The sequence below is a fragment of the Panthera onca genome, chromosome C1, assembly GCF_046562875.1.
Source record: "Panthera onca isolate mPanOnc1 chromosome C1, mPanOnc1 haplotype 2, whole genome shotgun sequence".
Lineage (NCBI taxonomy): Eukaryota > Metazoa > Chordata > Mammalia > Carnivora > Felidae > Panthera > Panthera onca.
In genome coordinates this window covers 123,325,562-123,452,549 of record NC_138346.1, presented here as the reverse complement: position 1 = coordinate 123,452,549, position 126,988 = coordinate 123,325,562, and the positions used below count along the sequence as shown (strand labels likewise).

Sequence of the window (126,988 nt, the reverse complement as noted above, 5' to 3'; positions counted from 1 at the left end):
CCTTAGTATCATATTAATGTCTTTAGGATCTGTAGTGGGGGCTATTTTTTAATCCCTGATTTTGGTGATTTGTGTCTTTTTCTCTTGACCAGTCTACTTAAATGTTTATTGATTTTATTGATCTTTTCCACAAAAAAAATGGTTTTAGTGGTTTTCCTGTTGATTTTTTGTCTGTTTCCTATTTCTTTGATTGTATTCTCATTTTAATTTTTTCCTTTATTTTGCGTACTTTGGATTTACTTTTCTTCCAAATAGAAGCTTAAAAACTTGATTTTAGACCTTTCTTATTTTAATATGTACACTTAAGGCTATACATTTTTCTCTATACATTAGTTACATCTCGCAAATTTTGACACATTTTTATTTCTATTCAGTTTTAAATATTTTCTAATTTACTTTTTAACTTTTTGCTTTTTTGCTTTGCACCATTGAATGTTGAAATTGTGTTAATTTCCAACTATTTGGGAATTTTCCAAATATCCTCTGTTGATATTTAATTTCACTTTGGTCAGAATCTATACTCAGTATCATTATGATCTTTTAAAATTTTTTGACACTTGTATTATGGCCCAGAATATAGTCTTATCTTGGTGAATATCCCATATGTATTCATGTGCACAAAGAATGTGTGTTCTGCTCTTGGTGGATGGAATATTCTACATATATCAATTAGGAAAAGTTGTTTATAGGGTTCAAATTTTCTATATTTTTTCTTATATTTTGTGTATTTATTTCAATTACTGAGAAAAACGTGTTGAAAATTTCAACTATAATAGATTATTTCTCGTTTTAAATTCTATCAATTTTTATTTCATATATTTTGGAGTTTGTTTTTAGGCGCATACACATTTAGGATTGCTTTTCTGGTCTTGACTAATTTGACCCTTTATCATTGTAGAATATCCCTCTTTATTCATAGTATATTCCTTGCTCTGAGGTTTACTTTGACTTGCATATAGCCACTGCAGCTTTCTTTTAATTAATGTTTGCATAATGTGTCTTTTTCAGTCCTTTTATTGTCACCCCATGTGTGTCCCTATATGTAAAGTGCATTACTTGGAGATGGAATATATCAGTCTTGATTTTTTCATGCAGTCTTATCATCTTTGCTTTATAATTTTGAATGTTTAAACCCTTTACACTTAATGTAATTGTCAATGTGGTTAGGTTTAAGTTTATCATATTGCCATTTGTTTTCTATTCTTTATATTTTCCCTCTATTCTTTTTTTTATTTAAATTTTTAAATATTTATTTATTTTTGAGAGAGAGAAAGAGAGAGCATGCGTGGGGGAGGGGCAGAGAGAGAGAGGGAGGCACAGAAACTGAAGCAGGCTCCAGGCTCTGAGCTGTCAGCACAGAGCCTGATGGGGTTGAACCTACAAGCAGTGAGATCATGACCTGAGCCGAAGTCAGACACTCAACCGACTAAGCCACCCAGGTGCCCCAATTTTCCCTCTGTTCTTATTTTTTCTGCCTGCTCTGTTTTATTATGGTATTGTCATGATTTCATTTTATCTTCATCATTGACTTTTTAAAAATTAATAGACTTTATTTTTTTTAATTTTTTTTAACGTTTATTTATTTTTGAGACAGAGAGAGACAGAACATGAACGGGGGAGGGTCAGAGAGAGGGAGACACAGAATCTGAAACAGGCTCCAGGCTCTGAGCTGTCAGCACAGAGCCCGACATGGGGCTCTAACTCACGGACCGTTAGATCATGACCTGAGCCGAAGTCGGCCGCTTAACCGACTGAGCCACCCAGGAGCCCCTAGACTTTATTTTTTAGAGTAATTTTAAGTGCACAGCAAAACTGAGTGGAAAGTATGGAGATTTCCTATATACACATTCCTCCACACATGCATACTCTTTCTATAAATATCCAATACCAGAGTAGTACATTTGTTACAACTGATGACTCTTTATCAATACATCATTATTACCTGAAGTCCATAGTTTACATTAAGGTTAATTCTTGATGTACATTTTCTGGGTTTTCACAAATGTATAATGACAGATAGCCACCATTATAGTATCATACAAAATATTTTCACTGTCCTAAAAATTCTCTGTTCTCTGCCCATTCATCACTTCCTTCCCTCAATCCCTGATAACCACTGATATATATTTTTAAATTAAAGTGTAGTTGACATACAATATAATATTAGTTTGAGGTGTACAAAATGGAGATTTGATATTTATATACATTATGAAGTGATTACTATGATAAATCTAGCAACCATCTGTCACCACACAAAGTTGTTACATATTATTAACTATATTCTGTATGCTCTATATCTTATCCCCATGTCTTATGTATTTTATAACTGGAAGTTTGTACCTTTTAATCCCCTATTCTATTTCACCCATTTTCCATACCTCTCACCCTTCTGGCAACCACTAGATTTGTCTCCGTATCTATGAATCTATTTCTGTTTTTTTCTGTTTGTTTTTCTTTTTAGATTTAAGTGAAATCATGATATTTGTCCCTCTCTCTTTGGCTTATTTCACTTAGCATAATATCCTCTAGGTTCATCCATGTTGTCACAAATGGCAAGATCTCATTCTTTTTTAGTTGAGTAATACTTCATTGTGTGTATGTATGTGTGTATATATTTTTCCTTCAAAAAAGCTAACTTATTTTTTTTAATGTTTATTTTGAGAGAGAGAGCATGTGAGTGGAGGAGGAGGAGGAGGAACATGTTTCTCATTTTGTTTATTGAGCCCTTTATCTCTGCTATGTTATTTTTTATCTTTGTGTTAAGCATCTCACTCATGTCTTCCACTCTTTTCTCAAATCCAGGGAGTATTCATATGATCATCACTTTATTTTTTATTTTTTTAAAGTTTATTTCTTTATTTTGAGAAGGAGGGAGGGAGAGAATGGGTGCGGGAGGGGCAGAGAGAGGGAGAGACAGAATCCCAGGCAGGCTCTGCGCTGCTGGTGCAGAGCCTGATGCAGGGCTCAAACTCATGAACCGTGAGATCATGACTTGAACTGAGATCAAGAGTCAGATTCATAACAGACTGTGCCACCCAGATGCCCCAATAAATTACTTTAAATACTCCATCAGGCATGTTATTATCTCTATTTCACTTAGATCACTGGCTATAGCCTTGTCCAGTTCTTTCATTTGAGATAAATGTCTCTGTCTCCTCATTTTGTCTGCCTCTCTGTGTCTGTTTCTCTGTGTTAAGAAAGTTAGCTATGTCTCCTATTCTTGAGGGTAATGGCCTTATGAAGAAGCAGTCCTATAGTGCCCTATAGTGTACTGTCCTGGCAGTTTCGAGTGCTTCCAATGTGTGCTACGTGTTCTCTGATGTTTTGTCTTGGCCACTTTAACTTTCAGGCCAGTCATCTGCAGAGGCTATCTTTGCATCTTGTGGGCAGTATTTGATCCCAGGCCTGAACATGGTGCATTTTAACTAGGTATGTTCTGGTCTGCGTGTGAAATGAGGCCTGTCCCCAGTGGAAATGAGGCTCCAGAAAACTCCCGCGTGGAGACATGCAGTGTGACCATGGGTTTTTGGGCAGGTCTTCTGGGGAAGGGGTCCAACAAAGCTGGGACTGAGGCAAGTGAGACTGGAAAGGGTGGTTCTGCCAGAGTGCTGTGGGGCAGTTCCTTTGTTCCCAGCAGGGTTTCTTCATGAACACTGCCTCTCTGGGATATGCTCTGAAATGAGCAAATAACCTTCCCAGTATGTATCCCTGGTGCTCTTCAGATCACTGTTTTCACACTACCTATCTACAGATTGTTTCCTGCCGTCTTGCCGAGAGCATGGGGCTCTATCCCAGCCAAGTCTGCTGATCTTCAAAACCCCAGGCTTTGGGGGTGCCTGGGTGGCTCAGTGGTTAAGCTTCTGACTTTGGTGGCTCAGGTCATGATCTTGCAGTTTGTGGGTTCAAGCCCCGCATTGTGCTTTGTGCTGACGGCCCAGAGCCTGGAGCCTGCTTCAGGTTCTATGTCTCACTCTCTCTCTCTCTCTGCCTCTCCCTCGCTCATGCTGTCTTTCTCTCTCTCTCAAAAATAAATAAACATGAACAAATAATTAAAACAAAACAAAACATGCCAGGCTTTAAGCCCCACTGGTTGCCAGAAGTCAGGAAATTTGTTCCCTCTCACTTGCCAAGCCACTTGCTATGGGGATACATTTTCCCTGTGAGCTCCCCTGTACACACAGTTTGTCTCTTGCCCTTCTCTCTGACCACAGCTCCCTGCCTACCACAGTGGCCACAATCCATTTCTCTCCCAAACCATATGTCTACGCTTCCTACCTTCTTTCATATGGCCTCTTCTTCAGTTGTGGAGTTTGTTCTGCTAGTCTTCAGGTCAATTTTTGGAGTATTTAAGATGATTTGATAGTTGCCTAGTTGTATTTGTGGGACAAGTTGAGCCTAGGGTCTTGCTACTCTGCTGCCATTTTCCAGCCTCCATGTGTATAGTGTATCTGTACACACACACACATACACACACCACATTTTTATCCATTCATCTATTGATAGATGCTTAGGTTGCTTCTATATCTTAGCTGTTGTAAACAAAGCTGCAATGAACACAAGGGTGCATATATCTCTTCAAATTGGTATTTTTATTTTCTTCAGGTAAATATTCAGAACTGGAATTGTTGGATAATATAGTTGTAGTTCTACTTTATTTTTTTGGTATACAGTTTTATTTTTTTAAGTTTTTATTTAAATTCCAGTTAGTTAAAATACAGTGTAATATTAGGTTTCCGTATAGAATTTAGTGATTCCACACTTACATACTACATCACGTGCTCATCACAACAAGAGCACTCCTTAACCCACATCACCTATTTAACTCATCGCTTACCCGCCTCTCCTCTGATAACCATCATTTTGTTCTCTATAGATAAGAGCCTGTTTCTTGGTTTTCCTTTCTTGGTTTTTCCCCTTTGTTTATTTGTTGCTCATATTCCACATATGAATGAAAGTAAATGGTATTTGTCTTTCTCTGACTTATTTCACTTAGCATAATATTCTGTAGGTCTATCCAAGTCATCACAAATGACAAGATTTCATTCTTTTATATGGCTGAGTAATATTCATTGTATATATAAACCACATCTTCTTTAGCCATTCATCAATTGACGGACATTTGGGCTCTTTCCATAATTTGGCTATTGTTGATAATGCAGCTATAAGCATAAGGGTGCATGTATCCCTTCAAATTAGTATTTTTGTATCCTTTGGGTAAATATCTATTAGTGCAATTACTGGATCATAGGATAGTTCTATTTTTCACTTTTTAAGGAAGCTCCGTACTGTTTTCCACAGTGGCTGCACCGGTTTTCATTCCCACCAAAAGTGTAAGAGGGTTCTCCTTTCTTAACATGTTTGCCAAACTTGTTTTTTCCTGTGTTGTTAATGGTAGCCATTTTGACAGATGTGAGGTGATAGCTCATTGTATTTCCCTGATGATTATTAATATTGAGCATCATTTCATGCGTCTGGTAGCCATTTATATGTCTTCTTGGGAAAAATGTATATTCATGTCTTCTGATCATTTTTTAACTGGATTATTTGTTTTTTGGGGTGTTGAGTTTTATAAATTCTTTCTATATTTTGTATACTAACCATTTATAAGGTATGTCACTTGCAAATATTTTCTCCCATTCCAAAGGTTGCCTTTTAGTTTTCTTGATTTTTTCCTTCGCTGTGCAGAAGATTTTTATCTTGTCGATTGTAATACATTTATGAAAGAAATTGAAAGTGACACAAAGAAATGGAAAAACATTCCATGCTCGTGGATTGGAAGAACAAATATTGTTAAAATGTCTATACTACCCAAAGCAATCTACACATTTACTGCAATCCCTATCAAAATACTAACATCATTTTTCACAGAGCTAGAACAAACAATCCTAAATGGCTATTTCCACACTCTATGCCTCTGAGTTGTTTGCCAGCCTTCTCTCCAGGAACAGTGAAGTGCCTTCTTAACAGTTCCCAGCTAACCCTTCGGACTTTGAAAATTCCAGGCTTTAGGGATGTGGTATGGACAGAGGCCTGCCCTGGTTTTCTGGGGGAGGGTCTCACCATGCTGGGAATGAGGCGGGCTTCACTGAGAAGGTCAGTTGTGCCAGATGTGGTCTTGGTGTAAGGAGGTTAGGCAGCCACTGTCAGGGCTGAACCGCTTCTCACAGGTGGCTCTGCATTTATGCTGAAGGGCAGGGGGGGGGAAATGGTGCCAGCCAGCTCCTTTGTCCCCGGGGAGAGACATCTCTGTGAATGCTACCTCTCAGGGACTTGCTCCAAGAAGAGTGAATTATCTCCCAGCTGTGAGTCCCAGGTGTTCTTTAGATCCCTGTTTCTAAAACCTGTCTGCCCGTAGGTTTTTTGCCTGCCTTCTCTCTAGGAGCAGGGAAGTACCCTCAGGGCTTTATTCCAGCCAAGCCTCTTCACCTTTAAAACACCGGTCTTTAAACCTGGCTGGTTGCAAGAACTCCCAAAAATCAGCCCCTCTCATTTTCCCAGCCAATGGCTGTGTTCTCCTTGTGCATTTCCCTGTGTTCTCCTGTCTCCCTCACACTTCACCACAACCACAGCTCCCTCCCCTCCGTAGCACCTGTGGTCAGTTTCTCCCTCATACCACACCTCTGCACCTCCTACCTTCCTCAATGTGGCCTCTTCTCTCCCTCAAGTTGTGAAGTTTGTTCTGTCAGTCTTCAGGTTGATTTCTGGGGTATTTAGAATGGTAGTTATCATTTGATAGTTATCTAGTTGTGTTTGAGCTATGAGGTGAGCCTAGGGTCCTCCTACTATGCCATCATCTTAGCTCCCTCACCACCTCCATTTGAATTTTTTTGAGGAAACTGTATACTGTTTCCCATGGTGGCTGCATCATGTCGCATTGCCACCAACAGCGCACGAGGGTTCTCTTTTCTCTACATCTTTGCCAACACTTGTTATTTCTTGTCTTTTTGATAATAGCCAATATGATAGGTATGAGATAATATCTCATTGTGGTTTTGATTTGCATTTCTCTGATGATTAGTGATGTTGAACATCTTTTCATGTATCTGTTGGCCATCTGTATATCTTCTTTGGTGAAAGGTCTTTTCAGATGCTCTGCCCATTTTTTGATTGGATTGTTTGTTTTTTCATATTGAGTTGTGTGTTTTTCCACATTTTGTTTCAGTTATATCATTTGCAAATATTTTCTCCCATTCAGTAGATTGCCTTTTCATTTGGTTGATGGTTTCCTTCACTATGCAAAAGCTGTCTAGTTTGATATAGTCCCATTTGTTTATTTTTGCTTTTGTTGCTCTTGCCTGAAGAGAAAGATGCAAAAAAATTGTTGCTGAGACTGATGTCCAAGAGCTTACTGCTGATGTTTTCTTCTAGGAGTTTTATGATTTCCTGTTTTACATTTAAGTCTTTAAACTATTTTGAGTTTATTTTTGTATATCATATAAAAAAGTGGTCCAGTTTCATTATTTTGCATGTAGTCCAGTTTCCCCAACATCATTTACTGGAAACTGTCTTCTGCCCATTGTATGCTCTTGCCTCCTCTGTTTTATATTAACTGACCATAAAACCATGGGTCTATTTCTGGACTCTATTCTGTTCCATTGATTTATTATCTGTTCTTGTGCCAGTACCATAATGTTTTTATTTACTATAGCTTTGTAGTATAGTTTGAAATCAGGAAGCATGATACCTATAGCTTTGTTCTTTCTCAAGATTGATTTGGTTATTTAGGGTCTTTGGTGGTTCTATAAAAATTTTAGGATTATCCTAGTTCTGTGATAAATGCCATTGTTATTTCGATGTTTTGAATCTGTAGATTGCCTTGGGTAGTGTATGGATACTTTAACAACATTAATTTTTCCAATCCATGAGCACAGAATATTTTTCCTTTTATTTGTGTTCGTCTTTAATTTCTTTTATCAATGTCTTAGAGTTTTCAGTGTAAGAGTCTTTTACCTCCGTGGTTAAATTTATTCCTAGGTATTTTATTCTTTTTGATGCAATTGTAAATTGGATTGCTTTCTTAATTTCTCTAAAAGTTCATTATAACTGTATAGAAATGTAATAACTTATGTATATTAATTTTGTATCTTACAACTTTATTATATCTTACAACATACTGCATGACTGCATGTTAACTTTTTAAATTAGTTCTAATATATTTTGGTGGAGTCGTCAGGGTTTTCTATATATAATATGTCATCTGCAAATAGTGACAGTTTTATTTCTTTTCCAATTTGGATGCCTTTTATTGTTTTTGCTGTCTGACTGCTATGACTTCCAACACTGTGTTGAATAACTAATGATCTTTTTAATGTCTCTGTAGTGTTGCCTTTTCCAGAATGTCATACGATTGGGATAATGCAGTAAGTAGCCTTTTCAGATTGTCTTCTTTCACTTGGTAATATGCATTTAGGGTTCCTCCATATTTTTTCATGGCTTGGTAGTTTGTTTGTTCGTTTGTTTTTTTCTACTACTAAATAATATTCCGTTGTCTGGATATGCCACAATTTGTTTATTTTTCACCTTCTGCAGGATATCTTGGTTGCTTTCAAGTTTTGATGATTATGAATAAAGCTGCTATTAACATCTGTGTGGCTAGGGTTTTTGTGTGGCTAGGGTTTTCAGCTTTTTGGGGTAAATACCAAAGAGTGAGGTTGCTAGGTAAGAGTATGTTTAACTTTTGTGAGAAACTGCCAAACTGTCTTCCAAAGTGGCTGCAGCATTTTGCCTTCCCACCAGCAGTGAGTGAGAGTTCCTCTTGCTCCTCATCCTTGCCAGCATTTGGTGATGTCATTGTTCTGGATCTTGACCATTCTCTTAGATGAGTAGTGGTATTGCGTTGTTATTTTAATCTGTATTTCCCTGATGACCTATGATGTGAGGCATCTTTTCATATGCTTATGTGCCATCTGCTGTGTCTTTTTGGTTGCAGCGTCTGCTCAGTTATTTTTTAAATCAAACTTAGTTTTCCTACTGTTGATTTTTAAGAGTTCCTTGTATATTTCAGATAGCAGTCTTTTACCTGATATGTCTTTTGCCAATATTTTCTCCCAGTCTGTCTTCTCATTCTTTTGACACAACTGGCTTTTAGCTATACTTTTATTTTGAGTGATTGCTTTAAGATTTGCAATATACATCTTTAATTTATAGTTTACCTTCAAATAATATTATAGCACTTCACATATAGTTAAAGAAGCTTACAGAAATATATTTCTATTTCCCATTCCTGTTCTTTGTTTTATTCTTGACGTATAATTTACTTCTTTATATGTTATAAATCCCACAAAACATTGTCACTTTTTCTTTAAGCTGTCATTTGTCTTTTTTTTTTAATTTTTAGAATTTTATTTAGTTTTGAGAGAGAGACAGAGTGAGCAGGGGAGGGGCAGAGAGAGAGAGGGAGAGAGAGAATCTCAAGCAGACTCACACTGATGCCACAGAGCCTGATGTGGGGCTCGAACTCACAAACTGTGAGATCATGACCTGAGCCAAAACCAAGAGTCAGACGCTTAACCGACTAGGCCACTCAGGTGCCCCCACTTTTTTTTTTAAGTTAGGTGAAAATTACATAATAAAATTAAATGCTTTAAAGTGAACAGTTCTGTGGTATTTAATACATTCACAATGTCCCAAATGTTCCATAATGTACCCTTATCTAGTTCCAAATCATTTTCTTTTTATTTCTTTTTATCTTTTAATTTTTAATGAGAGAGAGAGAGAGAGAGAGAGAGAACATGTGTGCAAGTGAGCAGGGGAGGGTCAGAGGGAGAGACAGAATGCCAAGCAGGCTCTACACTATCAGCGAGGAACCCAACATGGGTCTCAGACTCACAAACCAAGAGATCATGACCTGAGCCAAAATCAAGAGTCAGACACTTAACAGACTGAGCCCCCCAAGTGCCCCTCCAAATCATTTTTATAACCCCAAAAGGATGGGCCCGCACCCATTTGCTGTTATTTCCCCATTCCCACTCCCTGCAGCTCCTGGTAACCACCAGTGTGCTTTCTGACTTTATGGGTTTACCTATTCTGTATATTTCAAATAAATGGAATTGCACCATATGTGATCTTTTGTGTGTAGCTTCTTTTCACTTTGTTTTATACACACATGTGGTTAAGGAATTTAACTGCATTGTTCGTTTATTATTTCTTGGCTACCACAGATTAATTTGCTAACAGAATCTTTTTTTGTTTTGTTGAGAGAGTGGGGGGTGGAGAGAGCATGAGCAGGGAGGGGCAGAGAGAGAGGGAGAGAATTTCAGGCAGGCTCCGCACTGTCAAGTGCAGAACCCGACGTGGGCTCAAACCAACGAACTGTGAGATCATGACCTGAGCCAAAACCAAGAGTCAGATGCCTCCCTGATTGAGCTACCCAGGTGTCCCACTAACAGAATCTTTTATTGATTTTTGCATATAAAAATACTATGAACTTCTTTTAAGATAAAAGGTGTACTAAACAAAGATGAGAAAAGTTAAAATAAGTTTTGATGAGATTAATAACCAAAAATTAATATTAACTAATACTGTTGATTAATATTGTTGATTAGCTGTTAGGAAGTAGCTACACATGTTATTATGAGTACAGTTAATACTACTCATATTATTCAGCCAGAGAAATAATATCTAATTACCAAGAGTTTATGCAAAGCAACAAAAATAGAGTGAATCATAGTACACTAAGGGATCAAGAAATACGTTTTGATATACAGGAAAGAAAACTTGATATGGAAGATGCTAGCAATTCCTATTAACATTAATATATGACCTTAATTTCAGAAATGTTTTGAAAAGGATGGAAAAAGCTTATATAAATTCATATAAATCTGGCATATCAGGGGCTTTAACCTGTTACCAGATGGGAGAAGCACACTGACATAAATTTTATACATATTAAACCAATTTTGTCCCTCTACTTGGGAACTTTAGGATAATAAAATGATCAATACGCACATTAGGCCCAACTCTACTTGCTATCATTTATTTGTGTTGTTTAAGAAAAAAAACATTAAAAGGAGTTAAAAAACAGATTTTGTTTCAAATGGCAGACAGTTCTAATGTGATGCTTACAGATAACTCAGAATTCAGATAGATAAACTGATTAAAAAATAATTGTTGTACAAGATTTTAGAATTTTATGGAAGCAGAGCAAACTACAAAATTACCCTCTCTTTGAGGAGGGGAAAATACTATATGTCTGATTCATATTCCTGTGCCACTCCTCTGTTTCTCTGTTTAGGTAATTGAAGGTTGTGGGTAGCTTTTTTTTTTTCTTTGAAAATGAGTTAAAATTTTAATGCAATAAAAGGGCATCAGGAAACTTGGATTTTAGCCTGGGGTTGCCTATAACTATCTATAGAACATCAGAGCAGTTGGGGTGCTTGGCTGGCTCAGTTGGTAGAACATGTGACTCTTGATCTCAGGGCTGTGAATTAAAGCCCCACGTTGGGCATGAAGCCTACTTCAAAAGGAAAAAAAAACAGGGCAAAATTTTTTTTCAGAACATCAGAGCAGTTAATAGCCTCTCTGAGTATCAAATTCTATTTTTGTTTTTTTTAATTTACATTTATTTATTTTTGAGAGACAGAGGCAGAGCACAAGTTGGGGAGGTGCAGAGAGAGAAGGAGACACAGAATCCAAAGCAGGCTCCAGGTTCTGAGCTGTCAGCACAGAGCCTGATGCAGGGCTCAAACTCACAAACCACAAGATCATGACCTGAGCCGAAGCTGGACACCTAACCGACTGAGGCACCCAGGCGCCCCCCTGAGTATCAAATTATAAACTCTGGGAAAAGCATATCTATTTCCATTTATTTATGCATTCAGTAAATATTTATTGAACATCTAATGTATGTAATAGGCTGGTTTGAATTCTAAGGATACAGTGATGACCAAGACAAATAATTCCCTCTATTTAGGGTGCTTACATCCTAGTTAGAAGGGGAGAAACAGAATAAACATGTAAACAAATGATATGATATCAAAGTTATAAGTGCTTTGAAAAAAGTATGAGATAGTGGATTAACAAATGACAGAACCGGAGTGCTATATTAGATTTGGTGGTGAAGGAAGTCTTTTCTGAGGAAAGTAGTTTTAAGTAGTTTAAACTGAGATGATGAGTAAGCCATTTGGAGATCTGGTGAAAGAGCCCTTCATAATGAAGGATAGCAAATGAAAAGTCCTGATGCAAGAACAAGTTTAGCATGTTCAAAGGAACATTGTAAGTGAAAGGTAGAGTGAGAGAGTGATATGAAATGAAGCCAGAGAACTGACCACAGATCATTTGTACCTACTGGATTTTAAAAACAGCTTTGTTGAGGTATAGGTGACATACAATAAACTGCATGCGTTAGTTTCCTAGGGCTGCTGTAATAAAGTACTACAAAACCGAGGGGCTTAAACAACAGAAATTTTTGTGTCACAGTTCTAGAGGCTAGAAGTCTGAGATAAGAAATTAGTAGGGCCAGGCTCCCTCTTAAGGTGCCAGGAAAGATCTGTTCCAGGCCTGTGTCCTAGCTTCTGATAGTTCTTTGCTTTGTGGCAGCATAACTCCAGTCTTCATATGGCATTCTCCCTGTCTACATGTCTGTGTCCAAATTTCCTCTTTTTATAAGGATATCAATCACGTTGGGCTAGGAGACTACCCTCCTCCAGAATGACCTAATCTTAACTAATTACATCTGCAATGCCTCAGTTTCCCAAATGTGGCCACGTTCAGAGATACTAGGGGTTAGAACTTCAACATATGAATTTGGTGGTGCACAATTCAAACCATAACATTGCATATATTTAAAGAACACAATATGATACATTTTGACATATGTATATGCTGTGAAATCATCACAATCAAGATAAACATTTTCATCACCCCTAAAATTTCTTCTGCCCCTTTGTAACCCCTCTCTTCTGCTCTTCCTTCCCTTTCCCCATATTAGGCACTCAGTAATCTGCTTTCTTTCTTTCTTATGATTAGTTTGTACTTTCTAGAATTTTTTATAAACAGAATCATATGATCTGGCTCTTTCACAAAGCATAATTACTTTTTGAGGTTCATCCATGTTATTACTGTATCAATAGTTTATTCCTATTTACTGTTGGAAAATATTCCTCTGTGTGTGTGTGTGTGTGTGTGTGTGTGTGTGTGTGTGTGTGTAATTTGTTTATCAGCTGTGGATGGACATTAGTGTCTAGGTTTTGGCTTTTATAAATAAAGACATTATGAATGTTTATGTACAAGTCTTTGTGTAGGGACATGCCCTTTAATATCTCTTGTGTAAGAATGGAATGGTTGATCATAGTATAGGTATGTATTTAAATTTTTAAGAAATTGCCTGTTTGACAAACTATACCATTTTATATTCCTACCAGCAGTGTAGGAGAATTTTAGTTACTCCACATCCTTGCTGACACTTGATATGGTCAACTTAAAAATTTTAGACATTCAAAGAAGTATGCAGTAGCACATCATTGAATATGCATTCAATGTGCACATTCCTAAGACCAAGGATGAACATTTTTTCCTTATTTATTTATTGACATACAATGTCACATTGGTTTCAGGAGTACAACATAGTGATTTGACAAGCCTAAAGGTATACAGTCCTCACCACAAGTATAGCTACGATCTGTCACCATACAATGCTATTTTGATACCATGGATTATGTTCCCTTTGTTGTACTTTTTATCCCTGTGACTTATTCATTCCATAATTGGAAATCTGTGTCTTCTACTCCTCTTCACCCATTTTGCCCATCCTCACACCCCTTCCCCTCTGGCAACCATCAGTTTAGTTTGTTCCCTGTATTTATGGGTCTTTTTTCTGATTTTTGTTTGTTGTTCATTCATTTGTTTTGTCTTTTATACTCTACATATAAGTGAAATTATATGGTATTTATGGAAATTATATGGTCTTTTTCTGTCCGACTTATTTCACATAGCATAATACCCTCTAGGTCCATCCATGTTGTTGCACATGGCAAGATCTCTTTTTTTTTTAATAATTTTTTTAACGTTTATTTTTGAGAGAGAGAGACAGAACATGCGTAGGGGAGGGGCAGAGAGAGGGAGACACAGAATCTGAAGCAAGCTCCAGGCTCTGAGATGTCAGCACAGAACCCGGCATGGGGCTCGAATCCACGACTTGTGAGATCATGACCTGAGCTGAAGTCAGGCACGCAACCAACTGAGCCACCCCGGCACACCAAGATCTCTTTCTTTTTAAAGTCTGAGTAATATTCAATCACTATTCAGACAAAATATAGAACCTTATTATATCCCCCTCCCACAAGGTTCACTCATGCCTTCTTTCAGGCAAGTTCTTGAAAATCATGTAAATGGAATGACATAGTATGTATACTTTTTGTTTTTTTTTTTTACTTTTTTCATTCAACATTATGTCTATGAGATTCATTAATGCAATTGCATGATTCAGTAGTTCATTCTTTTTTCACTATTGCATAACATTCCATTGTATAAACATGTCACAGTGTATTACTCATTCTAATGTTAATAGACTTTTGGTATATCACATCTTTTTATCTGTTTATCTATTGATGGAAACTTGAGTTGCTTCCATATCTTGGCTATTATGAACAATGCTGCAGTGAAGATAGGGGTGCATATATCTTTTTGAATTAGTGTTTTTGTTTTCTTTGGGTAAAAACCCAGTAGTGGAATTATTGAATCATGTGGTACATCTATTTTTAATTTTTTGAGGAACCTCCATGTTGTTTTCCACAGTGCACCATAGTTTTTATTGCTTTAAAAAAATAATTTATTATCATGTTAGCTAACATACAGTGTATATAGTGTAGTCTTGGCTTTGGGAGTAGATTCCCATGATTCATCACTTATATACAACACCCAGTGCTCATCCCAACAAATGCCCTCCTCAATGCCCATCTCTCATTTTCCCCACACACACCCCCAAGCCTCCACCCCCAACAGCCTTCAGCTTGTTCTCTGTATTTAAGAGCCTCTTATTGTTTGCCTCACTCTCTGTTTGTAACTTACCTTTCCTTCCCTTCCCCTATGGTCTCAAATTTCACATAAGAGTGAAAACATATGATATCTTTCTCTGACTGACTTATTTCACTTAGCATAATACCCTCCAATTTTATCCACATTGTTACAAATGGCAAGATTTCATTCTCTTTCATCACCAAGTAGTAGTCCATTGTGTGTGTGTGCGTGTGTGTGTGTGTGTGTGTGTGTGTGTGTGTATGTATGTATGTATATATATATGTATACCACATCTTCTTTATCTATTCATCAGTAGATGGACATTTGGGCTATTTCCTTAATTTGGCTATTGTTGATAGTGCTGCTATAAACATTGGGGTACATGTGCCCCTATGAATCAGCACTCCTGTAACCTTTGGATAAATTCCTAGTAGTGCAATTGCTGGGTCATAGGGAAATTCTATTTTTAATTTTTTTAGTAACTTCCATACTGTTTTCCAGGGCAGCTGCACCAGTTTGCATTTCCACCAACAGTGCAAGAGGGTTCCCCTTTCTCCACATCCTCACCTACATCTGTTGTTTCCTGAATTGTTAACTTTAGCCACTCTGACCAGTGTGAGGTGGTATCTCGATGTGGTTTGATTTGTATTTCCCTGATGATGAGCCATGTTGAGCATCTTTTCATGTGTCTGTTAGCCATCTGGATGTCTTCCTTGGAAAAGTGTCTGTTTATGTCTTCTGCCCATTTCTTCACTGAATTATTTGTTTTTCAGGTGTTGAGTTGGTAAGTTCTTTATAGATTTTGGATATTAACCCTTTATCCAATATGTCATTTACAAATATCTTCTCCCATTCCATTGGTTGCCTTTTAGTTTTGTAGATTACTTCCTTCTGTGCAGAAAGCTTTTTACCTTGATGAGGCCCCAATAGTTCATTTTTGCTTTTATTTCTTTTGCCTTCAGAGACAAGTAAGAAGTTGAGGTCAAAGAGGTTGTTGCTTGTTTTCTCCTCTAGGATTTTGATGGTTCCCTGTCTCACATTTAGGTCTTTCATCCATTTTGAATTTATTTTTGTGTATGGTGTAAGAAAGTGGTCCAGTTTCATTCTTTGTGTTGCTGTCCAGTTCTCCCAGCACCATTTGCTAAAAAGACTGTCTTCTTTCCATTGGATATTCTTTCCTGCTTTGTCAAAGATTAGTTGGCCATACATTTGTGGGCCCATTTCTGGTTCTCTATTCCATTGGTCTATGTGTCTGTTTTTGTGTGAATACCATACTGTCTTGATAATTACAGCTTTGTAGTACAGGTTAAAGTCTGGATTGTGATGCCTCCTGCTTTGGCTTCCTTTTTCAACAAAACTTTGGCTATTCAGGGTCTTTTGTGGTTCCATACAAATTTTAGGATTGCTTCGTCCAGCTCTGAGAAGAATGCTGGTGCGATTTTGATTGGGATTGCATTGAATGTGTAGATTCCTTTGGGTAGTATCAACTTTTTAAATTTTTTTTTTAACATTTTATTTATTTTTGAGACAGGGAGAGACAGAGCATGAACGGGGGAGGGTCAGAGAGAGAGGGAGACACAGAATCCGAAACAGGCTCCAGGCTCTGAGCTGTCAGCACAGAGCCCGACGCGGGGCTCGAACTCACGGACCGCGAGATCATGACCTGAGCTGAAGTCGGCCGCTTAACCAACTGAGCCACCCAGGCGCCCCCTCAACTTTTTAACAATATTTGTTCTTCTGATCCATGAGCATGGAATGTTTTTCCTTTTCTTTCACTAGCTTTCTATAGTTTTCAGCATACAGATCTTTTACATCTTTGGTTAGGTTTATTCCTAGGTATTTTATGGTTCTTGGTGCAATTATAAATGGGATCGATTCCTTTATATCTCTCTTTTTTTTTTTTTTTTTTGCTTCATTATTGGTGTGTAGAAATGCCACTGATATCTGTACATTGATTTTATATCTTGTGACTTTGCTGAATTCATGCATCAACTCTAGCAGTTTTTCGAGGGAGTCTTTCAGGTTTTCCATGTAGAGTATCATGTCATCTGCGAGAAGTAAAAGTTTGATTTCTTCTTTGCCAATTTGGATGCCTTTTATTTGTTTTTGTTGTATGATATCTGAGGCTAGGACTTCCACTACTATGTTGAACAACAGTGGTGAGAGTGGACATCCCTGTAGTGTTCGTGATCTCAGGGGGAAAAGTCTCAGTTTTTCCCCATTGAGGATGATCTTAGCTATGGGCCTTTCATATATGGCTTTTATGATGTTAAGATATGTTCCTTCTATCCCAACTTTATTGAGGTTTTTCTATTAAGAATGGATACTGTATTTTGTTAAATGCCTTTTCTGCATCTATTGACAGGATCATATGGTTCTTAATCTTTCTTCTATTAATGTGTTGTATCACATTGGTTGATTTGCAAATATTGAAACCAACCCTATAGCACAGGAATGAATCCCACTTGATTGTGGTGAATCTTAATGTACTGTTGAATTCGATTTGCTAATATCTTGTTGTGGTTTTTTCATCCATGTTCATCAGGGATATTGGCCTGTAATTGTTCTTTTTAGTGGGGTCTTTGGTTTGGGAATCAAGGTAATCCTGGCTTCATAGAATGAGTCTGGAAGCTTTCTTTCCAGTTCTATCTTTTGAAACAGCTTGTGAAGAATAGGTACTAACTCTGCTTTAAATGTCTGGCAGAATTCCCCTGGCAAGCCATCTGGCCCAGGGCTCTTATTTGTTGGGAGATTTTTGATAACCGATTTAATTTCTTTGCTGGTTATGGATCTGTTCAAATTTTCTATTTCTTTCCATTTGAGTTTTGGTGGTGTGTGGGTGTCTAGGAATTTGTCCATTTCTTCCAGATTATCCACTTTATTGGCATATAATTTTTCATAATATTTTCTACTAACTGTATTTCTGTGGTGTTGGTTGTGATCTCTTCTCTTTCATTTGTGATTTTTCTCTATTTGGGTCCTCTCTCTTTTCTTTTTGAGAAGTCTGGCTAGGAGTTTATCAGTTGTGTTTATTCTTTCAAAAAACAGCTCTTAGATTCATTGATCTGTTCTACTGTTTTTTTGGATTGTATATTATTTATTTCTGCTCTAATCCTTTATTATTTCTCTTCTTCTGCTGGCTTTGGGCTTTCTTTGCTGCTGTGTTTCTAGTTCCTTTAGGTGTGAGGTTAAATTCTGTATTTGGGATCTTTTTTGCTTCTTGAGATAGGTCTGGATTGCAATGTATTTTCCTCTTAGGACTGCTTTTGCTGCATCCCAAAGGGTTTGGACTGCCATGTTTTCATTTTCATTTGCTTCCATATATTTTTTAATCTCTTCAGTTTCCTGGTTTACCCATTCTTTCTTTGATAGGATGTTCTTTAACTTCCATGTATTTGGAGGCTTTCCAAATTTTTTCTTGTGGTCGATTTCAAGTTTCATAGCATTGTGATCTAAAAATATGCACGTTATAATCTCAATCCTTTTATATTTGTTGAGGGATGTTTTGTGACCCAGTATGTGATCTGTTTTGGAGAATGTTCCCTGTGCACTCGAAAAGGATGTGTATTCTGCTGTTTTTGGATGAAAAGTTCTGAATATATCTGTTAAGTCCATCTGGCCCAGTGTATCATTCAAGGCTATTGTCCTTATTGATTTTCTGCCTAGATGATCTGTCCATTGTTGTAAGTAGAATATTAAAGTCACCTACATTTACAGTATTATTATCAATAAGTTTGCTTATGTTTGTGATTAATTGATTTATATATTTGTGTTCTTCCACCTTGGGGGCATAAATATCTACAATTGTTAGCTCTTCTTGATGGATAGACCCCGTAATTATGATATAATGCCCTTCTTCATGTCATAGTCTTTGGTTTCAAATCTGGTTGGTCTGATATAAGTATGTCTACTCCATCTTTCTTTTGACATCCAGTAGCATGATAGATGGTTCTCCATCCTCTCACTTTCAATCTGCAGGTGTACTCGGGTGTACAATGAGTCTTTTGTAGACAGCATATAGATGGATCTTGTTTTTTCTATCCATTCTGATACCCTATATCTTTTGATTTGGGTATTTAGTCCATTTACATTCAGAGTTATTGAAAGATATGGATTTAGTGCCATTGTGTTATCTGTAGGTTTTGTGCTTGTGGTGATATCTCTGGTCCTTTGTAGTCTTTGCTGCTTTCTACTCATAGAGTTGCACTTAGGATCTCCTGCAGGGCTGGTTTAGTGGTCGTGAACTCCTTTAATTTTTGTTTGTCTGGGAAAGCCTTTATCTCTCCTTCTATTCTGAATGACTATCCAGCCTAACTGGATAAAGGATTCTTGGCTGCATATTTTTCCTATTCAGCACATTTAATATTTCCTTCCTCTCCCTTCTGGCCTGCCAAGTCTCAGTGGACTGGTCTGCTACTACCCTTATGTGTCTACCCTTGTAGGTTAAGTTTCATTTATCCCTAGCTCCTTTCAGAATTTTCTCTTTATCTTTGTATTTTGCCAGTTTCGCTATGATATGTTGTGATGTTGACCTGTTTTTGTTGATTTTGAAGGGAGTTCTCAGTGGACTTGGATGTCTTCTTCTTTTCCCAAGAACTTTAGGGAAGTTCTCAGCTATAATTTGTTCAAATAAACCTTCTGCCCCTTTCTCTCTCTTCTTCTTCTGGAACTCCTATGATATGGATATTATGTTTCATTGAATCACTTAAGTCTCTAATTCTCCCCTCATGGTCTACTAATTTCCTAGCCCTCTTTTTCTCAGCTTCATCATTTTCCATAATCTTATCTTTTATTTCACCTATTCTCCCCTCTGCTTCCTCCATCCTTGCTGTCACTGCATCTAGTTTATTTTGTATCTCATTTACAACATTTCTTAATTGGTCTTGACTATTTCTTAGGTTCTTGATCTCTGCAGCAATAGATTTTCTGTTGTTTTCTATGTTTTTTTTCAAGCCCTGCTATTAGTCCTGTGACTGTTATTCTAAATTCATGTTCAGATGTATTGTTTATATCTGTTTTGAGAAATTCTTTGGCTGTTATTTCTTCCTGGAATTTCTTTTGAGGAGAATTCTTCCGTTTCATCATTTTAGCTAGTTTTCTGTCTTTTATGTGTTTTAATAGCTTTTTATGTGTACTGCACCTGTGAGTACTACTATATTTAAAAGGGGTTATCCCCTGTCCAGGTCCTGGAATTTCAGGAAGTGTTTCTGGAGTGTGTTGTGTGCACTTTGTTGTTGTGTCTCTGGTTGTTTTATCTCCCTACTTGTAGTGGAGGTTTGGACCTTCCACCAGGTGTGCTTTGATCTGTTTGTTGAAGTAACACTTGAAAAAATGAAAAAAGGTGGAGAGTGGAAGACACCTTATCCCATAGAAAGAGAGAAATGACAGGGGTGGGAAAAAAAGACCAGGCAGAGAATCAAAGAAACTATAAGGCTTAATCCAGAAAGAGAGAGAGAGAGAGAGAGAGAGAGAGGAAAATAAAGGAGATACAGCAAAGATGTAAAAAGAATAGAGTAAAAGTGCCTGATTAAACAAACAACCAGAACAGAGAAAGAAAGGAAAGAAAGGAAAGGAAAGAAGGAAGAAAAGGAGAGAGAGAGAGAGAGAGAGAAAGGAAGGAAGGAAGGAAGGAAGAAAGAAAGAAAGAAAGAAAGAAAGAAAGAAAGAAAGAAAGAAAGAAAGAAAGAAATATAATAAGAACTGGCCAAAAATCAAACCAGAAAATGCAAAACTGCAGGATGGTTGTCTGTTGGTGCTTTGAAACTGGCGGCTATACTGGTCTGGAGGAGAGGCCGTCTGGTTTGGTCAGTGTCAATCTTGCTGCTGTAGATAAGCAGTTACCAGGCATGAAGTGAAAGGGTTTGGTGTAAGTGGGTCCTGCCTCCACTGGGACCCACTGTCCTGTTCTCCAAAGCCCCACTGTGTTGGTGATGGCCAGAAAAATGGCAATACCCCCATCTCTCCTTCCTGGGCCAGGTGTCGCAAACTATTCTGTTTAGGCAGCCCTCACAGAGCAGTACAGGTGGGCAGGCTTGTCCTGCTTTACAATCTCCTGCTCCTCCCAGATGCTCGAATGGGATTCAAAACCAACTGTCTTAAAGGATCCCATTCTGTGGGGACCCGTTCTGGAATAGCACCACTCTGCCCAGTCAACAAAAGGGCCTCTGGCTGGTGCCTGCAGGTCTTTTGTCCTTGGAGGGGCAGTATACCCTCTTCCCACAGTACTCAAGGGAGGACTGCTTATTCCCACTATGCCCCCAAGATTGCTACTGAGTCCCAGTGCTGACTCCCCTCCTCCTGAAGTTCGTGCACACAGCTCCAGTCTGGAGATAGTTGTGCAACCCTGAAAACTCAGATCTTCACTCTGAATGCTATTTGCAAGGTAGAAATGGGCTCTCTCCGTATTTTTCATTCTCTGGCCCATGGTCCAGAGAGGTTTTTCTCTTGTCCAAATACAATCCCTTACTTCCAGAGCCTTTCTCTTCCCTTTGTCTCTCCACTAAAGTGGTTCCCCCTGTCCATGCCTACACCACCCAGTTCACTCTCCCAATTCACAAACATGCACCTCTGGCCTGCCAAGCTGTCTCTATACACCTGTAGAGATGTTTCTGTTGCTCTGTAGCCTGGATTCCTGGAACTTCAAATGTTCTGACCTCAGTACTGCTGTGTTTGAGGGCTGAGGGAAATTCTGGTTCCCCTACTTCTCCTTCATCTTGACTCTCCCCTATTGTTTAGTCTATTCGTATAGTGAATTGCATTGGTTGAATGCAAATTATCCTTACATTCCTGGAATAAACTCTATTTGGTCATGTTTTATCCTTTTTATATATTATTTGATTTGATTTGCTAAAATTTTGTGAAGAATTTTAGCATGTATGTTCATTTCATGAAGGTTATTGTCTGTGGTTTTCTTTTCTGTAATGTCTTTGTCTAGCTTTATTATCAGGATAATGTTGGCTTCATAGAATGTATTGGGATGTACTTCCTTCTCTTCACATTTTTTGCAGAATATGAGTTTGTATAAAGTGATAATGCAGTTCTCATCAAATGAGTTGAGGAATGTTCTGTTTTCTGCTACTTTCTAGATTTGTGTAAGTTTTGTTTTATTTATTTTTTAAAAGTTTGGTAGAATTTCCTTAGTGAAGTCATTTGAACCTGGCATAGTATTTGTGGGAATGTTTTTAACTACAAATTCAATTTTTTAAATAGATATAAAGCTATTCAAGTTACCTTTTTTTTTTTTTTAGAGTTAGCTCTGGTAATTTGTGTCTTTTACAGAATCTGTCAATTTTATCTAAATTGTTGATATTTGAGAGAGAGAGAGAGCAAGAAGGGGAGAAGGGCAGAGGGAAAGAGAAAGAGAGAATCCCATGCAGGCTCCATGCTCAGCACAGAGCCTGACACAGAGCTTGATTTCATGGCCCTGGAATTATGACTCAAGCAAAAATCAAGAATCAGACACTCAACTGACTGAGCCACCTAGGCGCCCCTAAATTGTTGATTTTGAGAGAAAGTTATTCATAATACTCCCTCTTAATACCTGTGGAGTCTGTGGTGATGTCACTTCTCTCATTTCTAATCTTAATAATATGTGTTTTGTCTTTTTCTTATTAGTATGGCTAGAGGCTTATTGATCTTATTAATTTTCTCAAAGGATTAGCTTTTAATTTCATTGAGGTTTCTCTACTGTTTTCTTATTTTATTGACTTTCTCTTTGACCTTTATTTCCTTTCCTTTGCTCATTTTGGGCTTACTTTGCTCTTCTAGTTTCTTAAGATGGAAGCAGAAGTCATTGATTTGAGACCATTTTTCTTTTCTTTTTTTTTTTTTAAAATTTAAATTCAAGTTAGTTAACAAATAGTGTAGTATTGGTTTCAGGAGTAGAATTTAATGATTCATCACTTACATATAACACCCAGTGCTCATCCCAACAAGAGCTCTCCTTAATGCCCATCACCCATTTTCCCCTCTCGTCTGCCTTCCCCCCTGCCCCCCATCAACCCTCAGTTTGTTCTCTGTATTTAAGGTCTCTTTTGGTTTGCCTCACTCTCTGTTTTTATCTTACTTTATTTTTCCTTCCCTTCCCCTATGTTCATCTGTTTTGTTTCTTAAATTCCACATGTGACTGAAATCATATGGTATTTATCTTTCTCTGACTTATTTTGCTTAGCATAATGCACAATAGTTCCATCTATGTTGTTGCAAACGGCAAGATTTCATTCTTTTTGATAACTAAGTAATATTCCATTGTATATAAAGACCGCATCGGGGCGCCTGGGTGGCGCAGTCGGTTAAGCGTCCGACTTCAGCCAGGTCACGATCTCGCGGTCTGTGAGTTCGAGCCCCGCGTCAGGCTCTGGGCTGATGGCTCGGAGCCTGGAGCCTGTTTCCGATTCTGTGTCTCCCTCTCTCTCTGCCCCTCCCCCGTTCATGCTCTGTCTCTCTCTGTCCCAAAAATAAATAAAAAACGTTGAAAAAAAAAAATTAAAAAAAAAAAAAAAAAAAAAAAAAAAAAAAAAAAAAGACCGCATCTTCTTTATCCATTCATCAGTTGATGGACATTTGGGCTCTTTCCATAATTTAGCTATTGTTGATAGAGCTGCTATAAACATTGGGGTGCATGTGCCCCTTTGAATCAGCATTTTTTTATCCTTCATATAGATACCTAGTAGTACAATTGATGGGTCATAGTGTAGTTCTATTTTTAATTTTTTGAGGAACCTTCATACTGTTTTTGAGAGTGGCTGCACCAGTTTGCATTCCCACCAATAGTACAAAAGGGTTCCCCTTTCTCTGTATCCTCACCAACATCTCTGTTTCCTGAGTTGTTGATTTTAGCCATTCTGACAGGTATGAGGTGGTATCTCATTGTGGTTTTGATGTGTATTTCCCTGATGATGACAGGTGTTGAGCATCTTTTAATGAGTCTGTTAGCCATCTGGATGTCTTCTTTGGAAAAATGTCTATCCATGTCTTCTGCCTACTTCTTCACTGGATTATTTGTTTGGGTGTTGAGTTTGATAAGTTCTTTATAGATTTTGGATGCTGACCCTTTATCAGATATGTCATTTGCAAGTATCTTCTCCCATTTCATCAGTTGCCTTTAAGTTTTGTTGATTGTTTCCTTTACCGTGCAGAAGCTTTTATCTTGATGAAGTCTCAATAGTTCATGTTTGCTTTTGTTTTCCTTGCCTCTGGAGACCTGTCTAATGAGAAGTTGCTGTGGCTGAGGTCAAAGAGGTTGCTGCCTGTGTTCTCCTCTGGATTTGGAAGGTTTCCTGTCTTACATTAAGGTCTTTCATCCATTTTGAATTTATTTTTGTGTATGGTGTAAGAAAATGGCCTAGTTTCATTCTTCTATATGTCACTGTCAAGTTTTCCCAGAACCATTTGTTGAAGAGACTTTTTTCCATTGGATATTCTTTCCTGCTTTGTCAAAGATTAGTTGGCCATACATTTGTGGGTCCATTTCTGCATATTCTGTTCCATTGATCTATGTGTCTGTTTTTGTGCTAGCACCATGCTGTCTTGATTATTACAGCTTTAAGCCCAGAATTTTGATGCCTCCAGCTTTGGTTTTCTTTTTTAACATTACTTTAGCTATTCAGGGTCTTTTCTAGATCCATAAAAATTTATGAATTGTTTGTTCTATCTTGGTGAAGAATGCTGATGTTATTTTGATAGGGATTGCATTGCATGTGTAGATTGCTTTGGGTATCATAGACAGTTTAACAATATTTGTTCTTCCAATCCATTAGCATGGAATGTTTTTCCATTTCTTTGTGTCCTTTTCACTTTCTTTCATAAGCATTGTATAGTGTGCAGTGTACAGATCTTTTACCTCTTTGGTTAGGTTTTGTTTTTTTTTTTTTTTTTAAGTTTATTTATTTTGAGGGGGAGAGAGAGAGAGTGGGGTAGGGAAGATAGAAAGGGAGAGAGAGAATCCCAAGCAGGCTCCATACTGTTAGCATGGATCTCAATGCAGGGCTTAACCTCATGAACCGTGAGATCCTGATCTGAGCCAAATCAAGAGTCAGTAGCTCAAACAACTGAACTACCCAGGAGCCCCTGATTAGGTTTATTCCTAAGTATCTTATGGTTTTTGTGCAATTGTAAATGGGATCAATTCCTTGATTTCTCTTTCTGCTGTTTCATTATTGGTATATAGAAATGCAACAGATTTCTGTATGTTGATTTTATATTGTGCAACTTTGCTGAGTTCATGTATCAATTGTAGCAGTTTTTTGGTGGAGTCTTTTGGGTTTTCCACATAGGGTATCATGTTGTCTGTGAAGAGTGAAAGTTTGACTTCTTTATTGCCAATTTATATGCCTTTTATTTCCTTTTGTTGTGTGATTGCTGAGGTTAGGACTTCTACTACTGTCTTGAACAACAGTGGTGAGAGTGGACAGCCCTGTTGTGTTCCTGACCTTAAGGGGAAAGTTCTTAGTTTTTCTCCCCTGAGGGTGATATTAACTGTGGGTCTTTCGTATATGGCCTTTATGATGTTCAGGTATGTTCCTTCTATCCTTACTTTCTTGAGGGTTTTTATCAAGAAAAGATGCTGTAGTTTGTCAAATGATTTTTCTGCATCTATTGAGAGGATTATGTCATTCTTATCATTTATTTAAAATTTTTTTTACATTTTTTACATTTATTTATTTTTGAGAAACAAAGTGAGACAAAGTGTGAGCAGGGGAGGGGCAGAGAAAGAAGGAGACACAGAATCTGAAGCAGGCTCCAGGCTCTGAGCAAGCGGTCAGCACAGAGCCTGATGCGGGGCTCCAACCCACAAACTGTGAGATCATGACCTGAGCCGAAGTCGGACGCTCAACCGACTGAGCCACCCAGGTGCCCCTTATCATTTCTTTTATTAATGTTGTATATCATGTTGATTGATTTCATGATATTGAACCAGCCCTGCAGTCCAGGAATAAATCCCACTTGATTGTGATGAATAATTCTTTTAATGTATTGTTGGATTTGATTTGCTAGATCTTTTTTTAAGATCATTTGTTTATTTTGAGAGGGGGAGGGGCAGAGAGAGAGAGAGAGAGAGAGAGAGAGAGAGAGAAAGAGAGAGAGAGAGAGAGAGAGAGAGAGAGAGAGAGAGACCTCAAGCAGGCTCTGCACTGTCAGTGTAGAGCCTAATGTGGGGCTCAATCTCACAAACTGTGAGATCATGACCTGAGATGAAACCACGAGTAAGACACTGAACTGACTGAGTCATCCAGGTACCCTAATTTGCTAGTATCTTATTGAGAATGTTTGCATCCAAGTTTGACAGGGTAATTGTTCTGTAATTCTTTTTAGTGGGGTCTTTCATTTTGGAATCAAGGTAATGCTGGCCTCAGAGAATGGGTGTGCAAGTTTTCCTTCCATTTCTATTTGTTTGGAATGGTTTCAAAATAATAGATATTAACTCTTCTTTACATGTTTGATAGAATTCCCCCTGGGAAGTTTTATCCAGCCCTGGACTGGTTCGTTGGGAGATTTTTGATGGCTGATTCAATTTCTTTACTGGTTATGGGTCTGTTCAAATTTTCTATATCTTCTTGTTTCAGTTTTGGGAGTTTATGTCTTTCTAGGAATTTGTCCATTTTTTCCAGATTGCCCCATTTGTTTGCATGTAACTGCTCATAATATTCTCTTATTATTGTTTGTATTTCTGCAGTGTTGGTTGTGCTGTCTCCTCCTTTATTCTTCATTTTATTTATTTGGGTCCTTTCCTGTTTCTTTCTGATAAGTCTGGCTAGGGGCTTATCAACTTTATTAATTCTTTCAAAGAACCAGTCCCTAGTTTCATTGATCAGTTCTTCTGTCTTTTGCTTTTTGTTTTTTTACTTCGATATCATTGATTTCTGCTCTAATCTTTATTATTTCACTTCTTCTGGTGGTTTTGGCCTTTATTTGCTGTTCTTTTTCCACCTCCTTTAGGTATTAGGTTAGGTTGTGTATGAGACATTTTTTCTTTTGTAGGAAGGCCTGGATTGCTATACACCTCTCTTATGACTGCCTTTGCTGCATCCTAAAGGTTTTGGACTGTCGTGTTTTCATTTTCATTGGCTTCCATGTACTTTTTAATTTCTTCTTTAATTTCTTGTTTAAACCATTCATTCTTTAGTAGGATGTTCTTTAACCTCCAAGTATTTGTGGTCTTTTCAAATTTTTTCTTGTGAGACCATTATTCTTTTCTAAGGTATTATCTTCCCAGGCAGCAAGGGTATAAATTTCCCTCTAAGTACTGCTTTAGTTGCATTTCCCAAATTTTTACGTGTTGTGTTTTAATTTTTAATTTTCATTCTATTCAAAATACTTTCTAATTTTCCCTTTGAATGTTTTTTCAACCCATGGGTTATATGAAGTATGTTTATAAATATTTGAGGTTATTACTGATAACTTTTTATTATTGATTTGTAATTTAATTCCATTTTTTGTCAGAGATCATATTTTGTATGACTTGAATCTTTTTATAAAAGAGTGTATATCATATTGTTTTGGGTGGTATGTTCTACAAAGGTCAGTTAGGAAATGTTGGATAATGTTGTTTAAATCTTCTCTATCTTTAATAATTTTCTGTCCACTTGTCTATCAAGTGTTGAGAGGGGCATTGAAATTTCCACTTATAATTATGCATTTGGAAATTTTTCTTTGAAGTTCTATCAGTGTTTCAACAAATTTGAAGCTTTGTTATTATGTGCATAAATTTTTAGAATTGCTATGTCCTCTTGATGGATTGGCTTCTTTATTATTTTCAAATGACCCTTTTTAACTCTGGTAATATTCTTTGAAATGTAGTGTGTTTTGTATTAATATATTTACTCTAGCTTTCTTTTGATTGATGTTAGCATAGTTTATCATTTTATATTCTTTTAACTTTTAACCTATTTGTGCCTTCATGTTTAATTCTTTTTTTTAAAAAAATGTTTATGTATTTTGAGAGAGAGGGAGAGGGAGAGGAAGAGAGAGAGAGAGAGAGAGAGAGAGAGAGAGAGAGAGAGATAGCATGAGTGAGAGGAGGGGAAGAGAGAGAGGAGAGAGAGAATCCCAAGCAAGCTCTGCACTATCAGCACAGAGCCCAACCTGGGGCTCAATCTCATGAACTGTGAGATAATGACCTGAGCTGAAATCAAGAGTCAGCCACCTAACCGACTGAGCCACCTTAGGACCTCTGTGCCTTCATGTTTAAAGTAGATTTGTTATAGGTGGCATGTAATTGAGTAGGGTCTTTTTCCCTTCCACACTGACATTCTGTACTTTTAATTGGTGTGTTTATAGCATATGTTATTTTGCTGAGTGAGAAATTACCATAGACAGCAATTTAAATCAACACAAATGTATAATCTCATAGTTTACATGGGTCACTGGTCTGGTATATCCCACAAGGCTGACATTAAGGTGCCAGTAGATTGCATCCTTATCTGGAAACTTGATTATGGAAAGATCCACTTCCAAGCTCCCTCAAGTTGTTGGCACAATTGAGTTCCTAACTGCTGTATGATTGAGGTTCTCTTTTTCTTACTTATGATCAGGGACCACTCTCAGCTCCTTGAGGCCACTCTCAGGTCCTTGCCATGTGGCACTTTCCTCAACATGGAAGTTTGCTTCTTCAAGACCAATGGAGGGCATCTGCTATAGCTTTGAGTCTTTCTGACTTTTTCTGTTTCTGATCTTCTTTTAAAAGTGTTTACCCATAATCAAGGAGAGGGAATTATACAAGGTATGTATAATAGGAGTCAGGAATCTTGGGGGCTAAGATTCTGCCTACCATAGACTATTTAACTTAATACAGTTATTGACATGGTTGGATTTAAATTTGTCATCTTGATGTTTTCTATTTGTCCCATCTGTTTTGTTGTTGTTGTTGTTGTTGTTACCTTTTCCCTTATTTTTATGACTCCTTTTGGATTGAACATGTTTTATAATTTCATTTTATTTACTTTGTTGACTTATTATCCATAATTCTTTGTTGTGGTATTTTAATAGTTTAAGGATTATATCTTTATCCATCTTTAACTTAATCTTAGTCTATCTTCAGGTGATGTTATATATATCATTTTACATATGGCATAAGAACATTATAACAGGATACTCCCATTTCTGCCTCTTGGCCATTGTGCTTTTGTTATATAATTAACTTCTTCATATATTATGAGCCCTATATTATTGTTTTCCCCCTAAACATTCAGTTATCTTTAAAACAATGTAAATAATGAGACAAAAATTTTTTACACATGTAATGACCATTTCCAGTGTTCTTCATGCTGTTGTCTATATCTAGATTTCTATCTGGTATCATTTCCTTCTGCTTATGGTGCAGATCTGTTGGTGATGAATTCTTTCAGATTGTGATTGTGCATGTCTGTGAAAGCCTTTATTTTCCCTTCATATTTGAAAGATATTTTTGCTGGCTTAAGAATTCTGTGGATAGGTTTTTTAGTTTTTTGTTTTTGTTTTTGGCAGTACTTTAAAGATGATAATCCACTGCCTTTTAGTTTGACTTGATTGTTCCAGTGAGAAATCTCCTGTCATCCTTATCTTTGCTCTACTCTGCATTATGTGTCTTTTTCTCTGGCTGCTTTTAATTTTTTTCTCTTTCTTACTGCCTTTAAGCAATTTAATTATGATGTGTCTTGGTTTGGTTTTCTTCACATTTCTTATGTTTTGGGGCTTTTTGGATCTGTAGATTTATAGCTTTGATCATGTTTGTAAACTTTTTTGGCCATTATCTTCAAGTATTTTTTTTCTGTATCCCTTGCCTTCAGGAGTCCCAACTACATATATGTTTGGGATCTTGAAGTTGTTCCACAACTCAATCATTTACTATTATTTTTTTTTTCCTCTGTGTATTTTATTTAGAATAATTTGTATTGCTATGTCTTTAAGTTTACTAATCTTTTTCTCTGCAATGTCTCCTCTATTGTCAACTCATTTAAATGTATTTTTCTTCACAACCATTGTTGTTTTCACCTTTAGAAGTTCAGTTTTGGTCTTTTATATCTCCATGTCTCTACATACTTAATCTTTCCTCTAATATATGGAAACTAGTTATAATACCTTTTCCCCAACTTTATTTATTTAGGGATAATTGACAAAATAATTGTATATATTAAAATTATACAACATGATGATTTTATACACACACACATACACACACAGTGGAATAATAACCAAAATCAAGATAATTAATACACTATCTTCTAACATAGTTGAGTCTTTTTTTTTTTTGTTATGTAGTGAGAATACGTAACATCTACTCTCAGCAACTTTCAAGTATATACAATACTGTATTATTGGGCCATCTTTGGAAAAATGTCAATTCAGGTCATTTGTCTATTTTTTAATTACGTTATTTACTTTTTTGCTATTTAGTTGTATGAGTATATATGTGTGTGTGTGTGTGTGTGTGTGTGTGTGTGTGTATGTATATATATTAGATATTACCTCCTTAACAGACATGGTTTGCAAATATTTTCTCCTTAACAGACCTGGTTTGCAAGTATTTTCTCCCATTCTGTAGGTTGCCATTTCAAGTTATTATTTCATTTGCTTTCCTGAAGCTTTTAAAATTTGATATGGTCCTACTTATTTATTTTAGCTTTTGTTACCTATGCTTTTGGAGTCCTATCCAAAAGATCATAGTCAAGACATATGTCAAAGAGCCTTTTCCTATGTTTTCTTCTAGGAATTCTAGTTTCAGGTCTTACATTTAAATTTTAATCCATTCTGAGTTCATTTTTTTTTTTTTTTTTTTGAGAGAGTGCACACATGAGTTGGGGAGGGGCAGAGGGAGAGGGAGAAAGAGAATCTGAAGCAGGCTCCATGCCCAGCACAGAACCCAATGTGGGGCTTAATCTCATGACTGTGAGATCATGACCTGAACCGAACTCAAGAGTTGAACATTTAACCAACTGAGCTACCCAGGACCCCTGAGTTAATTTTGTTGATTAGTATAAGATAGGATCCAGTTTCTTTTCTTTGTATGTGGCTATCCTATTTTTCAATATCATTTATTCAACAGACTACACTTTTTCCTTTGTGTGTTCTTGCCCCCTTGTCAAAGACTAGTTGACCATATATGTATGAGTTTACTTCTGGGCTCCCTGTTCTGTTCCATTGTTATATGTGCTTGTTTTTATGTGAGTATCATACTGTTTTGATTACTGTATCTTTGTAATATGGTTTGAAATCAGGATGTGTGATGCCTCTAGCTTTGTTTCCCTTTCTCAAGATTGCCTTAGTTTTTAGAGATTTTTGTGGTTCTGTACAAATTTTAGGATTATTTCTATTTTTTGTGAAAAATGCCATTGGAATTTTGATACAGATTGCATTGACTTTGTAGATTGATTTGGGTAATATGGACATTTTAACACTGTTATTTCTTCTTTATTTAAAAACATTTTTTTAAATGTTTATTTATTTTTGAGAGAGACAGGGACAGAATGCAAGTGGTTAGGGGCAGAGAGAGAGGGACACACAGAATCCGAAGCAGGCTCCAGGCTCCGAGCTGTCAGCACAGAGCCTGATGCAGGGCTCAAACTCACAAACTGTGAGATCACGACCCGAGCCGAAGTCGGACGCTCAACCGACTGAGCCACCCAGGCGCCCCAACACTATTATTTCTTCTGACCCATGAATGCAGGATAACTTCCATTAATTTGTGACTTCCTCATTTGTTTTCATCAGTGTCTTATAGTTTTTGGTGTATATCTCTTTCACTTCCTTGTTTAAATTTATTCTGAAGTATATTATTGTTTTTTTGATGCTATTTTAAATGGGATTGCTTTCTTAATTTTTCTTTCAGATAGTTTATTGTTAGTGTATAGAAATGCAACTGACTTTTGTATAATGATTTTATATCCTGCAAATTTACTGAATTCATTTATTAGTTGTAATGTTTTTTTGGTGGAGCCTTTAGAATTTTCCATATATTAGATTATGTCATCTGCAAACAGATAATTTTCCTGCTTCTTTTCTGATTCATATGCCTTTATTTTTTTCTCTTGCCTAATTGCTGTGGCTAGGACTTCCAGTACTTCATTGACTTGACAATAGTGAGCCTCCACGTCTTGTCTCTGATCTTAAAGGAAAGGCTTTTAACTTTTTACCATTGAGCATGATGTTGGCTGTGGGCTTGTCATATACGGCCTTTATTATGTTGAGGTACATTCCTTCTGTACCTAATTTGTTGAGAGTTTGTATCATAAAAAAATGTTGAATTTTTTAAATGCTTTTTCTGCTTCTATTAAGACAATCGTGATTTTTATTCCTCATTTTGCTAATATGGTGTATCACATTGACTTATTTGCATGTGTTAAACCATCCTTACATCCTTGAGATAAATCCCACTTGATCATGGTGTATAATCCTTTTAATGTGCTCTTAAATTTGGTTTGCTACCATTTCATTGAGGATTTTTGCATCTATGTTTATCAGGGATATTGGCTTATAATTTTCTTGTCTTGTAGGTCCTTGTCTGACTTAGTATCAGGGTAATGCTGACCTTATAAAATTAATTTGGAAATGTTTCATCCTCTTCAATTATTTGGGAAGAGTTTGAGAAGGATTGGTATTAATTCTTCTTTAAATATATATTTTAATTGGAGAATTCACCAGTGAACCATTTGGGCTTTTATCATTGGGAGATTTTTGATTACTGACTCAGTCTCCTTACTTGTTATTGGCCTATTCAGGTTTTCTATTATTGCATGGTTCAATCTTGGTAGCTTGTAAGTTCCCAGAAATTTATCCATTTCTTCTAGGTTATCTAATTTGTTGTTGGTAATTGTTCATAGTGTCTCTTATGGTCTTTTGTATTTCTGTTGTCAGTGTAATGTCTCCTCTTTCATTTATAATTATTATTTATGTCATGTCTTTTTTATTTCATGGTGAGCCTAGCTAAGGGTTTGTCAATTTTGTTTATGTTTCCAAAAACCCGACTTTTAGTTTCATTGATTTCTATTTTTCTAGTCTCTACTTCATTTATTTCTGCTCTAATTTTTATTATTTTCTTCCTTCTAACTTTGGGCTTTGTTCTTCTTTTTCTAGTTCCTTGAGGTATAAGTGAGGTTGTATATTTAGTATCTTTTTTGTTTCTTAATGTAGGTATTAATCACTATAAACTTTCCTCTTAGAACTGCTTTTGCTATACCCCATAAGTTTTGATATGTTGTGTTTCCATTTTCATTTGTTTTAAGATTTTTTTTCATTTCTTTTTTGACTAGTTGGCAGGTCAGGATTGTTTTTGCTTAATTTCCACATGTTGGAAATTTTCCAGTTTTCCTTCTGTTATTGATTTCTAGTGGGCAGAAAAGACGCTTGGTATGATTTTAGTCATCTTAAATTAGTTATCACTTTTTTTGTGACCTAACATATGGTCTATCCTGGAGAATGGTCTGCATATGGTTGAGAAGAATGTGTATTCTGCTGCTGTTGGATGGAATCTTGTGTATATATCTGTTGGGTCCAACTTGTAGTTTAAGTCTATTATTTCCATATTGACTTTCTGTCTGGATGATCTATCAATTTTTGAAAGTGGGGTATTTAAGTTCCCTATTATTATTGCATTGCTGTTTGTTTTTGCCTTCAGATTTGTTTATTATTGTTGAATGTAGTTAGGTACTCTGATATAGGATGCATGTATTTTATAATTGTTACATCCTTTTGATGATTTGCCCCTTTATCATCACATAATGACCTTCTTTGTTTCTTGTTACAACTTTTAACTTAAAGTCTATTTTGTCTGATACAAGTATAGCTACCCCTGCTCTTTTTTGGTTTCCGTTTGCATGGGCTATCTTTTTCCATTCCTTCACTTGTTGGCTATGAGTGTCCTTAAAGCTTAAGTGAGTCTCTTATAGGCAGCATATCAATGGGTCTTTTATTTTTTTTCCATTCAGCCACTCTGTGTCTTTTAATTAGAGAATTTAAACCATTTACATTTGGAATGATTATTGATATGAAAGCACTTACTATCACCATTTTGTTAATTGTTTTCAATTATTTTGTAGTTCTTTTCCTTCTCATCTCTCTTTGTGAATTGATGATTTTTTAATATTGATTCTCTTCTATTATTTGTGTATCTACTATGGGTTTTTCTTTGTGATTACTATGAAGCTTATATAAAACATGTAATGTTTATAACAGTCTATTTTAAGCTGACAGCTTTACTTCATTTGCATAAAAAAGTTCTACACATTTATTTGCCTCCCCCATTTTGTTTTTGGTGCCCAATTTACATCTTTGTATACGGTGTATCCACACAATATAAATTAACAGATATTTTTTTCAACAGTTCTGTCTTTTAACTTACATACTAGAGTTCAATGTGGTTTACATATTTTTCAGTTCCAAAACTTCTGTTCGGTTATTTTTTATTATTTTTATCTTGTTGTTGAACTTCTTGTTTTTTCATGATTGTTTTCCTGAGTTCATTGACTTGTCTACATTCCCTTGAATCTCTCTGAGCTTCCTTAAAATAATTATTTTGGATTGTTTTTCAGGTAACTCAAATTTCTGTTTCTTTGGGATTATTTACTGGAAAGGTTTTGTGTTCTTTTGGTGATGTCAAGTTTTGATGTTCTTTGTCTACTAATTCTATACCATTTCTGGGTCAGTTTCAATTGATTAATTTCCTTTTCATTATGGATTGTATTTTACTACTTTTAAAAAAAGTTTATTTATTTATTTTGAGAGAGGGAGAGTGCACACATGTGCATGAGTGGGGTAGGGATGGAGAGAGAAAGGGGGAAAGACAGAATTCCAAGCAGGCTCCACACTGTGACTGCAGAGCCTGATGTGGGGCTCAAACTCACAAACCATGAGATCATACCCTGAGCCAAAATCAAGAGTTGGACATTTAACCGGCTGAACCACACAGGGGCCCATGTATTTTCCTGCTTCTTTGCATTACTACTTATTTTTTTTTATTAAATTCCACATATGGTGGATTATACCTTCTTGGGTACCAAATATCATTGCATTCCTATAAATATTCTTTGGTTTTGTTCATTGACTCAATTATGTTACTTGCAAACAGTTGATCCTTTTAGGTCTTGCTTTTTAAGCTTTTTTTTTTTTTTTTTTTTTTGGATCAAAACATGGAATCACATGAAATAGGTTAAGTTTGGTATCTTCATTTCAACTTTTCCTGTTTTCAGAGTTTTTCTCTAACTACACAGTAACTTATATTTCTGATATTTAGAGGCCTCTGGCCTAGCTATTCCTGGTATACATACCAGATTCTGCCTTGACCTCTCCATCCTACCTCCAGAGCGACGCACCTATAACAGGATTCATTTTTTGCATTAACTTTTATTAACAAGAAAGACTAGGATAAATGAAGATCAATGGGATTGTCAATAATCAAGAATAGTATCTATAATTTATTGAATATCTACCATGTGCCAGATGTTCTATTATTTTCTCAAATTCTTTTAAAACCACTAACCATGATGAAGGCCTTGGGGAATCAGGGCTTACAGAAGGGCTGCTTACTCAGTTAAGTATTGAAGGATGAGTAGGAATTAGGTGGGATGAGGCACACAGTGGGGGATCAGGCAGATGTTCCAGAGATAGAGAATGGTATATGAAAGGACTTGGAGGCAAGAAAGAATGTGACTAATTTGAGAATTCCATTTAGATTGGCTGAAGGACATAGAAAGTGCAGACAGGGTGGGGAAGTCAGGGTGAGGGGTGACAGATAAAACCAGAGAGGTAAAATAGATTGCCAGGGATTTGTAAATGTTACTAAGGAGTTTGGACTTTTTTTCCTTGAGGGCGGTAGAAAATTCTCGTTGAACTTTTGGCATATTACCTTGTTACACAGAGGCAAATGGGTTAAAAGAAGTAAAATTGAATTACAGCTGTGTAGATGGAGAAAAGTGTATGTCGGTTTCAAAAATTCAATAATTATGTTTTCATGCCCTTCCTCAGCCATTTATACATTAAACACATATAACGACTGCCTGCTATATACCAGGCATTCTGACTAAATAGTTATTAAACAAGTGAGTATTGAATTATCATAAATTAGCTATCATTTATCGAGCACTTATTATATGGCTGATACTGTGTTAAGTGCTTTACATAAACACTGATACTACCTTTAAGTACGTGATGAAACAAAGCTCAAGCATGCTAATGTCATAGTAAATGGCAGAGTCAGGATTTGATCTCAGATCAGTTTGACATCTTGTCAGATTTGGTCATTTACTTAAATGACCATTCTTTCACACATGTAAATTTTGTTTATTATTTTTTCAAATCCAAAGATAGAACAATAAAATATTTTGAACTAAAATATTTGAACTAATTAAATATTTTTTTATTTTAATCCACAACACATATGCTAATTGCCCTGGGTTTCCATAAAAAAGGTGCCTTTGTTTTGTAGATGAGCAAAATTTTCTATTATCTGTAAAGGAGCATTCAGGCAAAATTTGGGACACTCAAGCCCCAAATAAATTTATTCCCAAGATTTACTTAGGTGATGTTGAGGGGGTTTTTTTTGTTATGTTTTTTTTCCTTCTGTGTGTATCCTTTGTTAATATTAATAAATATTAATAAAGGATGTATTTAAAAGGGTAATTTTATTTTGAAATTGGAGAGAGGAAAATTCATGCTGCAATAATGTCAGAGTTTCCAGGGGAATATGTTGTGAAATTGTTTGTCTAAACACATTTTATTTGGGGTTAAGTATGAATTTTCAATAGATGTTTTTTTCAGATAAGAAAGCAGTAATTCAAACGCAATTATATAAACAAGAAGATCAGAGAGGAATTATCCTGAAGGGTATAAAATGAACCAAGAGCTTTTAGTCTGGGTCATTATACCATCAGCTCACCAATGCAAAGTAAGGTAGGTGTCTACACTGAAAAGGCTTTGTGAAATGAAATGTTCTTACTTGAATTCTTTCTTCATTTTCATGATTTTAGCCAATACTCAAAAATGGCAAGTGCTAAGTGATAATTTGCTTCAGTAGACTCCAAGAATTCTAATTACTGCTCCAAAATTGTTCAATGGTGGTGGAGGTGAGTGAATGACATATATAAAGATATGAAAAACTACATTGACTTAAAGTAAGAGGAACAACTGGTCAGTTCTCTAATGAAGGCTGATTGATGTTCATGGCTTTCTCTGGTTACATTTTGATTTAAACATTTTTATCAGTGTATTAGATCCTGTCAATTACTAATGGTTATGTTTGATGATCATATACTTCTGGGAAAACTTACAGTAAATTCACTTTGGATAGTGTCTAATGTACACACCTGCCTTATAGTATATTTTGGTTTCCAGAAAAATATTGCTTTAGTGAAGTTCTGGATTGCTCATAGGGTGGGCAATTGATTTTTTTATGGCATAGTAAGGAATTTGGAGACAAAAGATAGGCAAAGGAATTTAGCAGAGTAGAGAGCAATGTGTTTATTAAGAATGAAGGTAGTGAGAGCAAAAAAAGAGGGAGGGAGGAAAAAGGTGGGGTAAGTGGCAAAGGAAAGAAGATACTTTATATAGGAAAAAATGTCAAAAGTGTAGACAGATGGTCATACCACTGAAAGAGGCATCTCTCATTATTAGGACCTGAAATCATGCCTTCTGTTTTTAGGTGCTTAATAAATCACTTATGATGATTTTAAAGAGGCATTTAAGTTGCAGAGATGAGAATCCAGGTGACAATAAAGGAGAAATTATGGCAGATCATATAGGGAGGTATTAACTAATAGTGATTTATATAGTGTTATATAGTTATTAGTCTTTGTTCCATAGCATTCCAAGAGCTTCACACATATTGTTTTATTCTTTTTATGATTTTCAGGAAGGAGCATGTGGAAAAATGAAGGCAAATGATATTAAATTGCTCAGTTACTCATAATTGTAATGAAATCTGGAAGCAGAATTCTAGATCACTAACTCTTATAGCTCAGGGAACTGACACTAATTTATCACATAGAATCACAATCTATTTGTGCTGAAAAGACCTTCCTGATCATCTTCTAGTTCTAAGCCTTCCTTTTATAGATGAAGAAACAGGCTCAGAAAGATTCTGTGGGTGAAGTTTTACTATTTGCAATGAAGGGGAAAGAACAATTCTTACTTTTTTTTACACTCACAAAATTATACAGCTACTATTGCTTGTAATTCAGCACTTAAAAAATTATTTATTAAAAATTTTTTTTTCATTTTATTTTATATTTGCAAGAGAGAGAGAGACAAAATGTGAGTGAGGGAGGGGGTGGGGGCAGAGAGATGGAAACAGAATCTGAAGTAGGTTCCAAGCTCCACGCTGTCAGCGCAGAGCCTGACCTGGGGCTCGAACCCATGAACCTATGAGATCATGACCCGAGCTGAAGTCGGACACTTAACCAACTGAACCACCCAGGAGCTCCTAAAAATGTTTTTATTCATTTTTGAGAGAGAAGGAATGCAAATGGGGGAGGTGCAGAGAGAAGGGGACAGAGAATCCAAAGTGGGCCCTGTGCTGACAGGAGAGAGTCCGATGTAGGGCTCGAACTCAGGAACCATGAGATCACGGCCTGAGCTGAATGAAGTCTGATGCTTAACCGACGGAGCCACCCAGTAACTCAGCATTTTTAATTTTTCCTTTTGTTAGTTCAGAGTTTTACATTTATAAGAGGAACTCTCAAAACATATACAGTATCCATAATGAATATGGCAACAGTGGGTAAAAGTTCTAAAACAGTGTTTTATCCTACAATTAAAAAAAAAATGGTTAGGTTTACTTGTCTCTTTATGTTTTCCAGATGAGAAAATAAGGCCCAGACAGATTAAATATTTTAGTCAATTTCTCATAGATCTATGGGAGATCTTGAAATAGCATTCTGTTTCCTAACTCCAGGACCAATATTCTCACCAGATCACCACACATCTATTGTATATAGAATCACAGACAGAGCTAATAGGTAAAATATCCGAGTTAATTATGTTTTATGCAAAAACCCAGTAGTTGGCTAGACAGGCAAGAACCATATGATCATGATGGCTGAATATTTTATATCATTCTTAGAGAATCCTCTAAATCTGTGGTTTTAAAATAATGGAACCAATTCTCTACCATAGACGGAGCTCACATTTGTGAAGCACTTGAGAAAACCAGACCCATGAGCCAGAAATTCTTATATTTTCACTCCTTAACTGAAATACCAAAAAATTCCAAAGAATACTTGAATATGCAACATTTTATCCAAAAGAGTTAACCAGAAAACCCTTTTAAATGGGTTACTTCACTTCCTTGTTTATACAGAAGACGTTTTATATAATTTTGTATCTTGGAGTCATGCTTTGGACTCTTTCAGAGCACTTAGAACAATGCTTTTATTATTAGTGTTCATACTTCTCTCCTTAGACTGTTAGCCCTTGAAGTCATGGACTATAGCTTATCCATTTTGTATTTCTCATCGTCTGGTTCAAATGCTCAGTATATGTTTATCTAATTTATCTGCTATAAGTCATAATAACATTATCCATCTGCTTAGAATGACCCATCAATATTGAACAGACTCTCCATTAAACAGGTTCTATTGAGATACATATTCTCCTTCTACTTGAGGCACAGTGGACCCTCTGTTATCTTCCAGGTAGTGAAACCTCATTTTATTTTCCCGGCTAACCCACAGTAGATCTGTCCTTGAATGGTATTACTCTCACTATGTCAACCTATATTTTTTGTTTCTATAATTTGTTTTAAGATAGTGCGCCCCATACATTTTCTTAGTAAAATAACTTTTATTTGTCCAACTCCACTTCTTTCAACCATCAGAGAATATTCTCAGGGTTGGAAAAGGGGGGGGGGTTCTAGATTTCTGGTTTAACCCTTTAACACCGGTTAGAATAACACTAGGACAGTTGGCCCATTCTAGGCTTTCTCTAGCTTCATCTTCCTTGCCGGACATTGGATAGAATTGTATGCAAGCTTATTTGCATTGAGATGGCACTACAGTTTGATTATACATTTTCTTGGTTTCGATATGCTTTCTAATTATGACTAGTCTGTTGGCCTTTTAAACTATCGAACCAAAGATTTTAGAAAACTCCTGTTTTGAAAAGCCCCTACTGAGGCCTGTTAAGTCACTTCTTATAATTAGAGGCAGGTATTTAAACTGTTTCTACCGAATGAATTGTTTTGCGCTGAGTTGACCTTATGTGTCTGTCACTTTTCTGTTGTGATGTTTCAGGCTTTTCATTTCACTGCCCAGTGTTGTTAAGTGGCACTTGCGAGCAGGACATTTGCTATGTGAGTTCCTACACTATGACGTATATGGCTCATGGCCACATTATAAAGAAAGGTTATTGAGAGTACTAAGTATGTAAAAACACCTAATATAGGGCCTAGGACAAAGTAGGCATTCGATAAATATATATATTTACACACACACACACATGCACACACATATGCACACGCACTGTAGCTCTTTCTAAATGTCCCTTCTGAATGTCCTAAAGGATTCATGTAATAGATTCTTTAATTTTGTCTTTGATTTAGCATGACTGCAATCTACGTGATGTCCGTGCTTTTTGGCCTGGCATGTGGACAAGCGATGTCTTTTTGTTTTCCCACTGAGTATATGATGCATGTCGAAAGGAAAGAGTGTGCTTATTGCCTAACCATCAACACCACCATCTGTGCTGGATATTGTATGACACGGGTATGTAGTTCATCTCACTTCTTTTAGCTGAAAATTAGATAAACCTAGACTCAGTCCATTTCTATCCAGAAAGGAAATGAGATAAATCACAACCTCATTTCGCAGACCTAACGGTCATTGGCTCCTTAGAGGTAGAGTCCCTAGGTTATAATATACGGACATACTCCATACAGTTGGTACAGATAATTTTTACAATAGTTTTACTCCCAAAGTTTATTTAAACCTTATCTTGTTCCCACGATCAAGGATAAAAAGAGGTGTGTGTGTATGTCATTTTTGTCTCTATAGGATTCAGTGTGGATATGCTGAATTGGTATTGGGGAATGGGACTAAGGAATTCTCCCCCAGTCCTATTTGTATCTATGGGATGTAAGCGAATTAACATTTTGCTTCCTCTTCTGTTCTTCCCTCAGGATATCAATGGCAAACTGTTTCTTCCCAAATATGCTCTGTCCCAAGATGTTTGCACCTACAGAGACTTCCTGTACAAGACTGTAGAAATACCAGGATGCCCACACCATGTTACTCCCTATTTCTCCTACCCGGTAGCTATAAGCTGTAAATGTGGCAAGTGTAATACTGACTATAGCGACTGCATACATGAGGCCATCAAGACAAATGATTGTACCAAACCCCGGAAGTCCGATGTGGTAGGAGTTTCTATCTAACTTCAATAGCAAGGTCACTTGCGGTTCAGTTCAATGTGTTTACCTGGAATACAATTAATAAAATACTAATATGTTTCACAACACACTGTGTACATTTTGAGTACTCTTTCATCCAAACCTATACCCACACATGCATTAGAGAGCTTAGGGGATTTAGAAGAAAAGGTCAATGAAACAGCCTTTTGAGCTCGCATAAAGGATGGTTTCCACATGGAAGGGCAGAGAGCAGGTAAAATGGCGAACAGGGATATCAGACACTGATGAAAGCCAGCCTTGAGCAGGCTTTAAAAAAAAATTTTTTTTAATGTTTTATTTATTCTTGAGAGAAAAAGAGAGCGTGAGTGAGGGAGGGGCACAACAAGAGAGGGACACAGAATCCGAAGCAGACTCCAGGCTCTGAGCTGTCAGCACAGAGCCCGACGTGGGGCTCGAACTCATGAGCCGTGAGATCATAACCTGAGCCGAAGCTGTGAGATTGTGACCTGAGCCGAAGTCGTGAGATTATGACCTGAGCCGAAGTCGGACGCTCAACTGACTGAGCCACCCAGGTGCCCCCTGAGCAGGCTTTCTTAACAGAAGGCCATGAGGTTTGTCTTGATATAGAAAATGAATGTGGGGACGCTGCAGAGTTATGAGTAGAGGGTTATGTGATCAGAAAGTGAAGGAATATATGGCAACAGGGTACTGGAGACACTGACTTCCAAAGGCTAGAAGCAGGACTGGAGTGGAAATGGTGGGTAAAGAATATGTGAAATCTGCAATATAGCCTTTTATTCTAGGCTACTCAAATGCATATGATAAAACTTTACCAAAACTCAGAGGACAGTATATTCCATTCTAAAAACTGTTCTCTTTAATTTAATTACTCTGATGGGCCAACTGACTTGTGAAAGTTATACGCCCAAAAGCCTAGAAAAGAGGCCATGATCATTTTACATGTGGAAGTCTAAATCCTTTGTATTCTTTCAGGTAATAGGAGACACTTTTCAGCATTTATACCAAGAGTAACTTGTGCTGCTTTGGCTTTTGATGTCCTGAAAAACTAGAAGGATTTTGAAAGATTTCAGGGACAGGGGGAGAATGCTAAGGGATTCAATAACATAGAATCATCTTAAATTCTAAACCTTCATCAATATTGAAACACTGTTATCTGGAAAATGCACTTGGTAAGTGGCCGTTTATTTTTCTTTTCCTTCCTTAGGTACTCTTTCATGAGTTTGGTTTCAACACATGTGTGATGCGAGACAGACCTAGTCTGACCTCAAAAAGACTTGACCTCAAAAAGATGATTTATCCTGTATTTGCCCATTTCTCTCCATCTAAACTGCTACCCTCAGGGTAAAAATCAATTATCAGCAGGGATGGTTACCTTTGCCGTATCCCACAGTCACCGGCTACATTCAGCTGGGCATCTTGTAAATGGCCCGCATGCAGACACGGGAGAGCTGGGCGAGTGCGCATGCGTGTGTGTGCGCGAGTGCGCATGTGTGCAGGTGTTCAGGTGGCATAGATGGATTACCACCAAGCCCATGCTCTGTCAATGGGGAGGGAATAGTTGCACATTTTTTTTTATTATTTTTTTAATGTTTACTTATTTCTGAGACAGAGAGAGAGCATGAGTCAGGGAGGAGCAGAGAGAGAGGGAGACATAGAGTCAGAAGGAGGCTCCAGGCTCTGAGCTGTCAGCACAGAGCCCGATGCGGGGCTCGAACTCACAGACGGCGAGATCACGACCTGAGCCGAAGACGGACGCTCAACCAACTGAGCCACCCAGGCGCCCCGAATAGTTGCACATTTATAGACAAAGTCAGGAATGCACATTATGCTTACCTTACTGTGTTTGAGGTTGACAGTACAGTTTCCAAGTATTAATCTGGGGCTTTGGGTTCTTATATCACTTGATAACATGAACACGTTAAAGCTGCAGGATTATAACATCGCCTCTGAAAACTGTGTATCAAACATAGATCTCTGATTAATGAGTAAACTCTTTAATGTTCAAACCTAACTGGCACTAATCACGTGATTCCATGGCTTTCATGGAATCCGAAAGATATTTTCCAGCGACTTGAACTGTGACTACGCTGAAAGATTTAGGGAGGCCCCTTAAACAGACTTCCACTCAGAAGACATTGCATAAATTAGCTTCCTATACCTGTAGGGAGGAGGCTAGGCCTGGACATGGCTGTGGTGGGCCTATACCATCATGGGCCACAGAACCCTAGAATGGCATATCAGAGACAACTTGTCTCCACCCACTGAAGGCAATCCACTTAGAATAGGGGCACGTATAAGTTATACTGAACTATTTTTAAAAGTGAAGTAGTCTAAGACAATCCTTAGGAGAAGGGTTCGGGATTGGCACGATCAACAATTTGCCTCAGCTGGATCTAGAAACATGTGTATACGGAAATGCTCTTTCGGAGGGTATCGATGTTCTTTGAGTTTAAGAGAGGCAGAATGAACAGAGAGCTCAGAAATGGGAAATAAAGAATCATTGCTGGTGGAATAAGGGAAAGATGGAGACTTTGGAACATCTTCTGAAGTGGTTTTTAATTCAACCTAAAGTTGAAAGGAGTCAGTTCTTGACAGAAGTTTGAGACTCAGGTCTGTAAAAAACCCTTTTGTTCCTCACTTGACTCTGAAATATAAAGAGTTTTTTCATAAGTAAATGGATCTGGGATCAGTGCAGCCGCCATCTCTGCTTTTCTAATAGCCAAACTCCTCAGAAGTATGTAAGAAAGAGAAATAAAAGGCATCCAAATTGCAAGTAACACTGTCACTATTTGCAGATGACATGATACTACATATAGAATACCTTACAGACTCCACCAAAAACCTGTTAGAACTAATAAATAAATTCAGTAAAATTGCAGGGTACAAAATCAATCTACAGAAACCTGTTGCACTGAAAACAAACACTAAAAAACCCCGCAAAATTATCAGAAAGAGATTAAGAAAACAATCCTATTTTCAATTCTATCAAAAAGAAGAAAGTATTTAGGAATAAGTTTAACAAAGGAAGTGAAAGACACTGAAAACTCTAAGACATTGATGAAAGAAATTGAAGAAGACACAAGTAAATGGGAAGATATTCTGCTCATGGATTGGAAAAATGAATATTGTTAAAATCCATACTAGCCAAAGCAATCTACATGTAGATTCAGTGCAATCCTTATTAAGACGCAAGTGGCGTTTTTCACAGAACTAGAGCAAACAATTCTAAAACTTAAAACTTGTGTGGAACCACCACAGTCCCTGAATAACCAAAGCAACCTTAAAAAATATTTTTGTTTTATTATGGAAGTGTAGTTGACATATGATAGTATATTAGTTTCCTATGTACAACACAGCGATTCAACAATTCTCACTATACATACAACAAAATATAATATATATATGTGTATGACATATGTTGTATACACTACAATACATATTACTCATTGCTTACCACAATAAGTGTAGTCATCCTCTGTCATCATACAATGTTATTCAATATATTGACTATATTTTGTATGCTGTACTTTTCATCCCCATGAGTTATTTATTTTATAACTGGAAGTTTGTTCCTCTTTTTTTTTTTTTTTTCCAACGTTTTTTTATTTATTTTTGGGACAGAGAGAGACAGAGCATGAACGGGGGAGGGGCAGAGAGAGAGGGAGACACAGAATCGGAAACAGGCTCCAGGCTCCGAGCCATCAGCCCAGAGCCTGATGCGGGGCTCGAACTCACGGACCATGAGATCGTGACCTGGCTGAAGTCGGACGCTTAACCGACTGCGCCACCCAGGCGCCCCTGTTCCTCTTAATCCCCTTCATCTACTTCACCCATCCTGCCACTCCCCTCCACTCTGGCAACTACCAGTTTATTCTCTGTATTTATGAGTCTGTTTTATTTTGCTTGTTGTGTTTTTTTTTCTTTGCTTTTAGACTTCACATCTTGTGAAATCATGTGGTATTTGTCTTTTTCTGTCTGACTTATTCCACTCAGCACAATACCCTCTAGGTCCATCCATGTTGTTGCAAATGGCAAGATCTTATTCTTTTTTATGGCCGAGTAATAGTCCATTGCATATATATATATATATATATATATATATATATATATATATATACATATATATATGTATATATGTATATATGTGTATATATATGCATATATATATTTGCATATATATATGTATATATATATGCATTCATATATATATGAATCCATTGCATATATATATGTGTGTATATATATATATATATATATATATATATATATATATATACACACACATACATCCATTCATCCATTGATGGACATTTGGGTTGCTTCTGTATCTTGGCTATTGTAAATAATGCAGCAAGGAACATAGGGGTGCATATATCTCTTCAACTTGGTGTTTTCATTTGCTTTGGATAAATATTCAGAAGTGGAATTGCTGGATCATATGAGAGTACTATTTTTAATTTTTTGAGGAACTTCCATACTGTTTCCCATAGTGGCTACACCAATTTACATTGCCACCAACAACATACGAGGGTTCCCTTTTCTTCACATTTTCATCAACACTTATTTTTTGTTTTGCCATAAAAAAGAAGTAAAATCTTGCCATGTATGACAACATGAATGGACCCTGAGGGGATTATATTAAGCAAAATAAGTCAGTCAGAGAAATGCAAATACTGTATGATCTCACTTATATGTTGAATCTTGAAGAAAAAGGAAAATAAGCTAGAGATACAGAGAACAGAGTGGTGCTTGCCAGAGGTGGGGAGTTGGAGGTGAGTGAAATAGGTGAAGAGAGTCAAAAGGTACAAACTTCCAGTTATGAAATGACTAAGTCATGGGGATGTAATGTGCAGCATGGCATCTATAGTTAATGCTGTATTGCATAGTGGAAAGTTGCTAAGTGAAGGTAAATCTTACAAGTTCTCATCATAAGAAAAAAAATTCTGTAACTATGTACAGTGACGGATGTTAGACTTATTGTGGTGATCATGTCAGGATATATACAAATATAATGTACATCTGAAACTAATGTTGTATGTCGATTATACAGTATCTCCTCAGGAAAAAAAAAAGTTCTCATTTATATAAGAAATTGCCCCTCTCCCACTTCTCAGTAGCAAGTCTAAGTACAGTAAAAATTGTTTTTATCAAGGTAACTTCCACTCTAACCCCCTATTGCTCAATGTTGGATTCTTTCCTACCCTCTCATCTCTCCTGGCTAATTCCTAGTTATCTTTTCAAAGAACTCTGGCTCACATTCTCTACTTCTGTGACCCTCCTTCCACCTGCTGTTTTTGTCTGCCTAGCGTTCATGTCCCTTCTGGTAGGTGCACCTCGATTTTCCTTTGGGCTTCTCTCCCCCCATGTTTGTTTTCTCCCTCCCTCCCTCCCTCTCTCCTCCTTCCCTCCCTCCACTCTGTGGCACCGCAGCTCTTCACTCCCCTAGTTCACCTCTTGGCACACACCTGCTGTGTTCTCTGCCTCAAATTATGCAGGTTGTTCTGTTAATCCTCAGATCAATTTCATAGGTGTTCAAAATGGGTTGATGTTGATCTGTGTCCAAGGAATGACACAAGCCCAGGGTCCCCTTACTACTCTGCCATCTTAACTCCTCCCCACACTGAAAAAATTTTGAACGAGTTACAAAATCAAATTTGAACTCTTTCAAGATCACTTAGCTTTAGTATGAACAGTGACTGGAGGACAAAGTCAGAGGATTTCATGAGGATTTAAAAAAATTTTTTTTTCATGTTTATTTATTTTGGAGAGAGAGAGAGAGAGAGAGAGAGAATGAGCAGGGGAGGGGCAGAGAGAGAGGGAGACACAGAATCAGAAGCAGGCTCCAGGCTCCGAGCTGTCAGCACAGAGCCCGACATGGGGCTCGAACTCACGAACCGTGAGATCATGACTTGAGCCGAAGTCGGACGCTTCACCGACTGAGCCACCCAGGCACCCCTTCATGAGGATTTCTAACTAATATACTGGAATTCCTACCAAGAAGTAGACAGAGAGAGGGGGAATTGAGGGAAATAGGAAACTAGAATCATTCCCAGGTTTCCTGACAGCTAGAAGATGGTGGCACACAGGCAGGAAAGCAGACTACAGTGAGGAAGCAAGTTGGAAATGACTATAGGACATCCAAGAGGAAACATAAACAGGCACTGAATACATGTGAAGGATATATACATTCCTGAAGCTCAAGGAGGGAGTCTCACGAGAACTATAGTTTAGGAATCTGCAACATACAAGCAGTAGTGCCCATATTTGAACAATATGAGTAGCCTTTCACATCGAAGACCTCAGTGAGAAAGCTGCAAAAACTAGAATCCAGTAATGTTTCTAACTACATTCCAGAATTCAGTAATGTTTAAAGCCCAAAGCAGTTCGTATTCCCCATCCATTCCTTAATCTCAGGCTGGAGAGTCTCTATCAGCTACCTGCACTTCAAGGGAGAGGGCAGTGCATTGGGTTTGTGCAAGAAAGCAATCCCCCTGAAAGCAGCTAGAAAGCAAGAGTGAAAACAGGCACAGGGGACTGCACAAGAAAACTGTTCCCCAAAACCATTGATAGGAGAAAAAGGACAGGGTTTCAATACTGCCAGTTTTTAATAAACAGTGGAGCACAGAGTCAGAGGTCAGCCCCTGGTGGTGCTCTGGTGAGGAAGCAAGGCGGAGGCCCAGGAGCAGGAAGCCCGGTCTGAGGATCCCCTGGGTCCTACAGGAAGAAGTGGTTCCCCAGCTTGCAGTGCATTTAATAGAGGTGATATGGCCTTTCTGCGGGCAAAAGACCTGGTGGGCATGATCAAGCTGCCATATTCACCCATATAGGAACAAAGACCCCAGCTGAGGGCAACGAACCCTGGTACCGGCTGTGTTTCATTCACCATAAACTCTAAGCCACTGTGTGGTGGTGCAACTGTTTCCTGGAATAAGCAGGCTACAGTTCCATGAGACTCTCCCAGATCACTGTGGGTCTGAACCATGGAGGTCTCTGAAATATGGATTTTGAAACACAGCAATGCCTAAGATAAAACTCTGGAGAGAGTCACTGCCTAGTAGGTGGACAGCTTGGACACAGGGGGAAGGCAGGGAGGTGACGGAAGCAGGGGACACAGGAGGGGTGATGGCCCAAACTTCCCACACTGGAGAATACAGAGTGGAGTGAAGCCATTTTCACCATTAGCCCACCAACACTGATGGACCCCAGTGAGCTAAATAGTGCCACCAAGTGGAGAACTGAGTCATTACGGCAAGCCCCTCCCCATTGTGTCCTCCAGGCACATCTCCACTAGGGCAAGTCAGCCTGAGAGAGCAGCATTCCCCTCTCCTAGGAGACCAGCACAAGTCCCTTCCATGAGATAAGTCTACTGACCATACTGCTGCGAAGTTTCAGCTCTAGGGAAAACTGGATCTAGCTTCATTTGGGTTTTTTTGTTCATTTGTTTGTTTGCTTTTTTTGTTTTTGTTGCTTCTGTTGTTTTTGTTGTTTTTCTTTTGTATCTTGGTTACGGAAAGAGCAAAATTTTTTATTTTCAAATTTTATTTCATTTTTATTTTCATTTTTTATTTAATTATTCATTTATTTCATTTATTCATTCATTTATTTCATTTTTATTTTCATTTTTTTAATTTCATTTTTAAAATTTTTTTAATTTTCAATTTTTTAATTTTTTATTTCATTTTAATAATTTCATTATTCTTTTTCTCTCCTCTTTTTTCTATCAAGCTTCTCTTAACATGCAGACCAAAACACACTTAGGATCTAGCTTCCTTTACTTGATTTTTTTAAATTAATTTTTATTTTATTTTATTCTATTATTATTGTTGTTGTTTTATATTCATCCAAAATTACAAGATTGAGGAATTCACCTCAAAAGAAAGAACAGGAAGATGGGTGCCTGGGTGGTTCAGTTGGTTAAGCATCTGACTTTGGCTCAGGTCATGATCTCATGGCCCGTGAGTTTGCGCCCTGTGTTGGGTTCTGTGCTGAGAGCTCAGAGCCTGGAGCATGCTTCAGATTCTGTGTCTCCCTCTCTCTCTGCCCCACCCCCACTCACAATCTGTCTGTCTCTCTCTGTCAAAAATAAATGAATATTGGGGCGCCTGGGTGGCTCAGTCGGTTGGGCGTCCGACTTCGGCTCAGGTCACGATCTCGTGGTCCGTGGGTTCGAGCCCCGCGTCGGGCTCTGGGCTGATGGCTCAGAGCCTGGAGCCTGCTTCCGATTCTGTGTCTCCCTCTCTCTCTGCCCCTCCCCCGTTCATGCTCTGTCTCTCTCTGTCTCAAAAATAAATAAAACGTTAAAAAAAAATTTAAAAAAAAATGAGTATTAAAAATTTTTTTTTAAAAAAGAAAAAAGGACAGGAAGAAATGATGGCCAGGGATTTATTCAATGCAGATATAAATAAGATTTCTGAACTATAATTTAAAACAATTATAAGGATACTAGCTGGGCTTGAAAAAGCATAGAAGACACAAAAGAATCTCTTTCTGCAGAGATAAAAGAACTAAAATCGAGTCAGGCCGAAATTAAAAATGCTAAAACTGAGATGCAAAAACCCAAATCGAGTGCATAAAAACAAGGATAGATGAAGCAGAGGAGTGAATTAACAATACAGAAGATAAAATTATAAAAAATAATGAATCTGAAAAGAAGAGGGAAACAAAGGTCAGGGATCATGAAGGCAGACTAAGGGAACTCAGTGTTTTATTAAAATGTAATAACATTTGTATCAGAGGAGTCCCAGAAGATGAAGAGGGAGAAAAAGGAAGGTTTATGTGAGCAAATTATAGTGGAAAACTTCCCTAATCTGGGAAAGGACACAGACATCAAAATCCAAGAAGCACAGAGGACTCCCATTAAATTCAACAAAAGCCAGTCATCACCAAGACATATCATAGTAAAATTCACAAAATACACAGACAAGGAAAGAATCCTGAAAGCAACATGTGGAAAAAAAGTCCTTAACCTACAAGGGAAGATAGATCAGGTTCACAGCAGATCTGTCCACAGAAACTTGGCAGGCCAGAAAGGAGTGGCAAGATATATTCAACATGTTGAATGGAAACATTGTGCAGCCAAGAATGCTCTATCCAGAAAGGCTGTCATTCAACATAGGAGAGATAAAGAGTTTCCCAGACAAAAACTAAAGGAATTTGTGACCATACAAGAAACTTTAAGGGGGACTCTTTGGAGAAAAAAGAAAAAAAAAGACCAAAAGCAACAAGACTAGAAAGGACCAGAGAACATCACCAGAAACATCAAATCTACAGGTTACATGATGGCACTAAAGTCCAATCATTCAATAATCATTCTGAATGTAAATGGACTAAATGACATAGGGTCAATCAAAAGACATAGGGTATCAGAATGGGTAAAAAGAAAAGATCCATCTATACGCTGCCTACAAGAGACTCATTTTAGACCTAAAGACACTTGAAGATTGGAAGTGAAGGGATGGAGAACCATCTATCATGCTACTGGATGTCAAAAGAAAGCTGGAGTAGCCATACTTATATCAGACAAACTAGATTTTAAGACAAGACTGTAACAAAGGATGAAGGACATTATGTCATAATAAAATGGGCTTATCCATCAAGAAGATCAAATAATTGTAATATGTCTCCAACTTGTAAGCACCCAAATATATAAATCAATTAATAATAAACATAAAGAAACTCACTGATAACAATAAAATAATAGTAGGGGACTTTAACACCCCACTTACAACAATGGACAGATCATCTAAGCAGAAAATCAACAAGGAAACAATGGCTTTGAATGACACACTGGACTGGATGGACTTAACAGATATTATTCAGAACATTTCATCTCAAATCAACAGAATGCACATTCTTTTTGAGTGTACATGGAATATTCTTCAGAATAGATCACATACTGGGTCACAAATCAGCCCTCAACAAGTACAAAAGACTGAGATCATACCATGCACGTTTTCAGATCACAACACTGTGAAACTTGAGGTCAACCACAAGAAAAAATTTGGAAAGCCCTCAACTACAGGGAGGTTAAAGAACATCCTACTGAAGAATGAATGGGTTAACCAGTAAATTAAAGAAGAAATTAAAGAAATACATGGAAGCAAATGAAAATAAAAACATGACAATCCCAAACCCTTGGGATGCAGCAAAGGCAGTCCTAAGAGGGAAGTATATTGCAATTCAGGTTTATCTCAAAAAGTAAGAAAGGTCCCAAATACACAAACTAAACTTACACCTAGAGGATCTAGAAAAGGAACAGCAAATAAAGCCTAAAGACAGCAGAAGAGGGGAAATAATGAAGAATAGAAATGATATAGAAACAAACAAACAAACAAAAAAACCCAGTAGAACACATCAATGAAACTAGAGCCGGTTCTTTGAAAGAATTAACAAAACTGATAACCCTCTAGCCAGACTTATCAAAAAGAAAAGAGAAAGGACCCAAATAGTTAAAATCACAAATGAAAGAGGAGAAATCACAACACCACAGAAATACAAACAATTGTAAGAGAATACTATGAAAAATTATATGCCAACAAAGTGGACAATCTAGAAGAAATGGACGAATTCCTAAAAACTCACAAGCTACCAAAACTGAAACAGGAGGAAATAGAAAATTTGAACAGACACCTAACCAGTATAGAAATTGAATCAGTAATCAAAAATCTCCCAACAAACAAGAGACCTGGGCCAGATAGCTTCCCAGGGGAATTCTACCAAACACTTAAAGAGTTAACATCTATTTTCTCAAACTGTTCCAAAAAACAGAAATAGAAGGAAAACTTCCAAAGTCATTCTATGAAGCCAGCATTACCTTGATTCCAAAACCAAAGACTCCACTAAACAAGGAGAATTACAGGCCAATATCCCTGATGAATGTGGATTCAAAAATTCTCAAGAAGATACTGGCAAACCGAATTCAACAGTACATTGAAAGAATCATTCACCATGATCAAGTGGGATTTATTCCTGGGCTGCAGGGCTGGTTCAGTATCCACAAATTAATTAACTTGATACACCACTTTAATTTAAAAAAAAGGATGAAAGAACCATATGATCCTGTCAATAGATGCAGAGAAAGCATTTGACAAAATACAGAATCCATTCTTGATGAAACCCCTCAATAAAATATGGATAGATGGAACATACCTTAACATCACAAAGGCCATACATGAAAGACCCACAGCTAATATCATCCTCAGTGGGGAAAAACTGAGAGCCTTTCCCTTACAGTGAGGAGAAGACAGGATTTCCACTCTCACCACTACTATTAACATGTACTGGAAATCTTAGCCTCAACAATCAGACAACAAAAAGAAAGGAAAGAAGAAGTCAAACTTTCACTTTTTGCAGACGACATGATACTCTATGTAGAAAATCTGGGGGCACCTGGGTGGCTCACTTGGTTGCGTGTCTGACTTCAGCTCAGGTCATGATCTCACGGTGTGTGGGCTCAGGCCCCAAGTTCAGCTCTATGCTGACAACTCAGAGCCTGGAGCCTGCTTTGGATTCTGTCTGTCTGTCTCTCTCTCTCTCTCTGCTCCTCCCCTGTTCATGCTCTGTCTCTCTCTCTCTCTCAAGAATAAATAAACATTAAAAAAATAATAAAAAAAGAAAATCTGAAAGACCCCACCAAAAAATTGCTAGAACACATGATTCAGCAAAGTAGCAGGATATAAAATCAACATGCAGAAATCTGTGGCATTACTATATACCAGTAATGAAGCAACAGAAAAATAAATCAAGGAATCGATCCCATTTTCAATTGCACCAAAAACAATAAGACACCTAGGAATAAACCTAACTAAAGTGGTAAAAGATCTATACTTTGAAAACTATAGAACACTTATGAAAGAAATTGAAGAAGACCCAAACGGAAAGGCATTCCATGCTTCTGGATAGGAAGAACAAATATTGTTAAAATGTCAATACTACCCAAAGCAATCTACACATTTAATGCAATCCCTGTCATCATACCACCAGCATTCTTCACAGAGCTAGAACAAACAATCCTAAAATTTGTATGGAACCACAAAAGACCCTGAATAGCCAAAGTAGTCCTGAAAAAGAAAAACAAAACTGAAGGCATCACGAGTCCAGAGTTCAAGCTACATTATAGAGCTAGTGATCAAGACAGTACGGTCCTGGCACAAAAACAGACACATGCATCAATGGAACAGAATAGAAAACCCAGAAATTGACCCACAACTATATGGTTAATTTATCTTCACAAAGCAGGAAAGAATATCCAATGGAAAAAAGACAATCTCTTCAACAAATGGTGTTGGGAAAACAGGACAGCAACATGCAGAAGAATGAAACTGGACCACATTCTTGCACCATACACAAAAATAAATTCAAAATGGATGAAACACCTTAATTTAAGACAGGAAACCATCAAAATCCAGAGAACACAGGCAGGAACCTCTTTGACCTTGGTTGGAGCAACTTCTCACTAGGCACATTGCTGAAGATAAGGGAAACAAAAGCAAAAATGAACTACTGGGACCTCATCAAGATAAAAAGCCTCTGCACAGTGAAAGAAACAATCAACAAAACTAAAAGGCAGCCTATGGAGTGGGAGAAGATATTTGCCAATGACCTATCTGATAAAGGGTTAGTATCCAAAATCTATGAAGAACTTATCACACTTAACACCTCCAAAACAAACAACCCAGTGAAGAAAGAGGCAGAAGACACGAATAGACACTTTTCCAAAGAAGACATCCAGATGGCTAACAAACACATGAAAAGATGCTCAATGCTACTCATCATCAGGGAAATACAAATCAAAACCATTATGAGATACCACCTCACATCTCCCAGAATGGCTAAAATTAACAAGAAACAACAGGTGTTGGCAAGGATGCGGAGAAAGAGGATCTCTTTTGCATTGTTGGTGGCAATGCAAGCTGGCGCAGCCACTCTGGAAAATAGTATGGAGCTTCCTCAGAAAGTTAAAAATAGAACTACTCTATGAGCCAGCAATTACGTTACTAGGTATTTACCCAAAGAATACAAAAATACTAATGCAAAGGGATATGTGCACCCTGATGCTTATACTAGCATTATTTACAATAGCCAAATTATGGAACAGCCCAAGTGTCCACTGACAGATAACTGGATAAAGAAGATGTGATGTGTACATATACAATGGAATATTATTCTGCCGTAAAAAGAAGGAAATCTTGCCATTTGCAACGATATGGATCGATCTAAAGAGTATAATTATAATGCTAAGCGAAATAGGTCAGAGAAAGACAAATGCCAAATGATTTCACTCATATGTGGAATTTAAGAAACAAAAGAGATGTACGCATGGGAAGGGGGGGAAAGAGAAGAGAAGGGAACAAACCACAAGAGACTCTTAATGATAGAGAACAAACTATGGGTTGATGGAGGGAGGTGGGTGGGGGATGGGCTAGATGGATGGTGGGTACTAAGGAGGGCACTTGTGATTAGCATGGGGTGCTGTATGTAAGTGATGAATCACTGAATTGTACTGAAACCAATAGTGCACTCTATGTTAACTCAAATTTAAATTAGAAAAAATAAAGATCACAATATGTGAAAATAAAGTATTTCCTATGATCTCTGTACAGAGATAAGACACCTTGGTACAGTTTAACGGGGCCCTTCATCTCTTTGTGTCTTCTTGACATGCCCTCTTGGAAAGCTTCCATGCTCTCTGTTTCAGGGTCTTCTTGTATATTGTTCCACCAAAGATCCCCTTTTCTTCTCGACTCCTGTTACTTTTTACTTGGCTAATGTGTTAGGAGTTCTTCAGGACTCAGTTTAGAGACCTCAGAACTCAGGAAACCTCTCTCCCCTGACCATCCTCTCCAAGGTCAAGAAGGCCCACGCGTGGTTAACGATTATCACAGCACTTAACCTCACGGGGGTTCTATTTGCCTGCCTTTTTTCCACCCTAAGCTTCTTGAAGGCAGAGACTTCTCTTGTTCATCTTAGCATATCAGTATGTTGCAAAGAGATTATCAAATGTATAAAATAGTAGCCCCCAAAGAAAGTAAAGAAAAAAATTCTAATATTAGAGTGGGTTGCATCTTGTAAGGCAGAGCAGGCCGAGGGGGATATAGAGGGACTCTGGCTCTGGCTACTGATAACAAGTCTTTGAATTAAAATAGAATGGGGAACTAGATCAAAGACTATTGATTAATTCAACAAATGAATGTGTTCAGATAGGTATTTGGTATCATGCAGAAGTTATATTCAGTTGTGCACGATGATGCATATTTGATTTGTAATTAACAGAAAGTCCTTATCAATGTAATAAATATAACAATTAAGGTAATACTCATTAGTTGCCAGGTTTGCTAAGCATTTCGTTGGTTATTTCTTTTAATTTAAATTTCTTCTGTTTAATGTAAGTAAAACCATCATTAAATTATACACAAAAAAATCCCCAAAAAACAAATACCAAAGCTTCAGATGGGTTTCTGGCTAAAAACTTTATGAAATCAACATAGAGTTTGCTTTGCGACATACTGCTTCTCTATGTCATGCTTTCTGTGTCCCCAGGAGATAGCCATTGGAATAGTGGTTTCCTGGAATGCATTTAACTTTTGTTAGCAATGAGGCTACCAACAGAATGATTAATAATATTTGGTAGTAGTGTAGTCCTTTTTACCTTTCAGTGGACACCTACATATAATAATTTACAGGTACATTTTATAGGAAAAAATAAAATCATGTTGAGAGAAAGTAGAAAACGTTTGTTCCCCTTAAAATATACCTTAATACAAATTTGATTTTGATGAGTCCAAACTAAGATGGTGTAGTTAAGTGACTAGCTTCGAGGGCCCACAAATTCTCCCTCAAAGGGATGTCAACGGAGCAGTGAACCAGGAAAGTTGGGGTGCACTGCCTGAATTTCCAAGGGTGCCTCTTCCTTTTAACCTTTGATACTTACTTCAGAAGGGAAGAGATCTCCTTCACTGCTGTCTTCCCACCAGCCTTACTCTCATCAAGCAAACCTATTAGCAAGGCACACGGGCAAAGAACTATCTCCATGACTGCGCGGAGGGGGGGACTGTGATGGCCCCAGGAGCAATGTCTGGCTTCCCAGATTGAACCATGGACAACAAAGGAGCGACTCTGGGGAAGAGATGAAACAACATTAAAGGAAATAGTGCTATTTGCTTGAACGTCCTTAGGGTGTTGCTTTTACGTCCAGCTCCTCACAATAAACTATAGAAGGATTGCTACTCCTGCCTTTTTTAACCGTTTGTTTGGTAGTTGGACATTTGGAAAGGTTGTGTAAAGGGGTGTATACAGATAGAATAGAATTTTAAGATAAAATCAAACAAACAATTCCAGTACGTAGAAAATTTAATTTGAAATAACTTAAAATAGTTCATCAAGACATTTTAATTCAGTGCCTTGGCACCAGATGCTTAAGAATATGTTTGAGTCTGATCTCAAATCAGTTCAGGTAAACAGACATAACCAAAAACTTATATATGTGTGTGTGTATATATATATATATATATGCACACATATATATATATACATGCATGTATGTATGCCTGTACATACATGCATGTATACATATATTCAAGTTACATATGTATGTATCCAAGAGTTACATATTTGAGATATATAGATTCAAGACATATATAGATTCAAGATATATAGGAATTCAAGATATATATAGATTCAGGATATATATAAATCTACCCTCACTCAGAGGTGGAATTCTCTAGTTTTACTCATGGCACATATTTCTGAAAAATTACTCCCCAAAGGGGTACATTAATCATTTATGGAACAGATCTCTACTCTTTTTTAACCACTGTAGTCTTCTTTAAGGCTGTTAATTCAGATATGGAGTGAAACTCAGTTTTGTTGAATCAGAGATGATTCTGAACTGCAAGAAACCCGAGTATGCACTTGGGCCTGTCTTCAGGTAGACGGATGAACTAAAGCCAGCAAGAGAGATGGACTGTTTGTTCTTTGCCTCAAAGGTTGTATTTGTCACCTACTGGGGTGTAAACATCTATTTCACGTTTACACGTGACTTTCTTAAAATAATCTTTAAAATTAAAGTGACTTTCTTAAAATCATCTTTGCATCAACTATAAACACTGTAAAGTAGCCACGTACGATTAAATTAGCTTGCTTCCAGTCTTTTTTTCTAGAAAAGCTTCCTCCCAAGTTAGTGGCAGTAGCAAGTATGGTGGAAGATGGTTCTCTATGTGATTGAGACTATTTGTAGCAATTAGGTCTTTTCAGCAAATCGTTTTGTAAAAGTTTCTTGGGACTGAGCACTTTGCTTTAGTGCGCACCCAAAGATTGTGTTCTCACAGGCCTGTGAACTTACCCAGGGGCTTCCAAAGTCCCCAGCACTTTTACTTTTGGGTGGCCTTTTCAAATGTAATAATAATAATAATTAAAAAAACCCCTCCATGATCTACTAAAGGTACCAAGTTGTTAAAAATGGACAAATAATGTCAGTTTAGATCCTATCTTTGGGTTTACATACCAAAATGAAAGCATCAAGATCATAAAGAATACGAAAATTTTATTTTTATAGGCGACTTAACACAGAAAAAACATATTTCTGTTCTGTGTGTTCAAATATTTTAATTTCCTTAGCTTGTCTCTGCTGTGTGCACACAACTAGTAGATGCTTTTCTTTCTTTATTTTGGTTTGGCCAAGGATGCTTATAATATTTGAATTAGGAAGGGTTTTGTTTTCCTAAGTGGTGGAAACTGTAGTTCATAATCTATGAAGAAGAATTCTCTAGGTGAGTAAGAAAAATAGAAAAAATTAGGAAAATATGTAAACTCAAGTTATGAGGTATTTCAAGGATACAGTGCCCATGAAAATTCTCTTTCCCACTAATTGCAACTGCCAGATCTCTGGCTTTAGTCTTTCTATCTTTACATTTGGAGAAACACGGAAAAATCTGAGATAAAAGCCCTTTTGTTTGTGTGAGGGTTGCTGTAGTTCAGAGCAGAGTCAGAAAAGGAAAGTAAGTAATAAAGCAATGTTTAAATGTACTTACATAAGAAAAAAAATGTCTTCAAAAAGTTATTAAAAGGTTTTTTTTTTTTTTGAAGTCCTAAAAACACTCACTTTTATAGGGCACATGATTGTCTGTGTGACCACTCTTTCCAGAGGGAGTTTTTTGTTTTTAAATACTAGGAAAGTATGAGTTATTCAAATAAGATTTTCCATGCTATATTTAGTTTTACAGATGTGTTTAGTTCTAAAACTGTGGCTTACTGTGTTCTGGGGAGAGTATGTATATAAAAAAATCCCAGGAAACCCTGACACCCAACTCAGAGGCAGGCAATTTCAGCACCTCGCCACGATCTCTCAATTCCCATAACTTACTGCTTCTGTTAACTAGAAATCCCTGAATTCTCTGTATCTAACTTTCTATGGCTAGAATCTGAGAGAATGACCCATTATCACTTCTTCTGAATAGCCAAGTTTTTTAAAGTGTATCAAAGTTTTATGATCTTTTTTTCTCAGAGTTAAATAGATTGTTCTTCTAACATAACAAGAACCAGGAATTTTCAGCCAACAGATTTCATTCTGTATGATGCGTATTCCAGAAACACACAGATCACACATGAATATGCTGTCAGTCAACACACAGAGCATTCACTCAAGGGGTAAACGAGGAATGAGCCAAACATACATACGTGTGCAAATGTACAATTGACAGCAAATTATTTTAAGATCCTAATGTCCTTTGAGTATTAAAAATGAGCCAGGAGCCAGGTCCTGTGACAGCTGTATGAAAGCTCTCGATTGCAGTTTTCATGTCGAAATAGCTTCATATCACATCTCGTGAGTTTCGGATTGCACAGCAAAGGACCATGCTGAATATCATGCCAAAGATCTGAAAAAGAAGGAACCACTTGTTAATGACTTTCGAATGATAAAAATTGATGAAAAGGTCAGCAAACTGCCTGGGTGTCTAACAAATAATTACAACCACTACTGGCTATAAATGGCACTTTTGTATATAATACTTATTTATGGCTGCAGGTTAAAGGCTTCCATATTAACATATCAACTATTTATTAGTTGTTTACATTTTTGGTCTAAAGAGTTTTCTGTCATTGGAAAAGTTTCGAATTTTTGCAGCTTTGACCACATATGACAAAGTGGAGCGTCTCTTCATTCTTGGTCCATTTTAAGGTACAAATGATGCTTCACTATTTAACTCCACAGTTTCCCCAAAGCATAAACTGAGGTGTTGGAATTCTGGTATTACTGATGTCTTCTACCTCTTGGATAATTCTGGGAAAAGCCAAACACTTGGCCAAACCAACAGCCACTGGTGTGGTTTGAATAGAAGGATGCCGAAAGATCTTTCTTGTTCTCAGTTATTTCCCCTACAGTTTTGCAGAGCCTATGGAATGTTATCTGTGGGTGCAATGTTGATAAATGACTGTCAATGTTTGTTTAAAGAAATCCATACCATTCTCTCCTTGATCCTACCCTACATCGGACCAGAATCTATAAATGCTAAGTTTAAAAAGACATGTATTATCTGTTCTTTTGGAAGGGAAGGGGTAGGCTTCAGTAGGAGAAGAGCCAGCAGCAGGGCTCCAAGCTTCTCGCTGATCGTACCAGCGCATGGCAGGGGAGACACCTAATGGACATCTGGTTAACTGATTACACTTAAGAAGAAAGGAATTTAAGAAGAAACTCTGGGGGTGCTGATTCAAGACGACCAGTAGAAGGCGTTCCCCTTTGAGTGTGGTTGTGAAGGTTGGCTACAACCCCTGCTTCATCCTGGCTGCACTCTAAAGAACTTTTTCAGCCTTGTCCTGCCACTGTCACGAGTCAGGGGTGACTGCCTGTAGGATGCACGCTCACTGAGACTGTAGAGTTGTTAGGAGCGTCTATCTGATACCTCTGTGATGCAGTGCGTTTTCAAGTCTTCTTGCCTAAAAATTGTCCTCAGGAAGCCACAGAGTAGCAACCGGCCTAGCCCCAGAGCAGGTGAGGAGGGCCTGAGAGATGGCCCTGGATTGGGGGATCCTCAGCATAGTATTTCACCCACACGTCCCACCCCTCTGCGCTCAAAATACAGAAAAGAGGGCAAATGCCGGTGTGTCCTGAAAAACCGCCAATTCATTGATTTTCCTCGTAATTCCCTTATGCTCATGCCATGAATTAATCTACATAGAGAGCCAGAGGGTAAGTACTGCCTTGGCATTAGCGAATATCACTCAACTCCTGGACAGTGGAAATCACCTCTTTACTGGCCTGATTCCAACCTCATTTCCCTCCAACTTGTCTCCACTTGGCAACCACAGGCCCTTCTAACCCTCGGTGGCTTCCTTCTACCTTAAGGATGAAGCCCAGCCTTTCTAAAGGGCACACAGAGACCACAGTTGTGTGGACCCTCACACGCCCTTCAGTGTCATCTCTTGCTGCTCCTCTCACATCCTTCGGCTCTCAATTCTTGCACACACATACTTTAGAGGCACTGAGGCCTGCCGGTGCTGGTTGCACTAGGCTTCACACTCTGCGTGTGTTACTCCCTTTGCCTGGATTCTGGGCTTGGGAACCCTCAGACTATGTATAGAGGGAGCATCTATGAGTGTTATGTTCCAGACGCTTTATAGGGGTTAATTTGGAAGAATACTTTAGGTTGGTACATTAAAATTCTCATTTCACAGATGAGGGAATTGAGGAATAGAGACATTAAGAAACTACCCCATGATCCCAGGGCTCACAGGTAGTGGAGCCAGGAGCTGAATCCAGACAGGGTGACGCCAGAGTTTACACTATTAATCATCACATCTACAAATCATAAGTGAGAGGGATTAATGTGGTATGCTCTTATAAATTTCTAAGAGTAAGAAGAGACCAGAATTGAAAATCACTTGTCTAGTGTAAGTCTGGTGGCCTTAAAGCAGCAAGTTATTACAATGATAAACCCAAGGTCATAATTTGGTTAAAGTTAACATCTGTGTCGGGGCGCCTGGGTGGCTCAGTCGGTCGAGCGTCCAACTTCAGCTCAGGTCATGAACTCACGGTGTGTGGGTTCGAGCCCCACATCAGGCTCTGTGCTGACAGCTCGGAGCCTGGAGTCTCCTTCGGATTCTGTGTCTCCCTCTCTCCCTGCCTCTCCCCTGCTCATGGTCTGTCTCTCTCTGTCTCTCAAAAATAAATAAATGTTAAAAAAAAAACCTGTATCATATTTTAGAGAAGTCTTGATATATCTAATAAGCTTTGTTCTTAGAAGATGTCCTGTCAACAGTGTCTGTCTTTTATGAGAAATCTCTCCTAAGGTATTGCTGTATCACACTGGAAGACAAACAACATACAAAGACTTCTTAGAGCGCAAAAGAGGTAAGTTCTGGAACTTTCTCACCGTGAGACCTGCGATTCCAATGCCGACGATTCCGATGAGCTGGAGTTTAATGCTGATTATGGCCTCAATTTCATCAATGCAATTCTGTTTTGGGGAAAAAAAAGGAATAACAAATGATTGTATCTGTGAATCATCACTCTGATCCAACCCTTTCCTTCTCTACAGAGCAGTTTTTCCATGTCAGCTTCTGCTCACATCCAAACCACTCCTCTTAGCATCATTCTGATAACCTTAAAGCAAAAATGTATATTGGGGAAAACATATAATCCTCTCCTTTTGGTAAAATGTTCCTATTTAGGCCAATGGCTGCTTCAGAACCCTGAAACCTGGCTGGGGGAAGTGATTCTAGGACCTGAAGCATTTAAAAATTTGGGGCATCTTCTCACTTTCAGCATATAAAAATAAGTAAAATATCCCCCAGATAATAGCTCCTTGCTTTTTTTTTTTTTTTTATTGCCATTAATAGTTTAAAAGACTTTCTACATACTTGGTCCAATTTACTATGCAAGGTAGGGATTACTTAGTAAGAGGCTTAAAAGACTGTACAGGTTCGAATTAAACAAAGGGAAACCAAATGTTAGCAGTTAGAGGACCAACTCTTTTCAATGATGGCTGGGCTGGGTGGGTCTCTATCCTTTCATCTGTGCCCACAGAGACTTGTGCAGGGCAGGTTAAAAGAAAGGGGGATAATTGGACAGGGAAAAGAACAGATCACTTATAATTAGTTTCTCCAGCTTCTCCCTGGAATCCTTTTAAGTACAGAGGTATGCTCTGTATTCAATTTTTTTAGGCTGCCCAGGTCCTTTTACTTGTCACTGGTTAGTTCCCTCTAATAAGCTATATGAAACCCTTACCACAATCTTCAGGTCTCCTATCATACCATATTCATTCATCATTCATTAATTCAACAAACATTTCTTGAGCAATCTACCTTCATCAGTCAGTCACTGGAATGGTGTGGTAGATATGGAGATAATAAGACATGATTTCTTCTGCCCTTAGGGAGCTGGCAGTTTAGTTTATTGATATATTTTATGAGAGAGGAAGAGAGCAAGCGAGCAGGGGAAGGGCAGAGAGAGAGGGAAAGAGAGAATCCCAAGCAGGCTCTGCAGTTTGAGTGCAGATTCAGGGCTCAAACTCATGAACTGTGAGATCATGCATGACCTGAGCCAAAATCAAGGGTCAGTCGTTTAATCAACTGGGCCACCCAGGTACCCTAGGGAGCTCACAGTTTAGAGAGGGATACAGACCCACAGAAAAAATAATACATTATAATACACGACTGCACCTGTTGGAGAAAATTCCCCAACCTTCCCCTCCTTCACCTATAAAACTTACACGCTCCATTCAGTCAGTGCCAGGCAGTTGTAGGCAGTGAGCACGCAGAGTGAACAAGGCAACACTGCTCTTATTTCTATCTCATCAAAGCCAAGTACGCATCTCTGTTGAAAGTTAATCCCTTTACTGGAGCCGGATCTCTTTCCCAGTCATCTCCTCAGGAAGCCTGTGCTGTCCGTTATCTTTCTTATTTCGCCTCTACTTCTCCATTGACATTCCCACTCATCGTTGTGACACCATGCCCGTGTTCCTCAGTCTAAAACAAAACAATCCCCTCCACGACTGTCCTCCTCTAGCACTACCCATATTCCATCCTTGCTTTCAAAGCCAGCTTCTTTTCAGAAAAGTAACTTGTACTGGTTTACTTCCTTATAAAAGAAATAGGTGCTTCCTGTTGAAATTTGGGAAATACAGTAGTTCCCCCTTATCTGTGGTTTCGCTTTTGCAGTTGGTTACCCATGGTTCCATGGGTCTGGGAGCAGATGATCCTTCCCGTGACATACCATTAGGTCATTAGTAGACTAATGCTACATCACAATGTCTGTCATTCACCTCGTTTATCTCATCACATGGGTATTTTACCATCTGACATCACAAGAACAAGGTAAGTACAGCACAGTAAGATGTTTTGAGTGAGAAAGAGACTACAGTCACATAACTTTTATTACATTATTATAATTGTTTTATTATTATTGTTAACGTCTTACTGTGCCTCATTTATAAATTAAGCTTTATCACAGGTATATATGATACCACATATATAGGGTTTATATAAAGACCCTTTATACAGGGTTTGGTGTTATTTGTGTTTCAGCCACCCACTGGGAGTCTTGCAACATATCCCCTGTGGGTAAGGGGGAAATACTGGAGATTAAAAAATAAAGAGAATAAGACATACTTGTATTACTACACTAAAGATAATCATCAACACTGTGAGTATATTCTTTTTTTAAATATTTATTTTTTTTAAGTAATCTCCACACCCAGCATGGGGCTTAAACACATAACCCCAAGATCGAGTCGCATGCTCTACCCACAGAACCAGCTAGATGACCCAGGTGGTGTATTTTTAAACTCAAACACACACTTAGGTAATTCTTTATATACAACTATGTGCTTTTTAAACTTAACATTAGGACTTCAAAACTACTTTCATCAAAAATTCTTTGCAATAGTGGTTTTTAGTGGCTATAATTTATCATATGAGAGTACATAATTTAGACAGTCCCCTCTTGTTACACATTAATGGCCTATTCAGTATTTTGTTCTCATGAATAACACTGCAGTGATACCATACCTCTCTCCCTATCTCTGATTTATTTTCCTTAAAATAAATTGACGAGTGGAATTTCTGGATAAAGGGCATGGACATACTCAACTCATTAGTCTATTTAAATTTCTTTTTAAATTTAAGTTTTAATTTTAATTCCAATTGCTTAACATAGAGTGTTGTATTAGTTTTAGGTATACAATATAGTAATTCAACACTTCCATACATCACCTTGTGCTCATCACTACAAGTGCACTCTTTAATTCCCTTTACCTATTTCACCCATCCCCCCCACCCACCTCCCCTCTGGTAACCATCAGTTCGTTCTCTACAATTAAGAGTCTGTTTCTTGATTTGTCTCTCTTATTTTTCTCCTTTGCTTGTTTTGTTTCTTAAATTCCACATATGATTGAAATCATATGGTATTTGTCTCTGTCTGACTTATTTTGCTTAGCATTATACTCTCCAGCTCCATCCATGTCATTGCAAATGGCAAGGTTTCATTCTATTTTTATATATGTATATATATAATGTGTATATATATATATATATACACATATATACATATATACATATATATGTATATATATAAAAAGTGACATATATATGTATATATATGACATGTATATATATGTATATATATGACATGTATATATGTGTGTGTGTGTATATATATATATATACACACACACACACACACACACACACATATATATATATGATATATATGTAAGTATCAGTGGACACTTAGGCTGTTTCCATATTTTGGCTACTGTTGATAATGCTGCGATAAACAGAGGGGTGCATATATCACTTTGAATTAGTGTTCTTGTATTCTTTGGGTAAATACCAGTAATGGATTGCTGGGTCATAAGGTAGTTCTATTTTTAACTTTTTGAGGAACCTCCATACTGTTTTCCACAGTGACTATACCAGTTTGCATTCCAACCAACCATGCACGAGAATTCCTTTTTCTCCACATCCTTGCCAACACCTGTTCTTTCTTGCATTGTTGATTTTAGTCATTCTTACAGGTATAAGGTGGTATCTCATTGTAGTTTTGATTTGCATTCTCCTCATAATAAGTAATGTTGGACATTTTTTCATGTGCCTTTTGGCCATCTGTATGTCTTCTTTGACAAATGTCCACACCTTCTGCCCATTTTTCAATTGGGTGATTTGTGTTTGTGATGTTGAGTTTTTGTAAATTCTTTATATATTTTGGATACTAACCCTGTATCAGAGTTGTCACTTGCAAATATCATCTCCCACTCTGTAGGTTGCCTTTTAGTTTTGTTGTTTCTTCGCTGTGCAGAGCTTTTCATTTTGATGTAGTCCAAATAGTTTATTTTTGCTTTTGTTTCCCTGCCTCAGGAGACATATCTAGAAAAATGTTGCTATGGCCATATCAAAGAAGTTACTGCTTGTGCTCTCTTCTAGGATTTTGATGGTTTCAGGTCTCACATTTAGGTCTTTCATCTATTTCGAACTTATTTTTGTGTTTGGCGTAAGAAAGTGGTCCAGTTTCATTCTCTTGCATGTTGCAACCCAGTTTTCCCAACATCATTTGTTGAAGAGACTGTCTTTTTCCACCAGATATTCTTTCCTGCTTTGTTGAAGATTAATCGACCTTATAGCTGTGGGTTTATTTCTGGCTTTTCTATTGTGTTCCATTGATCTGCGTTGTCTATTTTTGTGCCAGTAGCATACTGTTTTGATGACTACAGCTTTGTAATATAACTTGAAGTCTGGAATTATGATGCCTCCAGCTTTGCTTTTCTTTTTCAAGATTGCTTTGACTATTTGGGGTCTTTTGTGGTTCCATACAAGTTTTAGGATTGTTTGTTCTAGCCCTGTGAAAAATGCTGCTGGTATTTTGATAGAAATTGCATTTTCATTTCTCTTTCTGCTGCTTCATCATTGGTGTATAGAAATGTAACAGATTTCTGTACACTGATTTTGTATCCTTTGACTCTGCTGAATTCGTTTATCAGTTCTGGCGGTTTTTCATTCTACCTACCTATCTATCTATTGGTGGAGTCTTTTGGGTTTTCCACGTATAGTTTCATGTCATCTACAAATAGTCAAAGTTTGATTTCTTCCTTGACGATTTGGAGGCCTATTATTTCTTTTTGTTGTCTGATTGCTGTGGTTAGGACTTCCAACACCATGTTGAATAAAAGTGGTGAGAGTGGATATCCTTGTCTTCTTCCTGACCTTAGGGGAACATCTCTCAGTGTTTAGCCATTGAGGATGATGTTAGCTGTGGGTTTTTCATAGATGGCCTTTATTATGTTGAGGTATGTTCTCTCTAACCCTACTTTGTTGGGGATTTTTATCAGGAATGGATGTTGTACTTTGTCAGATGCTTTATCAGCATCTATTGAAATGATCATATGGTTCTTATCCTTTCTCTTATTGATGTGATGTATCATGCTGATTGATTAGCCAATATTGAACCATCCTTGCAAACCAAGAACAGATCCCACTTGATCATGGTGATTTTTTACATGTATTGTTTCAGTTTACTAGTATTTTGTTTAGAAATTTTGCATCCAAGTTCATCAGGGATATTGTCCCGCAGTTCTCTTTTTTAGTGGCGCTTCATTTGGTTTTGGTATCAGGGTAATGTTGGCCCTATAGAACGAATCTGGAAGTTTTCCTTCCTTTTCTATTTTTTGGAATAGTTTGAGAAGAACAGGTATTAACTCTTCTTTAAACGTTTGGTAGAATTTGCCTGTAAAGCCATCTGGTCCCGGACTTTTGGTTTTTGGGAGTTTTAAAATTACTGATTCAATTTCATTGTTAGTATTCAGTCTTCAATTTTTTTATTTCTTCCTGATTCAGCTGTGGGAGTTTATAGGTTTCTAGGAATTTATCCATTTCTTTTAGGTTGCCCAATTTGTTAGCATACAGTTTTTCATAATATTATCTTAGGAGTTTGTATATCTGTGGTGTTGGTTGTTATTTTTCCTCTCTCATTTGAGATTTATTTGAGTCATTTCTCTTCTAAATAAGTCTGCCTAGAGGTTTATCAATTTTGTTGATTTTTCAAAGAACCATCTCCTGGATTCATTGATTTGTTCTCTTGTTTTTTTAGTTTCTGTATCATTTATTTCTACTCTAATCTTTATTATTCCCTTCCTTCTGCTGGCTTTAGGTTTTGTTTGTTTTCTTCTAGCTCCTTTAGGTGTAAGGTTAGGTTGTTTACTTGAGATTTCTCTTGCTTCTTGAGGTAGGCCTGAATTGCTATAAACTTTGCTCTTAGAACCACTTTTGCTGCACCCCAGAGTTTTGGACCATTATGTTTTCATTTCCATTTGTTTCATGTAATTTTTAATTTCTTCTTTTATTTCCTAGTTGACCCATTCATTGTTTAGTAGCATGTTATTTAAGCTCCATGTATTTGTGGTTTTTCCAGATTTTATCTTGTGGTTGACTTTGTTTCATAGTGTTGCTGTCAGAAATATGCATGGTATGACTTCGATCTTGAATTTGTTGAGGCTTCTTTTGTGGGCTAATATGTGATCTGGAGAATGTTCTGTGTGCACTTGAAAAGGATGTGTATTCTGTTGTTTTAGGATAAAATCTTCTGAATATATCTATTAAATCCATGTGGTACAGTGGGTCATTTAAAGCCATTATTTCCTTGATGATCTGTCCATTGTAAGTGGGGTGGTAAAGTGTCCTACTATTATTACATTACTATCAATTAATTCCTTTATGTTTTTTATTAACTGTTTTATATACTTAGGTGTTTCCTTGTTGGATGCATAAATATTTACAATTGTTATATCTTATTAGATTGTCCCCTTTATTATGATATAGTGCCCTTCTTCATCTCTTGTTACAGTCTTTAAAGTCTAGTTTGTCCAATGTAAGTATTAATACTCCAGCTTTCTTGGGGCGCCTGGGTGGCTCAGTCGGTTGGGCGTCCGACTTCAGCTCAGGTCACGATCTCGCGGTCCGTGAGTTCGAGCCCCGCGTCGGGCTCTGGGCTGATGGCTCAGAGCCTGGAGCCTGTTTCCGATTCTGTGTCTCCCTCTCTCTCTGCCCCTCCCCCGTTCATGCTCTGTCTCTCTCTGTCCCCAAAATAAATAAATGTTAAAAAAAAATTAAAAAAAAATACTCCAGCTTTCTTTTGACATCCATTTGCATCCAATAGGCGTTTCTCTGTCCTTTCACTTTCAATTTGCATGTGTCTTTAGGTCTAAAATGAGTCTCTTGTAGGCAGCATATGGATGGGTCTTTTTTTTTTTTTTAACATTTGGTCACCCTATGTCTTTTGATTGGAGAATTTAGTTCATTTACATTCAAAGTAATTATTGATAGGTATGTATTTATTGCCATTTTATTTTGTATTTTGTGGTTGTTTCTGAAGATTTTCTTTCATCCTTTCTTGTCATTCTTTCATAGTGTGCTGATTTTATTTAGTGATATATTTGGATTTCTTTCTCTTTATTCTTTGCATATTTACTAGTGTTTTCTCAGAGAGAGGGGGAAGGGTAGAGAGAGAGGAGTGGGGACAGAGAGAGAGAGAGAGAGAGAGAGATTCTCAAGCAGATTCCACAGAGTACAGAGCCTGACACAGGGCTTGATCTCATGACTATGAGATCATGACCTGAGCCGAAATCAAGAGTTACAGGGTTAACTGACTGAGCCACCCAAGTGTCCTTAGTGTTTATTTTATTATTTTTTTTATTTTTTAACGTTTATTTATTTTTGAGAGAGAGACAGAGTGTAAGCAGGGGAGAGGCAGAGAGAGGGGGAGACACAGGATGCAAAGCAGGCTCCAGGCTCTGAGCTCTTAGCACAGAGCCTGATGTGGGGCTTGAACCACAAACTGCAAGATCATGACCCGAGCCAAAGTCAGAGGCTTAAGTGACCGAGCCACTGAGGTGCCCCTAGTGGCTTTTGATATATGGTTACCATTAGGTTTGTATATAACAGCTTCTGCACATAGCGGTCTATATTTAGTTGATGGTTATTTAAGTTTGAACCCATTGTTTTTTCCTCCTCAGGTTTTAGGTATATATTATTATATTTTATAACCGTTTTTTGTGATTTCCTTGAATAATTTTTTACAGAAATATTCATTTTTTACTCCTTTTGTATATCTTACCTCTATACTCTTACTTTTGGTCTCTTTTTTTTCCACTCGAAGAGTCCCCTTTAATATTTCTTGCAGAGTTGGTTAGTTGTCATGAACTCCCTTAGTTTTTGTTTCCCTGGGAACACTTTATCCCTCTTATTCTGAATGATAAGAGTATTCTTGTTGGATAGAGTATTCTTGGCTGCAGATTTTTCCCATTGGGCATTTTGAATACATCATGTTACTCCCTCTGGCTTGGAAAGTTTCTATTGAAAAATTCCCTGCTAGCCTTATGGGTTTTCTGTTTTAAGTTACGGTTTTCTTGCTGCTTTTAAATGTTTTTCTTTATTATTATATTTTGCCGATTTAATTACAGTATGTCTTGGTGTGGATCTGCTTTTGTAGATTCTTTTAGAAGTATTTTTTTTAATGTTTATTTTTGAGAGAGAGAGAGAGAGAGCATGTGCATGAGTTTGGGAGGGGCAGACACACACACACACACACACACACACACAGAATCTGAAGCAGGCTCCAGGCTCTGAGCTGTCAGCACAGAGCCAATGTGGAGCTCGAACCCAAGAACCCTGAGATTCAGACCTGAGCTGAAGTTGGATGCTTAACCAGCCAAGCCACCCAGGCACCCCTGCTTTTGTTGATCTTGATGGGAGTTTTCTGTGTCTACTAGATCTGGGTATCTGTTTCCTTCCCCAGATTAGGGAAGTTATCTGCTATTATTTTCTTCAAATGAATTTTCTGCCCGCTTTTCTTCCGGGACTCCTATAATACAAATGTTATTATTTTTGATGGAGTCGTTGAATATCCTAAGTCTAATCTTATTTTGCATAATTCTCTTCTCTGTCCTTTGTTCAACTTGATTATTTTCAAATAGTGTGTGTTCTAGGTCACTAATTAACCTCTCTGCTTCTTTCATCCTGCTGTTCAATCCATCAAGCATGTTTCCCATTTCTTTTATTGAACCTTTATCTCTGTTATGTTACTCCTTATCTCTGTTAAGCATCTCTCTCATGCCTTCTACTCTTTTCTCAAGCCCAATGAGTGTCCTTATGATCTTTGCTTTAAACACTCCATCAGGCATGTTACTTATATCTGTTTTGCTCAGATCTCCGGCTGTGGCCTTGTCCAGTCCTTTCATTTGGGATAAATTTCTCTGTCTCCCTTTTGTCTGCTTCTCTGTCTGTCTCTCTGTGTTAAGAAAGTCAGCTACGTCTTCTGCTCTTGAAAATGGGGACTTCACAACAAAGAGGTCCTGGCAGTTCAGGATAGTATCCTATGTGTGTGGCTTATGCTCTGTTATTGTGTCTGGGTCACTTTTCCTTTCCATGCAGTTATCTGCACTGACTCTCTGCCTGGTGTGGGTTGTGCTTGCTCTCTGTGGTGTTAGTGGGACCCCCGGTCCCACTCAGGCCAGCTCTGAGTGGGTGTACCTGCCAGGGAACTTGGGAGCAGGGTGGCAGTGTTAGCAAAATTTGCATTGTGCTACTTGTCCCATGCCAGATCCCCCAAAGCACTGTGGTGGAGGCTGGAGGCTGTGCCGGGATGGCTGGGGGTGTGAGGCTGAACTTGGCATCCAGCTGTGCTTAGCATGTGTTGGCGGCTGGGGGTTTTCAGCTGGGCCTGGTGCAGTGGCTAGGCACTGAACATGGTGGCAACTGGGCACTCAGAGGCTGGGCGGGGTGCATGGGCGGCTTTCACAAAATTTTCCCTGAGCCCAGGGCCAAGGTTAGCAGGCTTGGAGTGGGTGAGTCCTCAGGAGATCTCATGGGCATGCACCTGAACTGCTAGCAGGTTAGGCAGCAAGTGTCTGTGCAGTCCTGCCTCCTACAAGTGGCTCTGTGTTTATGCTGGAGGGTGGAGAAGGAAGACGGCACCTGCCAGCTCCCTTAGTTTGAAGTCCTCCAACGTGCTCTGAAATCAGTATGAACAGATCTGTCTCCTGTTGCCCCTGGCATTGTGTAAACCGCCTTTTTCATGTTGCCTCTTCATACAGGCTGCTGTTTAAGGGCAGTGACCCGGCTATCGCTCACCTTCCCAGCTTGCCCTGTGCGGAGTCAGCTGACTTTTAAAGTTCCAGGATCCAAGTCCCCCAGAATTCAGCCTCTCTGGTTTTTAAAGCCAAACATTACGGGGATTAGTCTTCCCTGCGTAAGTTCCCTGGTGCAAAGGCCCATTTCTCTGTCCTCTCCACATGTGCGGCTCCCTCCCTCCTCCAGGCAGCCTCCCTTTGCCTTTCTGACCTTCCTAACCTTCCAGATGCAGCTTCTTCTCTATATTTAGTTGTGACGTTTGTTTTCTAAGCCTTTGGATTACTCTCTAGTTTATTGATTTGGATGTGGGTGATATCTGGTTGTAAACATGGGATGGGGTGAGGTCAGGGTCCTCCTACTCTGTCACATTCCTAAGCTCTTTTAACTCACTAGTATTCTACAGTCATACTACCTCTAAACATTTTGTACTGATTTCTCTGAAAATGCTCACTTCGTATCATTTTTGTCAACCCTGTATATAACTATTAAGGAAGGAAGAACTTGGTCAATTTCATAGGTTAAACGATGCCAGCTCTTTAATTTGCAATATTTTGCCATTGCTATTAACTGCCTGCATTTTTTATGTGTTTAATGGTAATTTGGATTTTGTCTTTTAAGTTGTTAAAAACTTACTTATGTAATTTCTGCACCCAACGTGGAGCTCGAACTCATGATCCCGAAATTAGAGTTGGATGCTCTTCCAACTGAGCCAGCCAGGTGCCCCTGGATTTCGTCTTTTCTGAACTCTTTTTGCCTGTCCTTTGCCCCAAACTAGACTACTTGAAAGGACACCCTCCCTCTTTACATCTCATGCCATGCAGGATGGGGTTTGTCCTCACTCCCCCTGACATCAAGTTACCGTTTGAAAATGCTCAATCCTGTCAACATGGCAGTAGTTATCTCAGTGGACCTCCTTGGACTTTTACTTCCCCATTCATATTTTCTGCTTCTGTGCCTCTGCTTATGCTCTTTCCTCTGCTTTCCTCTTTCCTCCTGCCTAATGCTTCCATAATTACTTCTCACACCTGAAGAGTTAGCTGAGACATCACTGCTCCGGTCAGCTTTCCCGCGACCCTTCCAGCCTCTGGCCTCACTAAGTAACCCTTTGTGCTTTCAAAGCACTTGCACCCTCTGTGCCTACCTCTGTTACTGCACTTTGTCCATTTCTGTGTCCATCTGTCCTGTTAGACTACACATTCCTTGAGAGCAGTGACTTTGTGTCGTTCATCTTTTTACCTGCAGGGCCAGGCGTAGGGTAGGTATGGATAAATGCTGAGTTGACCTCAATGGCAGCACCTGACCCTGGTAACTATTCCCTCCTCCCCCCATGCATCTCCTCACATGTGTCTGTCTACTTTTTCTACTTTTCTTACTTGGCAACTCTTCTTCTTCCCGTCCTTAAATGTTGTTGTTCCCTGGAATTCTATCCTTGCCATTTTCTCGTCTAAACCTAATGGATTAAACTCTTATCTACAGCTTTAAGACTCCCATGAAGTCCTGACACCCAAACCTCTCTCCTGAGCCGCAGGCCAGATTTTGCAACCGTCTATTGGACATTTCCAGTTGGAAGTTCCACTAGCTCCTCAAAATTACCAGGTTAAGCACTGAACTAGCTTTCTTTCCTCCAAAATTTGTTCCTTTTTCTCTATTTCTCAGTTCATTAAATGATACCATCTATCCAGCTAGTAAAGCCAAAAGCAGCAATGGATTCCTCCCTCTTCTCTCATATTGAACTGGTCACCAGATTCTGTAGATTTTCCTTTCTAAATGGCTTTCTCTCCATTCCTGGTGCTCAGTCCAGCTTGTTACCAGTTAACGTCTCTTGGACGACAACGAGGACAGCAGCCTTCCCAACTGGCCTTCTTGGCTCCAGATTTTCATTTCCCATCAATCCTCCAAACTGCTACTATAGGAAACTCAGGAAAATGTAAATCCTATCCCAGATTCTAACATTAGTACTTTCCTAAGCATACAGCAGGAGATGTAGACTTTTGGCTTCATGAAAGTATTCAAGGCCCTTCAAGAACAGGTCCCTCCTCCTTGAAGGACTCATCCCCACAGGTACCTGAGCCAAAACCCACTACTGGCACTTTTCTGGATACAGTTATATTCCCTTGTTTTCATTGTCTTTACCCCATATCCCTTCTACCTGGAATACCCTTCTCTTTTGTCTGTTTGCTAGGCTCTGATTCATCCTTTAAAACGCATCCTAAGAATTACATCAGGGGAGAGGATTTCTGGAAAGATGGCAGAGTAGGATGATCTTCAAGTCACCTCCTCCCATGAGCACACCTAGAGAACAGTGACATCAGTGCAACCAACCCAGAAACCCCTAAGACTAGCAGAATAGATTTTCCACACTTAATCATAGAAAGGAGGCCACATGGACAAGGGCAAGGAGGGCAGAGAGGCAGTTGGGAACCAAACTCTTGGTGAGACTAACCACGAACAGGGGGGGCACCACAAGCATGGGGAAGGGAGAGAGACAGACCCCCACACCAGTCATCCCACTCACAGGGGACTGGCACTGGGAACATAAGTCCCCATAACATTTTGTTTTGAAAACCAGAGGGGCTTAATTTTGAGAGGTTTTACAATTTGTGGGGCTTAACACCAGGAAATTTAAAAATCAGCATGCTCCGCTCTGGGAGAGCCAGAGGGTGGTAGGAAACTCAGCTGCTATCCTTAAAGAGCCAGCATAACAAACAGGCCTGCGGAGATATAACACAGAAGCAGCAGTTTGAAAAGTGGCTGGGGTATATGGGAAGGAGATTTATTTATTAACCACAGAACATGTGCTGGAGGGGCAGGGGTCTTTAGGAGACTTTTCTAAGAACAAAAGAGCTTGTGGGCACCATTTCTCTCTCCCTGCTCTCCAGCCTAGACAGCTAGAGACCTGCGGGAACCAGTGAGAACACCTGCCACCTAGCTTGCTAACACCACAGTGCCTGCCCCTGTGTTCTCCTATGGATCTGGGTCCACTCCATCCAACCAGCCCCACTTGGCAGGAGTCCTTCCAGAATGGCTCCGGCCGCATCTGATCCTGCAGCAGCCCAGGCAGGGACCCTGCCACTCCAAAGTGACATCTGCCCTGGGAAGAAGGGAGGGTAACCATACACACCAGTTTCACTGCAGCTCTAGGAGCTGAACCTTGTAAGTGGCAGTGCAGAGGGAGTGCCCTGACAATCGGTGCATCTAGAGCTCCAGCAGATAGACTGGGGGCAGACATCTGATCTCACTACTGGCTCTGCCCTCAAAACCTCTCAAAGACAGTACAGGAAGAGAGTCCTGCAGTCTGGGGTCACTGCAGCCTCAGCAGATGGACTGGAGGCCCAAGCCACCAATGAAAGCCTCTCAGGGGACAAGGAAGAGACAGTGCCCTGCATTTTGGTATGACCCCAGCCCCAGCAGATGGGATGAGGGCAGACATCTGGTCTGACTGCTGATACTGCCTAACGACAAGCCCACTGTGGCCCCAGACTGGCACAGGGACCAAACCCTGCCCACAACAGGCAAAGTGGACCACTGCAGTCACCTGGACTGAAGGTAAACAAGGCTCAGCCACAACAGTAGGGCCTGTGCAACTCACACAGAAGACACCCCTGAAGCTCCTGGTCCTGGGGAACAGGGGACATTGCACTGCAGGGCCTCTAAGTGCAGGGCACTAAGACCTCTTCCTCATAGGTAACTACTTTCAAGAGCAGGAGACATAATTGACATTACGAATACACAGAAACACAGAGAATTAGACAACATGAGGAAACAGAGGAATATGTCCTAAATGAAAGAATAGGATAAAAACACAGCAAAAAAACTAAATAAAACAGAGGTAAGCAATATTCCTGATGAAGAATTCAAAGCAATGGTCCTAAACATATTCACTGGACTTGAGAAAAGAGTGGAGGATCTCACTGAGACCTTCAACAAAGAGAAAATATAAAAAAGGACCAATCAAAGATGAAGAATTCAATAACTGAAATTAAAAATACACTAGAGGGAATCAATAGTAGATTAGAGAAACAGAAAAGTGGATCAGGGAGCTGGAACACAGGGTAATGGAAAGCAACCACACTGAACAGCAAAAAGAAAAAAGAACAATAAAAAATGAGAATAGGTTAAGAGAACTCAGTGACATATTCAAATGCAGTAACATTCACATTATAAGAATACCAGAGAAAAAAATAAAAAGGGGGTAGAAAATTTATTTGAAGAAATCATAGCTGAAAACCTCCCTAATCACCTGGGGAAAGAAACAAGCCCATGTAGCAGAGAGAGCCCCTAACGAGATGAACCCACAAAGATACATCCCAGGACACACCACGCAAAGAAAAAAAAAATAGTGATAAAGAGAGAATTTTAAAAGTAGCAAGAAAAAAGTAAATAGTTACAGACAAGGTAAACCCATGGATTTTTCAGCAAAAACTTTGAGGGCCAGAAGGCCCCTATGATATAGTCAAAGTGCTGAAAGGAAAAAACCTGCAACTAAGAATATTCTATCCAGCAAGGCTAGCATCAGAATGGAAGGAGAGAGAAAGGGTTTCCCAGATAAAAAAAAGTTAAGGGAGTTCATTACCACTAAACCAGCCTTACAAAAAACATTAAAGGGACTTCTTTACATGGAAAGAAAAGGCCATAATCAGGAGTAAGAAAATTATGAAAGGAAAAGATTTCACAGGTAAATACAAATACAATAAAGGTTGTAGATTAATCACTTATAAAAGCAATACAGAGATTAAAGCACAAAAGCAGTAAAATCAATTATATCTATAAAAACCAGTCAAAGAATTAAAAAATAAAAGAATATGAAGTATGACATCATTACATGAAACGAGGGGGGGGGCAGTAAAAATTTAGTGCTTTTAGAATGGTTTCAAATTTAAGCAACCATCAGCTTAATACAGACTGCCATATGTATAAGATGTTGTATATGAGCCTAATAGTAACCACAATAGTAATCTAATAGTAACCACAAATAAGAAACCTGCAGTAATACACAAAAAATAAAGAGAAAGGAATCCAAGCATATCACTAAAGAAAGCCATCAAACCACAAGGGAAAAGAGCAAGAGAAGAAAGGAACAAAGAAAAACTACCAAAGCAAATGTAAAACAAGTAACAAAATGGCAATAAATACATACCTATCAATAACTACTTTGAATGTAAATGAACTAAATGCTCCAATCAAAAGACATAGGGTGACTGAATGGATAAAAAACAAGACCCATCTACATGCTGCCTAAAACAGACTCACTTCAGACTTAAAGACACAGGCAGATTCAAAGTGAAGGGGTGGAAAAACCTTTACCATGCAAATGGAAGCAAAAAGAAAGCAGAGGTAACAGTACTTATATTGAACAAATAGACTTGAAAAGACAGACTATAATAAGAGACAGAGAAGATCACAACATAATGATAAAGGGAACAATCCATTAAGAAGATATAACAATTGTAAATATTTATGCAGCCAACAAGAAAGCACCTAAATGCATAAAGTAAATATTAGCACACATAAAAGAAGAAATTGATAGTCATACAATAATAGTAGGGGACTTTAACACCCCACTTACAACAATGCATAGATCATCCAGGCAGAAAATCAACAAGGAAATAGTGGCTTTGAATGATACATTGGACCAGATGGACTTAACTGATATATTCAGAACATTCAATCCAATAAGAGTGGAATACACGTTCTTTTCAAGTGCACATGGAACATTCTCTAGAACAGATCACATGTTAGGCCACAAAACACATCTCAATAAATTCAAAAAGACTGAAATCATATCATGCATATTTTCTGACCAGAACACTATGAAACTAGGTTTCAAAATCTTTAGGATGCAGCAAAAGCTATTCTAAGAGTGAAGATTATAGCAATCCAGGACTACCTCAACAAGCAAGAAAAATCTCAAGCAACCTAAACTTACACTGAGAGGAGCTAGAAAAGAAAACAAACCAAGCAAAGCCAGTAGAGGAAGGAAATAATAAACATTAGAGGAGAAATACATGAAATAGAGACTAAAAAAATCAGTAAAACTTTAGCCAGACTCATCAAAAAAGGAAGAGTGAGAACTCAAATAAAATCAGAAACAAAGGAGGAGAAAAAACTGACACAACAGAAACACAATTATAAGAGAATATTATGAAAAATTACATGCCAACAAATTGGACAACCTAGAAGAAATGGATAAATTCCTAGAAACATATAAACTCCCACAATTGAATCAAGAAGAAATAAAAAATTTGAACAGACTAAATACTAAAAATGAAATTGAATCAGTAATAAAAAATTCCCAATAAACAAACATATGGGACCAGATGGCTTCACAGGTGAATTCTATCAATTGTTTAAAGAAGAGTTAACATTTATTCTTCCTAAGCTATTCCAAAAAATAGGAGAGGAAGGAAAGCTTCCAGATTCATTCTATAAGGCTAGCATTACCCTGATACCAAATCCAGACAAAGACACTACAAAATAAAAGAACTACAGGTCAATGTTTCTGTTGAACAAAGATGCAAAAATCCTCAACAAAATACTAGCAACAAAATCCAACAATACATTAAACAAATCATTCACTACGATCAAGTGGGATTTATTCTTGTCATGCAAGAGTGGTTCAATATTTGCAAATCAATCAATGTGATAATCACATCAGTAAGAGAAAGGATAAAAACCATATGATCACCTCAATAGATGCAGAAAAAGCATTTGACAAGGTACAACATCCATTCATGATAAATACCCTCAACAAAGTAGGTTTAAAGGGAACATACCTCAACATAATAAAGTCCATCTGTGAAAACTCCACAGCTAACATCATGCTCAATGGTGAAACTGAGAGCTTTTCCTCTGAGATCAGGAACGAGATAAGGATATCCACTCCTACCATTGTTTTCTTTTTTACCTACTCTCACCACTTTTATTCAACATAGTACTGGAAGTCTTAGCCACAGCAATTAGAAGACAAAAATATATAAAGGCATCTGAATTTGTCAGGAAGAAGTAAAACTTTCACTATTTATAGATGACGCAATACCATATACAGAAAACCCTGAAGGCTCCACTGGAAAACTACCAGAATGGATAAATGAATTCAGTAAGGTTGCAGGATACAAAGTCAATATATAGAAATCTGTTGCATTTATACACACTAATAATGAAGTAACGGATAAATTAAAAGAATCCCATTTACAATTGCACACATAATAAAATACTTGGGAATAAACCTAACCAAGGAGGTGGAAAATCTATATTCCAAAAACTATATAACACTGATGAAATAAATACAAGATGACAAACAAATGAAAAGATACTCCATACTCATGGATTGGAAGAACAAATATTGCTAAAATGTCTATTCTCTCCAAAGCAATCTACAGATTTAATACAATCCCTATCAAAATACCAACAGTATTTGTCACAGAACTAGAACAAATAATCCTGGAATTTGTAACCACAAAAGACCCTAAATAGCCAAAGTGATTTGAAGAAAGAATCCCAGATTTTAAGATACACTCCAAAGCTGTAGGAATCAAAACAGTATGGTACTGGCACAATAACAGACACACAGATCAATGGAACGGAATAGAATCCAAAAATAAACCCACGCTTTTATGGTCAACTAATCTATGACAAAGGAGGCAAGGATACAAAATGGAAAAAAGACATCTCTTCAACAAACAGTGCTGGGAAAACTGGACAGCTACATTTTCAAAAGAATGGAATGGGGCCACTTTCTTACACCGCACACAAAAATAAACTCAAAATGGATTAAAGACTTAGTGAGACCTGAAAAATAAAATTCCGAGAAGAAAACACGGCAGGAATCTGTTTGACATTGGCTATAGAAACATTTTTCTAGATATTTCTCCTCTGGCAAGGGAAATAAAAGCAAAATTAAACTATTGAGACTACATCAAAATAAGAAGCTTCTGCATAGCAAAGAAAACAATCACAGAACGAAAAGGCAACTTACCAAATGGGAGGAGATATTTATAAATGACATAGTTGATAAAGGGTTAATACCTCAAATATATAAAGAACTTGGAGAACTCAACACCAAAAAACCCCAAATAATCCAATTAAAAAATGGGCAGAGGACTTGAATAGACATTTCTCCAAAGAAGACATGCAAGGGCTGAACATCACTCATCATCAGGGAGATGCAAATCAAAACCACAATGAAATATCATCTTACATCTGTCAGAATGGCTAAAATCAAAAACACGAGAAACAAGTGCTGATGAGGACGTGGAGAAAGAGAATGCTCACGCACTGTTGGTGGGAATGGAAGCTGGTGCAGCCACTGTGGAAACAATATGAAGTATCACCCTATAATCCAGTAATTCCACTATTGGATATTTACCCAAGGAAAACTAATTCAAGAAGATATATGCACCTCTATGTTTATTGCAGTATTACCTACAATAGCCAAGATACAGAAGGAGCCCAAGTGTCCATCGACAGATGAATGGATACAGAAGATGTGGTATAGATACACAATGGAATATTACTCGGCCATAAAAAAGAATGAAATCTTGCCATCTGCAACAACGTGGATGGACCTAGAGGGTATAATGCTAAGTGAAAAAGAGAAACACAGTCAGAGAAAGACAAATACCATACGTTTTCACTCATGTATGGAATTTAAGAAACAAAGCAGATGAGCAAGCAACAAAAAAAAAGACAAAAACCAGACTCTTAAATACAGAGAACAAACTGGTGGCTGCCAGAGGGGAGGTGGGTAGGGAGATGGGTGAAATAGATAACAGGGCTTAAGATGTACACTTGTTGAAATTTTTAAAAACTAATTTTTAAGTTTATTTATTTATTTTAAGAGAGAGACAGCACACCTAGGGGAGGGGCAGATAGAGAGGGAGAGAGAGAATCCCCAGCAGGCTCCACGCTGTCAGTGCAGAGCCAGAGGTGGGGCTCTAACTCAAGAAACCATGAGATCATGACCTGAGCTGAAACCAAGAGTCGGATGCTTAACTGACTGAACCACCCAGGTGCCCCTAGAATTTTTTTTAAACGTTTTAAATTTATTTTTAAGAGAGGGAGAAAGAGTGAGCGAGCATGGGCAGGGAAAGGACAGAGAGAAAGAGGGAGACACAGAATCCGAAGCAGGTTCTAGGCTCTAAGTTGTCAGCACAGAGCCCGACACGGGGGTGGAACCCACGAACCGCAAGATCATGACCTGAGCTTAAGTTGGATGCTTAACCGACTAAGCCACCCAGGTGCCCCAAGAGGTAGGTACACTTGTGACGAGCACCGAGTAATGCACAGAATTGTTGAATCATTATATTGTACACTTGAAACTAAGTGAAGAGTGTTACGTTAATGATACTTGAACACCAACAAAAAAGAATCACACATCAGGAGGGTCTCCTGCAACCCTTCAATCGCACGCCCCTCTCACGCAGCCTTACTCTTGTACTACCGAGTGGTGGTGCTGGCTCCCCTGTGGGTCTCTCCGGCAGCCGCTGAGCACTTTGAGGGCAGTGGCTGTGCCTTGTTCATGTCCTCCAACTCAAAAGGAGTCACTAAGTGTCCAATGCAGGACTCAGGACACAGGCTGGAGCTAAGATCTCATCAGTCTCCTCACAGCTGCATGCTTAGAAGCATCCATATCATTGTCCCCATATTCTCATATTTCTCCCCTAATGTCCCACATCGCATCTGTGCTTCCCCCACCCCCTTCACTGAAACTGCAGAGCAAACATCATTAATGATTAAGACCAAATCCAACACATTATTTCCAGCCTTCATTGCCTTGTCTTCTTCCCAGCATTGAACTTTATGGACCAACCATCTCCTCCCTTGCTTCCCAGGCGCCACTGTCTTTGGACTCTCTCCAGTTCGACTCCTCCTTCACAGTCTTCTTCTGGCTTCTTGTCCTTCGCTTACCCTTAAATGACAGGGTTTTCAGCCCACCTCTGCCTTATTCCACATACACTCCCTGGGTGAAGCCACTCCTACGGCTTCAGCTACCACCACTATGCTGGGATTCCTACACCCATCTTCAGCTCAGATTACATGTAAGTCCCACAGGCACGTGAAGTGCAAACTTGGCCAAAACTGCCCCGGAATGTGCTCTTTTCCCTCCATGCACCTCTCACAGGGAGCAGAGTCTCCATCCACCCATTCTGCTCAAGCAGAAGTCTGAGGTCTTAGCTTCCTCCTCCCACTCCCCACTCACACACAAGAGATTGGCCAGGCCTGTTGATTCTACCCTCCGAACATCTCTGAATCGGCTGCCTCCTCTCCATCCCTACTGCTCGTGACTTTCATTAGCTCCTCATCCTCTCTTACCAAGGTGACCACAAGTGGCACCTACGTGGCCTCCCTCCAACACTCCCCAACCTTCTATTCTACCTGTCACACCCAGCAGCCTGAGTACTGTTTCTACAATGCAAAACGGACTATGATAATCCTCTGCTAAAAGCAACACCTTTCCCAAACTTCCAGGTGTAAAATCACGCCTTTGTCTGCCTTGCCCAAGAATGTCCCTCACCATCCCCTCTGGACTCCCTACTGTCCTGCAGTCCTGGGCTTCCCTACTGCCATGCCTCTGTTCCTGCTGCTTTATGGGCCCAGAATGACCTTCCTTTGTCAAAATGCAGCTCAAGGATCTCAACTTCTGTGAAGCTTTCTGTGTCTACATTGTATTCTTTACAGGCTTCGGGCACACACCATGTCCCCTGACTAGTCTACAAGGCCACTGAGGCAGGAGCCATGTTTCATCTCAGAGTTTTCAGAACCTGGCACAAAACCTGGCACAGGTTTTCAGAACCTGGCACCTTCACTTGCTAAATGAAGCATTCATCAGTGACTTCCAGGGAGAGGTGGGTGGGGCAACGTTCTCAGGGTGCACACCTCTGGCCCTGGTGAGTTTAATTAATGCCATGGCATTTGCACCATTATGGGCAGGTCCGCTTACCATCATTTCCCAGGGGACCGGGAGACTAGGACTCAGCATTGCTTCATGTATTTTACATAGAATAAAGCTGAGGCTCAGAAGCCACTGGGAGATGGCCTTCTAGAATCATACCCAAGGGGAAGAGCCATCTTACAGTATAGATAGGATGGGAACCCTAGTAGAGAAGCTTACCTTGTGCCCTAGAAGTTCCTTTGGGCATGTGGGTTGGACCTGTTCAGAGCTTTCTTTTCCACAGCACTGAAACTAGAGAGTCAGAGAACAGCTTTTAGGGCACAGGAAGGAGGAGTGGGAGCTATAAGTCTGGGCATCACGGCGGAGGACTGGGGCACTGAGGCAGCAAAGCAGCTATGGGGCCAATCTCTGCAACCCAAACTGCCATTTCTAGGAAGATAGTGAAGAGTCACATAACCATGCTAGCAAAACAAGAAGAGAACTTCGGTAAAGTTGTCTGAGTTTTGCAATGGGAAGTGACTCAAGGCAATCCAAACAAAGCAAGAAGCCAATGACCGTGTCTTGTGTAAATTGCTGTTTTTTAGACAGGAATTGGGTCCTTAGATTCTTTATTTCAGCCCGGGAGTAACTTACCTTGCTGAGTAGCTCAAGTTTTATGAGCTTCAGGAAGGGCTCATTAACTGGGGACAGTCTGGGACAGAGAGGAGAAGTGGCCACAGTAAATAAACCCCAGGGGCTGAAAGGCCAGGGCATGAAGTCAGGCCAGCAAATAGGTGTCCTGCCTTAGGGCTGGCTCTTCAAAGACAAAGGAGACTGTGTGTTGCTTGATGTCCCTGGGGCAGCTGAGGCTGAACAGGATAAATGGTTGGCACCTTCCAGGACATTCCTGTGACAAACAGGAATGGGGCTACCCGGAAGCAACTGGCCCAGGGGTTCAGAGATACTTCTCCATACGGCAGTGGTTAATAAATCAGGATGACTCTGACCTGGCCCATCATCCATAAGCCCTTGTTGGTTAGCTGTGTGCAGCCCTCAGCACTGCACTGACAGCACAGTCTCATAGAACATTCTAGGATAAAGGGAGCATAGCTGTCTCCGTGCCCTTTTGTGTTACAAATGGGGGAGCTGAGTGATTATCAGGGAGGCAAAGAAGTGGCTCAAGTCGCAAAGAGGCTCAGTGGCAGAGCTGCAGCTAGAAAGAGCTTTCCTGACTTGAAGGTCATGGTCGCTTCTATTACACCACCATGCCACCCTCTGAGACAGCTTAGAACTGATTTGGGCTGCTTTCTGGGTGCTCTTCTTTGTGCTCTTTTGTCTCTCTGGGGCACATACCCTGACTTCCTCTGGTGAACGCTGGGTGCCAGGTAGGCCCCTTCCTCTTCTAGGTTCTACGCGTAATGCCAATGGCGGCTCCTGTGAGGGCTGAAATACAGCTACAGCATGGCTTCACCAAAGTTATTCTGATCTTTAAGCCAAGTGAAGAGAGAGGTCCTGACTAATGCATGGTCTTCAGAAGATATGATGTTAAAGAAGAAGCAAAGTTACTTACTGTTGAGTGGAAGGTAATGAGGGTCCCATTTCCCTTTTCCCTGTCTTTCAGGTAATCATTATAAGCCTCTTCATACATGGTCTGAACATGCCGTATAGCCTGAAAAAATACCAGGAAAACTGTGGGAAGTTCCAAACATTCTCCTTTCATCAAGGAAAACCCCCTCTTCCTTACCGTTGGAAAATACAGCCTGTCCCTGTGTTTATCTGTATTTTAAGGCAATTCTGCATTTACATAATAGATTATAGATTCTGGAGTTTCACAGATACTTCTGGAGATGGGAGGATAGACTAACCAAGAATAACTTTCATAGACTAGAAAGATTTCTTTAAGTGGAGGTTCTCAAACCTGAATGGACATCAGCATCCACTAAGCCCCAGACTCTGGGGCCTCCCCAGGAGATTCTGACATACAGGGAGTGGGGACTTAGGCATTCTTGGTACCCCACTGGTTAAAAGTATTCAAGTCTATTCATGACATGGTTGGAAAGATGCTCATGACTGAGGAACACTGTTTCAGCATATAAATATCGTAGAAAACATAGAGAATGCTTTTTCTGATATAAAGGCATGTGATCTGACATCCATAAAGATCTCAAAAAGTCATTAGATCCAATTCCTCCAACCTGCAAATATAGCCAGCTACTTCAGAAACATTCCAAAGGAGGTGATATTTACTTATTCTACGTGTTCACCGTTTTTTTTTTTTACATCTAAAGTAAGTTCATAAACACAATATTGATAGCACATGAATTTACATGAAATACAGTACATTTAAGACTCCATTCTTCCTCCTTTTCACTCCCCTCTTTCCCACAGGGTGTTTTAACCTTCTAAAAGGACATTTCCTCTGTGGGTTCTTCTGATAACCTATTTTGGACACCTATAGTTTGAGCACAAATCTAAAGAGACTGGCTTCACCAGCACACAGCAGGTCAGGCTTTAGTCTTCAAGGATGATGTGGCCTCTTTCCAGGCCGAGCCCTATGGACAAATATTAGTCCAACAAGGGATGAAAATGCATGTTCCTCTTGATCCCTCTTTCTCATGAATGCAATTTATCCCCTTTCCCCATTACAAATAGGATAATCTTAAGATAAATATCCTTTAAAAAATCATAGCCCCTTTCATAAATCTAATGAAAGCTATGAACTATCTCCTCAGAAAAATGTGTGCACATATGTGTATACACCTGCATAGGTCTGCACGATATTTCCAGGTTAAGACATTCTGCGCCAATGATAAACGTGGGGGTTATTTAGTTTTGTAATACCATTGTGGGTGTAATATTCTCATATCCTTTGCCATAAAGAGACCCTTTAACCATCGTAAAAAGAAATTGCATGTAATTTCTACTTACTACACCCTTGCCTATAAAAGCAAATACTCCAGTGGTTACTTCAGCAGCAAAGATCACCAGTAGGCAGGTGAAGAACTATAGAGGAGAGAAAACATTCACTTCATTAACTCAATACCTTTTCAATGTATTCGGCCTCTTTAATTCTAGTTCCATTTGGAAAACATGAGGCAAGATTATTAGTTCGAATTGATCTAGTAGGAAGTATTTGTCCCCCCTTCCCCTGGAGCTTGTTTATGCGTTCATTTGCTCATTGATTCATTCAGTGATTGTTTATTGAGCATCTACTCTGCACCAGGCACTGTCCTTGGCACTGAGTATTCATTGGTGAATAAGGTAAGATCCCAACGTCTCTGCGATCATTGGCCTCATCTTGGAAAAGGGTAAATATGATAAAGGAGTAAAGCACTAAAAAAAGGTGAGTTGGATAATTTCAGACACTGATAAAGAAATTCCACCATTCAGAACAGTGCCTGACACCTATGCGCTGAACGAATTCTTGAACAAAAGTGATACTACGAAGATCTAAAACAAGGCCAGGAGATAGGGAGCAACTGGTGGGGCCTGGGGCCTGTGAGGGCTTCTCTGGGGAGTGGGGGTGGTGGTGAGGGGTGGCCTCCCGGACAGATTTCTGTTCCGGTCTCTTGGGTCGGCTCTATGTTAAGAGATAAATGAGAGAGATGCTCAGCAACAGGGGAAAGACAGGCAGAATGCAGGACTGAGGAAATAAGTTAAGAGATTTTACACAGCAAGAGATCAGAAGCAGCAGGCACGGTTTAAAAATCAAAGATTGCAACGAGTAAGGAGAGACTGCCCTCTGAAATTGCTGTTTCTGACCCCTCATGGAGAAATACGAAATCCTTCTCTCTTCTGACCCCTCTTCCTTCTCCCTGTTTCTCTTAGGTCGCTCTGGCATTGGATGTGTATAGCAGTAACTGAAATTCGTTCTTTTTTTTTTTTTTTTTTTTTTCTTTTTGACAGAGGCTGCTTGTTAAAATAATCCACGAGAGAGATGTTTGGCTAACTTATTGATCTCAAACAGCAATTCTTTTCTTGTAGATAACAGCCCTTCCCTGGCTATAGGAACCTTAGCTGCCTCACTGGGAAGTACTTTTGAAAGAACAATCATAATTACCCCCTACAATTATTAGGCACCTTTCCTTCCAAAACATCTTCACACTAATGACCTCATTTTTTTTTCATATTTTCCATATGAGGCAGGGACAAAGATAATATTATTCTTAAGCAAGAGATGGAGAAAATGGAGACTCAGGGAGAGGGAGCGAGTGCCAAGGTCTCAGTGGGCCCGAGGAGCTGGCACTGGAGGCCCGATCTCCAGTGCCCTTCAGACCAGTCCCCTCCCACATGCCCCACTTACAGATCCGAGCACACACTGCGACTCCCGCATGGCTCCGCAGCACCCGAAGAAGCCCACGGCCATCATCAGGGCCCCTGCTCCAACCAGTACATACAGTCCTGCAGGGAAGAGGTCAGAGGGGACACTGAGCACCTAGCCCGCTTGCTCCCCTGCTGTGCCAGGTGTCCCTGCAGAGCAGAGCATGGCTGCTGACAGTATAATGGGGAGCACTTGCTGAATGCTTGCTGAGTGTGCACCTGACAGAACCCGCACCAGGGTCCTGGGAGGTAGGGGGTACGATTATCCCCAGTGGACAGAGAAAGCTGATACCTACAGAGGTGAAGGGACCTACTCACTGTCACTTGAGCGGCAATGACTAGTCCAAATTCCACGGCTCATGCTCTTAATCCCCTCCAGGTGCCTCCTACATGCCGGGCACTTTACCTTTCAGATTTCTACCTTCCCTGGAAAGTGGGTATCACTATAATTTGTGGGAAAGTAGTGCAGTGAGTCCAGGGGTGGTCAGGAGTCAGTGCTGGAGCTGGGACACAAACCCACGCCTTTCCAGGAGACCCTTGGGCCGTCACGGCACTCTGGAATTAATGGCTGTCTCCATCACAGGAGAGGCTGCAAGGACAAAGTGCCTGGAAGGGAAAAGGGCTGATGGTCTGCCCAGGCACAGATGGGGAAGCAGGGACAGGGTGGGGCAGAACAGGGGGTCTTTGGTTACCAAGAGGGGCAGGAAGACACAGGAATAAGGCAGTCAAGTTTGGTTGAGAATCACCAACTGTAGAGGGCATCACCACGAACACTGGACACATGGGAGGTGGCAATGTTCCAAGAAAATAGCCAATGAGAGGAGGTGACAGGCTAATACACACCAAATACTATTCCTAATACCATAGTAGCTACATTTATTAAGGGCTTATTTTTTCCAGGCACTGTTTTAAGCACCTGGCACAGATTTATAATTTTATCTTCCTGAGGCAGGTACCATTATATCCATTTTCTAGCGAAACTAGTCCCCAAATGGTTAAACGATTTGCTCAAGAAGATAGAGCTGGGATAAAAATACCCATGTGCCTCTAAAGCTAGCTCATCATGGTTAGCCTACCCTGCCCTGTCTCGTCGGTAATACCAGCAGCCTCATTGCTGGCGCTAATCCCACTTAGTCCTGAAGTCAAGCCACAGGAACCACTGTTCTCACAGAGAAAGAAAAGGACAGAAATGTTCTTGTTCGGAGACAAATAAAGCCAAGCCCTTTCTTATTTCCTTTTCTGATCCGGAGATAAGTCAGAACACAATGTGGGGGCCTGGCACTTGACTTGCTTAGAGTAATGCTAATTGTCCCTATTTTATTTTTTTGCATTTTATCCATCTGAGTCACCTGGAAACCACTCCCAGTCACCGAAAGGGTGGGAGCCAGCCGGTGTCCCACCTCAGCGGGGAAAGCCTGAGCCGGGTGCCTCCGGGGGGCCCCTCTCAGTGCTGACGGTTGTTTGTGGGCAGATCTGTCTGGTCCCTGACACAGACAGGGTGACACCCAGGCAGCTCCGCTTCCTGTAGCACCCCAGCTCTTCTTGGGGCCCCTGGGATGGGGAAGCCCTGCCGTGCTGCGGTCCTGTGGCAGGTTATTTATTTACTTCCTGCTACGCCAGATCTGCCACTCCCTCCCCTTCCCTTTTCGCTAAAAGAATTGACTTAGTGTGGAACGGACGTGGGAATGAGAAACGACACCATGTTAAAGACAATACTGTTGTTGGCTCCACTGCCTACACACTTTATTGCTTTAAAAATTTTATTTTTCAAAGCTCTTTCACTTTCATCATCTTACTGGTCTCTCAAACAAGCCCGTAAGGTAAGGCGAGTGTTCTATTTCTGTTTTGCTGACGGGGGTCAGAGAGGCAAGGTCGCTCCAGGCGGGACACCCGGGACTGGAGACCTGATCCCCACCCTACTGCTGCAGGAAGGCAGCAACACCGTACTCAGTTCCCTCACAGAAGATCTCATGGTTGGGCTACCTTAATATATTGATTTCCCATTTAAAATGTTCACTCCAGGGGCACCTGGGTGGTTCTGTCGGCTGGACATCCTACTTGGGCTCAGGTCATGATCTCGAAGTTCGTGGGTTCGAGCCCCAGGTCTGCTGTCAGCACAGAGTCTGCTTTAGATCCTCTGTCCCTCTCTCTCCACCCCCGCCCCCCTTGAGCTCTCTCTCTCAAAACATAAATAAACATTAGAAAATTTTTTTAACAGTCATGGTCTCCCACTGCTACAAGATCTACTCTACAGGTTCCGCTTACAGTAACAGCCTAGGGACTGGGCTCACCTTGATCCTTATCTAGCCCATGCTCTGGCCACAGGGGAGTTTATCGTGATCTGACCCGGCCAGCTCTTTTCCATTTTGTGCTTTTGCAGGCTGTCCTATTTGTCTGTCTTCTGTAGATTTTAAGTCCACAAACAACCCTTATTCACCCTATCTAGACCACGCCGACACAAGGCGGGATTCTTGATCAGTGTTTGTTGGATGAGGGGATAAAGAAAGAACATATCAAATCTGAAGTTCTGGACTGGCTGTCTGCCATCGCCCATCTTTGCTTAGAGATACACGCTAGGAATATATCTCAACCAACCTCCATGAAGCTGCCGCAGGGTGGGCTCTCTCAAGGTCGGGCAAATGTGTGCATGGCTGCACACTCTGAGAAAGGGTTCCTGAGAGTCTGGGATATAGGAAAGAGGGGTGCTCCTGAGGAAGCGGGGGTGCAGTGGACAGAGGCACAGGGGCCTGAGGAGGACACAGTTGTTCCCCACTGCAAACAGGCTCACTCGGTTCCACGGGCAACAATCCTCTCCCTTCTGAAATAGTACGAGCTCGCCAAGAAAATCTGCTGATTGGTATAGTAGTCCATTCTTAGGCTGTCAGAGTCTAGAGCTCAGAGCAAAAACACCCTGGAACTGACCCGGCAGCTCCAAAGTCAGAGGCCTCTCCCCAGCAAACCTCAGTTTGTGTATGCGTAGGCCACGTGACTCAGCCCAGTGCCAAATGAGCACTGCTTGTTGGAGCTTAAGGGAAAATCAGACGAATTCCTTAGGCCTCTGGAAAGCAGTTCCCAGTCTGGTTGTAAAACTGCACACCATAAGGCCACCTGTGGCTTCCAAGGACATCTTATCCTTTTTCTGATCTGGCCCTCAAAAAATAGCTGTTGGCCACCTGGGTGGCTCAGTGGGTTGAGCATCCAACTTTGGCTCAGGTCACGATCTCAAAGTTTGTGAGTTCGAGCCCCGCATCAGGCTCTGTGCTGACAGCTCGGAGCCTGGAGCCTGCTTCGGATTCTGTGTCTCCCTCTCCCTCTGCCCCTCCTCTGCTCATGCCTGGTCTCTTTTTCTCTCCCTCTCAAAAAACAAACATTAAAAAAATAGCTGTTGAATGAATACATTAATTGACAGTCACATTTGAATTCCAAGATGGTTTCTGTAGAATCCTTTCCCTCTCAGGCGGCTGGTGTGACAAGTGTATTACCGATTTCTTAAAATCCCCTATGCCTTCCAAGTCCTATTTCCCTCGATTTGAAAAAAAAAAAAAGAGTAAACACCTTGAAAACGCATTTTTATCATTAATAGCTGGGCCTTGTGATGCAAGTGATCTTCACGTGACGCACTATCACCAAATCCCTGACGATTCCATCGCTCGTTTCTTGCATTCCAGATTCTTCTTTTTAAGCCAGAAGCACCATTTAGTTAACAGGGAAAGGAGACAGCAACCTCCAAAAAGCCTTGTCGGCATCAACTCATTTCAAAACGGCTTTCCCTTTTAGGGACTGGAGAGTGGCGTGGTCATCAATTATAGTGGCTTTCTGGCAGCAGATGGTTTTACACACTCGGCTAATGACCATTTGTTGTCTGGAATATTGGATGGGAGTTGGCTTATGGGGACAGTAAAGACTCGGGTTCTATCTAAATAACAACAGCTATCGGTTATCGAGTCGTGCTCTAAGTAGCGTAACATGTATTAGTCATGGAGTCATTCAGGGCTAGAGTAACAGATGCCACTTCCTGGAACCTCAGCCTGCTCTGTGCGGACTCTGCACTGTGACCTTGACAGGCATCATCTCGGGAACCTGCCGTCTGACAAGCCTCAATGCTGTCAACTCTTCTCTCACTGACTACCGGCACCTAAACCATTCCTTTCTCTCTCTTTCCTTCTCTTTTCGTCCCATGGAATCATGCATCCCATGGGCTGTGGGCCGGCTCCTTCCTTGATTGAGGAATACGATAACCTACCTACACAAAACAACAAAGCTACACGACAGGTACTGTGTGTCAGCACGCTCACGTGTTAAATCATCTCATGCTATGACGTCTGTGGTGCTGGTACTCCCATTTCACAGCTGGGGAATGGGAGACACAGACCGTTTAAGTCACTTCCCTGCGACTGCACAGCTCATGGACGGTGCAAAACTGGAACTGAACTAGGGAGTCTATTCCAAAGGCCCCCCCCCCCCCCCCCCCCCCCCCCCCCGCAACTCCTACAGGGCAATTCCGGTAGGAATGCAGGATAACAAAGGCTCACTGCTGGAAGTCTGTTAACTTTGTAACTTATAAATGTCAGGAGGGTTCTTTCTTCTTCCTTGAGAGAAGGGCTTGAGGAGTCTCTAGTGGATGATGTCTGGGTTTCCCTCTGAAAATACAGGGCTGGGAGCCAGAGACCCAGGCCTGTCAACTGAGCTTTAGGTACCTCCCCTTAGTCCTCAGTTTTGTCATCTGCAGTATGGATAACAATCTAACTTGTAAAAAAGGCTTCGGGGAAATTTTCTCAACAACGTGAGCTATGGCACATCTCTTCTGCAGCCACTATGACCGTCATGTCCAACTGAAAACCAAGAAGTGAAAAAAAAAATATTAGCGGGGTGAGTCAGAGTTTTGAGAAAAGGCAGGCCGGCTCCTCAGTGTTCAGCACTGCGTCCAGCCCGCAATCGGAGCCAGGCTCCCGGACTCTGAATTCAACAGGAAGACACAGCTGTAGGCAGTCAGCCTGTGACCCCGAAGGGCCAAAGGACTGCTGTTTGTGTGGGCAGCCCCTTCGTGGAGAAAACCTGCCAACGTCCTCTGCTCACGGGACACGACTTCAGGCTCTCCAGCACATGCCATCTGTCCAGGCTTCCAAGGGCTTAGGGGAGGCCTCCCTGCCCCCCAAGAAGCCCCCTGCGGTATCTGCCCCTCTACGAGGCAGCCCTAGAGACAGACTGACAGGAAGTCAGAGGGGCAGATGGGTAGAGTTTGGAAGACACGGGAGTGGGAGAGCTTCCCCTTGGAGCTCACTGAGAGAGACTACAGTGGAGAGAGTGCAGGAAGCCCCAAGCCACCCAAGCCTCTCTTGCCAGGCTCTCCTTTGTCCATGTTAGCACTCAGGGGACACAGACTTCCTGCGTCAGCCTCCAGACTCCGGCCTGGACTCAGAGGACCTGGAGAAGGGGCGGCAGGAGACAGTCTGACCACCCTCACGCCCTGCCTTCAGCGCCAGCTCCCCCCAGGGCTTGCGGCTGGATTCTTTCCACCCTGCCCCCAGCTCACATCAGGGTAGATCTTCATCACAGGAAGGGAGCCTCTTTCCATCACAAGGAGAAAGAACTAAGGATCCCAGACAGGAAAGCATCCCCCCAAAGATGGAGGAAGTTCTCCTACAAAGCATGGCGGTCATTTGCCCAGAAGCAGGCAGCTAGACCACGTGTCCTCCCGAGGTCCCTCTCAGAGGGGACGGACTCTAGGCTGTGAGGCCCTGTTTCTTTCAGAACCACTTGAATGTGCCAAGCCCATTCACCGACGCTCTTTAACAAAGGGGTGATAAGAGTTTGGTGGGCTGATTGCTCTGGAACTTACTCTGCAAAGAAAACACACAGATTAGTGACTGGTACCCTGTGACATGAAGTGAGATTTTCCAAAAGCTGGGCCTGCTTCTTTTTTAAAGTCCTATTACCTCACACTGTTTGCTATGCAAGTCCATAAATGGTGTCTGGGTGTATTTTTCTCCTCATTTGATTGCCAGAGAGCAGGTATCTTTCCGATTTGGAAAATTATTTATTGAGGAAGGAAGTATCGCCTTCTATAAACGTGGGTTATATTGCTTCACTTAGAAGGAATATTTAAAGTGAAGAAAAGATCTCTGACTTCACAGGACTTTTTATTGTTGCCTCTAACCAGAGAGGCAGCTTGGGGAAACAAACAAGGAGACCTGGGTTGTGGGCTGGGCCCCATCACAAAGAGCTGGAAAACTATGGCTGACTGCCAACCCCCGCTGCTCTACCCACTGGTTTCTAGTTTCTTGATAACACATTTCGCTGAACTTCAAGCACTGACCGTGAGCGTTTCACCAGCCACTCAAGGGAAGACACAGGGAAGGGAAGTGTGGCTGAGGAAGAACTAAGGGTGGGCAGACCCACATCCATGCCCCAGGCCACTAAAAACACACAAGATGGACCTCAGGCCCGGTTTATAGCCTGTTGTTTTCCCTAACCTGAATTCACTTCCTCCTCTCTCCGTGAGAGACACAAACCTTCTCCACTCAGACCCTGTGGTCTGCCTCACCTCAACCTCTAAGGCAGGCATGAAGCCCAGGCCTCGGCCAAAAAGCCCATTCCAGTAACTGGTGTGGGAACAAGCACTGGACCCAAGATTGCCAGTAAGAATGAGGCTCAGGACTTTGGTTAGTGCTGCTGGAATGAAAGAAGTATGTACCTCCGTTGCCAGTGTTGCTCGGGAGATGGCACCTGGAGCTGGGAGCAGCCATGTTGTCACATCTAATGGGAACCCGCCCAAGAATGGAGCCAAAGGGGAGCAGGGCTAAGAGATGGGTACAGGCTGGGCTCCGACCGCACCACCTGCACCCCCGAGATGAGTACTGATCCTGGACTTTTCAGTTTTGTGAGTCAAGAAATTTCTGTTTTGCTCAAGACAGTGGGAGTCAAGTTTCTGTGAGTGGATTTGAAAAGGGTCCTGACAGATACGTCCATAAAGATATGACATTTCTTGCATCTTGAGCAGTTCATTTTGCTTTTGTTTCAAAAATAGGATCAGGAATGTCTGTATGGAGCCTCTTCACCCTCTTACTCAGCACAGGAAATCTCCCGAATTGATAATCACTCCATTATGATTTTTGCCACGTTCGTGGTTAAATACTGATGTAGAGGAAAGCTCACTTCTATCTGTGGAAATCTGCTCAGCTTCCTTGGTTTACAAAATCATTAGAAAGGTTCTCTTCTGTTGGCCCCAAATGTACACCTGTGAAATTGCTATCAGCACTTTGTTTCTGGGGCAACATACACAGGCTGCTCCCGAGACTGGCTTTCACCTCAGGTCCACATCCCTCCCCCTCTCTCTGAGCAGGATCCCTTCCTTCTGCAACTCAAGTTTCCACTGAAAATCATTAATTATTACTTCTAGGCTTGACTCTTCTATCACGGATATCTTTTGTCATTTTGATTCTTTCTATTCCTGACTTTAATAATGTTTAATAATAACGTTTAATAACATTTCTTATCTGCCTGTCTCTTTCTTCACAGTCCCTACTATTGACAACCCCCAAGGGTTATGCCCTATGTCTGCCTATGTCAATAACCTAGCATGGGCTATCTCCCCTCTCATTCTGCCGCTGCCAGAATAATCTCTTTAAAATGAACTGCCAGGGTACCTGGGTGGCTCAGTTGGTGGAGCGTCCAGCTCTTGATCTCGGCTCAGGGCATTATCTTACAGTTCATGGGTTTGAGACCCGTGCTGGGCTCTGCGCATGGAGTCTGCTTGGGATTCTCTCCCTCCCTCTCTGCGCCTCCCCTGCTTGTGCTCTCTCTCTCTCTCTCTCAAGATAAATAAACTTAAAAATAAACGCAGCGCTGATCATGCCTCCCCCAAACCCTGAATTATTCCTCTACTGCTTACCAAATTAACAAGTTTTGACATTCAGGGTCCTTTGTGATTGTCCTCCTCCCTCTCTGGCACTTCTTCTTTTGTTTGTTTGTTTAACGTTTATTTATTTATTTTGAGGGGGAGAGAGAGAGAGCAAGCGCATGAGCAGGGGAGGGGCAGAGAGAGAATCCCAAAAAGGCTCCTCACTGTCAGTGCAGAGCCCATTGTGGGGCTCGATCTCACAGACCATGAGAACATAACCTGAGCTGAAATCAAGAGTCAGATGCTTAACCCACCGAGTGACCCAGGCGCCCCCTCCCTGGCCCTTCGAGTCCTATTTCCCACCTTGCCCCAACCTGTTACACTCCAACCAGAGTTCTCTGCCCAGCCTGGGTTCACTGGTCACTGTCCTGTGGACATGCCTTGTGCAGTCTTGCCCTACAACCTTCACCGTCCTCATTTTGCTTCCACTTACTGATTACAGTCTGGTCTTTCAAACCTACATCAGATCCTTGCCTCACCAGTTTAGAATGACCCCTGATTCACCCACTGCAAATACCACTTAGCTGGCATTTACGTGCTAGTTTCCACTAGAATTTGAGTTGTTAACTCCGTGAGTCTTTTCGAATAGATTGCAAAGATACATGGGAGAAAGTACAGCGTTCTCATCCTTTTTTGTGTGACTCCAGTGCCCACGACTGTAGATGCTGGGTGATGCATCCATGAATAGGTTATATTTTTTTTCCCAAATGGAGAAACCTCTAAAAAAATGGAAAGAATAGAGGCACCCCTGCTTGAATGAATACCTATGTTTGCATAAACCCACAGTTGATGAAATCCCCAAATTAAAACAGCCAGGAAGAGATCACTAGATAGCCAGACGCTTATCATCATTGAAAGGGAGACAGCTTTTCTTACATGTGTTTCACATAACCCAGGCCTTCATGACCTTTTAAAATGGGTTTTCTTCACTGATGCTGAAAATTTCCAGTTCAAGCTCAGAAACTGCATTATAGAGATTTACATCTGTCAACCTCAAACTTGGTGAGGAGGTGGGTAGGTGGCTGGGCATTAGGCAGTTACTTATTGCCAAACACCTTGAAGGAGAAGGTCTGCCTGTAAGTGAACTGGTTGATGTTTCCCATGTTTTGGTTCTAGCAAAGGGCGGGCTCCCCCCAGGTTCCACCTGAAGGCAGAAATGCAGCTTTTGATGGAAAGTCTTGAGAGTCCCTCCCGAGGAAGAGGGGATAAATAGGGTGCCAGTGCGAAGCCAACAGCATGTGAAGAGAAGACAGACTGAATGTTAATAACCCTGAACCACTGCGTGCCTGGATTTCAGGAGCAAAAGATTTCCGCTGTTTTATTGGGACGGATGTCTTGTTACGCCATCAGGTAACTACTGGCTTCAGAGTAGGGAGAGAAAATATTGTTGACCCTGGGCATCAGCTATAGTTGGTTGGAGGGGCTGGGTTAGGAAGACTGTGGTAAGAGAGCAGCCTGAACAATTAGCCATCACTTCCCCAGGAGAGGGAAATAATAGGTAACTGCTTGCCTTATGTTTGCCAGTGCTAATTCCGAGTCATGAGTAAGGCTCTCCCCAACTCAGTCAGTCTGTCTGAAACCCACCTGTCTTCCAAGGCCTCGTTCAAGCCCCCCTCCACTTGAGACTGTCCTGCCGGCCCCTAGTGCTTTCTCTCACTTCTTCTTCTCCTCCTTTTTTAAGGTAAGCTCTAGGCCCAACGTGGAGCACACACTCATGAGCCTGAGGTCAAGAGTAGCATGTTCTTCTGACTGGGTCGGCCAGGTGGCTCTTAGAAGTGTCTCCTAAATCTGTGACGCTGGTTTCATGTGACTGCTAAAGTCACAGGCACATACACCACCACTGTTCCCACACAATCTTTTCTCTTTTTTTCGTCTTTTTTTTAGTAGGCTCTATGCCCAATATGGGGTTTGAACCCATGACCCCGAGATCAAGGGTTGCATGCTCCCCCGACTGAGCCAGCCAGGCGCCCCTTCTACTTCCTAATTCAGTGGTTATGCTTGTGCCACTCGTTAGCACTTAAGTTTGCTTGTGATTGTTGTCTGCTGTTTATTACTGCACATGTCTGAGAGGCAAGAATCCCAGGACAACAGGATCAAACCATGCTGGCTAATCCAGCGGGTGCTGAGGTGTGACTATGCTGAACTGAGTCAGACATCGTGGGGAACAAGTATGAAATAAGCAGGTCCTGGACTACCAGCAGCATATGGGGGTTGGGGGGGGCAGGGAGATTCATTCCTTCTGCTCCCCTCCCCTGACTGTTTCTGGGCATCCCCGGGGAGGTGGCGCAGGACAAGGACAGGCCGAGCTTTGTCTTGGGGCACTGGGGCCTGCCCTGGGATGGAGACGAGGTTTTCAGAGCCAGGAGTTCCTCAAGGAGAAATATGTTAAATGTGCGTGCTGGCTCTGGACGGAAGGGTGTGCACTCCCTGGAAACCACGTGAGTGGAAAAGAGCATTTCGGTGCTAAGCATGATGGCAGATTCCTCCCCTCCGTCCTTGGCACAAAACTCTGACTTTGTCCAAGGGTCAGAGGCCCTCCGGGGAGCCTGGGCCCCTTCCCAAGCCCAGGGTGCCTCCCCATTAGTCAGAGAGCCAGTCACAGTAGTTCTCTTCTCGGCCATGATTGGCTTCGGCTGGAACACACGGTACAGTCCTGGCCAATAAGCTGCGAGGAGAGGTCTGCTGGGGGTCTTCTGACAAAGGTGGTATTCATCCCTAAAAGGGGCCACGCGAGGTGAAACTTCTTTTTTTCTCTCTTTCGGAGGTTGCCGTATGAGGACATGAGACGTGGAGCCACAACGGCTGTCTTTTAAACCCGAGGGGAGGTGTCTGAGGTTATCCCAAGGACTGCCGGTGGAAAGACGGAAAAACCCTGGCTCCTTGATGACTTTGCTGGACCCAGAACTAGCTCTGGAGACGAGACTCCCCACTGCCACTCTTCCCTCCCCACGTTTCATCAATTTCGATATACATTTTACATATTTACACTTTAATGTTTCTAAAATTAGCATGCATATTTTAGGGGCGGTCATGGCTGAATTGGCAGCATTTCTTCTTTCCCACCTCGAGGTGGAACTTAAAATAATTTTGTGTTTTACAAAAGACTGCATCTAAGATTTGATGAATGTGGAGTGTCCTTACAGTTACCCATCTTGTAGTAGGTTTTCTTGTTACTTGCTCCTGGAAGTATCCTCGCCGATCTGGCTGCTCTCTGCAGGAGGAGGCAGTGTGCGAAAGGTGCCAGGAACAGGAGGTGACACAGCTGTGGGTGGCCCTTCCTGGTGTGGAATGAGCCTGGGTGCTCAGTCCCCCCGGCCCGGCAGTGGACGTTGCTCTTCTCCGTGCTGGGAGCAAAGGACTTGCACAGGGCCCTGCTTCTCCCCCAGCAACTGACGCAGACCGTGTGGCTGCTACAGACCGTGAAATGGCCAGTCACACGGAGCTATGACCTGCAGCGACAACGGTCTGGAGCTTTTTGAAGTCTAGAGTCTGGGTGCACGCGGCTGGAGAGTGAGGACATTCGCAGAAGAGGACGAGGAGGAGATCAGAGGGACTAAACCCGGGGAAATGCTCAGCCCCTATTACTGACCACACTGTCTCAGAACTGCAGGCTGCCCTCGCAGCCCTCATCCCTTTCCTCCAGCTGGGTGGGGGAGGCAGCCTCTTCCCTGGGTAGGGAGCCCTGCCTTCTGCAGGCCCTAGTTAGGGATGGACTGAGCACCTCCAAACTTTGAGATGTCTCCTCACTTGGAATTGTGTCTCTCTCACGACAATTTAAAATAGCAGATCACACACAAAAAAACCTGACTCGGCAGAGACCCCATCAGCCCAGACGGACAAGAGGATGACCGATTTTGTGGCACACCCACCTCATTCGGAGGGCAAGAGGCAACCTTCTAACTCTTTGGAAATGAGATGTGGCTGAGAGAAGCACAGTAGGTCGGTCCTGGTCCTCCCACACTGGTCTTTCTTGATCCATGTGAGGAACAGGCAGGGTAGGGGTGCAGGGTCCTCGCCTGCCATGGCCACATGGCCCCTGCACCCTCGGGGCCAGGTGGAGTCTACAGGGGTCAGGTTTTGCGTCCTCACTTCCCCTCCATAAGTCCAGGTGCGGGTTCTGCCCTAAGCCTCCGGGGCAGCTCTGGTAAAGCTTAGAGAAGCAAGCTGGGGTCACTCACCCATGTAGAAATACTCCGGGGACTTGTCCTCTGATGAGAAGTCCTTCATGGTGCCTCCAAACCGAAACCATAGTCCAAAACCGATGACGGCCGACCCTGCCAGCTGAAAGGGAAACAACCTGGTTTTTCAGGGAATGGAAAGGGATGGTGTACACATAGTCTGGGAGTGGGCTGGGGGCACAGAGTGCTGAGGCTGGATGAGGGTATCCCTTCAGAAACCAGCCTGTCCGCCCTTCACGTTTCCTAGGGAAGGTGAAACAATGTGCTCAAAGCCTCTCAGGTACCTGATGTGATACCAGAACTGGGATTTCCTGATTCCAAGCCCAGAGTTTTCCCCATTCTGCCAGGCTGCCCTGCGGTGACTGGGCATAACAGCACAGCCTGGGAGGCATCTCAAAAAGAATGTTCCAATAAAAGTCCCCCTGGAAGGCATCTACCCTCTGCCACATCGTCCCTTGCTGGGCAGTCCGCACCTCCTCACCGACATCACAGTGAAAGGGGACCGTCACCACAACAGCAAGCTGAGCTCTAAGACCTGGAAGAAACCCACTTTTCTCAACTGGAAGAAAGCACACCACCTCAGAACCCACTTTCACCTCATGAGTGTGCAGTGCCCAGTTAGAAAGGTCTTTTAGAGGGATCTAGAACCCTGTCTCCACCAGGGCCTCTATGATCACAGTACGGCCTGGGGATGGTTTTGCAGGCAGAGAGGGAGCTCAGCTGTTTTTTTGTTTTGTTTTGTTTTGGTTTTTTTTTTTTTTTCTTTTTGGTTGCTATTTTGAGTTTCCATGGAAAGTGAGAAAGGAAAAAATAATTTTCTGAAAAAGCACGGTCTGTGTACTGTGCGGCTCATGGAGAGGCCGTGTGGCTGGCGCAGGCAGCGGCTGGTAGACTCATTGCCTGCTTCCTCTCGGCCACTCTGAGGGCTTCTGTGAGGCTCCGCATCAACGCTGGGAGTCTTTCCTCCCGTCGCAGGACTGTCACAACTCCTGCCACAAACACCCATCTCGAATTGTGTCCTATCAGTCAATCAACAGATACTCGCTGTGCACCTGCTGGGCTCGAGGCTCGTGGGGAAGCAAGCAGATGTCAAGATCGCCTCCTGGGTCGGCCAACCCCTCTCGTTGGTGCGGGGGTGCCCGAGCCCATCATCACATGAGCAGTTCAGAGGCTGCTTCTGGCCCGACAGGGAAGAGCACACACACATGCTAGCAACAGGACAGGATGTGGTCAGGGCGGTAGAGGTTTTCCGAAGGAAAAGGGCATCAAAGTCAGGGTCAGACCAGAGCCCTTTGGATGCAGCATCCCTCCATTCGCAGGACTGCTGCTGAAGGACCTGGTGCTCCCGTTTAGGGCTCTCTGGCTGGACTTATGTAAGGACTTTGTCCTTCCCTTGTCTCCAGGCCACTTCCCTCTGTGGCCGGCTTCTTCAGAAGAGCATGGGGAGTCAGAGGCTCTAGCACTCCACCAGCTGGACTCTCTCATGTGGAATAAGTAAAAGTTTCCAGTACTTAGGGGAAAGCACTAATTGGATAATGTGAGGGACAGCTAAGGGAGCTGGAGTCTGCCAGCTTTTTATTTTTTTATTTATTTTTTTATAGCATTTATTCATTTTTGGAAGATGGAGAAAGACAGACCGTGAGCAGGGGAGGGGCAGAGACAGAGGGAGACATAAGATCCCAAGCAGGCTCCAGGCTCTGAGCTGTCAGCACAGAGCCCGATGTGGGGCTCCAACTCCCAAGACCAAGAGATCATGACCTGAGCTGAAGTCGGACGCTTAACTGACTGAGCCACCCCGGAGTCTGACAGCTTTAAAAGGGGTTTTGCATGTTTAAAAGGGTAGCATGGCATGGAAAAATATTGAAAGAAGTCATGCTAAAACAGTCACAGTATGTATCTTTGAAGGTGGGATTATGGGTGGCTTTTTTTTTTCCCACTCTACCGTCTAAGTTGTGTGCATTAAGCATGTATTACTCTCGTAAACTTAAAAATGTTGTTTCTTTTCTTTCTTTTTTTTTTTTTTTTAAAGCATTATAGGGTAGTTTATCTGCTCAACCCTGAAAGAGCGGGGAGGCTTTTCTTGGGCCGTGCTTTAGTTTGGGAGGGAACCAGCTTTGAGGTCATTGCTGTTCTGGTGTAGGAAAGAGAATGATGCCCTTGGGAGGACACTGTCCTAGAAGCTCCCCGAGGCTGCCTGGGACAGACGTGCCCAGCAAAGCCTCACAGGCAACCCTCCCATCTTGCCTCTGCGGCGACTTGATGGAAAGACAGTTTCCAAATACAAAGCAAAATCTGTTGACAGAGGCGTCAGGCCAAAGGCCTGCAGCCACCAAGCAGACTGTGGAGGAGGTGACTGGTCCCAGGGACACCCCACCACGCGGCCACATTTTTGGCATGTCTGTACACAGACTTTAATTTATTGCTGTCTGGGATCACCCTCCCAGACGGAACACATTTGTCCACTTCTGGCACACATGTATTCACTGCATAATGGAAAATTAAAAGAGAAGTTGCAATTTAAAGCCACGGGGCAAGGAGAAAAAAATCTGGGCTTGCTCATCCACGCCCCCAACCCCAAACCACACGGGTTTCCTCCCGGGTCAAGGAAACTGTGGCTTAACTGAATGTCATCACTGTGTGGAGGGAATCCTCCCAGCACATAGCCACTGGCTATGTCAGGAATACGTGGGTGAGGACCAGTCAGGCCTGAGGTTGCTCGTGACAACAGTGATCGCTGCTTTGGAAAGTGACATCAACACAGACCACGTAGCCCTTTGGTTTTTTCAAACTCACCATTCCGGTAAGGCTCTTGTAATACTCTGATCACTGGACTCTGACTGATCTAACTCATGCTACAAACTGAATTAAATTGAAAAACTTCACCCCAACTCGAGTGCAGCCAGGGGCAAAGAGAGCAAGGCAGGTGTCAGTGAGTCCCCTTGCTCTGTGTGTCCCAAACCCGGGAAGAGACATCTCACTAAGTGATGTGGGAGAAGACTTCAGGCCCACTAAGCTTAAATTTTAACCCCTTCTAGGCCCAAACCCCTCCGTTTTTCCGCTCTTTCTTCTCCTTTTAATCTCAGCCACAACATGCACCTCAGCCAGTGTTGGAACAAACAAGGAATGAGGCCGCCCTTTCCTTCTCTTGCCCCTGCCCTCACCTCCTTCCCCTTCCTCCCATCTTTCAAGGAATCAACTGCGGTCCCAGTTGGGGATGTGCTAGGCTTTAGGAAATCAATGCTGAAAGACAGGACTCACAGTCTCACATGGAAGATAATCCCATGAATGGACACATGCAACGTAATGCAGGAAGTGTGCTCATGGGAGAGCGTCACACTGCCCTGGGGGGCAGAGCAAAGCATGACAACCGGTGTACGGCAGAAGGCATTTTGATTTACACCTTGAAGAATGGGCTGCAAGTCACTGAGCCAGGGAGGACTGGAAGGGGGGAGAAAATATCAGGCAGAGGGAACAGCATGGGTAAGGCTTTCCTTCCTTACTTGGAACCTGTGTTGGGCAGAGAGAGAAATCTGGGGCTGGAAAGGCACATTGGGGCAGACCATGCATGGCCCGTGGCTTCTACTTAGTTTGCTGCCATCTTGGAAAGCCCATGGCAGGGCCTTGAGGGGAGGGGAGACGGGAGCTACTCATTTTGATGGAACAATCAGGAGCATGAGTGCTTCTTCGTGCCAGACAGTGAGAAGCCAGAGATAAAGACCCGATGGCTGAAGGAGGGAGCAGGGACACTAGAGAGTGGATGTAGTTGAGTGGTGAGGATCCACTCTCCTAACTAAAGAACTTTTCTGAGGGCTGCCCCTGAGTCCAGGACTCGTACCAATCCTCATGCCTCTGGAGTAATTCTCACTAGAGCTGTTGTTTTTTCTAGGAATGGATGTTTTCCTACAGCAGCATGAGTGGGACTTTGATGTTGGTCACTTAAACATTTATTGAACATCTATTGTGAGCCAGGAGCCAAAGATTCATAGGAAAGGAAGACCCAGTTCCTTCTCAGGAGGATCTCAGGGGCTCATGGAGAAGCTGGTTCCCACCGGGTGGTCCACAACAGACACAAACCTTGCAGGTAAGAATTCAATCACAGAACCAGCCCACGAGAATATGCCAGATATCATTATCCTTTGTGTCACATTTCTTTTCTGAGGACCAACTGTGCATTACGAACTCAGAGAATGTGATGAAACAGAATTTTGAGGGCAAATGTGTGCCCACCATTTAAAAAGAGGACAGGAATCAAATAGGGGAAAAAAGGTAACAGTGAAGGGAACAGTGACATATACATCCATGTCATTAAATAGGGGGTCACCAGATATAACTATATTATGCATCTTCACAGGCAAGTGGTTTCAGTATCTAACCATACTCCAGAGCATTTGCAGGACACAAAGTTGCAAATTGTAAGCATATGTCTTTAGAGAAGGCAGTTTGTGCTCTAAAACTGAAGTAGCAGCGGAGAGGTCTCCAGACCTGCTCAGAAAGCATTTAAGAAAGTGATGAGCAAAAAGTTTCCTTTAAGGAATGGCTATCTGTCAGAAACAGATCATCTGGCACAAAGCAGAACTTGTCAAAGGATTTCAATTTTATTTTGCTGTATTTATTTCTACTTTCCTAGGATTGCTGATGAAATGTTCCATCTTGAGGACATATTTTTTTCACTTAAAGAAAACAAAGATTTCATGGATCACAAACATGGTTCTTTGGAAGGCACTAAGTTGGAAAGCGGGCTGTGCTGAGATGCGAAAATGCAAAGATCACTCCCCAGACCCTGGTGCCCAGGGCTGCCCAGCTTCCCACCCGCACCCACACCCACACCCAGAGGCGGCCAGCCAAACCTTGATCATAAAAAGCAAATACATGCTACTCTGCTACCTGATAACTAAACCCAGCAGAAAGCCCCCTATTTGGGTAAAAAAAGCTTCACTTGGGGAAGTTCTCAGTACATATTTTTTCACCTATATGGGAGACACAGTTTCAATTCCTCCTCACACTTGAGGGCCTCCGCTTACTCCTTTGCTGTTTCTTTAGCTTAGAAAGCTCTCCTCCCCTCTCCTCCCCTCCCCCTCCCCTGAGCTCCCCAACTTGCCCCCCATCCCCACCCCCAGCTATCAGCTCTCTTGTCACTTCCTCTGGGAAACCTACGCTGGCCTGCGTATGTATTTTCCTTCATGTCTCACGTAACCACTTCTATTTAAATATTTCTGGAATTCAGAGGTGCCTGGGTAGCTCAGTTGGTTAAGTGCCTGACTCTTGATTTTGGCTCAAGTCAGTGGTCTCACAGTCTTGGGATCGAGCCTCGCGTGTGGTCTCTGCTGACATGCGGGGCCTGCTTGGGATTCTCTGTCTCTCTCCCTCTCTCTCTCTGCCCGTCCCCGCTCTGTCTCTCTCAAAATAAATAAATAAACATTAAAAACATAATCCGTTGTAAATATTTCTGGCATTGAAAAAAACTAAGGCCTGAGCTGCATGAGGGTAGGGACAGGGTGTATGTTGATTTACCCCTCAGCCTTGTAGAGCAGGCTCCCAACAGACATCTGTTAAGTGCAAGAGTGGAGGGCCTTCACAAGGTTACCATTTAGGCTGTGCTGTGGACTGAACTGTGTCCTCCACCACCACCCAGATTCATATGCTGAAGCCCTACCCGCAGTGTGATGGTATTTGGAGGTGCGGCCTTTGAGGGATGATTAGGTTTAGATGGGGTCATGACGGTGAGAGCCCCATGATGGGATTCCCTTATAAGAGACCCTAGAGCCCGCACTCTCCCTCTCTGTCTCTCTCTCTCTCTCTCTGCCATGTGAGGACACAGTGAGAAGGCAGCCATCTGATTTCCAGGAAGAAAGCTTTCACCAAGAACCCAATCGGCCAATACCTTGATCTTGACTTTCCAAGCCTCCAGAATTGTGAGAAATAAATTTCTGTTGTTTAAGCCAATCTATGGTATTTTTTTTTTTTTATGGCAACCTGACTTGACTAAGATAGGCTGACAGGAATGATTGCCCCCCAAGGGAATACTTTGCAAAATACTATTTTCAAAAACATCTGAGCCTGGGAAACGCTGTGCAGACACCTTGGAAGGCACTGTGTGAACACACTGCTGAATATACTCAGCAAAACACTTTCCCACAGAAAACCAAACCAAAACTAGCGCAGGTAGTTATCACTTCCGTGTTTCCTAAGCCTGTGCAGATGTGTGCTGTTCCCTCATGCGTGGACACAGGGTACGTCTCCACACGCTTTTTACAGGCAGGGACATATGAATGCAATTAGAGCAGCAATCAAGGACTCGAATGAAAGACTGAACAAAAGCAATTTTGGATTCTTGCTTCTCCAGGGTGAACACCATGTGCGCCCACAACCCAGCTCATCTGCAAATCTCTTCTTGGGGATGAAGTCACGCAAAGCTGGAAATGACACTTGAACCCCAGAGTTTCCATTAAAAGCTTTTAAGCTTGGGGGCAGTTCTCATCCCGGATGGAATCACGTAATGAGCACTCACAGTTTTGATGTGATTGCAAACCACATTATGATACCATAAGGGTAATGGAGTTTCATCCTTTCAGCAGGCAAACGTCAGAAGCACATTTGCTCTGGACGGTGACACTAATTTTCTCAAGGAGGAAAGCCAGCTCCCAAGATTTTCATCCCCTTATTCAGTGAAAGGAGGCAGACAGCACTTTCTCAAAATCGAGGATTCTGTCAGAAGAAACCCAAGAGCCAAAGGCCACAGGAGACCTGAGGAAGCTCGCTGCCTTTGCCCTGACATCCGGAGCAGGTGAGGTGTAACGGGGAGGCAGGGCTGCAGCAGTGTATGTTAGCTTGGAAACGTGCCGGTTAGATACCAGGGTTTCTGATTTTCCCTATTATTTTTCTCATAACGGTTTCATTAGAACAAGCTCGTGCTTCAGAAATTCCCGAAAGACTGCCTCTGGGTAAGGATATATTTTAAAACCAATCCATGTTGAATTCTCTGCACTGATGGTAATGTTCTGCAATCAAAATCGCGACAGAATCAGGAGCATGTCCTCTCTGGAAAGAATGCCGGGTTATAGATTTGAGCCAAACACACCTTCTTGTGCTTGTTTAGGTCATTAGGAAGTTAACTTGTGTGGCTCAGCCGGCATGGCATTGCGTGGGGGGCAGTGTGGAAGTGCTGGGTCACCCCAGGGACAGGAGAAGGAAACTAACCTGGGGTGGAGCTTTCCTCCACCCCAAAGCAGATACAAGACAGGTGCTGGAAAGTGTGTTGCATTTACTCAGTGGTTCTACACAACGCCTTGTCTCTAAAGAGATACAGGGCAAAGGAGGAGGGGGGAAGGATCAGGAAGGATTAGGAGAAAGGTGATGGCCGTATAGTTGTCTTTGACAGCAACACAAATATCACAGACTGCTGGCTAATGATTCCAGTGAGCAGATGGCTTCATCAAGGGAAGATCAAATACAGAACTAACATCCAACCCACCAAGTCACTGAAGTGAATGAAATCCGCTGTCTGCCTTAGCTCACCTAGCAGATGACTTCCCAGGAGGACAGTAATGGCCTTTTCTACATCCTCTGACTTCCTCCTTACAACACCTGGCTGGCTCTTATCCCAGGCTCGCCCTCTGAGTAGACATATACCTTGAGGGCTCCAATGCCTACTGTGATATCTCATCTGTATCAAGCTTTATATGAGCAAAGACTGGGCATGAAGCAATATTTGTTTTAGAGCCTAATATCTTTCAAGGTATCTCAAGAATTATTCTTGAGATACATAGGATTCTTAAATATCCATCAATGATAATGCTCTCCATCCAGTTTTAGATGGTACAGAGAAACAACAGGAGGAAATAAATGTTTCAGGTAGAACTCAGGTCAGACTGGAACAAGCCTAAAAGCTTTGGTTTATTAAAAAGTTAGCTTGGATGGAATCCCGGAGAAATCCTGAAAGTCCAGCTTGGTGTTCTAGAGAGCTTTTACTTAACAGCAATTTTGCCAGAAGCCATTTGTGCCGTGAAGGCAGACAGCGCTGGGACATTAACAGGGGACCGGACAGATTCGAGCATGTGCAGGGAGAGCAAATGGGCTTCCTGGCTGAGTGACAGCAACTTTCAGGGCACCAGGCCCTGCTCCACAGGGGGCTTTGCCATCCTCGCCCAACTTCCGTGCCCCAGTTTATAAGCTGACTCTTTCCCAACCACCATTACAATGGGGAGGACGGGGCTTGGCACGCACTTGGGAACACTGCCAACGATTCTTCTTGAAAATTTTACCGCTTCTGAGTATTCTGACTGCATAGTGATGCCCTCAGGCTGGATCATAACAAAAACATCCACCATATAGTGCTGAGGTGTCGACAGGCGGAGGTTCTAGGCATCCTAGATTGGAATCAGGCTCTGTCACTTACTAGTCTGTGATCTTGAGCAAGACACCTGATCCCTCTAACCCTCAGCTTCCTCATCTGCAAAGTGGAGGTAATAACCGTGCCTCCCTAAGAGGTTAAATGAGTTCACGGTTCACACTTAGGAGAGGGAGTGGGAGTGGCACTTAGTGTCATTATGGTGGTAGAGGTGCTAAAGTTACTGCATACAGTCAAACTGAAAACTGAATCCTACTCAAGGTAGGAAACACCAGTCCCATAGTACCAATAACTAAGTCTTCTGCCACCTGTCTCCCCTCACTTTTATTTTAGCTCTATGCTCTTTCCAGGATAGCTAGAATCCCCTTGAGTTTTCTCAATCATCCGATACTCCAGACGTCAGTGCCCCTTTCTAAAAACTATACTTCCCCTCTCTCTTTAGTTTTATAAGACCTAATGAGAGATAAACAGAAAAAATGGTTTAGAGAGAAAGAATAACTATACTTAGGCTAGAGCTATCCAATAGAACTTTTCCCAGTGATGTGAATATAGATATTCCCTCTCTGCGCTGTCCAGTATTGTAGCCACTAGCCCCCTATGGTTATCAAGCACTTGACATGGGGCTACTGTGATTGGGGAGCTGAATATTAAGTCTCTTTTAATACTAACTAATTTAAATCTGAGTGGCCGCATATGATTAGTAGCACGGTCAGCATATTGGAATGCACACATTCATCACAGCTCCAACCTTCTCTCCTGCTGGTCTGCAGACTTAGAGTGGTTGACACCAGAGAGTCTGGGGCCACACACGGAAACCCAGCTCTGTCGCTGGCTGGCTCAGAGTCCCCGCCAAGTCTCTTAAAGTGTCTGCACCTCTGTCTCCTCCTGTGCAAACTAGGGGTAACAATAGCTGCTATTTCGGAGATGGGAGTGAGGATTTAAGGAGCTAATGTAGAAAATGCGCTCAGGAAAGCAGCGGCACACAGCTTACATTTATATAATGCTTACTATTCTTCCTCAAGGTTTTGCTTCTGAAATTAAGTTTAAAAACTGTCTCTTGATACATATATACCCTTTCTCGATTCCCATCTTGCTTTTCCTCTGTCTTAAACTGATCAGTCATGTTCTCAACCTCTCTCCTGCCTCTCATATACTGGACCTGACTCTCGGCTTCCACATCTGTAAAATGGGGATAATTACATTATGTCATGGGCCCGTTGCAATTTGTGATCAAATGGGATAAGGCATGCGAAAGCATTTTGTAAACTAAAACATCATATGAATGTTAATTAGCATTATTATTTTCGTGTCCAATTAAATCCAAAAAGGATGAAAAAGGCCGGCCAAGGTAACCCTTACTCATCTGTAAGATATGCTCTCAGCCAATCGGATATTCTCATTTTACCTGCTTCTTCCTCAATTCCTTCTCCGAATTCTTTAGCAACCGTGACGTGATTTGCCTCAGTGGTCAGTACAGCATCACTTACTTCAGGAGAACAGCCCTGTTGTGATGTTAATGGTCAATATTAACGTAGGGGATGGAGGTTATGTTCTTTTTTGTCACACATGGTTGGAGACATAAGGATATTGCATGCATGTTCTAGAATTGCACAGTGAAATGAAGTGAACAATGGACACATGGTCACTGGGTAATTCTAGAAACCATCAAGTCTTAATGTGAAAAAAAAAAAAAAAGTCTTTTAAGAGAAATGCCATAAGGAAGCCAAAACAAAGGGTACTCTCTGCCCCGTTCAGAAATGAGAGCCACCAGTAGGTCTTTGACCTCTTCAGGCCACATCTAAACCAAAGCGTATTCCCTAGACCAGCAGCATCAGCATCACTGGGAGGCTTGTTAGAGATGCAGACCTACTGAGCAAAGTGGATATTTGGACAAGATCTTCCAATGATTCACAGACACACTGAAGTTAGAGGGGCGGCCATCACCAAAGGCTTTCCCATCGCTTCTCAAAGCCTTCCCCTTGGTAGTAGAGAGGGAGAGCAGGGCACAAACAGGCAGCCCTTGTGCTGCCATCAGTGAACGTAGTCCTGTTGGCCAGAGCTTTGCCAGTGACCGCTGAACCTCTTCTAGGTGCGGAGAGACAAAGGAGGATCCCAGCAAGAAACAGTCACTGCCCTCGAGGAGCAAAGACACTAGAGAGGAAATAAGCCACAGTGAAAGGGAAAATGGAGCGCTAACATAGAGGCATGAGCGTCTCAAGGTCAAGGACCGTGTCTTAATCATTTTTGAATGCCCAAGCACTTGGCAGGGTGCCGGGCACACAGTAGGTCGTCAGCATATGTCTCCTGAGGAACTGCAGAGGACATCTGTCCTTTGGACTCCGTGCCTTTCGGAAGCTATGAAACTCTTGCCCTTTTAGTTGGTTGGTTGGACCTAGGCCACTTACCTGCCACTTCTCTTTACCTTTATGAACCTCTTAGATTCTGGTTTCTACTTGTACTTCTAATGCTTAAATATGACTGCTGCTAATAGCTTACATTATTGAGTGTTACCTATGCACATGTACTATACTTACTATTTTGCCTATAGTAACTCATTTTATCTGCACAAAAATCACAGATGGATGTTGGTACTCAATTATGTCTATTTTATAGATGAGAAAACTGAGGCTCAAAGAGGTTGAACAACTTGTCCAAGGTCCCCTAGTTAGTAAATAACACAGGCAAGAACAACCCAGGCAGTGTGATGCCAGTATCCACCTTCCTGGCTTTGAGTTCCTGGATTTGAATGGCCATACTGCCTGGACCTGTCCGAGGTCTACCCGACTACTGGCACTATACCTCTAGCCTCCACACACTGGCACTGTCATAGACTCCTTGCCCCCTCCAGCAACGCTAGGCCCCTCTTGTCCACGTTAGGGGAGGCTGGCCTCCACTGCTATCTTCCCCCCCTAGACAGAAATCAGAAACAAAGACTATCCTACCAGAAGGCCAAGGAAATTCCTGTCTGCCTTCTGGAGTGGTCTAGCTTTTGGGTGGACTCCAAAGAATACTTTCTTCAGGTATTTTTCTAAACCAGTATTCTGAACGGGTGGTAGCTCTGAAGTCGCTGTTTGAATTAAATTTGACAAAGTGGAGGAGGCAACCTGTGTAAGCTTCAGTAGGGTCAAATATGTTTTACTCCCCAGCCCACGGGACACAGTCTTTCCCAACAGCACCTGCTAGACATCACCGACTGAAACCCCAAAGCTGCATGAATAGTGGTAAGAAGGAAAGGAGAGAAACTTCAGACAAGCCATATATGGCATGTGACTTTCAACAATGAGCAGTCCTGCTTCCTGTCGGTCGCTAACACCAAGTTGCTCGGTATAGCACAATGATAGGAAAACGCTGAGCGTACAACAATAAACCAAGGAATAAACAGCGCCCAGGTTTTTCTTGAAACCAACATATGCAGTGTGGTGGACTGTGGTGTTTTGTTTATATTGCTATGCAACAGAAGAAAAAAATAAAGGTGATTTCAGTGAAAGGCATGGGAATATACTGTGCTATCTGATTACAGTGTCCGAATTTAGACATGACAGATGTTGGGAGGGGTTCCATGTTAGACATCGACCATGATAACAGACATGAATTTGGTGGGGTTCATGGCTAGGCTGTACTTCTGTTTTTAAAAATTCAGTGGTGAATACAGTCAGCGGCCCTGGGCCAGGCAGTGCTGTGCTGGCTCTGGCAGGATATAGCTGAATGTTTATAAAATCAGGAGCACAGCCTGGGGAGGCTTACTTAAACCAAACTGCCAGAGGAGGCTGCAAATTGATTTGTCAAATTGCAGATCACAGAACACACCCACCCCTACCTCCTTGCCTGCCTTCTGTTGAAGGCCTGCTAGGAAAGAGAGTGTAGTCCCCGAGGGGGACCTTCTATCTCATAGGGGCAGACACCCAAACATCCAACAGTGTGTGGCAATATTACACTTGAATATCACAGTTAAAGCCCAGCCTTCCAGGAAAACTGGCCCCCACCCTCTGCCCATTCCCCAACCTCCCCACAAACCCCTCTAACCAGGAAAAACAACTTCAGAAACTAGGGTGGGGCTTTTCTGGAATCAGGTTCCCTCAGTTACAGTGAAGGTAGACATCTAGATAATTTATCCCAAATACTGATTTTCCCCTAAATCATTATGTACTGGTTTCAGCTGGCCGTTTCCCTGTGGTTGTGCATGTAGAGGACCTGGGAAGGCCTCTTGTAACTGCTGCTGCTCCGAGACCCACAGTCCCCACCCTCCCATGGAGAGAGGAAGACCCCATACCACCCGCACCCATCCCTGCCCCTGTCCTGGGCTCAATCTGCCCAAGAGAGAACAAATTGGCAGGTAATGAGCAGGAAGAGATAGGCTCGGTCGTCCAGATAAAGTCGATCATTGATTATCTGTGCAAACTGGAAAGGTTATTTGTACCACGTCCTCTAACCTGCAGATTCATGAATTCATTCTACAGACTATTCACTGCGTGGCTCCTGCGTGCTGGGTTCTGTTCTAGGCACTGGAGGTGCTGTGAACAAGACATAAAAACAAAACAAACAAACAAAAAACTCCTGCTCTCCGAGCACTCCGAGTTCTAGCGCTCCAAATTCGTGAGTACGAATTGAGAAGATAACATGTAGTTATCCTAAAACAAAGACAAGCTGCAAGCCATTTGGCAAACATACAGGCTATTCCCCCAAATTACAGGACTCGGGAAAGAGAGCTAATTTTTATCGAATGCTTCCTGTCTGCACTAATAACAACGCTTTTTGAGCACTTACTATGTACTAGACTCATAGGAAGAGGAGGTCAGGCGCTTTACACATTTCCTTTTAATCCTCCTGACAACCCCATTACCTCAATAGTATGGACGAGAAAACAGACTCCTAGAGATGAGAATAGCTTACTCAAGCACACTCTGCCTGGGATCTCTGCACTCAAGCCTGACCCCTTTGTCAGATTGGCTGGTGGCATCGCTCCCTTGCCTTGCCTACCTTCATTCAACCAGTCCTTCGGGGTTCAGCTTAAGCACCCTATTCTTCAGGACAAGAGTCCTGACTCCTCACTATTGCTGTGATCCTTTCTCTGAACTCCTTAATTAGATCATACATATAAAAGGTCACGACTAACCCCAGTAGCTAACACATGGTAGACGCTCAAACATCACTTCGTTCCTACTTCCCTTCTTTACTGTGCTTATGGCCAGAAGTGTGAACTTTTCGCTTGATTATATACTTATTAACTTGTTGTTCTATATGCATTGGGCTTGTTTCCTTAACAACATTAGCAAACTTAGGGAACAGCATTTTATATTGGCAAATTATACATATTAATTTATATTTCTATGTGATAAATTATCTTTATAATACTTATTTAATAATTGTTTAACAGTGGTTCTCAAACTCAAGCATGCATCAGAATTACCTAGAAGGCTTGCTAAAATAGATTGCTGGGTCCCTCCCCCAGAGTTCCTGCTTCAGCAGGCCTAGAATGGAGCTGAGAATATGCATTTCTGACAAGTTCTAAGGAAACGCTGATGCTGCTGGTCTAGGAACCACTCTTTGAGAAGCCCTGCTTAAGAGTGTGATGTACCACAGTGCTTAGGAGTTCGAGTCCTGCCTCTGCCACTCACTAGCTATTTGACCTTGGGCAAGTCAACCTATTTGAGCCTCTTTCTTCAACTGTAAAAATGGGGATAGCAATATTATACACGTGAGGACTGTTGTGAGGATTAAGTGTAATAATGAATGCAATGTGCTTAGCATTGTCCTGACACACAGAAAACATTCAAGAAATGCTTCCTCTTATCCCTGGAAGGGCTGGCATAACATCAGGCACTAAGTAAGCACTGAGCCCAGCCCGAGAATTCCTTCTAAGGCTGATATGAAACTTGTTTTGAATTTGTAAGCAGCGAGAGCGAAGGGTGTCACCCAAGCATGACATCTATAATTAACAGCTTTTGAAATTAAGCCACACTATTAAAAAGCACAACATAAAGGGCCTTTAGAAATGTCCCTCCCTACAGTAGGCTGAGTGTAAATACCTGGGATACAAAAACCATGTGTATTTTTAAAATTCAGGGGCTGTCTTTGGGGTGCCTCCTTCACACCTTCCCCTGCTGCAGGATGCTGAGCCTGGTAACTTGTCTTCTGAGAGGCTGCAGTTGCTGAAGTCACCCAGCCATCTGGGCTAATGGGTTGGCAGACATGAGCAGAGCCCATCACTCAATAATTAATTAGTTGCAGCCATGGGAAGACCGACTCCCCAGAGCCCATAGGACAATCACCATCCTCTTCCTTCCTGGCTGTTTCAAAGCACCCAGGCCACTGCTGCTCCCCCCACCCCCCCCACAACCCGCCACCCCAGCTTTAAGAACCTGTTCATCCAAAACAAAATTTTTATTTTCCCCCAGGGTCTAACTGAGCAGTTATACTGACTGACAGTTTCTTGAGAAAGCCCAAGCAGGAACGTGCAGAGAAAACAATTTTTAGACCTTGTCCTCCAGGGCCCGAGACAGGATAGCCGGGGATCTAGGGATGGTCTGGTCCTAACCTCGTCCCAATAATATAGGAGACCAGGGGCATGGCCCTATCTCTCTGTGAACCACTAATCCGGGGAATGCTGGTTCAATGCAAAGTTGAATGAGATCATCTGTGGTATTTAGCAGAGGCTGCGGGCTAGGGGTTGTGGGGAGATGCCGATGCCCTTTGCAAGCCTCTCTCTTCCGTCCATACGCTTCGCAGAAGAGCACCACCACCCCCTCCCGGCCCGTGGTACCCTCTTCTAACACCCAGAATAAGGACGACCCCCCCCCCCCCCATACCATTTTCACTCCTACCCCCAATTTCCTAAACAAAACCATCCTCGCCAGGTGGTGTCTCCACACACGCCCTTTGGGGCACCACCCCCGGCAGCCCCATCCTGGGCTCGGGGGGGGGAGGGGGGGGGAAAGGGGGGGGTTCTCTTCCAGCGCCCTGGCCAGGCCCCCGCTGCGGTAGAAAGGGAGAGCAAGAAGGGGTGAGTGCCCTGGAGGCTGGGGGGACCCACTCCTCAGGAGGTGAGGTGAGGAGGGGCTGGTGTCCCCGCATCTGGAGTCACCAGCTGAGGCAGAGGTTCCTCAAAGGTAAGATCCACAAGGTGTCCCCCACCTTCTCACCGTTTCTTGTTGCTCAACCTCTCCCTCCCTCTGTGCTTCCTTCCCCTCCATCCCTCCCCTTTTATTCCCCCCCTCCCTCTTTGTCTGCCTCTTCCACACCTCCGCCTGTTTGAACACCCAGCCTTCAGGAGCCCGGCTCGGACGCCGCAAAGGCCAGCTCCCCGGGGACCCTGGCCCCGCGCCCCCGCCCGGCCCCTCCCCTGCCCGGCCCTCCGGGCTCCGGGTCTCACCCAGAAGAGCAGGTTGAAGCCGAGCAGCAGGTACTTGATGCATCGCAGGCCCCCGCGGAAGCGCCCCATGCTGCGGCCCCGGCGGCGGGATCCCGAGTCCCCAGGCCCGCGCTCGGAGCGCCGGGAGCGGCGGGAGCCGGCGGGGAGGGGGCGGAGCGCGAGGGGCCGTGGGCGGGGCCTGAGGGGGGCGGGGCGGCGGGGCGGGGCCTGCGCCCGGCGCGGGGCTGGAGCGGGCCCTAGGGGACCCCGAGAGACTGGCGTGGGGTGGGGGCGCAGAGGGGGCGGAGAGCCGAAGGCCGGAAGGATGCGTCCTCCGCTGTGCCCCCGCGGCAGCGCGGGACCGTCCCTCGGTTGCGGGGCCCCGCGGGCGCAGCGCTCTCGGTGCTTCTGCGGGCATCTGACGGGTAGGAGCGTCCGCTGGGGACAGGAGACCCATTTAATCAGCGCCCTGTGCAGAGACTCATTTGAGGCCTGCGGTGGCGGTTGAGAATGAGGACGCGGCCCCGGTGGCTGTGGAAACCTGGGAAGGTGGCCTCGGGCAGAAGAGAAAAGTAGGACCCGGGGCCGCCCTGAAGCTGGCAGTACCCGGGCTGTGATCCCCCGGCGCCGGGCGAGCGCACCGGCCGCGGGGCCCCTTCTGGGGATCCCCCCGCTTCGGTCGCTCCCGCACTCCTCCGAGAACTCTTACCTTAATAGGCAAGAACTGGCAGAAGGCGCGGGATGCGGTTACCCTGCGCCCTGATGGCTCCCCACCCTGCCCCTTCTGCACTGAGCGGGGGAGTCAGTCAGACCCCTCGGGTCCCGCTGGATTCGACTGGTGGGAGGGCTTCGAAAGGAATTCAGATCCTGGGGTATTAATTGTGATGTGGACACGGGAGAAAAAGGCGGGGGGGGGGGGCGGGTTTTGTGTTGCTCTGTTTTATTAAGTTAGGCTGCTGGCAGGGAAACCAGGCTCCCGCTCCCATTGACTAAGAGTCTGCAATATGTGGTGCCAGACGGTATGGGGGCGACAAGAAAGTGTAAAATCCAGGAATCCTGTGCATCAATTCAGCAAAACTTGAAGTGCCAATTATAGGCTAGGCATAGTAGCAAGCCCCAGGGACTCAACAATGAGACAGCCAGGCCTGGCAGTACCTTCTCTGGTGGTAGAGAGACATCTGTAAGCACATAGTTACAGCAAGATGGGGAGGTTGGGCAAGGTGCTGGCCAGCAGAGCTGGACCTCACCTCATTAGACAGGGAAGACTTTACAAAGGAGAGTGGGCCTGACCTGGTCTCCAAGAATGAGGTGAGCACAAAGCAGAGCAGTCCAGGCAGATGGGACAGCATGTACAAAACCACAGGGCTGGAGAGACCAAAGCCCCTCCCCCCCTCCCCCCCCCCCCCCCCCCCACGACCTCCAACTAGGAGAAATGTAGTTAGCTCAAGTGGAACAGACAGGAGGTGAATCTGGGAGGTGGTGGGCATAGCTCTCAGCTGACAAAGGTCCAAAAGTATCCTTGGGTCTCAGTTTCTTCATTTGCCACATGGAGATCATAGCACCTGCTTCATAGAGTTGTGAGGATTCAGTTACTCTTTGTAAAGTGCCTAGAACAGTGCCTGGCGCAGAGTAAGTACTCTCTAAAGCTAAGCTATCACCGCATCACACTCTTTATCAATCAGCCGGTTTCTACCATGTTGCCATCTTTGCCTCCATCTGCGTCTTTGGACATTTGTTTGAATAGTGAATTTTATTTATGAAAATGAGTAAGAAGCCAGAAAAAGAAAAGTGCTGATTCTGGTAGTAAGTCTCAAATAGTGCAATAGAGACAAAGATGTGAGTCATGAGGTATGCAGAAAGAGGCAAATGGCTTCCATCAAACACTGTTCTAGGTCTCTCATTTCTGCTCTATTATGAAGGAAAAGAACTAAAGAGTAGGGTCTCGTACCTAGTGGGCATTCAATAAATCTGAACTGAATGAACAGCAACGATATTATATTTTAAATATATGGTTGAATTTTAAGTCTCTAAGACAAAATGCATTTAGAGATGATATATTCAAAACTCTTGAGAACAGAATCCTTATAATAACATGTAAATGTATTATTCCTTCATACTATGATTTTAGCACACATGTATTAGAGACAGATGGTTCCCTACCTAGCATAACAGGTTTAGATTTTGAATATCGACTTTCCCAGCTCCCCCCCCCCACCCCATCTATAAAGTTGTGTCTTAGGGGAGCTGACCCTTGACAGGACTGGGGTACCGTGACTGATAACACATTTGCAAGAATCCATTATTATACGAAAATGGGGGGCTACAATACATGACATACTCAGGAAGTTAGCTTTTAAACTAGGTGTTATGCAAAGCCACAGACAAGATCTAGGCAGGAGATAAGATGGTTAGATGTCTATTTTTAGAATGGTCAAGCTGGGGCCACATGGAAGATGGTTTAAAGTTAAGACTTGAGACTAAGCAGTTCAGGGAAGAAATGAGAACTTGAACCAAGACAGTGGCAGTGGATATAGGAAGGAGGCTCAGATCTGAGAGAGACTCAAAGACAGAGAAAAGATCAAGACTATGAATATGAGGAGTAGAGAGGAAAGAAAGGTAAGGATGATTCCTGGGCTCCTTACTTGGGTAATTAATCAGGTCCAGGGACCATCAATTCAGAGAGGGAGTATAGGAGGTGGAACAGGTTTGGGGGAGAATGTTATATCTACTGTAGCTGGGCTTTCCTGTCACCCAATCCTATATCCAATTTAGAGGACAGGGAAGCTGGGTACCTGCCTCCTGGTTTCCTTTGCAGTTCTGATTAATGGTATTTATGTGGAAGGCTGCTGGAGGCTTCTGGAAAATCTGAAGTTGTGTTAATAAAAGTTCAATTGTCACTGGCATTGCTTCCTTCCCCTTTTTCCTATCTTGAACTCAGACATGATGCCTGGAGCAGTAGAACACTTTGTGGCTATGAGGAAAGGCCAAGTGAATGGCAGACCTGCCAGGAGATCGTTGAGTTGCTGAGCCAACGCCAGCAGCCGTCCACCTCCAGATCTCTTGTTATGTAAGAAAAATCGCCCTCGTTTTGTTTGTTACATTCTGTCACTTGATGATATTTCTAACTGACACAGGAAGACAGTAAATTCATATTTGGATCTGTTGAGTTTTAGATCTGATGGGAAATCCAGATGGAGTGGTCCAGGAGAAGATGGAAAGATTATTGGGATTCTGGAGAGAGGTTTGGGCTGTTGAAGTTAGAGATTCATTAGCAAATGGCGCTAATAGAAACCAGTGGTCTCAAACTTTTGCCCACATGTCCCTCAAAGAATTATGAAAAAAATATTCTCATTTGTACACTTTGCCCAATATTTTACTGTGAATATTTTCAACGTACAGAAAAGTTGAAATACTTGAGCAGTGAGCAACATACACACACTACCTAGATTCTCCCATAAACATTTTGCTTTAGTTACATTACTTATCTCTACATCTGTCCATTTTCAATCTATTTTATTTTTTGTACATTTCCAAATACATGTTTGACACCAATACATTTCACCTCTAAATTTTTTGGCATGCATGACACTACCTATATTAGTAGTTTTTCTTTTTTGCTTGAAGTAAAATTTGCCTCAGTGAAATGTACACGTTTTTAAGTACCCCATTCGATGATGTTTGACAAATGCTTTTGCGTTTATGACAAAGAGGTCCCTTGAACTCTTTTGCAGTCAGTCTGTGCCCCCGTCCCTTCTAGAGGCAACCGCTGTTCTGATTTTTTCATGATAGATTAATTTTCCCTCTTCTGTAACATCATATAAATGGAATTTTACGGTATTTACCCTCACATTTTTTAAATTTTATTAATATTTTAAATGTTTATTTACTTTTGAGAGAGAGAGACAGAGCGCGAGTAGGGGAGGAGCAGAGAGAGAGGGAGACACAGAATCCGAAGCAGGTTCCAGGCTCTGAGCTGTCAGCACAGAGCCTGACGCGGGGCTCGAACTCACGAACTGTGAGATCATGACCTGACCTGAAGTCGGACGCCTAACAGACTGAGCCACCCAGGTGTCCCATACCCTCACATATTTTTAAGTTGACATATAAATTTCTTTATTATAAGTTAGAATATTTGCAAAAGATGTCATTTCTAATGTATTTTAAATATCGACATAAAAAACGGTCACATCCCTCATTTTAATGCATCCACTAGAAACTTAGTGCCAGTGTCATTTGCTACCGACCATCACCCATTTCTTTTTATGTCTCAGGTTTAACACTTGAAATGACAATATGAAATGTTTCATCAGGTCTAGTGCATGACAATCTCTCAATTTTTAAATTAATTCAGAAAACTTAATTCAAGATAAATTTTTATTGAGGTGCAATTGACATACATTATATGAGTTTCAAGTATACAACATAAAGATTCAATATTTTTACATATTCATCATCCATTTAAAAAATGTATAAACAAGCTCATCTTCAACAGAGTAAAGGTTTCACAACTTTCCTTTTTCTCTTTGAACTTGTATTTCCATTCTATCTTTCCATGCGATGTAATCCTAAAGTAATTTTTATGCTTGAAAGATTTTTCTTGAATGTCCTTTTATACTTGTCTGAGCAAATATTACTATATGTTTATTAAAAGAAATTTTGCCTCCTGAGACCCTAAGGCTCTAAATGTTAATTAATTTATTCTCGCTTGAGCTATCATTAATTATTCTTAGTACACAATTGATTACTGATTAACACACAATTATAGTTTAAATACACAATCATTAAGCACAAACGTAAAATATTACTGGAACTGCATCTTTTAATGAGGTTGGGGGGGGGCTGGGATTTTTCTCCTACTAGTTTACGTATCCACGGATGAATATTCCTTATTGCTAGGACAACACAGGTCTCAGCATAAATTGTCTTAATATTTTTCCTTGCTTTGATATTAATGCTGAGAAACACTGGTTGGATAAATAAGTGAATGAGGATGGAAGAAGTTGTTATAGCAACTGCCAATTAGTTCTTCAACCCCCTTCCGAATTAGAAGCCCCAATTCACATATAGATGTATCATCAAAAACTATCATCAAATGATCAGTAGGCTGACAACTCCATTTGGTCTTTCTTCAATTTTATTTATTTTATTATTATTTTACTTTTTAATTTTTTATTTATTTTTATTTATTTATTTATTTATTTATTTATTTATTTATTTGAAATTAAGAGGTTTTTTTTAATGTTTATGTATTTTTGAGACAGACAGAGACAGAGCATGAACAGGGGAGGGTCAGAGAGAGGGAGACACAGAATCTGAAACAGGCTCCAGGCTCTGAGCTGTCAGCACAGAGCCCGACGCGGGGCTCGAACTCAAGGACTGCGAGATCATGACCTGAGCCGAAGTTGGCCGCTTAACCGACTGAGCCACCCAGGCGCCCCATTATTTTACTTTTTTAGATGTTTATTTACTTTTGAGAGAGAGAGAGAGAGAGAGAGCAGGGCAGAGAGAGAGGGCGAGAGAGAGAATATCAACCAGGCTCCACACTGTCAGTGCAGAGCCCAGTGAAGGGCTTGAACTCACAAACCGTGAGATCATGACCCGAGCCGAAATCAAGAGTCGGACGCTTAACCGACTGAGCCACCCAGGTGCCCCAATATTTTTATTTTATTTTTTAATGTTTGTTTATTTTTGACAGAGATAGAGCATGAGCGGGGGACAGGCAGAGAGAGAGAGAGGGAGGGAGACACAGAATCTGAAGCAGGCTCCAGGCTCTGAGCTGTAATCACAAAGCCCCACAGGGGGCTCAAACCAACGAACCGCGAGATCATGACCTGAGCTGACTGAGCCACCCAGGAGCCCCTGTTCAACTTTATTGAAAGCAGGGTTGGAACCCTTCTAACTTATAAGAGCATTTATTACCCATATTATAGTCATTCACTATATTATAGTCCTTGTAGGTAGTCTCAGTACCTATGGCATTTTTTTTTTAATTGAAGTTTAGTTGACACACAATCTTATATTGCTTTCAGGTGTACAACATAGTGATGTGACAAGTCTAACCGTGATGCCATGCTCACCACAAGTGTAGCTACTGTCTGTCACCATACAATGTTATTACAATACCATTGACTGACTATATTCCTTCTGCTGTACCTTTCATGCTGTGACTTATTCCATAACTGGAAGCCTATACCTCCCACTCCCCTTCACCCATCTTACCTATCCCCCAACCCCTTCCCCTCTGGCAGCCATCAGGCTGTTCTTTCCTACAGCAACTTTTCAAGTTGCTGGCCCGGAGATTTTTACATAAACTCTGAAGAAATGTGCCCTTATCAGATTTAGGATGAGCAAGAAGGAACTTATGAAGGAAGACGCCTGTCATCAAGGTGTCACGTATTCTCAGGCAGATTGATTCTAGGAAGGAAAACGCATGGCAATTGAGGATCTGGAAATGGATCCTCTTGAAACTATTCATGTTGGAACGTCTTCTGGAAAGATGTCTTATATTGCCAGGTTATGCGTGCCCCAGAGATGGACTGCTGTTTTGAGCCCTGAGAGTGGATGATATGGCCAGGGAGGATGTGAAAAGTGTTGAGAATGGAAACTTTATTTTATTTTTATTTATTTATTTATTTTTTTTTTTTGAGAGAGAGAGTGCACAAGTGGGGGAGAGGGGCAGAGGGAGAGAGAGAATCTTAAGCAGGCTCCACGCTGAGCGGAGCTCCGATCCCATGACCCTGGGATCATGACCTAAGCCAAAATCAAGAGTCAAATGCTCAACTGACTAGGCCACCCAGGCACCCCAAGAATGAAAACTTTAAAACAGCTACATTTTAAGAAGGGAGCAGAGGAGACGTAACACTCAAAGGAGACTAGTCGGACATGACCAGAGAGGCAAGAGAAAAATCAGAAGAGAGTGATGTCATAGAGGCTGGAGGAGGAAGAAAGTTTCTGAAAGGAAGGACTTAGTCAAAGTGCACATACCTCAGCAGGAGCAGGTAAGATAAAAGTTGACTGCATTTGGTGATGTGGTAACTCAGGACATCAGGGTAAGGGCTGTTTCAGAAGCGTGGTGGGGGGGGGGCATGTGGAAGCTGGGCTGCAGTTTAGGGGTGACTGGGCAGTGGGGGAGTCACTGTAGATGCTCTTCAGGAAGCCCACCTACAAGAGTGGTAGAGGAAAAGTGGTGGCGTGGGGGGGACGAATTTTCTTTTCTCTTTCCTTTCTTCCTTCGTGGAAAGATTTGGACATGTTCGTAGTAGTGCTTTGTGTCCTTCCAGTGCCTGTGGAGAAAGAGAGGTCGAAAAAGTTGAAAAGCAAGAGTAGAGACTCGGAAGAAGTAGAAAGGTGCGGAGAGACAGAACATTGATGGAGGTTTACGTACGGAGACGGGAGAAAGCAGGCAAGGGACGGTGGCATCGAAAAAGCTTGCATTCTGTGTTGCCTAATCTCAGTCCTTGAACTCTCTGTGATCTGATTTTGCTACCTGTGGAACTCTCTGCCTATTTGTCTTAGTGTCTTGTTTCCTTGTGTGTTGTGTGATTTCTTTCTCTTTTCTTACCGTAAGCTGCTCATTTCCCGTGGAAAATTGTGGAAGTGCCTTGTGTCCTGAGTTGAGGTTTTGTTTCTCCGGCGAGGGTTTACTTTGACGTCTGCAAATCAATCATCTCAAGGCACCACCGCAGAGTATTAATTCAGACAGCAAACCCATTTCAAGGCTGGCTTTACAAGTTCCCAGGGGAGATTCCACCTGGAGCCCCCCCCCCCCCCCACCAACCTCAAGATCAAAACATGTCCATTTCCCTGTTGCCCCCTTTCTTATGATGGGTTTATTTCCTCTCTAGTCCTACCTTGAGAGTGCAGCCCTTGGGAAGGGACACCAGGTTTGGGTAAGGGTTTCCTCATACATTCTTTACCTTAGTGGGATTTCACGCTTTACTTCATCAACTTTGAGACTTTGCAGCTGTTGAAACAGAAACTCGGGGCCAGAGATGGTCTTGGCATCTTTATTTCCCAGGGTTCTTGAATTCACTTCATTTTGGCCTTTGTCGATGCTTTTTCTTTTGTGCGAGCTAAGCAACCTGTTTTTAAAAAGATGCTTATATATTTTATCCTGTGCTTTAGTTTCAGTGGAGGAAGTACTTCAGGGCAGCAAGTCTGCCCTAGTGTTGGAAAAAGAACTGTGGTGTACCTGGTATCTCAACTTTGGTTTTGATAAGCAGGCCGTGAGCAGTGTTTGACTGCTGAGCTTGTGATGTATTAATTCTGTTGCTATGTGGTTGTTGCTGGAAAATAGTGTGTGGGCTCAAGGTTTCTAAACCAACCATTTCTTGGATGCCCAGAGAAAGATGGAAGGCGAGGCCTTGGTTTGCTGATTACAACTCATCTCCATGGTCACAGGTTGCTGGGCTCTCCGCTTTCAATGTTTTATCTGCAGCATTCAGGCAGTAGTAGCTTCCTTTCATCATTTTTTAGCTCCTGGTGTTTGCTGGTGAGAGGAAGCCATGCACACCTACTTGTGTAGACATGTATGGTGCAAGAGAAGGGACCGTGACACAGGAGGCGGGGGCAAACACAAAGGATAATTGATTGTTTCCGTAGGGCCCTATGGGAATAGCCTACTCATTTTTGTTTTCACTTTTCTAGGGGGTCGGGAAAGGAGAGAACATAACCCATTCAGGTCTAATTTATGAGTCCGAATATTTATCGTATCTCATAGATGATCCCCATTTTCATCACCTGAATTAGGGAAAATTTTTTAAAATTACAGAATAATAATCTGGCATAATGTTTTTTTTTTTTTTTTGAGAGAGAGAGAGAGAGAGAGAGAGAGAGAGAGATTGAGAATCTTAAGCAGGCTCACACCCAGCATGAAGCCCTGTGCAGGTCGATCTCACGACCATGGAATCGTGACCTGAGCTGAAATCAAGAGTCAGATGCTCCACAGACTGAGCCACCCAGGTGCCCCTAATCTGGCATAATTTTAATGTGACTTTTCTTGTTGCTTCTAAGTTTTGACAGGGACCTCAAAGACGGGGAACAAAATCTTTAGAACCTTTACATTCTAAAGCAGAACAAAGGGATGTACATCTATATATATTATAAGGAATCGGCCTGCGTGATTGTGGAGGTTGACAAGTCTCAGGATCTGTAGTCTGCAGTCGCAAAGTCAATGATGTAGTTCCAGTCTGAAAGCTGGCAGGCTTAAGATGGAGACAGAGCTGATTTTTCAGGTGAAATCTGAAGGCAGGGAAAGACCGGTGTCTCAGCTCAAGGCAGGCAGGTGAGAGGAGGTCTCTCTTACTCCAGCCTTTTGTTCTAGTCAGATCTTCAACTGCTTGGATGAGGCCCACCCACATTAGGGGGGTAATCTGCTTTACTCAGTCTGCCAACTGAAATGTTAATTCCTTACAGAACACCCTCAAGACATACTCAGAATAATGTTTGGCCAAATGTGTGGGTACCCTGTTCCTGGTCTGGTTGACACATGAAATTAACCATCACACTGTCTTTGCAGGACGTGCATAGAACTAGAACCCAGTTCTGGTAGCCACGGGCTACCCTATTGCCTTGGCAGGTGGCCCCCTTGGTTAAGCATCCAACTTTGGCTCGGGTCATGATCTCGCAGTTTGTGAATTTGAGCTCCATGTCTGGCTCTGTGCTGACAGCTCAGAGCCTGGAGCCTGTTTCAGATTCTGTGTCTCTCTCTGCCCCTCCCTGCTCATGCTCTTTTTCTCTCTCAAAGAATAAATAAACATTAAAACAAAATAATTAAAAAAAAAAAAAAAAGAAGAAGAAGCCTAAAAATACACTGACAAACCTCTGGTCTGTTGTAAATTCATCAGCTTATATGACCTCTGGTCTAAGGAAGCCTGCGGATGTTCTAAAAGAAACGGTGTCTACCAAAACGTCGTATTTCGAAGAGGCCAACCTAGAGTCCGAAGTGAGAAGTCCTAGGTGCTCCAAGTGCAGCGAGAGAGCTCAGGGAGCCAAGATCCTTTCAGGCTGTGGGAGTCTGGGAAAATCTCAAGAGGGGGGTGGCTGTGGAGGGCTGGGGCTTGAATGATTAGTGTGATGAGAGAGGTAGAGTTGGATGGTGGGACAAACATCGGAGCGAGTGATGCGTGTGGGGGAAACGGCGAATTGCCCGCTTCGGCCTGAGTGCGGGGGGTATGAATGAAGGGTGCTTAGGAGCAGCCCAGGACAGTGTGGTGCCACTAGGGGATGCACGCGATGGTCTTTGGTGGCATGTGATGGCCATTTTAGAGTTTATCAGTTAGGCATTTATATTAACGCACCTTGGAAATATTTAAACGGTAGTGATAATATTCCTCACAATGAGGCAAAGTAAAGAAAATGAGGCAACTTAATATTCAGGAAGCAGTAATTTGGGGGCGGCCGGGTGACTCAGTTGGTGAAGCGTCTGACTCTTGATTTCAGTTCAGGTCACGATCTCGCGGTTGGTGAGATCGAGCCCTGTGTCGGGCTCCGCGCTGACAGTGCGGAGCCTGCTAGGGATTCTCTCTCGCTCCCTCTCTCTGCCCCTCTCCCTTCCCAAAATAAATTAAAAAAACATTAAAGAAAGAAGGAAGTAATAACTTGGATGGTGCACAGACATGACAAAAATCATCAAGGAAAAATTCAGGGAGATTGGGCTCAGTTTAGAATGATTTAGGAGGGTAGGCACGCTAAGTGTTTAGGGAGGGGCTTTGGTAGATCCATCTGAGAGCGGGTGTGAAATGGACTAAGGTGGAAAAAGTGATCTAGGTGGCAGAGACCAGTAAGGAAAGTATTGTAACGCGGTAGTAGTAAGAGTTTCCTCTTTAAGGAACATGCTGCTGCTTTTCCTTCACACGTTCCTATATTTGCTCAAGTTCTTATTGTAAATTCATCAGCTTGCTTCACGTGGAAGCAACACGTGCAGCTGGAAGTGGCCGCAATTTTCCCCACTGCCTCTCTGCAAACAGACATCCCTGGGTTCTGGCAGTGGCGTTTTGAAGCTTTGACACATTACACGTCACAGTTCCATGTCTGAGCTCCTTTCCTTAGAGTCAATGCCACTCTTCTTTGCACCAAAAATTTTCATCTCAGCGCAACGAAAGAAGTCTTCCGTGAAAAAGCTGGGGGTGGGGAGTGGGGAAGGGGGAAGGGGGAAGGGGAATAAGACCTTCGGAAACTGTCAGACTGACGCCTTGAAATTGCGCAGAGAATCTTGAGTTCTATTCCAGTGAAACAAAGTTGCAAGGAGGCAAGCAAAGGCTTTCCATCAGCATCCCTCACCCCCAAAGTCCCGCTCTGTGCACTTTTTTTTATCTTTAGTTCTTTCCTTTGCGATGTCTACATTCTACGAGGCCCTGTGGATTTCTTAAGACACTGCAACCCACATTGAAATATTCTTCCTGTAAGAAATGAAGCATTGAATTAGCATATGGTGAAGGAAGTTGCCTGTCCAGGAAGGAACCTACAGTGCTATTCTAACAGATAGATCTTCAGGAGCCGGAGAAGTGACTCTGGCAGGGCTCTGGCTGCTTCCTGCCTGTAGTCTGTCAGCTTATTTTCCTGGCTTTCTCTTCTGACGCCCGGAATCTCATCGATGGGTTATCACTTACCCCTTCCTTCATCCTCCCAAAGCAGGGGGACGCTTCAGTCAGCCTTCTTCCTTAGATGAATGTATTTATACATAACTGTTGGTGGAATGAATACATTCCTTTTCGGTTTCCTCTGCCACTTCTCACTAGCTTGGTGGCTTATTTATTTAGTGGTTGGTTACCTTATCTCTCTGAAGGCTATGGATGAGTCAGCGAATGAGGCCAGGGGAGGACTCTGTGGCGTGCAACCTGATACGAGGTGCCATCTGGTACCTTCTTTCTCAACCTCCCATCTCCCAAACCTCCTCTACCGGCCCACCCCTTGACAGGATGCTGCCTGACTTTGTTTCCTAGGCAAAACCCCGGGAAAATGCACTTTCTCCTTAATGATCCTCAGCTGTTTTTTCAGGATCTGTAGTAGACACCTCATTTTTTTTTTTTGTCCAGAACCCCCTTCTCAATTCTTTGGGAATGTCACCCCAGTTCCTCTGCTATTTTTCTTTGGAGGAACACCCCTCCCCTTGGAAGCTGTCTTGTTGAGAGTCTGTCAGGGTAGGTGTGTTGTGTTGTGGCCAAGAAGTGAGCCTGTGACCCAAGCTGAGCTCGTCAGTCTGTCTCTGGGGAATCGGAATGTGAGTGACACAGCCCAAGAGCTGGAAAGCGGTCGGGCAGCTACTTTGGGACAGTGGTGACTGTCTATAATCCCTGCTTCTGGGATCTGTGGCACTTCCTTTGTTCCCGTCCTTTTCAAGGCCCTGTGGTTCAGCCTTCCCTTTGATGCCGCAGCATCTGCTTCCAATAAATTAGCTTTTTCTGAAGCAAGCCAGACTCCGTTGCTGTTGTTTATGATCAAAGAACCCCGAAAAGGCCACCCTCTGCTCCCTTTTCTCTGTCTCTTGTAGCTCCCCCCACTGCTTACAGCTCTGGGGGCTTCACATTTCTATGAGAGCAAAACCCAGCTCCCAGAGTGGCCTGCAGGCCAAGCCCACACCGCTCTGGGGGCCTCTCTGCTTGCCTTCTTGGGGAGCACTCTCTCTTGGGC

General features: G+C 41.5%; 2 protein-coding genes and 1 long non-coding RNA gene across 7 annotated transcripts; 2 read left to right on the top strand and 1 right to left on the bottom strand.

Moving 5' to 3' along the window:
• The first annotated feature begins 40,405 nt into the window (after positions 1–40,405).
• Positions 40,406–41,287, top strand: TSHB (thyroid stimulating hormone subunit beta). The gene is made up of 2 exons (XM_060623810.3): positions 40,406–40,619; positions 41,033–41,287. Exons 1-2 carry the CDS (start codon positions 40,458–40,460, stop codon positions 41,285–41,287), a joined length of 417 nt encoding a protein of 138 aa, XP_060479793.1. The 5' UTR covers positions 40,406–40,457.
• A 15,327-nt stretch (positions 41,288–56,614) lies between these two features.
• On the bottom strand, positions 56,615–115,199 carry TSPAN2 (tetraspanin 2). Of its 3 annotated transcripts, none has more exons than XM_081796406.1 (8): positions 115,068–115,199; positions 98,664–98,766; positions 86,569–86,666; positions 85,194–85,268; positions 83,836–83,934; positions 82,506–82,577; positions 61,651–61,734; positions 56,615–59,157 (listed from the first exon to the last, which is right to left on the bottom strand). In XM_081796406.1, exons 2-8 carry the CDS (start codon positions 98,710–98,712, stop codon positions 59,092–59,094), a joined length of 543 nt encoding a protein of 180 aa, XP_081652532.1. In that variant the 5' UTR covers positions 98,713–98,766; positions 115,068–115,199; the 3' UTR covers positions 56,615–59,091. The 3 variants fall into 3 exon arrangements, with proteins under 3 accessions (XP_081652532.1, XP_060477647.1, XP_060477648.1); XM_060621664.3 differs by lacking the exon at positions 115,068–115,199 and adding an exon at positions 114,380–114,523; XM_060621665.3 differs by lacking the exons at positions 85,194–85,268; positions 115,068–115,199 and adding an exon at positions 114,380–114,523.
• LOC144617209 (uncharacterized) lies at positions 95,392–110,659 on the top strand. 3 transcript variants are annotated; one of them, XR_014138089.1, is made up of 5 exons: positions 95,392–98,424; positions 102,550–102,744; positions 105,236–105,447; positions 105,563–105,604; positions 109,100–110,659. It is a non-coding gene; the product is annotated as an uncharacterized LOC144617209 (long non-coding RNA). The 3 variants fall into 3 exon arrangements; XR_014138090.1 differs by lacking the exon at positions 105,563–105,604; XR_014138088.1 differs by having other exon boundaries at positions 105,236–105,604.
• Positions 115,200–126,988: the final 11,789 nt, after the last annotated feature.

What these genes read in the sequence shown, in the direction of transcription:
- TSPAN2 (XM_060621664.3), bottom strand. Translation starts at nt 114,448, where the DNA reads ATGGGGCGCTTCCGCGGGGGCCTGCGATGCATCAAGTACCTGCTGCTC. An exon ending in GCTTCAACCTGCTCTTCTGG is followed by an intron (nt 98,767 to 114,379) that starts GTGAGACCCGGA and finishes TTTCCCTTTCAG; the next exon opens with CTGGCAGGGTCGGCCGTCAT. An exon ending in CGCAGTGTGTGCTCGGATCT is followed by an intron (nt 85,269 to 86,568) that starts GTAAGTGGGGCA and finishes TCTCCTCTATAG; the next exon opens with TTCTTCACCTGCCTACTGGT.
- TSHB (XM_060623810.3), top strand. Translation starts at nt 40,458, where the DNA reads ATGACTGCAATCTACGTGATGTCCGTGCTTTTTGGCCTGGCATGTGGA. An exon ending in CTGGATATTGTATGACACGG is followed by an intron (nt 40,620 to 41,032) that starts GTATGTAGTTCA and finishes TTCTTCCCTCAG; the next exon opens with GATATCAATGGCAAACTGTT.